The sequence below is a fragment of the Mustela erminea genome, chromosome 1 (genome assembly GCF_009829155.1).
Source record: "Mustela erminea isolate mMusErm1 chromosome 1, mMusErm1.Pri, whole genome shotgun sequence".
NCBI classification, from domain to species: Eukaryota; Metazoa; Chordata; class Mammalia; order Carnivora; family Mustelidae; genus Mustela; species Mustela erminea.
The window spans coordinates 8935594-9041427 of NC_045614.1; the positions used below are offsets into that span (position 1 = coordinate 8935594).

Consider the following 105834-nt stretch of genomic DNA (forward strand, 5'->3'; position numbering starts at 1 on the left):
AAGTCTGTCCTGGTAGCTCCTTGTAAAACCCGGTTTTAGCAAGAACACTGCTAAATCAGTTGATCCAGAATCATCCCCATACCCTCCATATCTTATCACCCTTGATATGTGACCAAGTTCCTCCCCCGACTTGCTGTGTGTGTTGGGGCAGGGAGGAGGCATAAGTCTTAACACCCAAACCGCATATCAGTTGGTGACTATTAATTCTCGTCTGTGAACAGCATGTCCAGACGAAGCCACCACCCATGGGTCTGTCTTCTTTTACTCTGACCTGCTCCCCTGCTCTGCCTGATGGTGGCGTGCACTGTGGGCTTCCCAGTCCCCGGGAGCTCATGTTGTGTGCTGTGCTGCCCTGTGCCAGTGACCCTACGAAGCCTAAGTTCTAGAATCAAACTGACCAGAGGTGGTAGCTCTAGGATTCTTAGGCCTTTCATAGCAGGAGTATGGGATTGGGGCCCTCCTTACAGTGGTCCTGGGTTGATACGTTTGCAGGGATTTATCTGTGTGTTAGAATGAAACTGCGATCAAGGCTGGGTTGGCCCTGAGATAGCCCAGGGGCGGGGCTGGGTGAGAGGACTATACAAGAGGAGAGTGTATCAAGGGGTCACCCCTGAAACAGCTGTCATTTAAAAAGAAGAAGGGAAGAGAGGGGAAAGGCAGATCATTAGAATGCAGGCGGAGTCCTGACCCCAAATACCAAAGGACTCATCAGGATCCTGAAATACTTCTGGGGCTGCTTCTCTGCCAGACTGTGGCAATGATTCTGACTCTCAGGGCCACAGAGGCCAACACACACAGCACAGCAAAGGTATTCGTTTAAGATGACTTAAGTCCGGGATCTTCAGGTCCTATAAAGCAGAACATTTGTCACAGGAAAGTCTCCTGTCCCTGATGGCACTGATTTGAGGCTCACTGAAGGAAAAATATATATATAAATACCTAGGTAGAGAGGACACTCCTTTCCCTGAAGTTGATCCAGTGACCAAAAACAAACCAAACAAAACAACTCAAAATAGAGAAGGACAGGAAGAAAAGAAGAAAAGAGAAAAACACTGAAAGAAAGGTCCACAATTTCACCCAGTTGGAAATCCAAAATACACTAAAGGAATCTACACAGCAAAAAAAGTTTAAACGGTTTAAACCCTTTAAAAAACAGTTTAAACTTTTTAAACCCTTTAAAAACCAGGGGCACCTGGGTGGCTCAGTCAGTTAAGTGTCTGCCTTTGGCTCAGGTCATGATCCCAGAGTCCTGGAATCTGGTTCCTTGCTCAGCAGGGAGCTTGCTTCTCCCCCTCCCTCTCCCTCTGCCTGCCACTCCTCCTGATCGTGCACCCTCTCTCCAACTTGAATGAATAAATAAAATCTTTAAAAGACAAAGGGTTGGGGGGCCTCTACAACAGAGATTCTGAATTAATTTTGCCATCTGCTTCAATGCACTAATTCGGAAACCTTCATGCAAATAAGACTAGGGTTCAAATTATAGTTATATTGGGATTCCAGAAAATTTCAGCAAGTTACCCCTGCTAATGTAGGGAGTTACTGAATATAAAATAGGGGACAAATAGGTATGTATGCCTCACCTTAATGCTCTTCACAGTTTCTTGCCGGGTACCATCGTTCTGAAAGAAGTGACTTTTCTGCATTCAGTATGATGTTATCATGCATTTGTCATTTATGGCTTTTATTGTATTGAGGTAAATTCTTTCTATACCTAATTTGTTTCTTTTCATCATTAAAGGATGTTGGGTTTTGTCAAATGCCTCTTCTGCACCTGTCAAAATGATCATATGACTTTTATCTTTCGTTTTGTTAATTTGGTGTAACCCATTTTTGGATTTGTGGAAATTGAACCATCCTTGCATCCCAGTGATAAAGCTAACTTGATCATGTTGTCTAAGCCTTGTAATGTGCTGTTGAATTTGATGTCCTAGTATTTCGTAGTAAAGTTTTGCATCTATGTTTCCCAGGGATATTGGCTTGTAATTTTCTTTTCTTGGAGTGTGCTTGTCTGACTGTGTTATCATCGTAATGCTGGTCTTGTAAAATGGTTTTGCAAGTGTTTCTTCCTCTCTGATTGTTGCAAGCATTTGAGAAGGATTGCTTTGAATTTTTTTTTTTTAAGTGTTTGGTAGAATTCACCAGTGAAGCCATCTGGTGCTGAGCTTTTCTTTGTTGGGAGTTTTTTTTATTGCTAATTCAATTTCCTTACTTATTACTGAGCTTTTGATTTCCTATTTCATGATTCATGCCTGGGTGGTGGCTCAGTGGGTTAAAGCCTCTGCCTTCGGCTCAGGTCATGATCCCAGAGTGCTGGGATCGAGCCCCGCCTCTGGCTCTCTGCTCAGCAGGGAGCCTGCTTCCTCCTCTCTCTGCCACTGAGCGGGGAGCTCTACAAGGGACTCTATCCCAGGATCTGAGCTGAAGGCAGACACTTACCAATTGAGGCACCGAGTGCTGCCGCCCCCTCTCACCCCGCTTAGCCTTTCTTTTTTTTTTTTTTTTTTTTTTAGATTTTATTTTTATTTATTTATTTGACAGAGAGAAATCACAAGTAGATGGAGAGAGGCAGGCAGAGAGAAAGAGAGGGAAGCAGGCTCCCCGCTGAGCAGAGAGCCCGATGCGGGACTCGATCCCAGGACCCTGAGATCATGACCTGAGCCGAAGGCAGCGGCTTAACCCACTGAGCCACCCAGGCGCCCGGCGCTTAGCCTTTCTTTTAAGGCAGATCTAGTGGTGATGAAATTCCCTCAGTTTTGTTTATCAGGGAGTCTTTCTCTTTCCTATCTTTCTCAAGGACAGCTTCGCCAAGTAAAGCATTCTTGGTTGGCAGTTTCTTTCAGCACCTGGCATAAATCATTTCATTGTCTCATGTCCTCAAGGTTTCTGTCAAGAAATTGGCTAATAGTCTAATTGGGATTTCCTTGTATGTGATGTTTTGCTTTCCTCTTACTACTTCCAAAATTCTCTTTGATTTTTGATAAACCGCTTTTAATGCATCTTTGTGAGGTCTTTAGGTTCAACCTATTTAGGGATCTTTGAGTTTCATGTACCTGGGTGTCCACATCTCTCCTAAGATTTGGGAAGTTTCTGGCCATTATTTGTTTGTTATTATTTTTAAATATTTTATTTATTTATTTATTTGTCAGAGAGTGAGAAAAAGAGCACAAGCAAGGAGAGGGGCAGGCAGAGGGAGAAGCAGGCTCCCCACTGAGCAAGGAGCCCAATGTGGGACTTGATCCCAGGACCCTGGGATCACAACCTGAGCAGAAAGCAGAAGCTTAACTGAGCCACCCAGGTGTTCCTGTTTATTATTTTTTTAAAAGATTTATTAACTTATTTTAGAGAGAGCACGAGTGGGAGGGGCAGAGGGAGAGGAAGAGAGTATCTCAAGCAGACTCCATGCTGAGCATGGAGCACCATGGGGGGCCTCAATCCCACAGCCCCAAGACCAGAGCCAAAACGAAGAGTCACATGCTTAACTGACTGTACCATTCAGGCACCCCTAACCATTATTTCTTTAAATAAGCTTAATACCTTTCTCTCTTCTTTTGGAATTTCTGTAATGTGCACATTATTTATTTTACTGGTGTCCTCTAATTCTCATAAGCTTTCTTCGTTCCTTTTTTTTTTTTTAAGATTTTATTTATTTATTTGACAGAGAGAGATACAAGCAGGCAGAGAGGCAGGTTGGGCTTGGGGGGGGGGGGCGGGAAGCAGGCTCCCCTTGAACAGAGAGCCCAATGTAGGACCCAGTGCCAGGACCCTGAGGTCATGGTCCAAGCCGAAGGCAGAGGCCCAACCCACTGAGCCATCTGGGCGCCCCTCTTCATTCCTTTTCATTCCTTTTTCTTTTTTCTTCCTTCCTCTGTATAATTTCATATGATTGGTCTTCAAGTTCACAGATTCTTTCATTGTGAAGAATTTCACAGTTCCTCCCTCCCTGTTCCTTGTGACATTGTGGTCATTCATTTTGTTTATCTATAAGCTATAATTACTGAAAACATTGCTATTATGACATTGAACAAAGTGTTGTCAGATTAAATAAAAATACCAAAACCAAATCATTGTATTTTACCTTTATTGTTTTGTTCTCTGACATTCTTCCTTTCTTGATTATTATCTTCCTCCTACTGAGTTTCTTTTAACATTTCTTGGGAAGCAGGTTTTACTGGTGACAAAATCCCTCAAATTTTGTCTCTAAAAGTCTTTTTTTCCTTGTACTTTTGAAGGATTATTTTGTCTGACACAAAACTGTAGTTGGAGTTTTTTCTTCCAACACTTTTACAATTTAACAAAACTCTCTTCCTGCTTGCATGTTTCTGAAAAGAAGCCTGAATTAATTCTTTTCTTTCTATGTAACTCTATTTTCTCCCCCTAGTTTCTTTCAAGATTTTCTCTTTGTCTTTTCCCCTCAACTTTGAATAAGATATTGCTAGGTGTGCATTTGTAGGCTTTTATCTTCTTTGGTGATCTCTGAGCTTCTTGGATCTGTAGTTTGGTGTCTAACATTAATTTGGAAGTATCTCAGTCATTGTTGTTTCACTTATATCTCCTGTTCCTTTCTGTTTTTATTTTCCTCCATGTAGTCCAATTATGTTATGTTACACTTTGTGTCACTGTCCCAAATTTCTTAGATTTGTTTGGCCTTTTTTGTTTTTCCTCTTTGCATCTCAGTTTTGGAAGTTGCTATTGACATTTCCTCAAGCTCACTAAATCTTTCATCACATATTTTCACTGTATTGATGAGTCCCCCAAAGGAATTCTTCATTTTTCTTCTACTGTTTTGTTTCTTCATTTCTTGCCTATTTCTTTTGGTTCTTTCTTAGTTTCCATCTCTGCGTAAATTACCTACCTGTTTTTGGACATTATCCACTATTTCCATTAAAATGCTTAGCATATTGATCATGGTTGCTTTACATCTCTTGTCTAATAATTGCAACATATCTGCCACGTCTGAATCAAGTGCTTTTACTTGTACTATTTCTTCAAACTGTGTATTTTAATATTTTTGTTGGTGGTGTTGAATACCAGTCATGATGTACTGTGAAAAAAGAACTGGGATAACTAGGTCCTTAGCTTGAGGGTTCATGTTTATATGATGAGGGTTTAGTCTGTGTTTACTCTCTGTAGCTTTCAAAGGCTAAAATACCCAAGGTGTCCTTGCTTTTGTCATTTTTGGGAGTACTGAAAAGACTTCTTACAATAAGTTCTGAAATGTATATTTCTTTCAGTTTATTCCACTGTTATTAAATGGGGGTCATCCTGATGTAATGGCATGTTGTGGATGGAGAGGAAGTGTTCAGTATTGGTCTCAGTATTTTAATGAGCATGTGTTTCTGGGCTGTGACCTTTGGTATAATAAGAAAAATGTCTGGGGTTTTTTGTCTGTTTGTTTTAATTTAAGCAGGCTCCACACCCAACATGGGCCTTGAACTCATGACCCTGAGATCAACAGTCACATGCTCCACTGACTGAGCCAGCCAAGGACTCCCCCTAAATTTCTGGGGTTTGTCCATAGTTCCTACTAAATACCATCAAAGCCCTTGGACTTTCTTGGTGAGAAAGGTGATAGGAGCATCTTATTTTCAAAGAGGCCACCATTTGTAAGCCTTCAAGCATTTGTAATGCTTCAGGATTGAGGTTGGTCATCAGGAAGACCAAGATCTGATTAGAGGCTTGATTTCTTTTTTTATTTTCAGCCCAGCCCCCAACCTCTGGGGAATGGGAAGGAGCTAGAGATTGAGTTATTCACCAACCACAAATGATGTCATCAGTCATACCTATCTATGCAAGGAAACTCCATCAAAACCCCTACACCTCAGGATTCAGAGAGATTCTACTTTAGTGAAGACATCAGTGTGGCAGGAGGGTATTGTATCTGGTGAAGACATGGAAGGTCCCTTCCTCCCCCACCTACTTTGTCTTGTACGCCCCTTCCATTTGGCTGTTTCTGACTTGTGCCCTTTAAAATAAATCAATAAATAAGAAATAAATTTTATTCTAATAGTGTTTCTACTGAATTAATAAACATGGGAGTATATCTAGGGACCCTCCAAGGGCTGGGCCTCCCACTTGAAGCTGGCTTCTAACATGGGGACCATTTTGTGGGAGTATATCCTTAAACTGTAGAGTCTGATGTTAACTCTGGTTAGTGTTAGAATTGAATTGAATTGTAGGCCACCCAGTTGAGAGTTGGAGAAATGGTTTTGGAGAAACATTTTGGTTTTTTGTTCCAATGCATTGGGAAACCCAACATATTGACTATGAGCAGTGAAAAATGACCTATGAATCCCACAAGGGTATCTAAGTTCCCCCACACCCTCAACTTAGGTCAGGCAAAAGGCCAGAGGGGAATCAAGTGGCTACATCCTTCCCTGACCCCATGGGATTCTTGAGAAACAATTTTTTTTTTTGAGAAACAATCTTTTGAGGACAGATCTTGCTAAGAAGAACAGAATATTGTAGGAATATTTCAAAATGGCAACTATTCTATGTCTCCATTTTTAGAGACAGCAGTTTGTACTGTGACTTCAATTCTTCTATAGGTCTAAGAAGAATCATTGATTTTACTTGGCTAGCTTTTTCTGGTAAGGATAGAAATGTCACCTTCTAAACTCCTTCCATGCCAGGGAAGAAACCGTAAGCCTCTGACTCCATTTTTAAATATTTGACAATTGATATGTTGAGAAAATCCAATATTATTCCTGAGTAGAGAGAACCCAGTTCTTTTCTCCCATGTATCTCCTTTGTATTCACCCAGAACACTTTCCTTCTGACATCTCTGGTCTCCAAATGTGTGAGGGTTTTTCCCCCACAGCTGTGATGTCAGCAGGGTGTCAATCCTAACACTATCTACCTGTAGATAGTGCAGATCCTACAGGTTAAGGGCTCATTTCCCACCAGACAGCCCCCCCCTTCAGATGCCAATCACTTGTAGTAGGTGCCAATAAAGTTACCCACAACTTCAGTCTGACTTGCTTCAAATCAGAGGTTCCCGCAATCCTTCCTTAGGTTCAATTAATTTGTTATGGCAGGTTCCAGAACTCAGGGAAACACTTACTTAATAGATTTTGTTTATTGAGGATAATATAAGGGATACAGACGAACAGCCAGATGAAAACATGTGTTGAGGGGAGCCTGGGTGACTCAGTGTGTTAAATCCTCTGCGTCTGGCTCAGGTCATGCTCCCAGGGTCCTGGGGTTGAGCTCCACATCGGGCTCTCTGCTCCATGGGGATCCTGCTTCCCCCTCTCTCTCTGCCTGCATTTCTTACTACTTGTAATCTTTGTCTGTCAAATAAATAAATAAAATCTTTAAAAAAATTAAAAAGAAAACATATGTTGAGAGAGTGCTTAGAGGGCCCCTATGGAATTGTAGTATGCTACCCTCCTAGTATGTGGATGTGTTCCCCAACCTGCAAAGTCTCCAAACCCCATACCATTGGGATTTTATGGAGGCTTACTAGATCAATTTCTTTTAAAGATTATTTATTTATTTGAGAGAGAGGGAGAGATCACAAGTAGGCAGGCAGGCAGGCAGAGAGAAAGGGGGAAGCAGGCTCCCTGCCGAGCAGAAAGCCCAATGCGGGCCTCTATTCCAGGACCTTGAGATCATGACCTGAGCTGAAGGCAGAGGCTTTAACCCACTGAGCCACCCAGGTGCCCCAATCAATTTTTTTAAAAGACTGAATTCTTTATTTTAGAAAGAGAGAAGTGGGGGAGGGGCAGAGGGAGAGAGAGAATCCTCAAAGACTCCCTGCTAAGCATGGAGCGCAATGGAGGGCTTGATCCCAGGACCCTGAAAGTATGACCTGAGCTGAAATCAAGACTCAGGTATTTGACCGGCTGAGCCACCCAGACATCCTTCCCTAAACATGATCAAATATTAACTCCATTTCTAGCTCCTCCCCCCTTTCTGGAGGATGAGTTGAGCTAAAAATTCAAAGCTTCTAAGCATGGCTTGGACTTTCTGATGACCATTCCCCACCCAAGAGCCCACCCAGTGTCACCTCATTAGAACAAAAGATGCTTCTAATGCTCTTATCACTTAGGACTTTATATGGTTTCAGGAGCCCTATGTCAGGGACAGAGTCAAAGACCAAATATTAGAACAAGCCTGGCTCCTAGTACTCTTATCTCTAGGAATTTACAAGCTCCAGGAATTTGGAACAGAAAGCAATATGTATATATTTTCTACTATCTGACAGCTGACTGCTTTAGAGTTTTACCTCTCCCTGGTCCCTCTGTGTTCCACATCTGTATGAGGTAATAAGAAAGCCTGGGCGCTTAGCTTTGGCCCTGGCAAGAGAGTCTGTCACAGTACTAAACTTTCACCTAGGCACCCTCCAATCACCCTCAGTAAAAACACATGCCTGTTGGGGCGCCTGGGTGGCTCAGTGGGTTTAAGCCTCTGCCTTCGGCTCGGGTTGTAATCCCAGGGTCCTGGGATAGAGCCCTGCATCGGGCTCTCTGCCTGGCGAGGAGACTGCTTCCCCCCGCCTCTCTGCCTGCCTCTCCGCCTCCTTGTGATCTCCGTCGGTCAAATAAATATATAAAATTTTTTTAAAAAATAAATAAAAGAGAAATTAAAAAAAAAAATACCTGCCTGTCTCCTTTCCTTGCTCTGTCAAGAAATTCCCACCTGCTTGAGAGGCCTGCCTTGTCCTCCCCAGAAACTTCCATTATGAAAGTAATAAACCCTTTCATGAATTCCTAGTAGGTGTGTTTTATTTTCTACTTTTCAACCAAACCTTGGGGGTTTCTGCTAAAGCTGGAAATGAAAGCTCACATTACCACATTACAGAAAAAAGAAAAAATACAAATTATGTTTTTTTCAATCTCAAATACTTCTTAAAATTGTTTATCATCACATATATTGAGGAAAGAATGTAGAAAATGTTTTGCGGTAGGATTTGCTAAGGATATAAACATCCCCGAAGTCATCATCAAGATTCCTAAGTGTGGGCAGTAGTGAGAGTCTCATGTTCCCCTCCGTGGCTCGCCTCTGTCCTGCCCCTTCGATGGCCGCTGTCCCCATGCTTTATCCTCGGTACCTTCACCGTCTCTTATTTGTCCCTAAGCGGTGTTCTTTCCGTTTTCCTCCTTTGACCTTTGAGCAGGTAAGTATCCACAGAATGACGCTGAAAGGCTTTCCAGTGGGTTTTTGTCTCAGTAGGTCTCTGACCTGCGAGCACCTGAGGCTTCGGGGCTGGTCTAGGACTGTGGGGTTCAAACCTCCCAGCACGCTAAGTGGCCCAGGGCTTCGAGATTCTTTCCATACAAACGAGTGCGGTTGGGGGGCGTGGTGGGCAGAAGACTCCCTGGTGGCAGACGGTCCAGGATCCAAATGGAACCAGACTCCGCACTATGTGAGGTCACTTGGGTCCGTGTTTGTGAGGAAGGGTCTCGGCTCCGTGAGTGGCCTGGCGGCCTCGCGGTTCAGAGCGACGTCCTCGCAGAGACCAGGTGGCAGCCCGCCGCCCGAGCAAGGTCGACTCAAAGACGTGACCTCCGGCCCGCTGTCACTCAGGCGGGCGGGGGCGGGGCCTCGCGAACGGCCCAATCAGGGGAGTCGCTGGAACGGTACGTGCGGGCGACGCGCTGTGGACGGTGGGGACTGGGTGCCGTCGCCGCTGTCCGGCTGAGGCTCGCATCACCTCGCGCTGTCCTGAAAGGCTTGGGGAGCTTCCGCCACATCCTCTGTGGCCGTGAGCTCCGCCGGCCGCGGCAATCGCATGGTGGTCGACCCGGTACCCCAGAAAGCGGGCAATGGTGAGTGTGCGGGGCCGGGAGTCGGGAGAGGGGGGCGGTGGGACCGGCTGGAACCGGCCGCGGCTGGACCTGGCTTCCCCGCGGTGAACTCCGGAGTCTGGGGACCCGAGGCCGCGGATGGCGCGGCACGCAGCGCGGGGCGCCCCGGCCGCAGGAACCCATGCCATCCTGTCCCGTCCCTGCGTGGCCGCGATCCCCTCAGATCGGGCGATGACCACAGGGAGGGTCATCAGGGGACGGTCATGCCTCGTTCTCCCAGGTTCGTGCGCGGGAGGTGCTGTGGTCTGTGGGGTCCCCTTCCCTCTCTCCCTGGGGGGACTCAGTGTCCCCGCACTTTTCCAGACATTTGGGGAGTAGGGTCTCAAAGTCACGACCCTGTGCCCCCAGCCTAGCTCTTCATGGGACTGGCAATAAATGCCTCAATTTCCAGATCTTTCCGTGTTTTCTGAAACGCCATCTTTCCTCTCCAGTTCAGAGCATCATTATTAACTATTTGTTCTCCGGGATGCATTTCATATTACGCAGTATTTTATCATTTACCCACAGAGCCATGGATGGCTCTTTTTAAAGATTTATCTTTTTGGCCCATGGATGTTTTACTTAAGAGGAGAGCCAAGACTAAACACCTGGAATACGTCGCATGAAATCCCTTTGCCTCTCCTCCCAGGGTCTTCCCTGGGCATCGACTTCCTATGGGAAATCCTTTGGTTGGCGGTTCCTCCTTGGAGACTTCCCTGAGTGTTGTCTCCTGTCAGTTTTGACCCTATGTGAGTTTGTGACTTTATTCAACTTTAAGCCTGCATGTTTCAGTTAAGTTAAAATGTTTTTAACCAGTAGATCTCCAAAGTATGAAATTTTACAAAGAGGCAAGAAAGGGGTGCATTTCAGGGGGAAAAAATTCCATTGTTACATTTATTACAAATTTTGTTTCCTTTTTTTTTCCTTCCCATGAGCGGGTGTGTTAAGGCCCAGAGATTTGTCCTTTTAGGTGATTTGAAATGCAGTATCAGGACTTAGACTTGCAGTACCTAGAAGTGTGTTCAATTATGATTGTTTCCAAACAGTTTTTTGCGATGGAAATTGTAATTAACATATTTTTATTTTCAAAAGAAGTAGATGTTGGTGTGTTCTCTTTGTTTTACTAGAAGAATCCTTACAGTTTTCTTTTCTCCCTTATTCATAAACACCAGGTTTGATTTTGTCCAGACGCTAGGCTTATCACATTTGAGGGATTAGTGGTGGTTCAGAGCAACTTGGTAGGAAGCAGAAGCCTGAGGTCAGTGTTTCTAAGGTAAGGACTCCCCCTTGAGCCTGAGAAGGGAGGTACTTGAAGGCCCAGCTGGTTCTTCCTGGAAGACACCACCGAAGGAACTGAGAGAAGCTGGAGAACCAAGGAAATGGTTCACAAAATGAACACAAGGGATGCCTGTGTACGTGGGGGATGGCATTACAGGACAGGGCAGTGCTGCTCTTCCTGAGGTGGAAATTGTGGTTTCCTTGTGCCTGTTTCTAGACATAAGCTTGAGCTTTGCGTGTGCAGTGTAAGTGCACTCAGAGTAATTTTGTACATTGAGAAAGTCTGAAGATCAGGAAGTAGGTCTTCTGGACCAAGTGTTTGTGAATTGGGGAGTTCTTTTGAGTTAGATCCTTACACCGAATCTGGCCAGTAGTTTCTTAACTTGTATGAATGGAACCCTGAGAGAGGAATGTTTCCATTATGCCCTAAGAGAGTTGTGTACATCGCTCCCAGGCTTCATTCCTGGGGCTCCAAGTGTTCCTCCCCAAACCTCCTCTCTGACTCTAGAGGTTGTATTCCAACAGGTGCCGTCTGGACCACAAGCTGGGAATATGAATTTTCCTTCTGAGCTGTGGAAGCAGGCTGCTTATCTCACCTGATTCAAATATTTGCGTTTCTTTCCTTGTATGTTTGTATATTGCATTTTGTAACCTTTAACTTTAGGTAGCTTCCCTCAGCCATGTGTGATACTGTTTGCTTTGTGAGAGCATGACATTTTTAGTTATTGGATTTTGAAAATACAGGTCGATTGAAAGATACAGTGGAAGTAATGGAAAGAATCCTGGAACCAAACAATGTTTGTTCCCTTTAGGCAAAAGGTTCTCAAGAGGCGAGATGGGGGTATTTGAGGTTCTCGGGTAGGTTTTACATTTGAGGTCAGGTTTTGTGTATATGTGTGTGTGTAGAGGGAGTTTTGGAAATTTGAACGCTGTAATACAGCTAAAGGTTAAGGCAAATTAATTCCTCTTTTAATTGATACAAGGAAAACTACTCAAAATGTGCATAAATCTTTGATAATTCCCATACATTTCATGTCTGAAGGCCAGATCTTTAGTGCATTATAATATGCTACTTAATCTTAACCCCCCAGTGAAAGTTGAAAGGAGAAACTATGGTGCCTTTTTTTCTTTTTCGTGTTTTTTTATTTAATTTAATTTTTTCAGTGTTCTAAGATTCATTGTTTATGCATCATACCCAGTGCTCCATGCAATGCATGCCCTCCTTAATACCCACCACCAGGCTTTCCCAGCCCCCTCCCCCGCCCCTCCAAAACCCTCAGTTTCCCAGAGTCCACAGTCTCTTATGGTTCGTCTCCCCCTCCGATTTCCCCCAGCTCCCTTCTCCTTTCCTCCCAGTTTCCTCTGTGTTATTCCTTATGCTCCACAAGTAAGTGAAACCATATGATAATTGACTCTCTCTGCTTGACTTATTTCACTCGGCATAATCTCCTCCAGTCCCGTCCATGTTGATACAAAAGTTGGGTATTCATCCTTTCTGATGGAGGCATAATACTCCATAGTGTATATGGACTGCATCTTCCTTATCCATTCGTCTGTTGAAGGTCATCTTGGCTCTTACCACAGTTTGGTGACTGTGGCCATTGCTGCAATGAACATTGGGTACAGATGGCCCTTCTTTTCACGACATCTGTATCTTTGGGGTAAATACCCAGTAGTGCAATTGCAGGGTCATAGGGAAGCTCTATTTTTCATTTCTTAAGGAATCTCCACACTGTTTTCCAAAGTGGCTTCACCAACTTGCATTCCCATCAACAGTGCAAGAGGGTTCCCCTTTCTCCACATCTTGTCCAACACTTGTTGTTTACTGGCTTGTTGATTTTGGCCATTCTAACTGGTGTGAGGTGGTATCTCATTGTGGTTTTGGTTTGAATGTCCCTGATGGCTAATAATGATGAACATTTTTCATGTGTCTATTAGCCATCTGTATGTCTTCATTGGAGAAGTGTCTGTTCATGTCTTCTGCCCGTTTTTCGACGTGATTATCTGTTTTTTGAGTGTTGAGTTTGAGGAGTTCTTTATATATTTTGGATATCAGCCCTTTGTTTGTAGTGTCATTTGCGAATATTTTCTCCCATTCCGTGGGTTGTCTCTCTTTTTTGTTGACCGTTTCCTTTGCTGTGCAGAAGCTTTTGATCTTTTTTTTTTTTTTTTTTTTTGTCAGAGACAGAGGGAGAGAGAGCAGTGAGCACAGGCAGGCAGAGAGGCAGGCAGAGGCAGAGGGAGAAGCAGGTTCCCCGCCAAGCAAGGAGCCCGATGCGGGACTCGATCCCAGGACCCCGGGATCATGACCTGAGCCGAAGGCAGCCGCCCAACCAGCTGAGCCACCCAGGCGTCCCAGAAGCTTTTGATTTTGATGAAGTCCCAAAAGTTAATTTTCGCTTTTGTTTCCTTTGCCTTTGGAGACATATCTTGAAAGAAGTTCCTGTGGCCGATATCAAAGAGGTTACTTCCTATGTTCTCCTCTAGGATTCTGATAGATTCCTGCCTCACGTTGAGGTCTTTTATCCATTTTGAGTTTATCATTGTGTATGGTATAAGAGAATGGTCAAGTTTCATTCTTCTATACAGAGCTATACAATTTTTCCACCAACTGTGGTGCCTTTTATTATGCAAAGAGATTTGAAATTCTTTTTGTTTCTCATGGCTTAAACTTTTATAAATACTGATTTTTTTTAAGATTTTATATATTTATTTGACAGAGAGAGAGGGAACACAAGCAGGGAGAGTGGGAGAAGGAGAAGTAGACTTCCAGCTGAGCAGGGAGCCTGATACGGGGTTCGATCCCAGAACCCTGGGATCATGACCTAAGCCGAAGGCAGACTCTCAACGACTGAGCGACCCTGGCATCCCTATGTTTATTTTTCTTAATATGTATTTATTTTAAAGCGGGAGAGCATGCGTGCACATAACCGGGGACTGGGGGGCCAGAGGGAGAGAGGGAGAGAGAGAAAAATCTCAAATAGACTCCCTGCTGAGCACAGTGCCCAACACAGGGCTCAGTCCCACAGCCTGGAAATCCCGACCTGAGCTGAAATCAAGAACCGGACACTCAGCTGATTGAGCCCCCCAGGCACCTCATAAGTGTTCATGTTTAAAGGATGAAATCTTAGAATGGTTTCCTATGTAGAAAAAACTTTTCATTAAATTTAAAAAAGCATAGGAAGGTTATTCAAAAGAAAGGGTATTAAAAAGAAAAACTATGGGGGCGCCTGGGTGCCTCAGTGGGTTAAAGCCTCTGCCTTCGGCTCAGGTCATGATCTCAGGGTCCTGGGATCGAGCCCCACATCGGGCTCTCTGCTCTGCGGGGAGCCTGCTTCCTCCTCTCTCTCTGCCTGCCTCTCTGCCTACTTGTGGTCTCTCTCTGTCAAATAAATAAATAAAATCTTAAAAAAAAAAAAAAAGAAAAAGAAAAACTATGGTTTATATATATTACTGTTTACCTTAAAAAATATATGCAAGGGTTAGCAAAAAATGTAAAATATAGTCTAAGGAGATCCAGTGCCAGAACACCCTGGTCTACTCCAGAGCTCTGGCTTCAGCCACCCCCAAAAATGAGTGTTGATCATTTCTTGAGCATCCTGTTAGTGTTTCTTTATATGTCTTTATATGACATATAATATACATATATAGTCTCTAGATATGTATTTAGATATATTTAAATTTAAATGTATATTATAAATATTATATAAATTATATATATTATATTTATAATATATTTATATTATTTAATATATTTAAATATTATATATTATATTTCTAATATGTTAATTTAAATATATAAATATAAAGACTATATATTCTATATATAATATATACACATATAATATATGTATATTATGTATATATATAATAATAATTTATATGTAAAGACAATATATATATATTGTCTTTACATGAAGACAAGCTCTTGCAAATGTGCATTTTTCCTAACCACAATTTTCTCCTTGTATGAGCAGTCAGCTTCCGTAATTTGGATGTTGACTCACAGTTTAAGTTTCCTCCCTCCCTCTTTGTCTTCTGCCTCCCACTGGATCAGGCTAATGAGAAAGTCTAAGTGGTGTCTCCTCTAGAGATGGCAAGAGATTCAGATCACACAGGCCCCTGCCCCAGGCAAGGATTCTTGCCCCGGCCCCAGCCCCCAGCCACAATGAACCCCAGACCAGGCTCTTTTCACTGCTTTCTGAAGCCCAATCAGAGCTGCTTGAAGGGCCAGCCCTCCCCTCCCCAGAGACCTTTATTATGTGATTTGTAAACCTTTTCCTGCCTTCTTGCTCTGTATCTGTGTGTCCCGGTGCCACACTGACCCCAGTCTCCACATGGGAACCACATCTCCGCAGGTGACCATAATCACTGGCACCACCAGCCACGTCCGGGCAGGACCGCTAGGCTGTGGGTCCGCTTCTCTTGCTCTGACCTCACCTGTGCTGATGCCTGATGGAGGCATGTTCTGGGGACGCTGGGGGCTAGGGAGCGCTTGCTGTGACCTGTGCTGCCTGGTGTCGCATGGCTGACCCTCCCACGCCTCAGTTCTGTGTTCAGCCTACCAGACTCGGCGGTTTACACAATCCCCAGGCCTGTGAGAGCAGGAGTGTAAGAGCGAGGCCCTCCTTAAAGTGGTCCAGGACGATGTGTTTGCTGATTTATGTCTGTGGTAGGGTGACACTGTGACAGAGCCTCGGTTGGCCCCACATACCTGAGGGTGGAGTGGCAGAGGGGACTCTATCCTGTGCAAGAGGAGGGCCCACGGGGAAGGGGGGGGTCACTCCAGAAATAGTGGTCACTGAGTTAGAGAAAGAGGAGAGGGCAGGGCAGCCAGAAGCCGGTGGACTGAGTCCACACCCCTAATCCCAGGGACCCTTCAGTCCCTCTGTGCCACCCCTGCCTCCTGCAGCAAAGATCTGGAGCCTCAAGTTTAAGGGACACACTCAGGGGCCCCTGTGGCACAGCAAAGGCATTAGTTCAAACTTGATCTGAGTCCAGGGTTCTCAAGCTCAATAAAACAACCAGCGGTCATGCAGGAGGCTCCAGGCCCTGCTGGCACTGCTCTGAGGCTCCCAGGAGGAAACAGTGTACAAAAACCCAGGTAGAGAGCACCCCGCTCCCTGAAGTATACCCAGTGATGGACGAAAACAAAACCAGAGAGGAAACCGAAGAAAAAAGTGTTGAAACTGATGCAGAGAAACTGGCTCTGAAGACCCAGAGGGGGTCCCACAGGACCAGCCAAGAGGGTCCTTGGTTATGCTTAGGATAGAAATCAAATGTAAGCCCGCAGCAAGTGAAAGCAGAGTTTATTGAAGATAGAGAGCGGGGCGGGCGCCTGGGTGACTCAGTGGGTTAAAGCCTCTGCCTTCCGCTCAGGTCATGATCTCAGGGTCCTGGGATCGAGCCCCACATTGGGCTCTCTGCTCAGCAGGGGGCCTGCTTCCTGCCGCCCCCCCACCCCTCTCTGCCTACCTGTAATCTCTCTCTCTGTGTCAAATAAATAAGTAAAATCTTTTTTTTTAATGTTCTATTTATTCAATGCAGGGCTTCATGCCAGGACCCTGGAATCATCACCTGAGCTGAAGGCAGACGCTTAACCAGCTGAGCCATCCAGGGACCCCTTAGGTCTGGGGTTCTTATTGGGAATGCTGGTTTGATGTAGGTGTCCTCTCAGGTGTCTGGGACCTGGCCCAGTGAGCACGAGTGCTCTGGTGTCCTCCATACCTCACGTGTGCCTTGGAGCCAGGTGTCTTGGCGGCCGGGTATCTGGAGTCAGTGGTCTTTGAAAAGGTGTACGATGACCCCTCCAGGCCATTCCTTGGATGTTATCTGTTGTACTGGAAAACACCAAAGAAATCATTAACTCCCTGGTCTTTACAAGGAGGACATACATTAAGGCATGTGTAAGGGGGTGCCTAGGGGGCTGAGTCTGTTAAGCCTCTGACTCTTGAAGTCATCTCAAATCTGGATCTCAGGGTCCTGAGTTCAGGCCCTGTATGGGAGGCTATTTAAAAAAAAAAAAAAAAAAGGCCTTCTGCCTTCGGCTCAGGTCATGATCTCAGGGCCCTGGGATCGAGCCCCGCGTTGGGCTTTCTGCTCCGCGGAGAGTCTGCTTCCTCCTCTCTCTCTGCCTGACTCTCTGGCTACTTGTGATCTCTATCTGTCAAATAAATAAATTAAAAAAAAAAAAGAGGCTTGGGGCACCTGGGTGGCTCAATGGGTTAAACCTCTGCCTTTAGCTCAGGTCATAATCTCAGGGTCCTGGGATCCAGTCCCGCATCAGGCTCTCTGCTCAGCGGAGAGCCTACTTCCCCCTCTCTCTCTGCCTGCTTCTCTTCCTGCTTGTGATTTCTCTCTCTCTCTGTCAAATAAATAAATAAAATCTTCTAAAAAAAAAAAAAGAGGCTTGTGTAAGGCAGGGGTACAGGTACTAGCAAGAATAGAAACAGGAAAAGTAGCAAAGGAAAAAAATGCTTTTTTTGTGAGGTCCCTTCAGTTTTCCTGTCTCTCGGGGCACCTGGGTGGCTCTGTGGGTTAAAGCCTCTGCCTTCGGCTAGGTCGTGATCCCAGGGTCCTGGGATCGAGCCCCGCATCGGGCTCCTTGCTCAGTAAAAAGCCTGCTTGGCCCTCTCCCACTCCCTTTGCCCCTCCCCTTGTGCTCTCTCAAAGAAATAAAATCTTTTTTTAAAAATCTTAAAAATTATTTGGTAATCTGGAGCCTGTTCCCTCCTTGTCACCCTCCTTGAAGTAACTGCTGTCCCTCTCCGCAGCCACCACACTGGCTAGATTCCTTTGGTGTTGTGGCCGCAGCATACTCTTTGCTTAAAATCCTACTTGAGCCCGTTGCTGCTCAAAACGGTCCACCCTGACTAGGAACCCCCATGACAACACGGAAGGCTCTGGGCCCTGGTCCGGTTGCCACACAGCAGGCACACCTGTGAGTGCCCCCAACACTGTTTCAGGACAGAGGCCTCGGTGACCACTCCTCAGGCCTCCTGGGATTGCCCGTGATGGCCTTACCTTGTCCATGGGCTTCTGAGGCAAGAAGTGGCCCCAGGCCCCAAACTGCCCGCCCTTCATCAGCCCATCACCTTAGCACTGACCAGCGCTGGCTTCAGCTACGTTTGTAGACTCTTGGGGGATTGTGAAGAGACGCTCCTTCGTGGTAAAAAGTCGGGGACTCTTTCCTTCTAGACGTCTCCAACATACAAACCAAGGTGATACCTGTCTCCACGTGCGCTGAGGTCCCAGTGTGAGTCCTTGCCTGGACACGCCTTACCCCAGCAGAGTTCTAGATGCTACTGAGAGCAACGAAGACATTCATGTCGCTTCTCCGAACACACCGTGGCTGGCTGTCCGGAAGGCGTTCAGTGGAAATTTCTGTTCTCCCAGGTCTCTGGGTTTAGGCCTCAGAGGGTGCCATGTAGGTCACTGATAAATTCAGATCAGTTGAATGAACGATGGCCTCTTTAGTCGTCAGTCATCAGGGGTGAGTATGAACGCCTCTGTCTTTTGTTTTTTTCCCCAGACGGACTTCCTCTACAGCAGTTTTAGTTTTACAGAAAACTTAATCAGAAGAGGGGGCGCCTGGGTGCCTCCATCGGTTACGCATCTGCCTTCGGCTCAGGTCATGGTCCCGGGGTCCCAGGATGGAGCCCTGCGTGGGACTCCCTGCTCGGTGGGGAGCCTGCTTCTCCCTCTCCCTCTGCCCCCTCCCCATTTGTGTGCTCGGGTACGCGCATGTTCTTTCTCTCTCTCAAATGAGTAAATAAAATCTTAAAAAAACAAAGGACAAAGAGTTCCCACATAACCCTCTTGCCTTCATATAGTTTGCCCTATTTTTTATATTTCGCATTGCTGTGGTATAGTTGTTACATTCTGTGAGCCGGTACTGATGCGGTAAAGTCCTTGGTCTACAGTAGCCAGTCTCTGTGTCACACAGTCTCTGGGCTTTGGCAGCATCAAATGATGTGTGTCTGTCATTTCTGGATCATGTATCTACTTTCCCTTCCCTAAGCACTCCCTGCCATCCATTTAGTCATTCCTCCTTCCCACCCCCCAGATCCCGGGCAACTGTAGCTAATTAACTGTCTCTGGTTTGGGGCTTTCCAGAACTATGCTTGAACCATACAGTGGGTAGCCTTGCCATAGTCTCTGCCTTCACCTCACAATATGATTTTGAGGTTATCCCACGTCTTTCTGGCTTGATACCTCCTTTCCTGTTACTACTAAATAATATTTCATTATATGGAGGTCCCAGTGATTACTTTTCCATTCACCTGTTGGAGGATACTTTAGTTACATGTAAGTCTTGGGAATCCCGAATAATGCCTTTATAAACACTCTAGTGCAGGTTTCTTTATGAAGTATTTTTATGAGTTTGCAACTCATTTGGAGTAATAGGAAGGATGGTGACTGCTGTATGGTTAAAAAAAATAGTTTGTTTTTTAAGTAGCTGCCCACCTTGGGTGCCTGGCTGGCTCAGTGGGTTAAGCCTCTGCCTTCAGCTCAGGTCATGATCTCAGGGTCCTGGGATCGAGCCCCACATCAGGCTCTCTGCTCAGCGGGGAGCCTGCTTCCCTCTCTCTCTCTGCCTGCCTCTCTGCCTACTTGTGATCTGTCTCTGTCAAATAAATAAATAAAATTAAAAAAAAAGAAACTGCCCACCTCCCAAAATAGACATGTATTTTCCATTCCCATCAGCCATGAATGAAGGCTCCTATTGCCCCACATCTTCACTATTATTTGTTGTTGGTTTTTCTTTTTTTTCAGTGTCTTGAATTTTTGCTGTTGTAATAAATGTCAGGCTATATATCATTCTCTCATTCACAATTCCTAATGACATGGTGTTGAGCATTGTTTTATATGCTTAATTACCATCTATATATCTTTGGTGAAGGGTGTGTTCACATCTTTCTCCCATTCTTTTTTAAGATTTTATTTATTTATTTATTTGGCAGAGAAAGATCACAAGTAGGCAGAGGCAGGTAGAGGGTGGGGGGAAGAAGAGAGCCCGATGCGGGGCTCGATCCCAGGACCCTGAGATCATGACCTGAGCTGAAGGCAGCGGCTTAACCCACTGAGCCACCCGGGTGCCCCATCTTTCTCTCATTTCTTTCTTTTTTTTTTTAAGATTTTATTTATTTATTTGACAGACAGAGATCACAAGTAGGCAGAGAGGCAGGCAGAGAGAGAGAGGAGGAAGCAGGCTCCCCGCTGCGCAGAGGGCCCGATGCGGGGCTCGATCCCAGGACCCTGGGACCATGACCTGAGCCGAAGGCAGAGGCTTTAACCCACTGAGCCACCCAGGTGCCCCTCTCCCATTTCTTAATTGTGTTGCTTGTCTTACTGTTCTTGTCTTAAGAATTCTTTGGACATTTTGGAGACTAGCCCTTTATCAGAGAAGTGTTTTGTGAAGGTTTTCTCCCAGTCTGTGGCTTCTGTTTTCCATCTCTTAATTTTCACAGATCGGGTTTTCATTTTAATGAAGCCAAACTCAACTATCATTTTTCCTTTCATGGATCTTGATTTTGGCGTTCTATCTGAGAAATTATTACCAAACCCCAGGTCGTCTAAATTTTCTCCTGTGTTATCTTACGGGAATTTTTTATATATCTCTGAGTCTGTTTTGAGTTAACTTTTACAGAAGCTGTAAGCTCTGTATCTATAGAATTTTTTTCATGTGGATTCTGCTTTTCCTGGCACTTTTTGTTGAAAAGACTGTCTTCTATATTGAATGGCCTTTGTCTTTTGTCATAGATCAGTTGACTCTATTTGTTTGGATCTATAGGATGGCACAATTTTTCCTTTACTAGATTAACCTTTTTTAAAATGTTTATTTATTTATTTGAGAGAGGGAGTGAGCGTGCGAGTGGAGAAGTCAGAGGGAGAGCAGACTCCCCGGGGAGCAGGGAGCCCGATGCAGGACTCAATCCTGGGACTCCAGGATCATGACCTGAGCTGAAGGCAGTCGCTTAACCACCTGAGCCACACAAGTGCCCCGCTCTATTAACCTTTTATCCCTTCAGCCTTACTCTACTTTCTTCTAGTTCAGAGGACTTTCCTTGTTGTGATGGATTGTTTGACATTTGCTCCTTAGATAGTCATTTTTATATGTGTCAAAGACAGTTTTTGTTTTTTACTTCCCATTCCTTTTTTTTTTTAAGATTTTCTTTATTTGACAGAGAGAGATCACAAGTAGGCAGAGAGGCAGGCAGAGCGAGGGGAGGAAGCAGGCTCCTCGTGGAGCAGAGAGCCCGATGCGGGGCTCGATCCCAGGACCCCGGGATCATGACCTGAGCCGAAGGCAGAGTCTTTAACCCACTGAGCCACCCAGGCACCCCTGTATGCCTTTTATTTCTTTTTCTTGTCTCCTTATATTAGCTTTGACTTCTAGAGATAGTGGCAGCTTCCAGAGGTTGAGGTTGAGGTCCGAGACCGCACACACACACCAGGCTGTTACCCATGCTCTGACCTACAGAGTAGAATTTCTGTCAACCCCCTTCAACTCAGGAGGGCGGCCACAAGTCCAGGTTGTGACCTATTCTAACTGGTGATAAATCAGAGCTTCCCACAACCTCCTCCTTGGCTCTGTTTTGATGAACACTAATTTGCTAGAGGGCTCACAGAACTCAGTGAAACATTGTACTTATTAGATTGCCACTTACTATAAAAAGTTACAACTAGGAAAAAAGAAAGTTACAACTAGGAAAGGCCAGATGGAGGGGGGTAAGGTGTGGTATAGGGAAAGGGCTCAGACCTTCCGTGTTGCCTGGGTGCACCACTGTCCCGTCACTTTCCGGTGCTCTCCAGCCCCATCCTGTTAGGTTTCTGTGGAGACTGCATTACATAGGCTTGACTGGTTAAATCACTGGCCCTTGGCCACTGATTCAGTTCCAGCCCCTGGGCCCCCTGGAGGTCGGGGGTTGGGGGGGACTGAAAGTTACAACTTTCCAATCAAATGGTCCGCCCCATTGGCAACCCAGCCCCTTCCTCAGGTGCTTTCCCAAAGTCCCTGCACTAACATAGCACCAGCCCCTTCATCACTTCAAGCCCTTAGCAAACTCCAAAGTTTGGGGTAGATTTTGAGGCCGGAACTGTGGAATAAGACCCAATATGTGTGCAAAAATATAGTTGGTCATTCAGATGACCAGATTGCACTTTTGGAGTCTTTGTGAATTTTCCATGTGAACTTGAGAAGAATATGTATTCTCTTTGATGACATATCCCACAGTTTTCAGCTAAATCCAGTGATGGCGCTGCCCAATTAAACTGCGACTTTCTCTGATACTCTTCCTGCTGATCTGATTACTAATAGAGGGTGTTGATGTATTCAGCTCTAATAGTGGATTCATCTGTTTCTCATTGCTGTTCTGTCCATGGGAAACTCATGTATGTTGCCACGTTATTATTCACATAAGCAGCATGGAATGCTGTGTCTCCTTGGAGACTTCTTTTTTTTTTTTAAGAGAGAGCCTGAGTTAGCAGAGGGAGTTGGGGGGATGGGCAGAGGGAGAGAGAGAGAGAATCCCAAGCAGGCCTTACGCCCAGCACGGAGTCCCATGCGGGGCTCAGTCTCACAACCCTGAGACCATGACCTGAGCTGAAATCAAAAGCTGGACGCTTAACCAGCTGAGCCACATGGGGTAAATACAAGGAAGACATTTGATCTTGAGCATGCTTCCTGGCAAAGATCCCTGAAGCCCTCAGAATCCCGAGCGGTAAGGGTGAGAGAGAGTGTTTTGTTCTAATGAGGCATTTCTTAGTGGACTCCTACATAGCTTCAGGATGGGGATTGGACACCAGAAACGCCAGGCCTTGATGGGAAGTTTAGAACTTTCAGCCCCAGTTCCCAGCCTCTGGAAAGGGAAGAGTGGTTAGAGATTGAGTTAATCACCAAAGGCCATGAGTTAATCACTCCTGCCTACATAATGAAACTTCTATCAAAACCCTTAAAGATGCAACTTCGAGGGGTGCCTGGGTGGCTCAGTTGGTTAAGCAACTGCCTTCGGCTCAGGTCATGATCCTGGAGTCCTGCGATCGAGTCCCGCATTAGACTCCTTGCTCAGCAGAGAATCTGCTTCACCCTCTGACTCTCCCCTTCTCATGCTCTCTCTCGCGCTCTCATTCTCTCTCTCTCAAATAAATAAATAAAATCTTAAAAAAAAAAAAAAAGATGGGACTTCGAGAACTTCCAGGTTGGTGAACCCATGAAGGTGCTGGAGGCATGGGGAGGTGGGGACAGCTTGTGGGGAGAGAACATAACATGGAAGCTCCAAATGATCCTGCCCCCCTCACCCCTGCTCTCATTCTTTCCCCTATGTATCTCTTCCATTGGGCTGTTCCTAAGTTGTTATCTCTTGTCATAAACCAGTAATTGTAAGTCAGGTGCTCTTTTTTTTTTTTTGAAGATTTTATTTATTTGACAGAGAGATCACAAGTAGGTAGGCAGAGAGGGGGGGAAGCAGACTCCCTGTGGAACAGAGAACCTGTTGTGGGGCTCAATCCCAGGACCCTGAGATCATGACCTGAGCTGAAAGCAGAGGCTTAACCAAGCCACCCAGGCACCCCAGTCAGTGCTTTCTTGAGTTCTCAGAATTGTTTTAACAAATTATCAAACCTCAGGGGTTTCAGAGGCATCTGTGGATTTGTAGTCAGCTGGCTGGAAATGTCAGTAGACGAGACACCCCATTTAGGCTGGCATCTGAAATGGGGCAGTTTTGTTGTAGTGAGTGCTTAATCTGTGAATCTGACGCTTAGTGTTAGTACTGAGTTGAACTAATGGCCACATACTAGGGGAATCAGAGTTGGAGCCGTGGTGTTAGAGGAACCGTCACATACTTCATGTCAGGAAGGAAGAATGTGTCACTATCACAAGTATTTCTCTGTCCTCCACTTCCTCAGGTCCACCAGGTGCCAAGAAAATCCCAGTCAGTCATGCTCTCATAAAATGGATTTTGAGGGGCGCCTGGGTGGCTCAGCCGTTAAGCGTCTGCCTTTGGCTCAGGTCATGGTCCGGGATCCTGGGATCGAGCCCCGCATCGGGCTCCCTGCTCAGTGGGAGGCCTGCTTCTCCCTCCCCCACTCCCCCTTCTTGTGTTCCCTCTCTTACTGTCTTTCTGTCAAATAAATAAATAAAATCTTTAAAAATAAATAGATTTTGAGAGGAAAGGCCTGGTAAAGAACAGAATATTTTGGACATATTTTTAATTGGCTACTTTTTGTCTCTCTGACTTTGGAAGCAGTGGTTTCCCTGTGACCTCAGTTCTCTGATGGATCTAAGAGAGTTGTTGATTTTAACATGTGTGGGTTTTTTTCCTATGAGGACAAGAATACCAGCGTCTGAACTCCTTACATGGCTGACCTAAAACCAGGCGTCTGACATTTTTTCACGTTCGTCCGCTGATAGCTTTCAACCTTCATCTCTCCTTTCCTCCATCTTCGTACAAGGGGGCAAGACAGCCTAACTATTCACTGCCTTGGTGCTGGCAAGATACTCGGTTCCCTGAAGGCCTTGTCCCTGTACCCGAAGTCCCACCCTAGCCCACTCCCAAACCTCCATAAAAAACCCAACCAGGTTCCTTTCCTTGCTTTCTCAAGGCACTTCTCCCCTAGTCGAGAGGCCTGCCCTGCCCTACCTCCGCTGGGCACTTGCATTATGGAAGAAATCTTTTCATGCCCTCTTGGCCTGTGTGTGCGGTCAGTCTGATCTGAGTCAGATCTTGGGTGGGCGTCTGCCTTCCTCTGCAGGTGACTATTAGAGCTACAGAAAAGGTAACCTGGTGTATATATTGCAATGCATTTTACTTACTTATTCTGTTGATAAATCTTTCACATCTTTCCATGCCAGTGTGTCTCACCCTTTGTTTTTAAGAGCTGTGTAACCAATTCTTTCAAAATAAACACTTGTTATCAGTTTTTTTGCTGCCCAAATCTGTGAACTAGGATTCAGATTTCTATATCACAGGGCCAAGAATAAAAAATTAGAACTTCATACTAATCCAAACTTAATTCTTTAAATTTTTATCATCAAATATATTCAGAAAATGATATGTATAATGCTCTATGGGAAGATTTCATAGTAATAACAATATAATAGTAATAATAACATCTTTGTGATCATCATCATTTATAAGTGGGCCTTGGACAGGTTTTGTCTGCTGAGGCTCCTGACCTGACTTCTTTCCATCCTGCACCATGAATGACCTCTGACTTGATGCTTTATTCTCCCTAACCTTTGCCATCTTTTTTTTCCCCACTAAATGGTATTCTTTTAGTTTTACCTTTAGATATATGAGTATAGGGGCGCCTGGGTGGCTCAGATGGTTGGGTGTCTCCTTTGGGCTGGGGTCATGGTCCCAGGGTCCTGCAGTCGAGCCCCACATCAGGCTTCCTGCTCGGCAGGGAGCCCGCTTCTCCCTCCCTCTACTCCCCCCCCCGCTTGTGCTCTCTCACTCTCTCTGTCAAATAAATAAAAATAATAGATAGATTATTAAATAAGTAAATAGATATTAATGAAATCACATTCAAAATGTGTTTTGGTTGGTTCTTTGCAATGGTATGTTTCGTAAATGCTTGTATCTTGAGGCTGCGAGCCATCCAACTTACCCGTTGCTTTGCTTTTGGTATTTGGACTTTTTCAAATTTCATTTTGACTCTCATTAAAAATACAACTCCTTTCTTTCTTGTGTCAGACTCCCAAGTGCAGATACACAATAAATTCTCTGGACATTGGAGGAATATTGTAGCTCGTGATCAAATTCAGATTTTGACAGGAAATTGCAATGGAGTATATCAGTTGATGGTTTCCTCCATTCGTGCATGATTTATGTATTTGTTGACTGGTCATCCACACCTGGCGTTATTAAATTAACTAATTTTTATCCTAATCAGTATGAAATGTAATGTGCTTGGCCTTTTTTTTTTCTCTTATTACTTAGCAGATAGACTTTTTTTTTAATATTTATTTGTTTAGAGAGAGGTGGCACAAGCAGCAGGGGCAGAGAGAGAGAAGGAGAGAGAATCCCAAGCAGACTCTGCACAGAACGTGGAGCCCTACGTGGGGCTTGATCCCACAACCCCAAGATCACGACCTGAGCCAAAACCAAGAGTCAGATGCTTAGCCAACTGCACTGTAGAGGCACCCCCAGATGGACTTTTTTTTTTCATATATGGTCTTTCATCTTCCTGTTTAAATACGTTTTGTTTATTTTCTAATTTTTAAACTGTTCAGTCTTAACTCTGCAAACTATTTTTTTAGTATAGTTTTTTAAGATTTTATTTATCCATTTGACAGAGAGAGCACGAGCAGGGGGGAGCAGCAGACAGAGGGAGAAGCAGGCTCCCCACTGAACAAGGAGCCTAATACAGGGCTTGATCCTAGGACCCTGGGATTGTGACCTGAGCTGAAAGCACACGCCCAGCCAACTGAGCCACCCAGGCGCCCCTAACTCTTTAGTATTGCGCGTTATTACGGATATTTGCTTCTACCTTGTTTTTTAATTTCCTTAGTTTGATTATGAATTGTTCAGTCTCTAGTTTGAGGTCTTACTCTTTCCCTCTTATGAGAAAATTCTCCCTATTTTTGGGTCAATGAAGCATTTATCTATGACTTCTACAAGTGCCCTAGTTTCATCTATAATACATTGGCTATTTTCCATGGAATAGAAGTGAATACAGGGAGACAAACCATAAGTGACTCTTAATCTCACAAAACAAACTGAGGGTTGCTGGGGGGAGGGGAGTTGGGAGAAGGGGGTCGGATTATGGACATTGGGGAGGGTGTGTGCTTTGGTGAGTGCTGTGAAGTGTGTAAACCTGGTGATTCACAGACCTGTACCCCTGGAGATAAAAATACATGTTTATAAAAAATTAGAAATTAAAAAAAAAAAAGTGAATACAATGCATTTTTCCAGGTAGATAATAGTTTGTCTTTCTGGGAGCACCTGGGTGGCTCAGTCAATTAAGCATTTGCCTTCCACTCAGATCATGATCCCAGGGTCCTGGGATCGAGCCCTGCATTGGGCTCCCTGCTCAGTGGAGAGTCTGCTTCTCCCTCTCCATCTGCTCCTCCCCCTGCCCATTCTCTCTCTCTCCTGCCCCCCCACTTTTCAAATAAATAAATAAAATTTTTTTAAAACATCAGAGGGGTTTCTGATGTCTGCCACTGTACAGATCACAATGTCTGATCTGCCCTTGACCAGCTTCCAGAATTTAATGCTGGCCCATGGAAGATGCTTTTCCTTTCTCTTGGTCTGTTTTTCTCTCTGCTAATACTGTGCTGTCTGGAATGCTATAGTTTAAGAAACTTTGATGTGTATTAGGCAAGCCACCCCTTTGTTCTTTGGAAGACCTTTTTTCCTCATACTAGGTTTGGAGGAATAGTTTTTGTTGACCCCTAAAAAGTCTGTTTTGAGGATTGATGGGATTTTATAGAAAAACATTTTGGGAGAGGAAACATCTTGGGAAATGGAGTTGTTTCTAAGAACATGTACCATATTTTCACTTTTTTCATTCTTTGTTGCTCAATAAAAATGTAAATCTTTTTGGGCACCTGGGTGGCTCAGTCGGTGAAGCCTCTGCCTTTGGCTCAGGTCATGGTCCCAGGGTCCTGGGATGGAGACTCACATCAGGCTCTCTGCTCATTGGGGAGCCGCCTTCTCCCCCTGCCTGTTCTCTCTTTTACCAAATAAAATCTTTTTAAAACTTTAAATCTTTTTCTATTAGGATCATTAACTATCATCCATTTTTTTTTGTTTAGTATTTAATTAAATCGGTTTGGCCGTGGGGGGGAAGTATATGACTGGCTCAATTGGAAGAGCATGTGCCTCTTGATCCTGGGTCATCAGTCTGAGCCCCACATTGGGTGTCGAGATTACTTAAAAATAAATAAACTTTAAAAATTATAATATAGGGGCGCCTGGGTGGCTCAGTGGGTTAAGCCGCTGCCTTCGGCTCAGGTCATGATCCCAGGGTTCTGGGATCGAGCCCCGCATCGGGCTCTCTGCTCAGCTGCGAGCCTGCTTCCTCCTCTCTCTCTGCCTGCTTGTGATCTCTCTCTCTGTCGAATAAATAAATAAAATCTTTAAAAAAAAATTATAATATAAGTAAATTTGTTCTGGAGGAAAACAGATGCAAGCTTCAAGGAGATGTTACCTCCTGTTTTACTCCATAGGAAGGGTTCAGTCCCCCAAGCGACATGTTGTGACAGCACATGGAAATGTTATCTTCCCAGGAAGCTTATTTAGAGACTCAGTGCCTGGGTCACACAGGCATCCCCTTCTGTGCATAATGAAAATTCAGACTCTCAGAGTGAAAACTAGAGTTTGGGATGTATCATATTCTTTGCATAAACTTTGGCTTAAGTTTATAAATTTATAAGCTTTTGGCACACTGAGTCACTCTCATCAGGTTGGTGGGCTCCCTCTTACATCTTGGCTCCTAGATACCAACCAAGGACAAATACCATGGGCAGGCGTTCATAAGGATCAGAAATCTCGTGCCTGCTAGTAGTGTCCACTCCCTTCTGCACACTGGGTCATAGGACGTTCTGTGAGCAAGTGCACGGGTCCATTATAGAAAGAGTCATTAGAGCCCACCCAGGGAGCTCATTTTACTTCGTGGATCTACCAAGAAGTGTGAGTTTCCCCTCTCTTTTCTTAACCAAATGGGTGAACTCTGCCATCCAAATTACTGTGTGGGAGCTGTTATCCCCGGCATATAGACCTCTGTGGGTTAATCATCTTTTTCAGAGGCCAGCATTTAGGGGAATGAATTAGCTGCGGGCTATGCAGGCCGGGAGGTGAGGCAGTCCTATCCTGTGCCGTACCTGAGGGGACAGAAGTGAGAGAAATGGAAGGTCGGCCTCCAGAGCAGCTGGTTGAAAATCACTGCCTCCGGAAATTGGAAAAGGAGGTCTTCTGTTCTCTTGGAGGAAAATGCCGCTGAGCCATGTGTGTGTTTTACAGCGGTGGGCACACTTGCCACCAAAGCATGTGGCTTTCAAACAACCTGCCTTGCAAATTGCAGCTTTTATCCCATTCCGCACGCTCAGCAGGGCCTGGTACACCATTAATGGTTCTGGAAAAGCTCTTCTAGCCTCTTAGCCATCCCAGTAGATGTGCGTATAAATCCTAAAAGTTGGTGAGCGGCAGCTCTGAGGCCCATGAATGTAGGGATTTTTGTAGAGTTCTAAGTTGTGATGCCTTCTTTTTGAGCTGTAGTTTCTGGGTAACTCCCTCGCCCCATGAAATGGGAAAAATAGAAAGGAGTAACTCGGTTTCTGACAAAAATTCTTATTGACAAGTTAAAATTAACACTCTCGGGCGCCTGGGTGGCTCAGTGGGTTAAGCCGCTGCCTTCGGCTCAGGTCATGATCTCAGGCTCCTGGGATCGAGTCCCGCATTGGGCTCTCTGCTCAGCAGGGAGCCCGCTTCCTCCTCTCTCTCTCTGCCTGCCTCTCTGCCTGCTTGTGATCCCTCTCTGTCAAATAAATAAATAAAATCTTTAAAAAAAAAATTAATACTCTCTGCTAGGTATGTTCATTCAGCCAGTGGCATCCGACTACTTCATAGAATTTTTTGAGATAGAATCATGTGAGCTTCTTACGAATTGACTGTAGATTCCTAGTGCTGTCTCATCCATCCTCCTCTGCACATATGTGGGATGTTTTAGGACCCAGTGGCCTTTGAGGATGTGGCTGTAAACTTTACCCTGGAGGAGTGGGCTCTGCTGGATCCTTCACAGAAGAAGCTCTACAGAGATGTGATGCGGGAAACCTTGAGGAACCTGGCCTCAATAGGTAAGGACGACACCTTACTTTGACCTTGTCCATTAGAGGACAAGTGTTTCTCGCCCATCAGCATTCTTTGAATTGGAATGGGAAAAGGAATACTCCGGTAACTCAGGCGTGGTCAGAACTCATCATGGACTTGTAATAATTCTTCTATAATGTATTGTTTTTTTCTGGGTTTTCATTGTAGGGAAAAAATGGAAAGACCATAACATTGAAGATGAGTACAAAAACCAGGGAAGAAAACTAAGGTGAGTAGCACTCATGGTGGAAAGCAGCATCCAAGGGAATCTTTGTATGTTACGAAAATGCAAAAGCAAACCTAGCTTCAGATGTATTTCCTTCTAGAAAATTTTCACCAAAAGTGTTTTCTTAAATGTGACACATCTTCAGTGTTTTCAAAAATAGTTCATTTGGAAATATTATCCAGAAACTCCATATGTGACTATCACTGTTTTCATAGAATAGTTAATGGTTGAGCCCTCTTGTAGAATACGCATTTTCAAACAATTCAGACAAGACAGAAAAACCTATCCTTTCCCCTACATGTAATTGATAACAATGTAATTCTGGTATTTACTAATAGATGGGAAATCACAATAATACACTTCTGGTGGTTTTTTGGTTTTTGTTTTACAGAAGTCATACGGTAGAGAGGTTCTGCCAAAGTAAAGAAGGTAATCAGTGTGGCGGAAACTTAAGTCCTATTCCAAATCTTAATCTGAACAAGAAAACTACTGAAGTAAAACCATGGGAATGCAGCGTGTGTGGAAAAGTCTTTATGCGCCATTCATCCCTTAATAGGCATAAGCGATCTCACACTTCACCTAAACCATACAAGTATCAGGAATATGGAAAAAAGCCTTATAAATGTAAAGAATGTGGAAAAGCTTTCAGTTATCTCCAGCCTTTTCAAAAACACGAAAGGAATCACAGCGTAGAGAAATCTTATAAATGTAAGGAGTGTGGGAAATCCTTTAGGTATCGCCAGTCTGTTCGAAAACACGAAAGGACTCACACTGGAGAGAAACCCTATCAGTGTAAACAATGTGGAAAAGCCTTCAGATATCATCAAACCTTTCAGACACATGAAAGGACTCACACTGGAGAGAAGCCCTATCAGTGTAAGCAGTGTGGGAAAGCCCTCAGTTGTCCCAGTTCCTTTCGAAGTCATGAAAGAACTCACACGGGGGAGAAGCCCTATGAATGTAAAAAGTGTGGTAAAGCCTTTAGTTGTCCCAGTTCCCTTCGAAAACATGAAAGAACTCACACTGGAGAGAAACCCTATGACTGTAAGGAATGTGGGAAAGCCTTCATTTCTCTTGGAAGCTTTCAAAGACACATGATAACACATACCGGAGTTGGACCGTACAAATGTAAGGAATGTGGGAAAGCCTTCAGCTGTCCCAGCTCATATCGAATACATGAACGATCTCACACTGGAGAAAAACCCTATGAATGTAAACAATGTGGCAGAGCCTTTAGTTGTTCTAGTTCCTTTCGAACACATGAAAGGACTCACACTGGAGAGAAACCCTATCAATGTAAAGAATGTGGAAAAGCCTTCCACTGGCTGACTACTTTCCAAGTGCATGTGAGAACTCACACTGGAGAAAAACCCTATATATGTAAGCAGTGTGGGAAAGCCCTCAGTTGTCCCACTTCCTTTCGAAGACATGAAAGGACTCACACTGCAGAGAAACCCTATGAATGTAAACAATGTGGGAAAACCTTCAGTTCTCCTCTAGGTTTGCAAATACATGGAAGAACTCACACTGGAGAGAAACCCTATAAATGTGAGGAATGTGGGAAAGCATTCGTTTCTCTCACAAGTTTTCGAAGACACATGATGACACACACTGGAGATGGACCTTATAAATGTAAGGAATGTGGGAAAGCCTTCAATTGTCCCAGTTCCTTTCGGATACACGAAAGGACTCACACAGGAGAGAAACCCTATGAATGTAAAATATGTGGCAAAGCCTTCAGTTGTTCAAGTTATGTTCAAGTACATGAAAGAACGCACACTGGAGAGAAGCCCTATGAATGTAAGGAATGTGGGAAAGCTTTTATTTATCGCACAACCTTTCGGGGACACATGAGAGTGCACACTGGCGAGAAACCCTATAAATGTAAAGAATGTGGGAAAGCCTTCAGTCGACCCAGCTCGTTTAGAAGCCATGAAAGAATTCACACTGGAGAGAAACTTCTGGAATGTAAACATTGTGGGAAAGCCTTCAATTGGCCCACATCCTTACATAAACATGTGATGAGAATGCACACTAGATAGGTACATTATAACTGAAAAATACAGGAGAGTTTTCAGTCTTAACAAATACAAGGTCATGTAAAAACACCACTGGAGAGAAATGCTGTAAGTGAAAGCAATAGGGGAAAGTCTGATATAAATTAATTCAAGTATAGTACTCTAGAGAATTCGCTACATGAAAGAAATGCTTCAAAATTAAAAATAATGAATTTCATTCTGAAACTCGGTCTCTGGACTGTGGCTTCCAGTTGTTGCTTCTCAGCTGGACACTGAGTCGAGACAATTCTGTAACCACTGTTTAAGCAATAGTACATACGTAAGCTTAGTAGGTAGCGTTTTTCCTTGATTCAAGTCATAAAATTTTTGTCTTTCCCTTTTGAAGTCTGTTGGATCAATGGATGAGTTAAAGTGTATTTCTAATATGTAAGGAGGGCTAATTTTTTTATATTTTTTTAATTGTTCAGTAAGTGAAGGGGCCAAGGAATAATGACATTTTGGTATTTGTTGACATTTTCCTATTGACCTCATGTCACAGGTACTGGATATTCCTTATCCATTATAAATAGTCCTCCTTTCATATGAGAAAAGATTTCCTTCTTTTTCTTTCATCAAAAGAGACTTATTTTCCTGGCTAATAAGTAGTTGGCGTACATTTGTAAGTATGCAGAGTTTATCATAGGGTATTATCTCATTAGAATCGCTGTTTACTTACTTTCCTTTTATTCTTTGTCATTTCTCCTGTGGGTTTGGATATTACACTTTAAGAGACCTGTGATCAAACAAACAAACAAACAAAAAACAATGTAGAATTGGAGATGGCTCTCCTGGAATATGCCAGGTCAACATGGGTAATGTTTTGACCTAATTTTCTAGAATCTGTTCTCTTTATAGTTTCCTATTAGAATTCACTAATAGCCTCACTTGCATGAGATTTGGAAGGCAGAAGGGAATAAGGCCTTCATTTTTGGAGTTACAGTACAGGTAGTGATAGAGACCAGCAGCGTTTTCCACACAACTTCCAGGCCATTCTTTGCCCTGCCAGTCAAGAGTATCTTCAGTACCACCACCAACTCCTTGACTTCCATTTTCTCAGAGCATAGGTTTCCACAGATGTGTCCACAAGTTCCACAGCAGAGATCGATGCCATTTGGATTTTCCTGCAAGCCATCCTGTGTCCACGAGGCAACACATGTAGACTATCATGGTTGAGAATGTCCTTTAAAGCGCTGACATCCTTCTTCTCTGGATTGTGTTTGTATAAGGTCTAATACATGTAGTGAGCATCTAGTCCTGGGTTCCTCATTCCACCAGCACAGCTACAGTGATGCAGTCAAAAGGAACCCTGTGGTAGTTTGTTTCTCTACTGCATTGTACAGTGACTTCTGTGACCCAGTCCTTTCTTGTGAGAATAAACACCTTCCTCTTACAGGCAAACTGTGGGTTTTCCTCATTACTCACAACTGAACCTAATTCTTCAGTACATTTTCAGTTATGTTTGTATGTGATTTACATTTCTTTTATCAAACCAACATTTCTGTACATGTTCCTTTAAAATCTTATTAACTGCTGTATACTAACAAATATTATTTTCTCCATTTCCTGATAGGATATATTAAAACATGCCATTGCAATTGTGGATTTTCAAATCAACTTGTAATTTTGTCATTCTGGGCCAGTATCATCATGTGCATACAAGTTAAAGTATTTTTTCCTCAATTTTTTTAATCTGTAGTTATAATTTTTGCAGTTAAACAAATTCGTCATCATCCTTAATTCCAAAAACTTACATCATGGTTTTGTCAGTGCCTTCTTGCCAGACACTACCAGAATGACATCTGTAGTCGAAAAGAGAGGGGGAATGAATTGTAGTTATTAAAGATGACCACAGACCATAAAGAACAATGGATATTGGGCACCTGGCTGGCTCAGTTCATGGACCGTGTGATTCTTTATCTCAGGGCTGTGAGCTTGAGCCCCCACATTGGGTTGTACAGACTACTTTTTTAAAAAAAAGTAAAATCGGGGCGCCTGGGTGGCTCACTGGGTTAAGCTGCTGCCTTCGGCTGGGGTCATGATCCCAGAGTCCTGGGATTGAGCCCCGCTTCGGGCTCTCTGCTCAGCAGGGAGCCTGCTTCTCCCTCTCTCTCTGCCTGCTTCTCTGCCTACTTGTGATCTCTGTCAAGTTAATGAATAAAATCTTTAAAAAAAAAAAAAGATAAGTAAAATCTTTCTGGGGGCACCTGGGTGGCTCAGTTGTTGAGCATCTGCCTTTGGCTCAGGTCATGATCCCAGGGTCCTGGGATCCAGTCCCGCATCGTGCTCCCTGCTCAGCGGGGAGCCTGCTTCTCCCTCTCCTACTCTCCCTGCTTGCATTTCCTCTCTCACTGTGTCTCTTTCTGTAAAATAAATAAAATCTTTAAAAATATAAGTAAAACTTTTTTTTAAAGATTTATTTTATTTTAGAGAGCATATGAGTGGGGGGACAGGATGGGCAGAGAGAAAGAATCTTCAAGCAGACTCCCAGCTGACCCAGGGTTCAAGCCCATGACCCATAAGATCATGACCTGAGCCAAAACCAAGTCAGTTAACCAGTGAAAACCAATACACTTAACCAACTGAGTCACCCAGGTGCCCCCAAAATAAGGAAAATTTTTTAAAAAAATGGATTGTATCAGTGTGAAGTTTCTCAAAAGGTCTAGGATTTGGACTTGTGAGACTCCTACAGAAATTAATACATTTAAAGGCAGACATATAAAAAAAATTTTAAGTAAAAAATAAAAGCAGACATACATATGGGGGAATTGGGGTGGAAATCACACCCACGGACTGAGGTAAGACCCATGCCCAGAAAAGGCCTGAGAATACCTTAAGTCTTCATGCTGTGCTGGCAGTGAAGGTCTTTCTGTTCATGGAGCCAGCCTGCAGGGTTCAGATGCCCAAGTCTCAACAGAAGAGCACAAGGCTCATGAAGATACTTGAAAACATAGCCCACTTGAACAAATTAAATCATAAATCTCCAGAAGCCAACCCTAATAATGAAACAGAGGCTTCAGAGTTAGGAGACAAAGAATTTAAAGTAATAACTCTGGGGCACCTGGGTGGCTCAGCTGCTTAAACGTCCAACTCTTGACTTGGGCTCAGGTCATGATCTCAGAGTTGTGAGATCAAGCCCCACATCCGTGCCCAGCATGGAGCCTGCTTAAGATTCTCTTCCTCTGTACCTCCCCCAACTTGAGTGTGTGCACACTACCTAAATAAATGTGTTACATATATTTGCATATTATATATTTATATATAAATACATATTTATTATATACGTATATAACTCTTAAAGGGCTTAAGAGAAAAAGTCATGAGAAGAATAGATGAAGAAATTGAGAACATCACAGAGAATTATTTTTAAACTGAATTGGAAAAAAGTCACTAAAGGAATCAAAAGCAGATTTGTACATGCAGAAGAAACAATCTGTGAACTCGAAAACTGGTCATTTGAAATGGTAAGTCTGAGGAGCAGAGAAAGTGTAAAGGAAAGTGGGCCAGGGAACATCTGGGATACCATTAAACTAACCAATATTCACATTATGGGAGTCCCAGAAGGAGCAAAGGGAGAGGAAGGGTCACGGAATTGATTCTTCTTGGTCTGATACTTCCATTATGCCTATGTTCTTGTACTTAGTATTCCATGTTTTCCAAGGACTCTTCATTTTTCTTCATTCTGACCTGTTCTTTAGATTGCATAATCTCTCTCCATCTGTAACTTCTCGTTGACAGTCTTTAATGTCACATCATCGTATCCTCTTTTACTTCTTTAACTGTGGTTTCCCTTAGGTCTTGGAGCAGATTGATAATGGCTGCCCTGAAGTCCTTGTTAAATCTGTCATCTAGACCATCTCGCAGGCAGTTGTCTGCCTTTTTTCTCTTTGTAAGTCAATCTTTTCCATTCAGTCGAAAATTTGACATTATAGATCCTGTATTTCCCAGGGCTGCTTGTTTTATTTTGCTTTGAGACTAGCTGGCTGACATTTTGGTGACATCTGTTTTTTCCACATGTGAGCATCTGATGTTGCTCCCCAGGGGACCCAGCCTCGGGCTTGCGCGCAGTTGCAGTGGGATGACCGGTTTTGACAGGGCGCTCCTTGCCTTTCCCTGATCACACTGTCGCGGCAGACTGCTTCATTGTTTTTAATGGTACCCTGGGATGCAGATTAGCCCAGAGCATGATCAGTTTCATTCCTGCCCCTTTGTGGAAGCAGTTTTTGAGGCCAGTGTTTGAGACTTGTTCTAATCCCAAGAAGGCTTTCCTTGTCTCTTTCCCTGGTTCTCCAGTAAACTAGCTGGCCTGTTTGTTTCATATATTGATCTCATGAAGCTACTAGCTGCCTCCTCTTGGCTTGCTGTCAGAACCTCCCTTGTCTTTAGGAGCACCCTTGGTCTTGAACTTCCACCATTTGTTTCAAATAAAGTTCACCCTTCTAGAGAGAGCTTCGGAGCTGTCTGCTCTTAGGAACTGCCTCTGCTTGTGAACAAAATCCTTGCACCACAGCTCTGGAATAATGGGTGGGGGTCATTTGCCTGCATTTCTCGGAATAACCCTCCATCCACTTCTTTGGAAAGATTTTAATAGAGCAGCGGGAGGGTCAGAAGGACAAGCAGACTCCACACTGAGTGCAAGAGCCCCACACAGGGCTCAATCATGACCTGAGCCAAAGTCAGACTGAGCCCCCGAATAACCCCCTTTTTAGGGGAAAGACGCTAGGTGTGGGTGGCAGCCTCTTCTTGACCTGCCTTTTGGCATAGGATTTCTGCCCTATAAACGAGCTAGGAAGAGGGCAGTTGGGCCTCCAATGTTCTTAACATGCCATATCTGAAGTGGGGTCTCCACGCCTATCAGGGGCGGCCAGATGGAAATGGCCCCCTGCAGTCTGTAGCTGGGAGGGAATGACAGAGGCTGGTGCCTGCCCCTCCCGGGAAGATAGATCCCTGGACTGAGAGCAGGGTTTGGGGAAGCCTTGTGTTCTTGGCTGCCCTTGCCTGGAGTGGGGTTTGCATCATTGACAAGAGAGGGGCAGAAAGCAAGGTGTGGTTTGAATGCCACAGACTCTCACTCCCCTTACTCTTACTTAGGTTTTACTGAATTCATGTTTATGTGTTATATCCCATTATGACACTTTCCAGAGGCTTGCAATAACTGGATTTTTTTAAAGATTTTATTTATTTATTTGACAGAGAGAAATCACAAGTAGACTGAGAGGCAAGCAGAGAGAGAGAGGGAAGCAGGCTCCCTGCTGAGCAGAGAGCCCGATGCGGGACTCAATCCCAGGACCCTGAGATCATGACCTGAGCCGAAGGCAGCAGCTTAACCCACTGAGCCACCCAGGTGCCCCATAATTGGATTTTTTTTTAAGATTTTATTTATTTGACAGAGATCACAAGTAGGCAGAGAGGCAGGGGATGGGAGAAGCAGGCTCCCTGATGAGCAAAGAGCCCGATGCGGGGCTCGATTCCAGGACCCTGAGATCATGACCCGAGCCAAAGGCAGAGGTTCAACCCACTGAATTACCCAGGTGCCCCAATAATTGCATTTTAAAAGTGAATCTTTATATTTGTTCACTGGGGAAGGGGTCCACAGAGTTGGCTCCTCATGCTGCCATTCCAGAATAGTGTCTTTGTCTTTGGTGCTATGGGGGATGGGATTTTCTTAATTTCAGTTTGGGATTTTTCATTACTAGTTTCGAGCAAAGTGCGTTCTTAGATCTTCGATCCCTTGACCTTGCTATTTTAAGTCTTTTCCCCTTAGAGTCAACAGTCACATTTACAAACAAGATTGTGTCATCTGCAAATAAGAGTTTTGCTTCTTTCTTTCTTATCTTTGTTCCTGTAAGTGTTCTTCCTTGCCTTGCATCACTTGGGGTTCCAGGACAGTTTTGAATGGAAGCTGTGGAAGAGGACACTTGTTTTGTCTCCGTTGTGAGGGGAAGTGCATTCAGCCCACACCTCTACACGGGTAGAGTGTTAGCTGTAGGCTTTTCATGTTTCATCTGATTGAAGTTTGCTTCTAAATAGCGTTTGACAACAATTAAGTCCACTCTTACCTTCTTGGACAAACTCCACTTCGTCATAGTATGTAAACCTTTATATGTCTTGCCATGTTTCATTTGCCAATATTTTGTTAAGAGGTTTTATGTTCGTGAAGGTCATTCATCTGATTGTTGGGGTTTTTTTCCCCTCTCCTTTTTTCAGTCGACCCAAACCCACTTCTGCTTCAGCATTCTTTCTTTCTCCTCCAGCTTCACTGAAGTATAAGAGCAAATATATATTTTTTTAAAGATCGGGGCGCCTGGGTGGCTCAGTGGGTTAAGCCGCTGCCTTCGGCTCAGGTCATGATCTCAGGGTCCTGGGATCGAGTCCCGCATCGGGCTCTCTGCTCAGCAGGGAGCCTGCTTCCCTCTCTCTCTCTCTGCCTGCCTCTCCGACTACTTGTGATTTCTCTCTGTCAAATAAATAAATAAAATCTTTAAAAAAAAAAAAAGATCAACCTAAGTATACCTTTTTAAAAAAAAAAGATTTTATTTATTTATTTGACAGAGATCACAAGTAGGCAGAGAGGCGGGCGGGGGGGTGGGGGAGCTGGCTCACCACTGAGCAGACAGCCCAATGCGGGGCTTGATCCCAGGACCCTGGGATCATGACCTGAGCCAAAGACAGAGGCTTTATATAACCCACTGAGCCACCCAGGGGCCCCTGACAAATAAATTTAAAATATACTTTAAAATATACATGAGAGGGCGCCTGGGTGGCTCAGTGGGTTGAGTCTCTGCCTTCGGCTCAGGTCATGATCTCGGGGTCCTGAGATCGAGGCTCACATCGGGCTTTCCACTCACCAGGGAGCCTGCTTCCCCCTCTCTCTGCCTGCCTCTCTGCATACTTGTGATCTCTGCCTGTCAAATAAATAAATAAATAAATAAAATATACATGAGAATGATTTGACACAAGTACACTGGGTGAAAGGGTCCCTGCCATTTTTTGTTCTTGTAATACCTTTGTCTGGATTTGATGAAATTATTTTCAGTGTAGTTGCTCCTCTTTTATTAGTGTGGTCCTGGTATTTCTTCATTAAAGTATGTTAGAATTCCAACAGTGAGGCTGTCTGGCCCATGGCTCTTCTTTGTGTGAAGATTTTTAACCAACTGATTCAACCTCTTAACTTGATAGAGACCTGTTCAGATTTTCTGTTTCTCTTTCTTCCTGAGTTTATTTAGTTGGTATGAATATGGCTAGGAATTATTCATTTCAAATAAATTATCTAATCTAGGGCACTTGGTGGCTCAGTTCACTGGGCGACTGCCTTCAGCTCAGGTCATGATCCCGGAGTCCTGGGATCGAGCCCCGCATCGGGCTCCCAGCTCCACGGGGAGTCTGCTTCTCCCTCTGACCTTCTCCCCTTTCATGCTCTCTCTCAATCTGTCTCTCAAAGCAATAAATAAGATCTTCATAAAAAGTAAATAATCTTTTGGCATAAAATAATTCATATGATTCCTTTATAGCTTTAAAAATCTCAGGTATGTTTGTAGGGCTTGTGGGTTTTGTGGGGTTTATTGGGAGGGGTTGGAGCAGGTATACTTGTTTCCTTGTTTTTCTATTTTTGTGATTCGTGTCTTTTTTAATTTATTTATTTATTTTTTGGTTGGTCCTGTTTTGATTTTATCAATTTTCTTTTTTTTTTTTAAGATTTATTTATTTGTCAGAGACAGAGAGAGAGAATGAGCAAGCGCACAGGCAGACAGAGTAGAAGAGGGAGAAGCAGGCTCCCTGCAGAGCAAGGAGCCCAATGTGGGACTCGATCCCAGGACGCTGGAATCATGACCTGAGCTGAAGGCAGCCGCTTAACCAACTGAGCCACCCAGGCGTCCCAATGATTTTATCAACTTTCTTGATCTTGTCAGAGAACCAATTTTTTGCTTTATTGATTTTTTTCCTATCGGTATTCTGGTGTTGTATTTCATTGATTTCTGCTTCTATTTTTTTCCTGCCTAATATTTCCTTTTTTAAATCTTACTCTTGGGACGCCTGGGTGGCTCAGTTGGTTAAGCAGCTGCCTTCGGCTCAGGTCATGATCCCAGCGTCCTCGGATCGAGTCCCACGTCGGGCTCCTTGCTCAGCAGGGAGCCTGCTTCTCCCTCTGCCTCTGCCTGCCACTCCGTCTGCCTGTGCTTACTCTCTCCCCACCTCTCTCTCTGATAAATAAATAAAATCTTAAAGAAAATAAAATAAAATAAAAAAATAAATCTTACTCTTGGTGTGCTTTTTTTAGTTTACTGAAGTTGAAACTTAGATTGTTGATTTTAGACCTTTCTTCCTTTCTAATGTATTTAAAACTATAATTTTGACCCTAAAATTTGTGTGTGTTCCATAAATTTTGATATTCTATTTTCATATTCATTTACTTCAAGGGTTTTTTTTTTCAATTTTTTTACTACTTGATTTTTAATTCCTTTCTTGTGGTCTGAATTGTTTGATTTCTTTGAGGATCCAAAGCAATTTTTAAGGTTAAATTCTTTTATTTCCATATACTTAACATCTTTTCCATGAAAATGACTTATTATTTTAGTAGAAACTTACATCTTGCTTTCATCAGTGCTGTGCAGCCAGAGATTACCAGGAACACAGTTACAGTAGAACACAGTTGAGTTATTGACCCATTGCAGTGGTGGAGACCATACGCCGTGAGGAACCGTGATGCATCTCAGTGGACGGCAATAGGAAGAGAGGACTTACTCTGTGATTTGGGCTTACACTGGTTGGTTGTCAGGGGGAGGGAGTTCAAGAAATTGGGACATTGATTAATGATATTAGGAAGTAAATGTAATTCTATGATCAGGTAATTTTTTTAAGATTTTGTTTATTTTATTTGACGGAAAGAGATACAGCGAGAAAAGGAACACAAGCAGGGGGAGTGGGGGAGGGAGAAGAAGGCTTCCCGCTGAGCTGGGAGCCCAATGCAGGGCTTGAACCCAGCATCCCGGGACCATGACCTGAGCCAAAGGCAGATCCTTCACTGCGCCACTCAGGCACCCCTATGATCAGGTAAACTTAATCATTAGATCTAGAAATGGGGCTAAAAGCAATGATAATTAATTGCCAATCATTTATGCCAGCACAGTGAGATATTTGGTAATTTCTGTGGCTTGGACAGTTTTGTTGTATAATCCAGTTACAGACAAGATAGTGGCCTCATGTGGGTCTTGTTTCATCAGTCAGAGAATGAACTTGTGGGATTTAGGTTGTCTGGAAGATAGTTCATGTTCAACATCAGAACAACACAGCCTTGTTACAACAGGCCAGCAACTAGCAACACCAACCCCTACCCAGCGCCATCTGTGCAGCTCCCGCCTGGCCCAGTGTGCTGGCAGACACCCTGTCCACCATCCCATGGAAATTGCTCAGTCCCCATAGGTTAATACAGTAAAACTTGAGCAAATTCTACAAAATAGCTCTATTTCCTCTTTTTAAAAAAAAAAAAAAAGATTTTATTTATTTGTTTGACAGGCAGAGAGGCAGGCAGAGAGAGAGGTGGAAGCAATCTCCCTGCCGAGCAGAGAGCCCGACGCAGGGCTCGATCCCAGGACCCTGGGATCACGACCTGAGCCAAAGTCAGAGGCTTTAACCCACTGAGCCACCCAGGCACCCCTCTATTTCCTCTTAAAAAAGCAAGTGATTGCAGTAAATTTTAGTCACAAAAGGTAGTAAATGATAAAAGATTGAATTCAAACCCACAGCGTTTGGCTCAGAGACTGTGCTCTAAATGCAGTTCTAACTTTGAAGCCTCTCCTCTGGGCCAGGGCTCCTCATTCAGAAGTAGATACACTTTCTGCAAAAGAGTCAGATACTAGGGCGCCTGGGTGGCTCAGTGGGTTAAGCCTCTGCCTTCGGCTCAGGTCATGATCTCAGGATCCTGGGATCGAGTCCCACGTCGGGCTCTCTGCTCAGCGGGAAGCCTGCTTCCTCCTCTCTCTCTGCCTGCCTCTCTGCCTACTTGTAATCTCTCTCTCAAATAAATAAATAAAATCTTAAAAAAAAAAAAAGAGCTACTAGATTTGCTCACCTGCGCAGTCTCTGTGAGCTCCAACACAACTACTCAATTCTGCTATTGTCCTCTCTGCAAATGGGACAGAGGACTAAGAGTTGCAAAATATTAGAGTGACATCAGCAGAATGGTGGCTGTGAAGCTCGAAGCCCTTGCCCACGCCCCGCCCCAACAGAAGCACTGGAGAATAGCTGACAGTCAGAGCTTTACAGCAAGCGATACCCGAGCAAGAAATAGCCATCTTCAAATGAGAGGAAAGTTTTTTTTTTTTTCTTTTTACTTAAAGCTGCCTAATCTTCACAGCATGTAAGTGGCCTTGATCTTGAAGCAATGACACCTTGGTTCCCAGTTCTTCCCTTGAACCCAAGGGAGCAGAGCAAATCTGATCTGCAGAATTATTGTGTGTGTCTGTCCTAACCTGTCTGGAGGAGCCTGAAGGAACATGTGGAAGCCACATGAGACCACAGCTCTGCCCAAAACATCTTCCCAGGCTTCCTCGGCCAGGCATGGCCCATGCCCAGGACACCAGCAAGATTCAGAAACATTTCCAGAAAGCCTATCAGTCCACAAGGCCTCGTGCAAGATAATGGCTGGGCCCAGTCAGCTTTCCCACGGTGTCCTTAGCATGTTCAAGCTGGAGACTTAGAAAATTTGGAACATACTCAAGTTGGCCTCACATGGGACCATGGCTGGTTGGGGTCCCCCTCCAAATCCTCCCCATCCAGCCCAAGCCAGTCCCGGCATCCAAAGAGGGACTAAGAAGACTTTTGGAAGGCACCCTCTGTGACCATGACCCATGGTGGACAGAGGCCTAGCCAGGGTGCCCTCTGCAAGCTGGCCAGGCTGTCCAGGAATTGGAAATGTCTTTGCGAGCTAACCTGGGCCTGGCATCGCAGGCCGATGCTTCCACTGGTGGTGAGTGAACACATTTCTAGAGATCTGCCTTCATGTCCAGGGTGCCCTCACAGGGCGTCCCTAATGGGCCCAAGACACTGTCTCCCCTCCAGGAAGGGGAATCAGAAGCTCCTTCAGGAAGTGCATGAGTCAGCAGTGACCTCTTGAATCCCTGTGGCCAGACCTGGATGCCTTCCCCAGCCACCACGGACTCTAGACAAGCTGATTCTCCTCCCTTGGTTTAGAAGGCCTCTCCTCTCCCCGGTGCAGGAGGGAGGACCCAAGCACCTTGAAAACACTTCTCCCAACCCCTGGGCCCCATCTGGGCTGTGGACTGGACCTGGGCACGCTCCCTCGGCCTCCCTGTCTGGCTGGCTTGTTAGCATGGAGAGAGACTTAGAAAAATTTTCGGGAGGTGCAGCCAATGAACCCCCACGGGAATGCTCTTCCCCTCGTGCAGGGAGTTGACTGGGGGCCTTCCTTTCCTTGGGAAACATTTTCAGAAGGGCTCGGTAGTGGCTGGAACCCCACTGAGGACAGCTGCCTGCCAGGCCTTCCTGCCCCCTCCTCAGAAGGGGAAATTTCAGGGCACGCATCCAGGGACCCGGCCCCACACAGGACTGCAGCCGGGTGAGGGGAACGCCCCCTGACCCAGGACTTCCTGGCCATGATCCCGACCTCAGGAGCGAGAATCTAGAAACCAGGCACCAGGTGGAAACACGACCAGGACACCACCTCATTACCTGCAACGTCTCAAAGGAATCCCTGGGAGCGGAGGGGACCGCCGGGCGCCGGCCAGCCCATCCGCGCAGTTCCTGGATGTCGCTCTCCTCTATATTGCAGTGCCGGTCTCAGGGGAGCCTGTCGCAGCCAGGGCGACACTGCCACCAGTGTCTGGGAACTCAGCCTTGCTTTTCAACAGTTGGATCCCATGCCACGCCCGCACAGCCGAGCTCGGGGGACGACATAAAAACAGCCACCAGGTGGCGCAGTTCAATCAGCGCGACCGGGATGAAACGACCCACCAGGACGCAGCTTGCGTGGGTAGGTCTCACCCAAATGATGTATCTCGACCCACAGCAGCCGAGAAGGAGCCTGATGGGCCCAGGGCACCATCCGCGGAACTCCCGGGAGCGCCCAGGCTGCTCTCAGCTTCCAGAGTACCATTGAGACGTTTTCAGGAGATGCTCCCAGTGACTAAACCCTCTCTGAAGCTGGCCCGCCACGCCTCCCTGGCCATGTCAGCTCGGTCTTCCCGCTCCCAAGAGGGCTTAAAAATATTTTTGAGAAGCATATGTAGCCACGCAGCCCAGCACAGGAAGGCTGCTGGGCCCAGAACACCCTCCCCGGTGGCCCATCGCCCAGTGGGCTGCTGCCTTCCTTTAGAGGAAGACTTGGAAGCAATGTCCTGTGGCATATGTGATGACTAGGGGACTACATGTCACCGTGGCTGGGCCTGGAACACGCTCCCTGGGCCTCCCTGGATGGCTAGGGCCGCTTGCCCCATTCAGAGGGGGAGGGGGAGTGCATTCACCCTCTGGGTGGTCCTGAGCTCCACAGAAGGACATAGAAACTTCTGGGGAGGCGCTCCCAATGACTGGGACCCAAGAGTGACAGCACCTGAGCCCACGGCATCCTTCATGGGTTTACTTGCCCAGCACAGACCATTCGGTGACTTCCTTTTGGATGGGGATGCGGCCGTGTTTTCAGGGGGCACCGCCAGGTGGGTCATATGAGGGCCTATGCAGAAGCTCAGCCTGGCCCTGGGCACCCTCCTCCCCACAAGTCTCTCTGGCTGGCCCGTCCTTGTCTCCATCACCAGATAGAGAGGTTTGCAGGGGCCAATCCAACAATCAGGCACCATGGGGACTACAAGGGGGCCCGGGGCAACCTCCGTGAGCCTCCTTGGCCAGCCAGGATGGTGCCCACCTTGGGAGGAGGGTTTGCACGTTTTCAGGAGATCACATGGACTACCAGGCGAAAGGTGTAAACCCTGGGGTGCGCTGCCTGGCCCGTGTCCTCCTCACCACCAGAGGATACTCACAAGCAAATTTGGTGGGCACATCCTAAGATGGGACCCTACAGAGGGGTCCAGACCACCCTGCCTGGCTTTGCTGCCTTTCCTTTCTGGAGGGAAACTTTAAAAAAAAAAGGGGGGGGGTATTTATTTGAGAGAGAACAAGAGCGAGCACAAGCGGGGGACAGGACAGAGGGAGAAGCAGACTCCCCACTGAGCAGGAAGCCTGACATAGCGCTCAATCCCAGGACGCTGGGATCATGACCTAAGCTAAAGGCAGACGCTTAACCTGAGCTACCCCGGCACCCCAGAGGGAAACTTTAGATGAAGTTTCTGAGAGGTGCATCCAGTGACTGGACCCCATGTAGAATGGCAGCTAGCCCGGGGCTCCCTCCCTGGGTCTCCCTGGTCCATCTCTTTAAGGGGAGACTTAGAGAAAATTTCAAGATGCACCTCCAGCACCCAGGCCCCATCTGGAACCTTACCTAGGCCTGTAGTGCCCTCCCCAGCGGTTCCTAGCTGCCCAGGTTCATCCTGCCACCCCAAGAGGGACTTACAGATTTTTTCTGGAGGGGCATCTGACCACCAGGGAAGCACGCATCCCAGGTCAGCCTGGCCTCCTCACACCTTCAAGGGACTTGCATAAGTCTGTCCTGACCAAGGGGGAAGTCACTCACTTTCGAGTCTAAATCACCAGTTTCATCTCAAAGTGTCCTTCCTCCATAACAGACCCCAGAGCACACCAGGGCATGCCAGACTCTCTACCTGTCTCCTGGGAGCCCAGCAGCTCTAGCCCACCTGTCCAAGGCCTCACTTTGGAACCTGACTCCTGTCCCCGCCCTTTACCAGGACCTCCTGGATTCCTTGTCCTCAGGGCCTGGACTCCCCAAGGCCAGGACTGGAAGACTCCGGGGTACATCTGCTTCTCAGATGTAGAGAATGTCTGCGTTCTCATGCAGAGTGTGAAACGTACTCATACCCTATGTACGTATGTATATATACATAGGGTTATGTATACGTATACTCAACGTATCCCATGCAGGCCCACCAGCTTCTAGAGACAGCTGTGCCGCAGCCTGAGTGGAGGAAGGAGTGGAGGAGGAGTCGAAGACATGGCAGATGAAGCGGGCGTGGATGGTGCAGTCTGGGGTGTCTCCCCTGCAAGGCCTCAGATCAAGAGTCAGAGAGCGCCTGCTGACCTTCCTAGGCCATCAGTGCATTCCCCCTCACCCCCCCCCCCCCCCCCCCCCCGCTCCAGAAACAAGCAAAACCCCACTCAGTCACACCCTGACCCAAGTCTTGGTAGTGGCATTTTAATGGCTTTTGTTAGTGGCGGCAGCAGCAGGAGGACGAGCGGGCGAGTTTGCCTGCCCCCAGCACGTCTAGCCGAGCTCTTTCCACTGCACCAAGGCCAGGAAGGTGCGGATCTCCATGGGCTGCAGCGTGATGGCAGCGGGGTCCAGCCGAGGGGGAGGGGGCTGGGGCGCGGGGCCTGGGGAGGTGCGAGAGAGAAGTGAGGGCTGCAGACCTCCTCTGCCTCACCCCTCCTCCTGCTCCTTCCCCGCGGCCTCCACAGAGCCATACACCCACAAATCTGCACCCAGGGCCTTAGTCCCAGACCCATTTTAAACTGTCTCCCAGGCCCTGAATGCCATCCCCAATGTCAGGCCATCTCCCTCCCACCCTCAAGCCCTACCTGAAGACCATCATGCCAGCCCCAGGGGTGAATGGGCATAGCCCTCACCCCAGAACTAGACACCCATGGAATCCCATCCAGACCCTCCAGAGCCACTGCTAGCAGGGACATTCCCACACCCACAACATTCCCACATCTCCCACACAGCCCCCAGCTCCCAGGGCAGGCCCCCACCTGTGGCTGGTGTCCACTTGAGCCTGGAAGCGCCAGCCCGGAGCTGGTTGGCCGCCAGCGTGGTCTCCTGTAGGTCCGTGATGGTGAAGGCGGAGAACAGGTCCTGTAGGCAGTGGATGGGCCCGGCTCAGTGGGGACAGAGCAGGGTTTCCCCTCTCCCTGCTCTCTCCGCCTCTGTCTTGTCTCCTTCCCACTTCTGCCTTACTCACCTTCAAATTCACGGTCACCGGGGAGCTCAAGTTGCCAGAGCCCTCCCCTACAGCGAACTGGTGTTCCAAGCGCAGCAGCAGCGATGTCCTGTCCCAGCGGGCCAGCGTGAGCAGATGTACGGAGGGAGGCAGCTCCCGGCGGAGCCCTGAGAACTGCACAAAGAGGGTGGGGCGGAGGCGCGGTTAGGAGGCGGGGCTCTGACTCAAGGGGCGTGATTTCGTGGGAGTTAAGCCAATGAGAGGATGGGACAGACCCAGGGAGGGGCGGTGCCAGGCTAGGGGTGGGCCGAGCCCGAAGGGGGCCGAAGGGATCTGGCCTGAGACCCCCTGAGATAGGGCGGGTATGAAGCTCAGGGGGTGGGGCAAGGCGGGATGGGGCGGGGATGCGGCGGGGCTGGGGGCGGGACCGTGCCTGAAGGAAAAGGCGGAGGGGGTGGGGCCCAGTGAGCCCGCGGGAGGGGAAAGAGCTTTGGCCGTGCCAAGACCCAGACGTGGTGCGATGGGATTCAGCAATCGGGGGGGCTGTAGGGCGACGGGGCTGAGGTAAGGGGGTGGGAGCAGTTTATGGCTTCCCAGAACGAGATAGGGGCGGGCGGAGTGGGTACCCTCTAAGGCCAGGTTCCTTGGGGTCCTATCTGGCAGCCCCACCCCCCTCACCTGCTTGAGTGGGGCGACTTCCGGGTGGTAAGGGGCGCCGCCACCGGGGGCCAGCACCACCTGCGGGGCCAGCAGCTCCTTCTCTGCCTGCAACCGGTGCCTGGTGGCAGCGGCCGACACCTTGTCGAGCAGCACGAGATGGCGCCCTCGCACCCACAGCCCCAGCCCGCCCTCCAGCAGCGGCTCCCCTACGCCACGTCCGTCGTCTTTCAGAAGCCTTCGGTGCACCTGCGGGGGGGTGGTCAGGAGAGGATGAGGAGTCCCTCTGGCCGATTTCTGGGCCAGAAATTTGGGTAAGGACTTATGGAAATTTCAAGAGAAACTTAAGAGTGAGAAGGATGGAGCGGAGAAAGGTCTAGTGGGGGCCACCGGCGCAAGTGGTGACCCAGCCTAGCGAGGGACTAGCACAGAGGGAGGTAAGGGTCTAACGGGATAGGGCAAGGGAGGGCCTGGAAGAGATGGGGAACTAGATGGGGACCGGACAAAAGCTTGGAGTGAACTTTTCACTTAGGAATGGAGGTGTCAGCTTAGTGGGGCGACACACGGAGGGGGGCACCTAGCAGAGAACAGAGAGAAACCAGCAACCAGCTTTCAAGGTGGGGGGCCAGGGTGGGAACTGGCTGGGACAGGGCTCTGGGACAGGGCTCACCATGAGCTCTACAGAGCCGTCCTTCAGGCTGCTGCCCCCCTGGGAGCGGTCAGTCAGCACGGTCAGCTGCGTCTTGCCATCCTGGCGGAAGGAGGGCCAGGGGAGAGTGAGGGGCCCACAGCCAGCCAGCCAGCCATGGCCCCCAGGCAGGCACCACAGGGGATGGTGGAGACCGCCAAGGACAGCTGAGAGATGCCAAGAATGAGAGTGACCCCCCCACTATGTGGAGGGGGGCTAAGACATGGGGAGCAGGATGGGGGGTTACCCTGATGTAAATGCGGCTGTTGACTGGATAGTAATTTCCTGCCACTGGCTCAGTCTGGTTCAGCTTCCAGGTGGGTCGATAATCCCGCCTGGGGAGGGGGAGGGTTTGGTCAAGGCTGGGGTCCAGCTCCCCTTCCCCGGTCTACCCATGCCTCACTCCCCCTTTATCCCCTCCTTCCCACATTCAGAGGATCAGAAGATGCCCCCACAAGCCTGGGCCCCCACACATCACAGACCACCCTGTTCCCCCCGTCACCCCACCTCCTCTCCAGGATCTCCCGGCCGTTGCTGTCTGTGTAGAAGAGTCCTTTCGTCTCCAGCACAGTGTCAAAGCGACTGATGACCTCCTTCCCCCAGCCGTCACTGGACCCGAGGGGGATGGCAAGACTGTGAGCTTCCCCTGTCCCACTCTGCCCTTGCCCGCACCCCCGAAGTCCCCGTGGGTGCCACTCACCCCACAGGTATTGGTCCCACTGTCCACTCCAGCTCCAGGTGCCGCTGGCCTGGGTACAGGCGAACCACCTGGGAACACCAGGCTGAGAAGTTCTGGTGCACCTCCTGCACCAAGGGTGTCTGCGGGCACGTGGGAGCAAGTCTGAGCCTGCACCCGCACACAGGCAAGCCGTGCAGATACCCACCCCGGCTCTCAACTCACAAGGGCTAACAGCCAGGTCAACCCCACTCATAAAATGGGAACCTGCCCCACCCCCTCGGTGCGATGCCCCCATTTCCTATGTCAGATGTTACCACCTAACTGTTGAGTGTGGCATGTACGTTCGCTGCCCACCGTTACCCCGTCTTCCCTCCTTAGAACAGGATTCTAGCTTGGCAAGTGGCTACCTGGAATAAAGACCGTATTTTCCAGTCTTCCCTGAGGCTAGCAATAGCTGGGTGACCACGGTTTGCTCAATGGAAAAGGACCAAAGAGGTGTGCGCCACGTCCCTTGCCTCTTTCCCTCTCCCACTGGCTCCAATGCCAATACGACAGCTGGACCTTGAGCAGCCATCTTGGGCCACGAGGTCGAAGCCGAATGTTGACGAGGGCAGACAATGAGACAGAAGAGGCCTGGATGACTCCGAAGTCACTCCCCCGGCCCTGGATGGCCCATCCAGACTTTCTGTTAGATGGAAAGAAACGTCTATCTTGTTTTAGGCACCACATTTTGGCAACTGTTACTGGAGGCAAAACTATACCCTAATGCAGCAACCCTCGTAGGCAGAAGTTCCCCTCAAGGGGAATCATGTCCAATGTGAATCCTGCCACCACCTGCCCCACCGCTACCCTAAGAGGAAACGTCAACGAGAAGCCCCGAGAAACCCAAGGGGGACCCCCATTCCCAGCCAGCTGCACCCTGAGATATCCATCCTAAGTGAGAATCGCCCAGCCCCTATCCAAGTGTGAATGCTCGCATAGCCCCCTCAAATATAATCCCTCCTACCACAGACCCTTGGTGAACCTTCAAGATGCTACACCTGCTTCTCCCCATTCCTGGACCCATGGAAACACCCCACTCCCAGTTTCAAAATCTAGTATAACCCTGACTCCCACAGGAGATGTGAAAGCCTTTGTACTTGCTCCCAAGGAATGACTGTTACTCAACCAGCCAAAAATACCAGCCCTGTGGGAAGATTCTCAATATTCCCCGCAGGTCCTAACCCTCTTATCTGATAGAGATACAAACCCACCCCGCCACCCCCACCCCCCACGACCACCCCCAGGCTCCACACCTCCCCCACACCCACTCGTCATTCAAGGCCCCAGACCTTCACCACGCGCGTTTGAGCCCAGTGGCTCACGATCAACGGTTTCTGGCGGTCGGGTCTGAAGATGTAGGCGCCTGAGGCCTGGCTGCTGAGGCTGTTGCCTACGCTGGCGTTGTACCTGGGGCCGGGGCAGAGGAGAGTCAGGTAAGTGACCCCAGCTCTACTCGCACACCCCTCCCTGGCCTGGTGGTCCCTCCCTCACCAGTAGAAGGCTTGGCGAACAGGCAGCAGGAGGTTCTGGTCCAGGTTCTCCAATTCCACCAAGAGTCCCGTGTCAGGGTCAAACCTAGCCCGGAGGTGCTGGATAGAAAAGGGACAGCCAGAGGTTAATAAGCATCTCAGCCAAGGGCAGCTTCTCCTTCCTGGGGCTCAGGAGGAAGCCCAGAAGCTCCCCGCCCCCTCCCCCCAGCCCTATTAACAAACCCTAACAGCTCTACCTTCCACCTCCTCCTCAATCTGACCACTTCTCACCATTTCCATGACCTTCTGGGACTAGTGCAGGGAACCCCTTCCAGGCTCCCCCCCCCAGTCAGTTCCCCCCACCACGGTCACCAGAGGGCGCAAGTGATACCCAAAATACCATCCCAGCCGGTCAGCTTGGGCCCCTGGGCTGACTCGGGGCTGACTGGGGCATCTGATTAAGGAATCATAGTGCCACCACCCAGCGGACTTTTAGGGGCCAACAGAAATATGTAAATTTTAATTTTTTTTTTAGAATCAGAATAAAATGTAAATGCAATAAGAATGAACATTTTATACTTGTCTTCTACAGCTGCCTGCTCATGAAATACAATTGTCACCTTTTTATTTTTTCTGACCAAAAAAGAGACCCAAAAAGGCAAAAAAAAAAAAATGCTAGGGCCCATTACAGTCTTAATGCAGCCCTGTTTCTGACGTGGCTCCTTCGAAGTAAAGCCCAAGTCTTGTCCCTCAAGTCCTGCAGAGTCTGACCTGTCACCCAATACCTGCCCCCTTTAGCCTCAGGGGGTTCCTGGGACACTCCCCACCCTCCTGCCTGAGGCCTCTTGCTTCTGCTGCTCCCTGTCCGCCTGGATCCTTCTCCCCGCCACATGGCCACATGGCTCCCTCCCTCGGGTCTCTGACCCATCTCATTTAATTCGCAAACCCCTACCACCGTCAGCCCTTACTTATCAGTCCAGTGTCATCTATAATTACACTAGGTCCTCACAGTCCCAGGAAAGGCCACTGAGGCTCAAAGGGAGGTGGTCAGTACCAGAGGACACGTAATGGGGCACTGGTGACTAGACCATGAACCCAAGACCCACTGATCCAGAGTCCACGACACCTCAAATTTGTCACGGGGGAAGGGAGGGGCATCTGAAGGGAGTCTCACCTCATTCTGGATGGCCAAGTCACGCGACCAGGACTTCTGGGATCTGGGGTGGCGGTTGTGGGCGTGGAGGCTTCGGCCAGGCACCTGGGTTACTGAATAGACGCTGAAGCCCAGGGCAGGCACTGAGGCCGAGAATAGCAGCTCCGAATTGTCTGAGCTAGGATTTATCACCACCTTGGGTAAGGGAGGAGGGAAACTGAGTCAAGAGGCTGTGAGTCCACATACTGAGCTTTACCTAAAGGGCCATGTCAAACTTCAGGAGGGGAATGAGCCCCAAATGGGGAGAAGAAATACAGGTGTTGGCCAGGGAGGACAGAGTGTCAAATTCTGAGTTCAAGATTGCAGAGAAGATTCATAAAGTGTGGGGGGAAAAACACTTTGGGGTGCAGAGACTGTGGGAGAAGGGAAAGTGAGGGAGGAAGTAGGGAAGGAAATCCTTGAAGCAGGGGAATGAGGGAAAGGCAGGTTCTAGGGGAGAAAGAGATTCATAGGTAGAGGCCTTCCAGGACAAGGGAAATAAGCTAAAAAATTTTTTAAAAAATTCGGGATGCCTGGCTGGATAAGTTGGTAGGGCAGGTCCCTCAGTCTCAGTGTTGTAAGCTGGAGCCCCACACTGGATGTGGAAATTAGTGAAAAAAATCTTAAAAAATTAAAAATTTTTTAAAGATTTTATTTATTTGACAGAAAGATCATAAGTAGGCACAGAGGCAAGCAGAGAGAGAGGGGGAAGCAGGTTCCCTGCTGAGCAGAGAGCCCGATGTGGGGCTCGATCCCAGGACCCTGATATCATGACCTGAGTGGAAGGCAGAGGCTTAACCCACTGAGCCACCTAGGCCCCCCCAAAATAAAATATTTTTTAAAAATTCATGAGGAGACATTAAAAAGGGAGAGATTGCCTGAGAGGCAGGGCAGGGGGGTGAGGAGAATGCGGGCAGCGGATGTTTCCAAGAGGCTATGATGTTAAGGGGCAGCAAAAGAAAGTACGAGGCACAAGCTATTGATGGAGGGGAAGATATTAAAAAGAGTTACCCGAGAGAGAGGGCTGTATCCATGGGAGGAGATACCCATGGAGGGATATGCTGCCATGGGATGGGGTAAGGCGGGAGGGTGAAATCCCCAGGAGGAGGTGTACAACGCAGGCGGTACTCATGGCGGGGTGGTACTCATAGGAGAAATACTTGTTGAAAGGACTTACGTCGCTGGGCACAACTGTGCCATTCGGGTCCCTCACGTCGAAAAAGTGTTCGCTGACTGGCAGCCGCACCATCCAATCCACTTTCCGCCCCAAGGGGTTATAAATGATCACTTGGAACTGATGCGGGAGGGCCAGATGGGGCCTGGGTCACAGCAGGCCTTCTTGAAACCCACCCACCACACGCGGCCATGTCCCTGGGTGCTCCAAGACCCCACGGGGTGCTTCCGTCTCTCCCACCCCAGCTACACTGCCCCCCCAGCAGGCCGATCCTCCCAATCAATTTCACAACCAGCAGGTACCTCAAGAGACCCTCAGTCCGAGCCCCCCCCCCCCGCCTCTGGGCCCCGCCCCCTCTTAGCCCCGCCCCCAATGTGCTCAGTTTCTAGTGCTGTCCCACCCACCTGCCTCCCTGCCCCGCCCCTCCAGCCTGAGCCCGGCTCACGCTCTTCGAAGTCTGGCTGAGCGGACAGACACTGATGTTGAGGTTGCGGCAGTAAGTGAAGTCCTCCTTGGAGCCGCTGAGCCGCGCCAGCGCATTGCTCAGGAGAACCTGTGGGAGGGAGCATAAGGGTCCATGGGTCAGCTCTGGACTCCCACCCAGGTCTTCCTTCTGCCCCCTTCGGGACCCCAGCCCTTGCCTGTCCCCGCCCATGAGTGCTTCTAGGCTCCACCCCATTTCTTGTCTCCGCCTCTCTCCTCCCAAGCCCCGCCCCATAATGCAGTTTGGACTCCACCCACTGTTTTGACCACGCCTCTTCCTATCTCTGCCCTTTCATGCTATACCAGCCTCTCCTGGGTCTCACTCCTTCCCCAACCCCACCCCACGCACCTCGCAGGGCCCCCAGCCTGCCGCAAGCTGGCGCGCATAGTCATTGGCCACGTGCTGCCGGGAGGTGCCGCTGACCGCGTCGTGATGCTGGAGCACCGCCATCGCCTCATCTGCAGGCAGACGGTAAACCGGATGGGGTCTCCACGGGACTTTCAGTCCAGACCCCAAGGAGAGGGGAAAGATTACGTGTGGGAGGGCGGGGTCGTGAGGAGCTTTATGAAAGGGCTCAATGGGGTTACCAAGGGTCTGTGCCCAGCTTTGGACACACCCCATCTCCTCATCGTCTCAACACCTACTGAGGGGTGCACTGTCTCCTGAGCCATAGGGTCCCACGTTGGCCGCTGGACCCGCCAGTGCCTCCAGCTGGTTGCACACCTGGGGACAGAGGGGCTGTATTAGGGCCCCGGCCCTGTTGGGACCCCCGGGCGCTCCTTGAGCCCAGGACCCACTCACCTGCAGAAAGTTGTAGCTGAGGCGCTCGTAGCGTTTGAGGGCCGGCCGGCTGGAAAAGTAGCCAGTCCAGAACTTGTAGGGGCCGTCGGCGTAGGGAAAGAAGTCATCCTGCTTTACAGACCTGCAGCGGCAGAGGCGTTGAGGGCAGGGTCACGCCCCAAAGAGCGGGCCAACCCCCCCAAGCTCCCATTTCCCCCAAATACCAGGTGAGGTTGGCCTTGTTCAGCTCCCAGAGGTAACAGGCGGGAGTGGAGTAGAGAACATTGACGCGGCTCCCGTTGGCCTGCTGCTGGGCGGAGGTGTCCGTGTGTGAGCCCTCGGGAGTCCGCACCTTCCCAGGGGGCCCACAGGTGTGCACACACATCCTCACACACATGTGCACACCTTCATCATGCAGTGGGTTCAGATTCTCTTAGTACACATTTTGAGTGCACACCAATGGCCCAGTGTGAGACTGGATTTGGGCAGCAGCTCAATATTACCACCATGGAAAGGATTTCACGGATGCAAGAATAAACCTGATTTTTTTTTTAAAGATTTTATTTATTTATCTGACAGAGAAAGAGAGAGGGCGTGAGAGAGGGAAGAAAAGCACGGGGAGTAGGAGAGGGAGAAGCAGGCTCCCCACGGAACAGGGAGCCCCACGCGGGGCCAATCCCAGGAGCCTGGGATCATGACCTGAGCCGAAGGCAGACCCTGAACGACCCAGGCGCCCCTAAACCTGAAATTTTTACTAAACCTTTTTATCATTCCAATTTTATTTTTAAAATATTTGGCGGGGGTACCTGGGTGGCTCAGTTGGTGAAGCGTGGGACTCCTGATTGGGGCTCAGGTCGTGATCTCAGGCTCATGAGATGGGCCCCGCCTAAGGCTCTGCAGTCAGCACAGAGTCTGCCTGAGATTCTCTCTCCTTCTCCCTCTGTCCCTCCCGTGCTCATCCCTCTCTCTAAATAAATAAATAAAGGGGCACCTGGGTGGCTCAGTGAGTTAAGCCTCTGCTTTCGACTCAGGTCATGATCTCAGGGTGCTGGGATGGAGCCCCGCGTTGGGCTCTCTGCTTGGCGGGGAGCCTGCTTCCCCCCCCCCCCCGCCTGCCTCTCTGCCTCTCTCTGCATCTCTCTCTCTGTCAAATGAATTTAAAAAAAAATCTTAAACAAATAAATAAAATATTTTTTAAAACATTTTTTGGTGGAGGGGCGCCTGGCTGGCTCAGTGGGTTAAGCCTCTGCCTTCGGCTCAGGTCATGATCTCAGGGTCCTGGGATCGAGCCCCTCATCGGACTCTCTGCTCAGGGAGGAGCCTGCTTCCTTCTCTCTCTCTCTCTCTCTCTCTCTCTCTCTGCCTGCCTCTCTGCCTACTTGTGATCTCTGTCTGTTGAATAAATAAAGAAAAATCTTTTTTAAAAATTAAAAAAAAATTTTTGGTGGAGGGGCGCCTGGCTGGCCCAGTGGGTTAAGCCTCTGCCTTCTGCTCAGGTCATGATCTCAGGGTCCTGGGATCAAGGCCCACATCAGGCTCTCTGCTCAGCGGGGAGCCTGCTTCCCCCTCTCTCTGCCTGCCTCTCTGCCTAATTGTGATCTGTCTGTCAAATAAATAAATAAAATCTTTTAAAAATTTTTTTTGATGGAAAAACTAATGACGTTATAGGGCTGCAGTCATCATTTCTCACGACTGTCACGTTATTGCTCAACGACACCATTGTTGGAATGAACAGAGTCCTTCAGCTGCGGGAGATGAAGGAACAAGAAGGTGAACTCCTCCCTGAAGAAAAAGATGTTTGTTCTGCTTGTGTCGTGAAGCCAGTGCCTGGTACACTGTAGGTGCTCACTAAACACTTGAGTGAAGGAAGGGAAGTGAATAGGACTACATGCCTTTATGTACAGCCACAGGTCTACCCCTGCACACACAAGTCACATACACAGTTACACACACACACACACACACACACACACACACACAGGAGTCGCTCTACAACCAACCACTTGCTTCTTCAATATGCTCACGATTTCAGGCACAATCTAGAAGCAGAGCCCAGCCCCACTCTCCTGGAATCCACAGCCAAGTGGAGGAGAGATACGGAATGGACAATTTGTTACTATCAGCCTGGATGTGACCTTGGAGGTTTCTGCGGGGACTGTGTGCACAGAGGAAAAGGCAAGAGCTCCACCTGCGTTTGGTGAAGACTTCCTGGAGGAGGAAACATTACAGCTTGCATGTTAAGCAGAGAAGCAGAAGGTGTTTGGCCCCAAATAACAGTCATAAGCAAACGCCGTAATACTGACTATTGATCTGGCCCTGTGCTACGGATCTGTGTAAACGAACTCATTAAACCCCAACAGCCTTATCGGGTGGGAGCCACCATTGTGCCCATTTTCTAGATTGGAAAATTAAGGCAGAGTGCTGAGGATTTCTCAGGGTCACAGAGCCACTAAGTGGCAAGCTGCGGACTTGACGTATGGGACTGTACTTCCACCAGAATGCAGTAGGCAAAGGTGCGGTCGGGGCAGGAGAAAACCTGTGGCAGCTCGGGACCATGGTATTCACAGAAGAAAGTGCTCAAGGTGTCCAGGGCTCCTCCGGGTCACGGGAAGGACTGGGAAATGTTTTGGGGAAGGCCTCGGTGATGTCCTTGAGGGTGTTTTGGGTGAAAGAGTGGTGCCGGGGTAAGTGGAGGGTGAGGACGTGGAGACCGCCAGCGGACAGCCCTAAGGATGGAACTGAAGGGAAGGACATTTCAGATTTGAGAGGCCCAAGGATGTCTGAGTCCTGGTGCCCAGAACCTGTAGGTTACAGAGCAAAGGGAAATTAAGGTTGCAAATGGAGTTCAGGTTCCTGACCAGCTGACCTTAAAACAGCTTATCCTGGATGATCTGCAGGGCCAATGTAATCACAAGTCTTTAAAAATGGGGATGCCTGGGTGGCTCAGTGGGTGAAAGCCTCTGCCTTCGGCTCGGGTCGTGGTCCCAGGGTCCTGGGATGGAGCCCCACATCGGGCTCTCTGCTCGGTGGGGAGCTTGCTTCCTCCTCTCTCTCTGCCTGCCTCTCTGCCTACTTGTGATCTCTCTGTCAAATAAATACATAAATTAAGTCTTTAAAAGTGGAAGAGAAGGTGTGCCTGGGTGGCTCAGTCAGTTAAGCGTCCAATCCTTGATTTCCGCTCAGGTCATGATCTCAGCAACTTGAGATGGAGCCCTGCATCTGGCTCATGCTTATTAGTGAGGAGTCTGCTTGAGATTCTCTCTCTCCCTCTGCCCCTCCTCGTGCTGGCCTGCACACTCTCTCTCTCTCTCCAAATAAATAAATAATTTTTTTTTTTTTTTAAGAAAAACAGAAGAGGAAAGAGGGAGTGAAAGAGATGTGATGATAGACTCAGGCGGAGAACTGCTGCATGGCTGGCCGGCAAGACAGGGACAGGGAGGCGTGAGTCAAGGAATGCAGAAGGCTTCTAGAAGTTGGACACGGCAAGGACATTTTCCCCAAGAACCTCAGGCAGGAACCCAGCCCTGCCGACATCCTGATTTATAACCCACTGAGAACTGTGTCCGACTTCCGGCCTATAAAACCATAAGATGATATATTTCTGTTGTTTCCAGCCACTACATTTGTTGGTCATTTGTTAGAGTAGTAAAAGGAAACTAAGAGAGCACGCCCTGGGATGCATGTGACCCAAAGGCCAAGGGTCCAAGCACACTCATTCCACGAGCTGGCACTCCTACCTGGGCGTTGACCAGCTGGATGAGCCGGTCAAGGTTCTTGAACCACATGTTGGCATTCTCATACTGGAAGTCTGAGCCCATGGTCATTATGGTGTGATTGGTGCGGTAGTACTGGCCCTGTAGGGGGGATAGAGAATTCCTCAGGCCGCGGTGTTCTGGACCACCCCTGTGACCACACCTTCGTGGTATAAATGCCCAAGCCTGTGGGTGTGCAGTGCTCAGCCAGTTGAGCATCTGACTCTTGGTTTTGGCTCAGGTCATGATCTCAGGGTCCTGGGATCAAGCCCCTCATTGGGGCTCCAGTGGGCTCCACACTCAGCTGGGAGTCGGCTTGAGGGTTCTCTCTCCCTCTCTCTCTCTCTCTCTCTGCCCCTCCCCCTGCACCGTCGAGCTCTCTCTCTAAGATAAATAAGTCTTGGGACGCCTGGGTGGCTCAGTCAGTTAGGTGTCTGCCTTCAGCTCAGGTCATGATCCCAGGGTCCTGGGATCGGGCCCTGCACTGGGTTCCCTGCTCAGCGGGGAATCTGCTTCTCCCTCTCCCTCTGCCCCTGCACCCCTGCTTGTGTGCACCCACGCTCTTGCTCTCTCTCTCTCCCAAATAAAATCTTTAACAAATAAGTAAATAAACTTTTAAAAAACAAGTGTGGGGGCACCTGGGTAGCTCAGTGGGTTAAGCCTCTGCCTTCAGCTCAGGTCATAGTCTCAGGGTTCTGGGACTGAGCTCCGTGTCAGGTGCTCTGCTCAGCCGGGAACCTGCTTCCCTCTCTTTCTGCCTGCCTCTCTGCCTACTTGTGATGTCTCCCTCTCTCTGTGTCAAATAAATAAAATCTTTTAAAAAACAAGACAAACAAACAGAAAAAACCAAGTGTGGTGTACACAGAGGAGTGGAGGGGGGAGGGGAATTGGGTCACGGGGGAGCACAGGGACACACGTGAAAATAGCCTCACGCTGTTGAGTACTCTTCTGGGGCCCAGATGAGGGCACTGAGTCACTGTGCCATGCTGTCTCACGAGCTTGGTGGGCATTTGGGGCAGCAAAGGGTGTCTGTAGTCTTCTAACCAGAAATGCACACAAATCTGGGAGGGGAGCCTGGCAACGGTAAATGGAATGATACCTTCCTCCAAGGGCGATGAGGAGGTGTCAGGGAATGCCTGTGCCGTGAAAGGGCCCAGTACATCATGAACACGAGTCTCACGGGCTCTGCACAGTAGGCTTACCTGGGCAGTGGCCAACTGTATGAAGTAATCGACCAACTCCTTGGCATTGTACTCGGGGCTGCGCGGGTCCTCCACAAAGGGCTTGTCAGCACACAGCGTGTCCCAGCACAGTTTGTCGGGTGGGTTGTACATATTGGGGAGCACACCTGCATACCACACCGGGCTCAGCACCCTGGATCTGCCATGGGCTCAAAGCCTGCCACGCCCCACCCAGGAGGGGCCTCAGAATTTGCAGGGCCCCCTGCAAAGTGCAAATGCTGGGTTCTTGTTCGTAAATTATTAAGAGTTTCAGGAAAAGGACAAGAGTATAAGAGCAAACCCAGGGCCCTCTGAGCATGCTCCCAGGTCCCATGCCCCTGGGGTCAGCCCTGCCCCCATGCCACCCCCTTACTGGTAAAGAGGTCAGCTGCTGGGGGCTTCAGGCTGGCGCTAGCCCGCCAAACCTGCTCCATCTCCTGCTTCTCCTTCCGCAGGCTCTTATCTTGATAATCCAGACGCCCGAAGAAGAAACCGTCAAAGCCCATCTGGAGGTGGGGAGGGATGAGGCCTGGGATCAGAGGGCAGGAGAAGTCCAGTCCTCTCCCCACCAACCACCAGTCCCCTCGCCATGGGAGGGGAGGGTCGGAGCACGGTTAGAGAAAGCAGGTCTGAAACCAGAAAGGGTTTCAGCTCATTTTGAAGCCGGGGAAGGGTCCGGTGACACTGAGGGAGGGTTGGGAGGGGTGGGTGCGACGCTAGAGCAAACCTCCACCTTCCCCAGCTCAGAAAGGGCCTGACCCAAGACTTACCCCCTTAAGCCACCTGAGAATGGAAGGGATCAGAGAATGGAAAGGGGACGCCATCATGGCGAAGACTATGGAGCTTGTTGAAGAGCAGGGCAGGCCTCCACCTCCCACCTGGCTCCGGAGAGGACTGGGGATCATAGCAAATGGGGTGGGGCCGGAGCTCCGATGAGAGGCAGGTGTGGGACCCGGGAAGAGCCAGCTGGAGTGGGGTCAGCCTGGGCAGAGGCAGAGCGGAAAGGGGCTACTAATGGGATTCACAGCTCACCCAAGGGGCAGGGCCTCAAGTGGCCAGAGGGCCAGGGGCCAGGGCCTGGTCCAAGTGAGCTTGCAGGGAAAGGCGGGGCTTGAGTGGCCAAGGGAGGAGCTAGGAGCGAAGCTGGGCAATCACCTGTGCAAACAGCGAGGCCTGCTCCCGAGAGTGACCGAAGGGGTCAATGTGCCAGGCCACACGGGGGCGCCCATCTTTGCCAAACGTGTTTTCCAGGAAGCGCAACCCAAGTGTCATCTGGTCTATGATGGCTCCGTAGTGGGTGGCTGCCTCATCGTTCATCACCCAGCCACCGTTGGCAAACTCCAGGCGTCCTGTGCCAGGAAGGGCAAAATCTGGGTGGACTGTCAGGGCCAGGACTGGGGCCAGGGGTGGCAATGCAGGAGAAATGAAGGCCCGCCTGCAAACCCAGGCCGGGAAAGAGAAGAGGGGTCACTCCCAGGCCAGTGTAGCCAGATATGGAACAGAGGGCCCCCTGCATGGCAGGCTTCCCTGAGGCTCCTCTGGAGGTGGGGCCCTGAGGGATGTATAGGAGTTCTACAGATAAAGGGACATTCCAGGCAGGCAGAGCCACATGCACATGCAGACTGCAGGGGATATGACAAAAGCTCAAAAGTTGGAGAGTCAGAAACAGAAGCGAGCTGGGGCTTCCTCTTTGCACTTCCTTCAGGCAGGCTCACCCTGGCGGACCAGCTCCCGCACAACTTCCTGTGTTGCATTTGTCTGCTGGTGCCACCAACGGGAGAAGAAGGCAATCTCCACATAGATGAATCGGCGGGTGGGCTCCACCAGCAGGGAAGAGATGACTGAGTCTAGAATGTACTGTACCCCCGCGTGCTGGACGTCGTTCTGGACTGTGGACACAGGGGTCAGGGACACATGAGCCAAGGGGGGACATTCTTAGACACAGGAGCCCAAGCTGGGCAACGTCCCCCCTCCCAATGTCCAGGACCCACAAAGGATCTGAAGGCTCAAAGGGACCATGGGGGACCATGGGACCATTGCCCCAAGGGGAAGTCCCCCTGCTCTACTCACTGCCATAAAAGTACTGGTCCACAGTCTTGAGCCAGCCCACATCGTCATGCGTGTGGGCCACCAGGTGCACGTTGAGCATGTCCGGATGCACCACGGGGCATGTCTGCACAGGGACCCCAAATAACACACATCCTATCAGTTACACCGGGGTTAAGAAGCAGGCTGGGGTCGGGGGTGGGGTGGAGGCACAACATAGGTCTTGATCTAGAGGCGAGTGACCCAGAGAAACCCCGCGCGGCCGTTCCAGGGAGGAAGCCGCAGAGTTGGGCAAACAGATACAACTCCCACTTGACACGACCCCTTACGGCAGCTCTCATTCACACCCTGGGTTAATCGTAACAGTAGTAGCAAACGTTTATTAGGTATTTGCAAGTGGCAAGCAGCTGGGGGTGGGGGCAGTATTATCTCATTTTCAGATGAGAGCACTGAGGATCAGAGTGGTTAAGGAACTTGCCCCAAGTCACGAGGCCAGGAAGTCAGGGAGCCTGACTGGAACTCCAGGCAGGCTGACTTCAGGGTCCCAGCTCTCAAGCCATCCCCCCGCCGCCACAAACACACATCTGCCCGATCACACAGTTAAGTGCATGCATGCAGACTCCCGGCAAGCCCACTCACAGAAGGAAGGAAGCAGGAACCGAGAGCCCTATTCTCAGACTCGCACAGCCAGACCTTTCAGTGACGCAAAGCATGCCTTCAGAGCACACTGTCATATTAACAACCATTCACTAGGCACCCACAGAACACACCCACCCACAGCCCCGGACCCTACTCGGGGGTCTTCGCTCCAGCTTGTGTACGCTTCCGCTCCCGGGCCGCTCTCACCTCGTATCCCGCGGCCCGAGCGCTGGGCGCCGCCACCAACAACAAAAAGAGGAAGGAGAGAGGCGGGAGCGGTGGCTGCAGCGCGCGGGAGCTCGTCTTGGGCCCTGCCGCGCCCCGGCCGCCACCGCCGGCGCGGACCCCCGAAGGCCGCGCGTCGGCGCCCATGGCTCCGCCGCCGCCGCCGCCGCCGCAGCCGCCACCTCCAGGGGCTTCCCGGGCCCTGCAAAGGCAGGGCAAACACCCCGCCCCCAGAACCCTACCTAGCCAATGGCTGCTGGCGGGGGCGGGGCCAGGGTGCCGCCTTGCGCGTCACGGAACTGAGCCCTCTACTCTGGCTAGCCCCTGGGGACACTAGGAGTGTGGGGAGGCGTTGGGCGTGTCCACCCTTGGTTGCTGGTTTAGCCAGGGGAGCCTTTAATATCTCACCGCCTTCGAGTAGCCCTTTGTCCCCGTGGACGAAAAGGCTTCAGATTTTTCTCCGGGTATAGTTTGCTTAGAAGGGGAGGATGTGTGCTTGGGATCCTACGATGTCCCGTCGGTCTTCAGGGCTAGGGTCTTGGAGGGACCTAGCTTGGCTAGGAGCAGGGGCTAATGGTGGTCCTGTTCTGTTCTATGAGGATTACGCATAGAGGAACTAACCCCCTGGGGTACTAAGGATGGGATACAGCCTCATTGGAAGAAATACCCATGGGACTCAGGTGAGGAGTGACAGGTGGGGGTGCTTTTGAGTAAGTGCTTTTCCCAATCCCTATTAGTCCATCCAGTTCACTGGTATTATCCGATTTGTCTGATAAGAAAATGAAAGCCCACATTCCTCAGGTCAGCAGAGCCCATCTGCTGAGTTGCCAGAGGACAGGGATCACTGCTCTGCCTCGGGCAGCTGACTGAAGTCACAAGGCTTGTGAAAGAAGCAAGTGAACCACCACAACCAGAAGGCTCAGGCTGGAGCCCCTCCCCGACCAGGAAAAGCACCCACAATCCACAGGAGAGGTTCCCAAAACACAGCCAGAATGCAAAACTTTATTATTAACTGGTTTCAACAAAAGAAACGAGTGGATACACGTAGAAACATGGACAGCATCTCCCCCAGCAGCAGGCAGGATGGGGAAGCAGGCAGGTGGGGGAGGCCTAGGAAATTCTCCTCTGCCCAGCAGAAGTGGAATCCCAGGGAAAGGGTCAGGTTCCCTCCATCCAGCTGTGAGCCCTGAGACTACCTCATTCAGGGAAGCCCAGGACAGCAGCTGAGGGCAGGGGCTGAATAACCAGGGGCCAGGCCTGGGGGAAGGTGTACAGAGTAGTCCTTGGCTGACATCACCAGGGGGGCGTCATGGGCTGAGGGTTCTGCAGATATGACATCACCACGGCAGAGATGGACAGCCTGAGAGGGGAGAGAGGTGTCAGTCCAGGAAGGGTAGGCTTGGGTCCCCCTCTCCCCACTTACTCAAAAGTCCTCCTTCTCTAAGCCTAGACTCACATGAAGCTACTCATCATCTGTTTAGTGTCCTCAGAGCTCCGGGAGTTGGCAAAGCTGATGAAGGAGCAGTAGACAGCGACCCAAGCGCACCACTTCAGCTGGGGAAAGGCAGGAGGATGGGGGTATTCGGTCAGTGACAGGCACATCAATGAGCCACCATAGGGGCATTTCCAGAAACGGATGCCAACGCACTGTTTCCACCCGATGCAACCTGGATCTTGTCCCCAAGAATCCCTCAGTCCCATTCCCCCTAGCCTACTCCAGGTACCCAGTTTCTTGTTCTACCCTCTTGGCCTGCGTTTCTTGACAGCACCACATGCCCTCAGGCCTAAGAAGAGTAGCCTTTGACATGCCTCGTGATGCTAAGAACCCCATCCTTTCTCCACGAGTCCCCTCCAAATTACTTTAAAATCAAGCCGACCTCCCCGGTCCCCACCCTGAACCCGGCTTCCCCTCCGGCTCTGGCTCTCTCCGCCCAGCAACACCGCAGCCCCGCCCCCGGCCAGGCCCAGGCCCCGCCCCCTCAGCGCCAGCCCGGCTTCATTCCGAATCCGCTCCCACCACGGGCTTCGTGGCCAGGCAGAGCTACGCCGAAGGAAACTCGGCGCCGCCCACCTTGAGCATAAGGCCGCACATGCTGAAGATCATGCCGAGCAGGTTCATGTAGTCCGGCGTCGGGTCGTCCAAGGCCGGGTTACACTCGCTCGGCGGGGGCTTGTACCTGCGGTAGGCTCAAGGGTCAGAGACACTCAGAGTCCCGCCCCCGAAGTGGACAAGCGCTTCCCTGGACCTCGCCCCACAACCCGAGCCCTGTTCCCGTGATGTTGGGGTCCTCACCTCAGCACTTTGTTCGGCCTTCGTGGGTCCGACATATTGTTAGTGGACATGGCGGGTCCGAGGTCGAGCCTCTTCCGCTGAGGGAGTCGCAGGTTCCGGTGCGGAAAAGCAGGGTGGCTTTTACAGTGACACCCACAGGCTGCGAGCTTCCGTTCCCAGGGGCGGGGCCAGGACTCCTTCCAGCCGGGGGATAGAGAATTGGAAAAGACCAGAAGTGTTTCTTGAAAACAAGAAGTGGAAAAGAAACCTAGAAGCTGGAATCAGGTTTCAGTATTCCAAACACTACCCCGAAAAAAGCCAAAATATTTGAACCGGAAGTGAGAAATAGGAAGTGGGCTACGGAGGACAATAAAGTTACACCCGAGCGTGGAGTCCCAGGATTCGGAGTCCTTGGTGCGGATCGATGTAAGGCGGCGAGGAAGGGAACCCGAAACAAATGGCTTTCCCTGAGCCGAAACCACGGGGCCCGGAGCTGCCGCAAAAACGGGTGAAGACGCTAGACTGCGGGCAGGGGGCAGTGCGAGCTGTACGATTTAACGGTGAGCTCCCTCTTCGTTCCGGGTCCTCCTGCCTTCTGAGGTCCTCAGCCCTATAATTCCCTCCTGGTGTTTCCCAGTGGATGGCAATTACTGTCTGACGTGCGGCAGCGACAAGACCCTGAAGCTGTGGAATCCGTTGAGGGGGACGCTGCTGCGAACGTACAGCGGCCACGGCTACGAGGTGCTGGATGCGGCCGGGTGAGCCGGGGGCCAGTCCGAGATACGGATGCTGAGACCGGGATCTGAGGTCAGCACTGATCTTCCCTCCTTTGCCCTCCAGCTCCTTTGACAACAGCAGTCTCTGCTCCGGCGGCGGGGACAAGGCGGTGGTGCTGTGGGATGTGGCATCGGGGCAGGTCGTGCGCAAATTCCGGGGCCACGCGGGGGTGAGTACAAACGAGAAGAGGCCTCATTAGAGCGTGGATGACGGAGAAAGCCCGCATTGACGTGTAGGTGGTGACAGGGAACCCTCCCACCCCCACCCCAGGGCCCAGCATGCAGTGTCCCCCAAAATCTTTCACCTCCCCTATCTCTAGCCTTTGCTTTCTTTTTATTTTTTTTTTTAAGATTTTATTGACTTATTAGAGGGACGCCTGAGTGGCTTAGCCGGTTAAGCGGCTGCCTTGGGCTCAGGTCATGATCCAAGGATCCTGGGATCAAGTCCTACCTCAGACTCCCACCTCAGTGGGGAGCCTGCCTCTCCCTCTGTCTGCTGCTCTCCCTGTTTGTGCTCACTCGCTTTCTCGCTCTGATAAATAAATAAAATCTTAAAGAAAAAAAAAGATTTTGTTTACTTATTAGAGAGAGCACAAGCAGTGGGGCGGATAAAGGGAGAAGAAGGTTCCCTTCTCAGTGGGGCCAGATTCCAGGACCCTGGGATCATGACCTGAGCCAAAGGCAGATGCCCCTCCTTTGCTCTTGCTTTAACCAGCACCCAGAACCCTGCCTTTATCCCAGTCCTCCAAAGTCCAGTCTCCTCTGAGTGACAATTCCCATCTCTCAGAAGGTGAACACGGTCCAGTTTAATGAAGAGGCCACAGTCATCTTGTCTGGTGAGTCTGGGGCCTAGGCAGGGTGCTAACCCCTGCAACCCAAAGCTGACCTCACCTTCATGCTGGCTCTCACAGGCTCTATTGATTCCAGCATACGGTGCTGGGACTGCCGGTCGCGGAGGCCTGAGCCGGTGCAGACGCTGGACGAAGCCAGGGATGGCATATCCAGTGTGAAGGTGTCAGACCATGAGGTCCTGGCAGGGTGAGTGGAGCCAGGACCTCACTCGTGCCCTGCTGGGGATCACCACTGCCTCGCTACTTAGATTAAAATCTGCTCTTCTCACCTCAGCTTACAAGGCCCTGCACAGTGCTCTCTGCTGAGCTTTTAGCTTTTATTCATTCCACGTCTCATTTCTCTTAATATGCCAAGCATGCTCTCACTTCCGGACCTTTGCAGTTGCTCTTTCTCAGCCGGACTCCCTTTCTCCTTACTCAGAGTGTTTTTGAGCCTCTCTTGCATACCACTTTTTTTGTTGGGAAACACACAGCAGTTATTGAAATCGGGGAAAATCTCGGCCCACATCAGGCTGATGTTCTAGTTGCAAGAGGCAAACAATGACAATTCCCAAGCAGGGCTCCCCAGACTGTTGGCTGGTCTGTTCCCACACATCATCTCCTGGGCCACACGTTTGTCTCTTTATCCTTCAAGTCCCAGTTGAGAGGTCATCTCCTCAGGGAGGCCTTCCTAGATTACTCTCAGTCAGTAAGGCTCTGGTGGCAGAACGTGCTCTGACTTTGTTGCAGCTGTGTCCCAAGGACTAGCCCAGAGAGGCAGCTCAGTGCATATCAGAAACTCATAGAGTAGGTCCTGATCGGCCCTGGGTGTCCGTCTCAAAGCCAGTGCCTGGGAATTCCACTTAAGAACTCAATTCAGTGTTTATTTCCCATGGCTAGCCTTGAGTGTGAGCATGACAGCGAAGGGTGCACAGGAAGGGCAAGCCCAGCCCCTCCACACACACACACACACCCTGCCCCGGGGTCCTGGCAGGGTCAGGGAGAGTCCAGGGACTGGAGCCATGGACCTCCTGGCCCCAGTTGATGCTTCAGCTGGATCCATCCTCTTGCAGCTCCGTGGATGGCCGGGTGAGGCGCTATGACCTGAGGTTGGGGCAGCTCTTCTCAGACTACGTGGGCAGTAAGTGTGGCGGGACTGTGGGGCAGGCAGGGCCGGTTCGGGGCAGCAAAGGGGCCCCAGCCTCACCCACCTGTGCCCCTCCCCACCCCCCAGGCCCCATCACCTGTACCTGCTTTAGCCGGGACGGGCAGTGCACCCTGGTCTCCAGCCTGGACTCCACGTTGCGGCTTCTAGACAAGGACACAGGGGAGCTGCTGGGCGAGTGAGTCCTCGGGGTGGTGGAACCCCCCCCCCCCCGCCGCCCCCAGCACCCTCTGCTAGGACCCAGGCCCTCCTGACCCCTCCCACCCCCAGGTACACCGGCCATAAGAACCAGGAGTACAAGCTGGACTGCTGCCTGAGTGAGCGTGACACACACGTGGTCAGCTGCTCCGAGGACGGGAAGGTGTACTTCTGGGACCTGGTGGAGGTGAGCGTCCTCACCCCAACTCCTTACCAGGCTGCCTGCTCTGTCTTTTCCTCCGTCACTCCCACACCCGCGAAGGGGAATGCTGTTAGAGCTGGGGGCTTGCAGGAGTGACTGAAAAGAGAAAGCAGCAAGGGCATTCCTGGCAAAGGGAACATGTGTGCTAAGGCTTGGAGGTGTGGCCCACTTGGGTCAGGAGACAAAGGTACTGTGGGATGGTGGCGGCAGCAGGGCTGGTGTAAGCAAGGCCACGCAAGCCCAGCTGACCTTGGAACTGGGGCCAGCAGCCGCACCAGACCCCCACTGAGATGGGGCTATAGTTCAGAAACCCTGAGCTACCTCTGAGCATCCCCATGGTTTCTAGTCCCAAACCCCGTGAACCTTGTCTTGATAGGTCTTGGCCTGGTGGGAAGGTCAGACTGGAAACAGGCTATTATTCTGACCTCATGGAGTCAGGGCTGGGGCTTGGCCAGGGCAAGTAATGCCCCTAAGAGGATGGAGGAAGCTGGGGGTGGGGGGCAGAGACTTGGGGGCCCAGCTCTCTCTGGCAACTGAGAACGCTCCAGTGTTCTGCTTACTTCTCGAGAGTCTACCAGACAAAGTCACCGTGAGCGGGGGAGCGCATGGAGGAACATTTTTGAAGTGGGAGGAGCAATTTGGAGCCTGCTTAAGGGACCAGATGCGTTGAGCGGGGACTTCAGGCTGATGAAGAAGTGAGCACAGACGCTGCCCCGTGGGCCCCTAGAGCCCAGATGGCAGCAAGGCAGAGAAGCCAGGACAGGACAGGGTCGGAGCAAGGCTGTGGCTGTGGATGTGGATCAAGACATGGTCTAAAGGCCGCGCCAGGAGCACTTGCTGATAAACGGGTGGGAAGCGTGAAAGAGCAAGACTCCCCGGATGTTTGGCCTGAGCCACACGTGCTCCAAAAGATAGAGCAACTCAGGCGTTCATTTTGGGGCAGCTGACGTTTGCAGTGCCTGGGAAGCCGTTGGCAGTGGGTGGCTGAAGGTCAAGGGAGAGGGACGCACTGATAACCGCTCCCCACCCCTTCCCTCCACAGGGTGCCCTGACGCTGGCCCTTCCTGTGGGTCCCGGCGTGGTGCAGTCGCTGGCCTTCCACCCCACGGAGCCCTGCCTGCTGACCGCCACGGGGGGCAGCATCCAGTGCTGGCGGGAGGAGGCTTATGAGGCTGATGGTGGCACTGGGTGAAGGTGGGGGACCCACCACCACCAAGGACACAGACACGGACTCAAAAGGATCATGGAGACCATTTATTTTAGACACACAGCTGACCAAGGAGGGAGGAAGGGACCGGGTTTGCAAGCTAATAAATATAGGAGAGGGGAGACCTCCCTGAGCCACAGCCATTCAGTCCTCATTCTTCTCGGGCATGAAGGCATCTCTCTTCTGGGCAAAGGTTTCAGCCACAAGCAGGGGGAAGACGAGGGAGGCGTCAGCGTAGACCTGCAGAGGGGACGTGAGTGAATCATAGGGCTTGCGGCCGCACTCCGGGAGACTGTGCGCCCCAGCCACGTGACCAGCCCTCACCTTGACAGGCTGTGCATCCACCCGGATCTTGCCCCAGGAGACCGCTTCGTCTGGCCTGGCACCAGAGTCCGAGCCATCAAACTCCTGGGCCGTGTTGATATAGACAGAGTAGTCAGCCCCGTTCCGCTGTGGGGAGAGCCAAGGGCAGGGGGAGCTGGTCAGCCAGTCACTGGACATGGCGGGGCGGAGGGGTGGGCACTAGCTAAGAGGCCAAGGGCTGTGTCCTATGTGCAGGAAGCCCAGAGCGGCCCCCCACTCCAAAGGAAGGGCCCCACATCCATGCATGAGCAGAGCACAAGGTTGGGGTTTGGTAGGGTTGATGGGTAGAGCTGCCACCAAACACCAAGATGACGCCCACTCTGATCAAGGCCCCATCAGTCTTCACCCGACCCCCCCCCATGTTACCCCATCCCCCACAAATGCCAGAGGGCGCCTGTGAGCTCCTAAGTGGCAGCCCTGGAGGCCTGGCTCCTGCTGCTGGTCACCTCTGCTCCCCTTCACCGGCCTGCTAACTGTACCTGGACTTAATTCAGGCACCCCAGAGCCTTTGCACTGGCCGTTTCCTGTGCTCACTGGCACAGAACGTCATTTCTCTTGCCATCTTGTCTTCCCTCATTTTTTCCCGCAGGAGCTAACTGCCATGTGACAACCATGTCACTTGTTCGCTGCCTGTCTCCCTGGCTAGAACATCAGTCCAGGAGGACAGGGATCCTGGCCTGTCTAGTCCACAGCTGTCTCCCCGGCACATGGCACAGGCATAGCTGCATGGCGAGCCCGCGTCCACCCACACTAGGGACCGGGTGCCCCGTCTCCACTCACCATGAGGTTGGCGTTGGCGATGTGGTGCTTGACCAAACCCCCGCCCAGGATGATCATCCCAGTGTGCTTGGCAAAGATGGCCTGCGTGTTGATGAGCCTCAGGTCTGGAGAAGAGCGCTGTGGTCAGGCTGTGGACCCAGCCAGCCCTCCTCCCCTGCTCCCATGTGGCCCCCCATGCCTCACCCTCGACGATGTCCAGGACCAAGCCTGGGTTCTTGTAGGAATGGAAGAAGATCATGTCACCCAGGGAGCCATCCGTGAGCGCTGGGCTCAACACGGGGATGTGGTTCTGGAGGAACAGCAAGACAAGAGAGACTGGAGCTCGGAGCCCAGTGGGAGCATGCTGGTCCCTATCCCAGTGGCATCCCCTCCTCTTTGCCTGATTCTGGGCAGAGTGCTTAAGTTCTCCGGGCCTCAGTCTCCTCAACTGTAAAATGGACACAACACCTCCCTCATGGACGAAGAAGCGTTAAGTGACGAAATCACAAAGCACGAAGGATGGTGTCTGACAAAGAACGGCGGCTCTCGCTACTCTGCCGGACCTCCGCCTTGGAGGAGCATGGGACCATACGCCCCACCCCATGACGGCTGCCCCAACTGATCCCAGGTCTAGGAAACAAGCCAGGATCCCAAGATCACACTCAGTGGCTATGCAGCCTCAGACAAACCACCTGAGCTCTGTGTCAGATTCCGCATCTCAGAGTGGAGATGAGGAATGGACTCTCCAGGGGTCTATGAAGGTGAAACAGGCGAATACACACCAAGGCCTGGTATCCGGGCCCCACCCAGCCGCTCACCTTCTGGGCCCAGTAATACACCGATTCTGGGTTGTTGATCTCCTTGCCCAGGCGGGCAATCATCTTGGAAGGTGTCCACTTCACACCCTAGGAGGAGACACTGACTTCAGCCTACAGTGCCTGCCCCGACTCCTACCACGCCAGCCCCTAGGTCGCTCCTGCCCCACCTCCGTGTTCTGCTCCAGCACCATCTGGTCCAGAATGGGCATCAACCAATCCTCAAACTTGCAGTAATTGTCGTTGGGCACCAGTAAGTTTCCAATCCTGTGAACATGAGGCATGTGGGCATCAGGCCCCAGCACCCCCAGCCCAGCTCCCTTGCTCAGCACCACCCAGGGCCCCCAACCTGTTGATCCCGTTCTCACGTAGCTCCTTCCCCCTGAGACTGAAATCGCCCAGGTACGTGGGTGCCAGGCACTTGATAAAATCTTCCTCCACGCCGCCAGCTGTGGTCACTAAGACGTCCACCTGCAGCCGTAAGTCAGGGAGATTGGCCCAGGAAGAGGGGCCCTGCCCTCACCCCAGGTAGAGCTCCCAATACTAACCCAGTGACCCTTGGGGAAAGCTCTACAGCAAAAGTAGATCGTGTCCCTCTGCTTAAAACTGACCCTATCTCCCTATGTCATTTAAATCACCAGTAATTTTATTGCCCTAAGACCTAGAAAGGCCAAGGCCACAACCCCACGAGGTCCCCACCATGTTGTGCTGCACGAGGTAACGGATGGTCTCACGGATGCCTGAACTGATGAGGTTTGATGTGTAGCCCAGAAAGATGGTGCAGCCAGTAAGTGGGCGCCGGCTCTGGGTCAGGTCTGCATGGTGGTCTTCATCCTGTGACAGTGGCTCCAGTTTCTTCTCTATCTAGATGTAAGGGCAGAGTCTAGTTACCCTCTGGCCCCAAACCCTAGCACCTACCACTTCTACCTGGAATACCTGTAGCCAGGGAACGAACGCCCTTTGTGCAGGCTCCGCCCCATTCACAGCCCAAATCTCAAGGCACAAGCTCAGGTTTTACCCCCTTTCAAGGAATCGGAGAGCACGACCTTTGCAGGCCCGGTGCCCTTCCCCGACGGAAAAAACAAATCCGAGCCTGACTTAGGCTCCTCAACCGTACAGTTCAGAACACATTCACTCGCCTCCTATCTAGAATCAGTCCCAACCTCATCCTAATTGTAGAACACTATGGGGATGGGGCTGGAGATGGGAAGACAACGTCCTCTTCCCAGCACAGAAACTGCCGCCCAGAATGGGTCCCGCCTCTCTCCAACTATTGGACCGCCCAACAAAGGACACGCCTCCTTCTCAAGGGATCCCCGCCCCCTCCGAGTACTGCATTGCCGCTACTTTAGGCCACACCCCCTCGATGCAGGAAGTTCCGCCCCAGGCTTCACCATGGCGTTGACTTGCTGTACGGCGCGCCCGAAGTTGGTGGCCTGAAAGCCAGTGGTGCCGAAGGCCTCCAGTAGCGCACGGTAGTCCACGCCGCGGTTGAAGTCGTAACCTCGGACTTGGGAGCTCTCGGAGGGTAGCGCCGAGCTGTGCTTCAGCACAGCGGCCAGCGCCGCCGCGGGTGCTTTCCCTTCCGGAGGACCCTCCATGTTCCTGAGGCCGCAGTCCCAGATCACAGCCGTCCCAGGCCAGGCCTCCAGCGGCCTCCAAACGCACTAAACCCCAGCACGCGCTCCGTACGACAGTACAGGAAGTAGGGCTCGGGAAAACCTGCAGAGGGGGCGGGAAGTAGTTTAGTCACGTGACCTTCTTTGAGTCCCATAATCCAGGGCGCGGCCATGTTTGCGCGTGCGTTCCGTAATACGGAAGCTGCGAGGAGCCGCTATTCCTTGTCTCGTGTCTTACCAAGCCTGAGATGAATAACGATTCCTACTTTCACTGCCGCCTGCTGGAGACTCACCGCGTTGCGCGGCGCTTTCCCATTCGTTTCTGTCCCTTCTGGAAGGAGGGTGGCTTCTTAGACGTCGCCTTTGGACAGCAGGATTCGAGTCATCAGGAAATGTCAAATAGTTTCTGCTCCTGAACGTCTCTCGTCGAATGGTTTAGTGATCGCTCTCAGGTCTCCAGAGCCTCCTCCACATGCTGCGTAACCCTGCGGGCCGTTGCAGCTGTCGTTTCTTCTGGGAAGCCTCCTCTGACCTTCCTCTGGGTAAGGGACCTCCTCTGGGATCCAAGGCTGACCTCTCTTTCCCTCCATCAAGACTGTGAGACCCTCAAAGGTGGGGTCTGTATCTCATGGATCCTCCTAGCGCTGCACAGGGTCTGGTCCAGGGGGACTCTTCTAAGCAGGCATTCTACAACTTATGGAGTCTATACTATACGTTGGGCTCTGTGTTTGGCATTTCAGACTTATCAGTGAACAAGATGCAGACCCTGCCCTCCTGGAGTCCACAGTTTGGGGAGCTAGAAAGCTAACAACAATAGTGGTAAGTGCTATTGAGGATGCCAAAATGATGATGTGTCTTTTAGGTAGGGGTGGATGGAGGTGGGGAGGTGGCCTTATTTGAAGCAACAGGTGATTGGGGAAGACGCCAAGGAGGTGACATTTGAGCCAAGGCCAGAAAAACCCATACGTGAAGATTTGGGGAGGCCTTTATCCACCATCCCCCACTGGGAAAGAGAACTGGCAGTGCAAAGGCCCTGAGGCCAGAGATTAGCCCACTTGATTGGAGAACGTCCTCCTTGACATCTTTGACAGTCCCCAGTTGGATCTCACTCCTCAGTTCCCACTCCTCCTAACCCGGATCTCCCTGCAGTCTTCCACAGCTCAACAAAGAGCCCTCAGCTCAGCGAATAAGCCCTCCGTGCACCTAGTAGGCTCAACCCTGGAGAATTGAGCTTAATGTCTTTCCTTCTCTCACACTCACACTCACACTCATCCCTCAGCACCTCCACCAAGTTCTACCCACAAAATGGGTCCCAGATCCAGGTGCCTTTTCTTATTGTTAGAATTTGACATTCGGTTAGTTTCAGCTGTACAACATTATGACTGGTGTTTGTATCCAGGTCCTTCTCTCCATTCTCAAAGCCTCAACACTGGGCTGCCTTCCCCCCAAACCATCTCCCTGCTGTGGTCAGAGAGCTCAATACACAGAAACCAGAAACATCGTTCCTTTTTAAAACTCTCTTATGCTGGCTTCTCCCTAGGAGTAAAATCCAGGGTCTTCACCGTGGCCTGTGAAGGGCCTGCTTACTTTCCTGCCCGCATCTCCCACCACTTGTCCTCAGTTCCTTCCTTTCTGGTTACATCGGCCTCCTCGCTGTCCAAGAACCCACCAAGCTTGCTTCCTGACCTTTGACGTACCCGCTGCTCCTTCTTCCTGGAATACCCTCTTTTCCAGCTCCTTCTCTGAATCTCTGTCTAAATATTACCTCGTCCAAGAGGCCTGCTCTGACCAACTGACTCCCCACTTACCTTGCTCATCATTCTCTTTCATTTTGTCTGCTGTTGTCCGTCCCTCCCTGATGACAGCGGCCGCTCCGTGCAGGCAGGATTGTCTGGGCTCGCCGCTGTTTCTCTTACTCTGTGCAGTGATCGCATACTGTGATCTCAGCAAATATGCTGAATGAATCAGTGAGCCCACACAGGGGCATCAGGGTGATCCGGGAATCCAGGAATGAAAGAAGGGAAGAGGTCAATAAATGAACTCAGGGACGCCTGCTGGCTCTGTCAGTGGAGCTTGTGAGTCCTGATCTCGAGGTTGTGAGTTTGAGCCCCACACTGGGTGTAGAGATTACTTAACGATAAAATCTGTAAAAGAAAAAAAAAGTAAATTCAGAACAGGTAGAAGGTGCCAGAGCAGACAGAGCCCTCTGGGCAGTAGTAAAGAAGATGGGTTTAAAAAGGCTGGGAAACGATTGGAGAGTTTTAAGATTTTTTTATGTATTTGTCAGAGAGACAGAGAGCACACAGGCAGGGGGAGCAGAAGGCAGAGGGAGAAGCAGGCTCCCCACTGAGCAAGGAGTCAGATGCCGGACTTGATCCCAGGCCCCTGGGATCATGACCTTAGCCAAAGGCAGATGCTTAACTGACCGAGCCACCCAGGCATCCCAACCATGAGAGAGTTTTTACTTCCCCCAACTTTATTTTTTTTTTTTTAAAGATTTTATTTATTTATTTGACAGAGAGACATCACAAGTAGGCAGAGAGGCAGGCAGAGAGAGAGAGAGGAGGAAGCAGGCTCCCTGCTGAGCAGAGAGCCCGATGCGGGACTCGATCCCAGGACCCTGAGATCATGACCTGAGCCGAAGGCAGCGGCTTAACCCACTGAGCCACCCAGGCGCCCTACTTCCCCCAACTTTAAAAAAAAACTTTAATTTTTGAGTAAGCTCCACACACAACATGGGGCTCAAAATCACAACCCTGAGATCAAGAGGCAGCCAAGCCCTCCACCAACTTTTTTTTTATTGTAGTGAAACATATAACATAAAATTTATTATCACATTTATTAATTTATTCAAGTATGCGGTTCTATGGCATTAAGCACATTTACACTGTTGTACAAACATGGCCACTGTCCATCTCTACAATGTTTTCATCATCCCAAACTGAAACTCTGTCCCCAGTAAACACTAACTCCCTGTCCCCCTCCCCCAGCCACCCACCATCTACTTCCTGTCTCTGGATTTGACATCCCTAGGGAGGTCATGTAACGGGCTCATACCTTATCAGTCATTTTCTGACTGGCTTATTTCACTTAACATATGCCTTCAAGGGTTTTCCATGTTGTAATGTGATTTGTTTTTCACCAGACCCCACTGGCTGCCTTGGGGAGCAAACGGGCAGGGGGGAAAGGCAGGGCAGGGGAGACGAGGCGGAGGTGCCTGTGCTGGTCCAGGCCAGCGGAGGTGGGAGCAGGACCTGGGACATGCCAGCAGACGTGGAGAAACATGACCAGATTGAGAAGCTAATTTGAAGTTGATCTGATGGCTCCTAAGAAAAGCTCGGACAGGGGCGCCTGGGTGGCTCAGTGGGTTAAGCCGCTGCCTTCGGCTCAGGTCATGATCTCAGGGTCCTGGGATCGAGTCCCGCATCGGGCTCTCTGCTCAGCAGGGAGCCTGCTTCCCTCTCTCTCTCTACCTGCCTCTCCATCTACTTGTGATCTCTGTCAAATAAATAAATAAAATCTTTAAAAGAAAAGAAAAGAAAAGCTCGGACATAGGGACACCAGAAAGAGAGGGTCAAAGGAGTTGAAGATGTGGGCCAGGGCATTTGAGCGGATGGTGGTGAACTGGGGGCAGAAGGTCTTGGGGGAAGACAATCCCGAGTCCAGCTTTGGCTGAGCTAGGCAAGAGACCCCTGAGAGCCCAGTGCGGCAGACGGAGGAGGCAGTAGGCTCTGCGGGTGGATATGAGATCAGGGAAAGCTCTGGGATGGGGACAGAAGGAGCCATCAGCATAAGCAAGTAGACAGAGTTCTCTGTGGATAAGATCCCGGCTGGTGAGTGTAGACGGGGGAGAGACAGGGCTTCACCTGAGCCAAGATACACTCTGTATGTGGTAGGGGGGTGGGGGCAGAGGCTGGCAAAGGAGGAGGGTTGGGGCCCATCGGCAGAGGATCAAGCAGTTCAGTGAGAAGCCAGGGCCTCCAAGCTCCCCCAGCGAAGGTGACACGTGACACCAGGGCAGCCACTGGGCCCCCCGGGGCAGGGACCCCCCTCAGCTGAGGCAGCTGCTGCCGCTGGTGACATTTCACTCCGTGAGTGTCCTGGCTTCAAAGTCTCTGCGGGGGGGGGGGGGGGGGGGGGCGGGGACGGGGATCGGAGGGGGCTGGAGAGGCCAGGCTGGCCAGGGAGGGAGCCAGAGCCGGGCTGCTGGAGGACCGAGCAGTCAGGAATCAGCTGCAGTCCTCAAGCTGAAGTATGTGGTCCTGACGGGTCGGGGACCCGCCACCCCCTTCCCACAGCCCCCAGGGGGACACCGGAGGCGGCGAGGGGACTCTCGGGTAGCCTTGTGGCTCAGAGTCTGGAATCGAGCCCACTGCCCGTGACCCCTCTCACTTTCCTGCAGATGTCCAGCAAGGTGGCCATTGGCAGTGACATCGGGCAGGCCCGCCGGGCCGTGGAGCAGCTGCGGATGGAGGCAGGCATCGAACGCGTGAAGGTGAGGGCCAGGGTGGTGGCACGGGCGTGTCTGGGCGAGGGGGCAGGTGGGCAGCCCCGGCCTGGCTGACCAGTCTGGACTGCAGGTGTCCAAGGCGGCCTCCGACCTGCTGCAGTTCTGCATGGAGCAGGCCAAGAGCGACCCCTTCCTCGTGGGCATCCCCGCTGCCACCAACCCCTTCAAGGAGAAGAAGCCCTGCACCATCCTGTGACCTCCACGGCCCCGACCACCCGGGAGGCCGCAATAAACATGAAGTGAGGGATCCCCAGGACGTGGCTTGGCCAGGCTTCGGTGGGGGCAGAGGGGGCCCGTGCTGGGAGCTGCGGGCGCATCTAGCGCAACCCCCACCCCCCACCGGCTCTAGGGTCCTGGCCCCAGCAGCACACATGTCCTGCACCCCCAGAAGGACGGCACACACCTCCCCACCCCTCTCTGCCCCCCCGCACCTGTGGGGTGGCCTCAGCAGATCCCCTTACCCACCGCACAAACGCGCCCAGGGTAAGAGTCCCAGGCTGGGTGCCAACACGCATCACACACACACACACACATGCCATTACACAAACATGTGTAAACCCTTGAGAGCCTCCCCTTCCTCACACACACCCACATCCACTGGCCCACAGACAAGCGTAGACAAGGTTATTGTTACAACACTCACAGCCAGACCTGCCTCCCCCGCGACATAGACTGTCTCCCAGACGGTCACACACCCGGCGGCGCCTCCCAGTCCCAAGCAAGCACAGGCAGGGCCCTCGAGGGACACCAGTACATCAGGTTTATTTCTCCTTCGCTCTGGAAGGAAAGCAGGTATCCAAATCCTAACAAAAACAGGGCCCCAGGGAGGGGTGCAGTCCCCTGGGTGGGCCTGAACACCAGGCTCACCTTCCCTGGCGTGGGCCATGGCCTGTGGGGCACAGCTCACCACGGCCCAGACTCCTTGTACCTCAGGGCTTCGGGACAGGGCAGGGGCAGCACCAGCACAGGGGGGATGGTCCCCCGAGAACAGAGGCCACGGCCCAGCCTGTGGGCCGGCAGATCCACGTCCGCATCCTCCTGTTCAGGCCTGCAGCCTCCAGACCTCCAGTGACAGGCCTCCAGAGGCAGCGACCACCAGGTTGCCCTCTGCGCAGATCTGGGGGTGCAGGGCAGAGGGAGTCAGGGGCGCTCTGGGCACCTGGACAAGGCGCACGGGGCAGGGCCTTACCCCATTCAGCACGTTGTTGTGGCTTCGGGTGCAGATGGTCCTCGGCGGGTCCGTAGGCACGTGCACCTGGGGGGCGGGGGGCAGTGGGCAAAGGTCTGGCCATGGGTTGCTGGCTGGTGGGGGCAGGGTAAGGGAGAGGTGCCTGTCTCGGGGGCTCACCCGGATGGTCTTGTCGGTGGATGTGGTGTACAAGGCCCCCAGTGAGTGTTTGATCCCTGTGATCTGAGACCTGTGGCCCACGTCAAAAGACTGTAGGAAGGAGGGACAGGGAACACTCAGGAAAGGCCTTGCCCAGGGTCAGCCCGCCAGCTGCCCAGGGGTTCAGGAGGTAGGGAGGAGGCCCAGGGACTGTTGGGCAGGGGCTAGCTCCCTGGCGGACCCGGACGAGCTGGAAGCGGCCGTTGTGGTTGGCGAAGACGTGCAGCAGGCCCTGGTTGTCACCAGCCCAGAGCTGGGGCTCCTGGTAGGACATGCAGAGCAGGTAGGAGTCCAGCTGCGGGAGGAATGCGGGACAGAGCAGCTCAGGCCGGGCCAAGCCACCACCCCATGCCCGGTCCCTGCGGGTCCCCCGGGGAGGGTCCACCTGCAGCCGCTGCAGGACGCTGTTGGCCCTGCGGTCGAACACCACGAGCGTGTGGTCCTCGCTGCCCGAGATGATGTGCCGGTCGTCAGCCAGCAGCGCCAGCACTGCACTGGAGTGCAGCCGTCGGCTCTTCAGCAGGGTCGGGCCGACTTCAGGAGTGATGCGGCAAGGAGGGAGACATCAGAGCCCCTGCCCCCCACCCCCCTGCCCGCCCCTATCCCGCTTGGCACAACCCTTGGTCTGCTCTGCCTGCCCCCATCCCGTCTCTCTCCTCTCTTGTCCCAGGAAGGACTGGGGCCATCCAGGGCCCCCGGATCTCAGCCCTCCCAGCCCCCGGGCCAATCCCATCTGCTCTCAGTACCTAGCCAACCTCAGTGAGTTCCCACATTAAATGCTTCCGCTCCCAGGCGGGTCTGAGCCAAGCCCCACTCCCATAACCAGGCCCCCGCCTCTGGCCCCTCCTGGGAAAAGACCCCTAGCCCTACAATTAAAATAAGAATGAATAAAGAAAGAAACAATAGAAAAGGCTTTGGTGCTGGGCAGTGTTTTCCTAGGCTTTTTATGTAAACCAGTATTTATTCCACCAATGTTCCTACTGTCCTCTCCTCCTATGAACCCCCTGGGGTTGGGTTACTATCCAGAACGTACAGACGGGGACACTGAGGTTCAAGCTTGACAGCGAGGACGGGGGCGGGGGTAGTCAGGGTTCTAGGGGGCTGCTCCACCTCCCACAGTATTGAGGCTCAGAGGATCTCCCGCCCTCCAGACCCCCAGGTGGAGGGGGGCTGCCTCTGCCCCCAACATCCATCCCCCGCCAGCTGCCTCTGCTGGCCCAGCAACAGCACGGGCCGCTCGGCGTGGTCAGCATCTGGTTGAGACTGTCATCCCAGCCAGGCTGTGAGGTCCAAGTGTCTCCTTCCCCAGCATGACCCTGGAGACCCCAAGCGGCCCTCCTCTCCCCACCCGGGTCCCTGGGCCCCCAACCCACCTCTGGGGTCGTAGACGGTCACCTTCTTGTCATAGGTGCCAGTCACCAGGATGTCAGGCCGGTAGGACAAGCACAGCACAGCCGCCTTGGCCCTGGGAACACACGGAGCCCGAGGCTCGGGCTGTGACTAGCTGGGACCCAGCCCGGCCCCGCCTCCCCGCCCAGGACCCCACACACTTGATCTCGCCGAACTGCTGCCCATCAGCTGCCATGTCCCAGAGTTTCACCGTGCTGTCCCAGGAACCAGAGCACACGCGGTGGTCCAGCGCCGCCAGCGACCACACCCAGCCCTGCAGACCAGACCCAGTGGTCACCCCCATTCCAAAGGTAACCAAACCAAGGGTCGGAGGAGGGAGACAGCTGACCCCAGAAGCCAGAGCAAGGCAGCTCCAAGTAGAGGTCAGGACTTAGGTCGGTGGGTCTGTCTGACTTTAGAGCCCGGGATGTGCACACCCACATGCAATGATACTCCTAAGTCCAGTCCCTGCCAGACTCAGCACCTGTGGTGGTTTGGGGCCACGTAACAAGTCGATTAAAAGTGGGGCTTCCACTCCATGACTGGAGCAAATGACGTGCTCTCCCTCAGTTTCTTCACCGGGAAAATGTGCACCAAAAAACAGCGCCTGCCTTGGGAGCTAACAGGCACAAATCACTGGCTGGTGGCTAACCCATTCCTCACCAAACTCCCTGAGCAGAGTGCTATAACCGGGTCGCATGCTACAAACGAGGACACTGGAGCACAGAGAGGTTGTGTCTCTTGCCCAAGGTCACACAGCCAGGAAGGAGCAGAATAGGGGTTTGAACCCAGTGGCCTAGCTCCGGCACCAAGCTCTTGGCCACCTGCCTACACCACCTCGGTGACTGGTGGCAGTGGTTTTCTTCCACAGCCGCTTCTCATGAGATGACCGCCATGCTCAGAGCTTTGTGAGCCTCACAGGCAGCCTCGAAACTGCCCTGCCCTATGCCTCTCAAGGTGTACCTGATGTCCCCCCGAGTGCCTGTTGTGTATCCCAGCCCACGTGAAGCTCTACGGCATAGCCATCTCATTCATGCTCATCTTAAACAAGCCCTAGACACAGGCAGAAATGGAGGCCGAGAGAAGTCCCGCATCTCACCCAATGTCACACTAGTCATGGCAGAGCAAGATTTAAATCCACAACGTCTGGTGCCAAAACGAAACTCCTGCCCTTAACCATGGCACCCTACTCAGGCCCCACCCCTCCATCCCCTGTCTGGCCTCCTAACCCCTCACCTTGTGGGTGCTGTTCTTCTCGGTGCCCAAGGCCTTGACTAGAACCTGGCTGGGTTCCACCCCCAGCTGCCGCAGGTCCCACAGATTGACATTGCGATCTCGGGAGCCCGACAGACAGAATGCACCGCCCTGAGAAGAGAACAAGGTGGTGGCCTCAAAATCACCCTGGCCCAGCCCTGCCTGCCCCCCACCGAGCCCCACCTCACCTGGAGCAGCAGCACCGAGTCAATGGAAGCAAAGTGCCCATCAGCCAAACAGAAGTACTCAGCCCAGCGCCCATCCTCCGCCCAGCGTGACAGGTGCTGCTCCAGCTCGATGCAGGCTGTCGGCCAGTCGAAGTCCTCCTCTGTGGGGCATCGTGAGCAGGGTCCCCAGTGGGCAGGAATCCTGACATCCACAGCAGCTGTCCAAGCCCATCCCTGGCTTCCAGGAAGCCCAACCTTCACCAGACTTGGAGAGAACCCCACCTGGATCCCTGACCCCACCCAAGAAGGCCTAGAATCTAGCTTTGGGACCACCAACCACCCTCCTTCCAAGCAGACTTAGGACTACTCACCCCAGTTTCCAAAAATAGAGTAACTAGAGCCTCCGGACCATCTTTGCAGGTCTCAAACCCCAACCCAAGTGTGGAGGACAGTAGCCTCAGGATGTTAAGGTCTTGCCTCAACCCTCAGGCAAAGCATCAGAACTAGGACATTTTGCCTCCACAATCTCAACCAAACTCAGGGAAGTGTTTTCAGATTAGTTTCTGTAAACGTGGGAACCTTGTCAAGTGACTCAAGGGCTAGATGCAGAGATTCAGTGGTATAATGGGGCACGACCAACTGTGTTTATCAGGCTGTTCAGGAAAGCCCCACCAGTTGAAGCTGACCAAGCTGTCTTATCCCCCAGCTATCAGTGACCTCAGGGACAGGAGGAATTACCACCACCCCCCAGCCTAGGTTAGACCCTGGGCTTGAGGATTTATCTGTGATTGCTAGTAGCAGGGATCCTAACCTCTTAAGATGTGGCTTGATTTAAAGGTTGCAGGCTCGGGGCCTTTAGTCCCTGCCCCATGCCTACCTAGATCAAGACTGTAAGGGTGGGGAGCTTTGACATCATCAATTGCTAGCTCAGCATCTATACCCAGAGGATTCTTGGCCTTACCCTGAACCCCAAGAGATTCCAATTGCTAAGACTTCAAGTCCCTGTGTCAACCTCCAGCCAAAGGTCAGGTCTGTGGTACCACCAGACCCGTAGCCTAAGGCTCATTGGATCCTGAGTTCAGCGACCCCAGCCCCCCAAGGTAGATTTCCACAGCCCCAGGAGCCCCAGCGCCTAGCTCATGGTGCACCAAGAGGTCAAGGGCTTTGGCAGCATCAATAACTACCTCAGCCTCCACCCAAGCCAGGCCAACCAGGAAGCGTGCTTCAGGGCGGTGCTCACAGCATCCCAGCCTAACCTGGGCAGCTGACCCCGGCCCCCAGGCGCGCGCACCTTCTACCACTGGGTAGGGCGCGCGCACGCGGCGCTGCGCGCGTAGTCTCCAGGTGACCCGGTCACGCACGAGGTCGCGCAGCGTGTGGCACACGCGTGGCAGGACGTGGAGCACCAGGCGGGCGTCTAGGTAGGCGCAGATCTCGAGCAGCAGCTCCGGAGGAAGGCTCAGCAGTCCCGGGACCCCCACGGGCGCACCCTTGGACGCCGCCCGCGGCTCCAGGGCGCCAGGGAATGCGACGGGCGCGGACAGCAAAGGGGCGCGTGGGGGCCCCTCCCCGACTTTCGGCGGACTGAGCACGCGGGCCACGTAAGCCTCGGCCTGCGCGTCGGGGTCGGGCTCCGACTCCGGGTCCGAGTCATCTTCCCAGGCGCGGGGATCGTCTCGCGGCCCTGGGGGCAGCTCCATGGCGACCGGGGTGGGCGCGGCCAGCCGGGCCCTGTCAGGCGAGGGCCCGCGTCCCGTCTCCTAGGCAGCGCAAAGGCACTTCCGGCGCCGCTTGATGACGTGTAGGCGCCGCGCCGACCGGAAGGGAGTAACACGTGCGGGAACAGGTCGGGTGTTAGAATCACGCTGTTCTGAGGGCTCCGGTGGTGCAGCTGCGGCAGCCTTGGCTAGAAAATGCCTATTCCTGTTTCTAGCGTTTGTTAAACAGGCATCTGTGGCGGTGCTGATGCGGACGGGCGGCTGAGCATGGTTCGACGCGGTTCTGTCAAAAGCACCTCTCACAGGTGGCACTGAGCTTAGAAATGCAGCCCCTGAGTTGAGGCTAAACCGCAGCGGGATTCCAATTCCTTCCGGAAACAGAAACGTGCAGCTCTACCGCAGGGGCTTCAAGTTCTCTGAATTATCTACCACCGCCCTCTTATTTATCGAAAGCGTCTCTTGAGCCAGGCAGTATTAACCGATCCATGTAAATGTCTCAGAGCATTGCTGTTCAGCCTCTTTGGATATCCACGTGGCTCTGCTCAGCTATCACCTTCGCAGTGAGGCCTTCTCAGAGTATCCTACTGTAAAGCTGACCATCTTACCAACGTCCTCTCTCTCCTCCGAACTTTTTCTCTGTGGGACATACCACTGTTCCGCAGTTTACCTCCTATTCGCTCACCAGAATGTACAACACGTTTGTTGAATGAATGCTGGGTATATGTCAATGTCAAACAAACAATGTATTTGTTTCTTTTCCCAAGTCAATGCAGGTGACCTTTGGCCAGGTTGAAGTAGCAGCAAGATTTTATTGAGGCTGTGTGTCCCAAGAACTTAGCAATTCTCATTTGCCTCTGTAATGCTGCTCACACCTACCAGACCTCCCACAGGCCAAGTGCCAAGCTTAGCTTCCTACAAAACTGTCCAACCTGCCCAGTGACCCAGAGTTGTGAGGCTAACCAAAGATGAGGGTGCCACAAAACTGCCCCTTAATTTAGTGTAAGGCGATGGGATCTTGAACTTGGGCTGTGACACTAATGGCTCCCTTTTAAACTGAGCTCAAGACATTCAGTGAGCTGTAATTCCGTTCCAGGGGCCACCACACATGTGTGTGTTACCACATCTAATCTTTTTCCTTCACATTCACCTTCCATTTTACCGGGAAGGAAAGTGAGAGGCTTGGGGTCCCAAGAAATGTGCCTGGGTAACACTTACTTATTTCCCTCCTCCCGAATTATTTCCTGAGTCCTGTGCATCCCCATTTCTAAGACATTCCAAGCCCCCCTCCACATCTTTTCTCTACTGCCAAAGCCAAGCATACAGGAGGCCAGATCGAGACCAAGGGTTTCACAAGAAACTGATCTTTACTCAACAAAGTTCTACACAAGTGGAATCTCACGCCACCTCGGCGCCAATCCCCAGCACAGCACAGTAACAAATGGACAGACCCTGGAGCCCGTAGGAGGAAGAGGGTGAGGGGGAAGGAGGGATGTGGGACAAAGAGGGACTGCAGATCGAGGCCAGTCAGGGTCCGCAGCCCTGGGCAGGGGAGAGGGTTGAGAAGCTGAAACTTCGTTGTGCAAAAATCAACCAAAAATAAATTAAAAAATTAAATAGTTTTCTTAAAAAAAAAAAAAAGAAGAAGAAGAAGAAGAAAAAGAAGAGGAAGAAGAAAAGAAAGAGAACTAGAACCAGGCTCCCCTTCCCTGAAGGTGGCTGGAGCCCCCCATCCTGGGTGGAGAAGGGGTCACCAATCCCATCAGACACCCAGTCCGTCCACACACCCCAAGACCCAGCAGAGGATGCTCCAAAGAACTGGATTACCAGAAAATTAAATGGTACCTAATTTTTTTTTTCTTTTTTTAAACAAATGGCTTCCAGAGACCTGCTGGAGTTTCACAGGGTAGGGAAGCCAGCGGAGTTAATGGAATGTGCACCAAGTGCCCCTCGGAATAGAGGCAGGGCCCAACCTTGTCTGGGAAAGACAAAGGGCTATGATGGGTCTGGGTCCAGGGCCCTGTAGGGATGAACAGAACAAGCCCCGGGATGTAGGAATCCAGTCAAAGCCCCACATAACCCCCCAAAGGCCCCCCAGAAAAGTAAAAGTAGGGGAGGAGAAAAAGGAAAACCGTAAGGGGGCTGCAGGGCCCGGTTCAGTTTTGAGGCCAACTGGGAAGTAACCATGGCCCCTCTCTGGGGTGCCTCCCACACGGTGACTGCATCCCCAGCCCATCCCAGAATTTCCTCTAGAATCACTGTCCATGGGGTCTTCTAGCCCACAGGGAGCTGTTGATGAACAGGAAGCCCCAGGGACAGAGAGTGGGATCAAGAGGTGGACCACATTCTCCTCCTCCAAAGGGCTCGATTTCCTTCTTGCTAGAACATAAGCTTTCATCCCTGATCCCATGGATTAAATGGCCCAGCCCCAGCCCTCAAGTTAAAACTCAGGCTGGAACCTGAGAGGAGGGCTCTCAAAAGCACAGAGAAACGGGCTGCCCTTGAAACAGACTTGCTTATGGAGAGATGCAGGGGTAGGGATCAGCAGCTCTGGCTGCCCCCAGCTCTCTTCAGGAAAAAGACCCTGGCCCAGTGTCTTCAAAAGTCACTGGGGCACAGTGGTGGTGGTGGTGGTGGTGGTGGGTTGGGGTGGGGGTGGCGGGGAGAAAGGGCAGCCTCTGGCCAGACCCAGCCCCTCTGGCAGTCCCCCGCTCTTCTGGCTGGGACAGAGCAAGGATGGGGGACACACAGGCTGCGGCTGCCACAGAGCTGGCAGAAAGTGTGCGGAGCAGGTCCCAAGCGTGCGCGTGCTGACTTGGGCGGCCCAGAGATGGCCGTCCTTGTCCCCCGCCCCAAGGTCCCAGCGGAGGCCCCCAACCCACCCAGCCCTCCCCAATCACCAATTCCGGCAAAACAGCAGAAGCTTCTTAAACTCTAGATGCAGGTTACACGGAAGGCCTTACGGGTTAACTCAGGGGTTCACTAATTCTACTGTCTCCATGCAGTCGGGGAAATGGTGGGGCGGCTGGCCCAGCCCGGCTGGCTGTGGCGCCGCACATGCGTGTGTCCACGTGTGCACATGTGAGTGGACGTGTCTCTACAAGGACCCCCCTCCCCGCCTGCTTTCCCCTCGCCTCATCCTAAGCCGGATTTGGTCGGCCGTGTTGAATCTTCCCTCCCGCGAGGCTGGCCCACGTGGGCTGCCTGAGGTGACCCCGATGGAGAGCAAAGGGCCCTTGCTGCCAAGAAGTCCCCCCCCCTCCCATTTGTAGGATGAGTGTGGAGACCCCACCCACCTGCCCGCTGGCCGGCAGGCCACACACACACCCATGGCAGGTAGGTGGACGGGGAAGGCGTCTGGATTTGGGTCCCGCTCACTCCTCCCTAACCCCCCTCGACCAGGGCACGGCGACTTCTGGACGCAGCGCGCTCCCCAGCAACCCCTCCAACGACGCAGACAGAAACCTGTGGGGAGAGGCGGGGGTCAGGGCCTGTGCTCTGCACCCCCCTACCCAACACCAACGGCCCCCCGGCATGCGGCCTCCTCACCTGGCGGTCGTGATGCTCGTCTAGACCCCATAGAAGGCAGCCAGCCTCTCCTTGAGCAGAGGCGGGAACTGCTCTGAGAACTGCTGCCAGTTCTCCTCCCCAACTTGGTCTTTGAAGCCGTGGAGAATCTGCGGGGAAGCAGGAGGTGAGGCGCGCCCCGCAGCAGAGCCCTCTGAATGCAGCCTCTCCCCAGAGAGGCTCCCCCTCCCTGCCCCCACCCCACTGCCCGCTGCCTCCCAGGACATCATCAAGGCCAAGCAGGAGCTCACCTTATAAAACATGTCCCGAAGGTCGTCCTTCGGGCTCACCCAGGAGGCTACAGCGTCGCAGAAGAAAATAAAGTCCTGAAACGTGACAGGTCCTGTGTGAGGGGCCGCCCGAGCCCAGCCCCAGCGCCTTCCCTCTGAGCCCGGCGGCCCCGACCTGCACGACGCCCCCGGGGTTGACGCCTATCATCATGCAGATGCCTCGGAAGGCTGAGTCCTTCTCCTCGTTGTCCCTGATATTCCTGAGGGACGTGCACCTGTGGGGGAGGTGAGCGGCAGGCAGTCAGCTGGCGGGGCGGGGCAGGATGGGCATCTGTGGGGGGCAGTGGGGTCGGGGAGGGGGTGTTGGTGGGTGGAGCAGGGGTTCGGCAGGCGATGGGCTGGGACGGGCGTCTGGGGGCGGACACAGGCCTGGGAACAGGTCAGGCCCGCCCCACCCGCCCTGCTGCCCAACCCGCCCGACACAGGCCCCACTCGGGCTGGGGGAGGGGACACGGGGGGGATGGGGTGTCACACACCAGGGCCGGATGAACTGCTGCAGCATGGGGGCCACCTCCTGTGGGCACACGTAGCCCAGGCGGCCGATGGTGATGGCTGGAATGGCAGAGGGACTCGTCAGGCGACCTGCAACCCCGAGCGGCCCCGGGACGGTACGTGGCGGGGCCTCTGGCACGAGGCACCAGCCCCGCCCCGTGGGCCCCAAGGGAATAGACCCCACCAGGGTCTCCCCCTGAGCCCAGCATCTTCCCTGGGGCTCTTCCAGAACTCCCTCTCGGGTCTTCCCAGACACCATCCCTGGTTCTTTCCCAAAGTCTCTTCACTGGTACCCTCCCGGCCAGGCAGCCCGAGTCCAGGTAAGGGAACAGCAACTGCTCAGGCCTGGTGCCCACCTGTGTTTTCTAGCAGTGTCTTGGGCGTGTTGGGCCGGTTGATGATCTCCACCAGGTTGTTGAGGACCATCTGCACGTAGGGCTGCATCTCCGCCCCTGGGGGACCCGTCAGTCAGAGCCCCGCGGAGCCCACAGCACCCCTGCTTATCCCCAGCTGCACCCAGACATTGGCCAACTGCAACCAGTGAGGGGACAAAGAACATTCTCCAGCTGGTGCCCCGCTCAGGACCCATGACCATCCAGGGACAGACCCACACCTTCCAAACACCAGAAGCTTCCTTGGAGTCACTGTTCAACACCAGGGTTAGGCCACCATTACCCACAGATTCCCTGTGGGGGGAGGGAGAGGGAAGACACGGCCACAATCTCCCCAGCAATCACATTGGACCTTTCAGCCAACTGCACAGGGCCGGAGGTCACAAACAGTCCAAACAAAACCCACTGCCCGTTCAGCCTCTTTGGAAAAACCAACCATGGGTGCGCAGGATCCCGGAGGAAATGGACTCAGAGAAGTCTCCTTGCGTGCCCCACCACAGAGGCCCTCAAGAAGCCCCAGGGCTCTCTTATGTGGACCTGTCAGGCTGAGGCCGGGTCCAGCGCCCCACGGGCAACGGGCCATCGAGGAGTGAGGGGCGGGGACTGCCAGGGACTCACCCATCTGCATGCAGATCTCGCCGATGGCCCAGGTGGCATTGTTGCAGACAGAGATGAACTCAGGGTTCAGGTTGGTGCCCAGGATGGGCATGAACTCGGCTGGTGGGGAGGAGGAGGGGTGCTGAGCAGGAGGGCCAGCCAGGGCGAGCTCCTGGACCCGGCCCGGCTGACCCCATCAGACAGTACGAATACGACCCAGTTTGGTCACTGCCCTCCCAAAGTCATTTCTTCATCACTTGAGGCCCGAGTTGGGGTCATGGGGTCATGAAAAGAGTGGCGTCCTACCGATACAGGGCTTGACGTGGATGAAGCAGGCTTTGGTGAGATCTCCCAGGAGGGCGAAGGAGCTCTGCCGGACCTCAGGCATGGAGTCCTGGGTGGGGGGGGTGGTGGTCAGAGAAGGGTCAGGGTGGCAAGGCTCCATGCCCTGCAACCAGCTGGGGTCCTGACTAGTCCCTCAGGGTAGGGCAGCTGGGGGAGCAGTCCCTGGGGCACAGCCTGACCCTGTCACTCCCCATCACGGGCCCCATTTGTAAAGCTGGGACTCGGGGCACACTGAACCACTGTATACCCCTGCCTCGCTTGGGGTACCACTAGGCAGGGAGCAGTCCTAGCCGCTGCCCACCCTGACACACCGGGCGTGCGTGTGTACAGAGCTAGGGGGAGCTTCTGCTTTTGTATTTCTTCCACTTTTTTTTTTAACGTCATGTCCTTGCCCAGTGTGGGGCTAGAACTCACAACCCTGACTGAGATCAAGAGTCACGTGCTCTACCAACTGAGCCGGCCAGGCACCTCTCGTTTTTCTTTTTCTTAAAGATTTTATTTATTTATTTGAGAGAGAGACAGTGAGAGAGAGCATGAGCGAGGAGAAGGTCAGAGGGAGAAGCAGACTCCCCATGGAGCTGGGAGCCCGATGCGGGACTCGATCCCGGGACTCCGGGATCATGACCTGAGCCGAAGGCAGTCGTCCAACCAACGGAGCCACCCAAGCGTCCCTCGTTTTTCTTTTTAATTTTCTCTGTCGTTAGCTTATTCAATGAGATTTGAGTCATGTCTTATTTGAATCACGTTTTAAAATAAAGACAAGCATGTTTCTCCCCTGTGGGTCCCCTCCTCCAGATGTCCACTCGGCTCCCCAGGGCCTTGCGTCACCACAGGAGGCCTGCCCCGCCACCAGCGGGCTCACAGGGTGGGGGTGGGGGGCCACCCACCTGCATACACTGGAACAGCAGCGTCATGATGTTGCTGCGGGCCACCAGCTGTTCCACGTGGCCGCCCAGGCCCTCCGCCAGGCCGCTGAGCAGGTCCAGCGCCACAATCATGAAGTCCTTGTCGGGGGCCTCATACTGCTCAGGGTGCTGGGTGTACATCTGGGCAAAGACAGGGCGGCCAGGCAGGTAAGGGGAGCAGGCCGGAGACAGGGTAGCCACAGAGGAGCGCAGGGGCCGGTGGGAGGCTCACCATAGCCTGGGCCAGAGTCTTCTGCACCAGGGTGACGCAGCGCTGGTAGACGGGCTCGCAGTAGGGCAGGAAGCCGCTCTGCAGGGCAGTGGCCACCGACGACAGGCACTGGTTGGGAGGAGGGCAGGAGAAGTGAATTCGGGAAGGATGGGGCGGGGCATTTGGGAGCCGGCCAGGAGCCCACCCACCTCCAACAGAGGGAAGAGGTCCTTGTCTTCATCCTTGAGCTCATTCCACTTCTGGATCAGCGGAGGCATCAGCTTCTGGATGTATTCCTGGAGAGGGAGCATGAAGTTGGGGCTTCCTGGGTGGGGGGGGGGGCAGCCTGGCACCAGCAGGGCTCCCTCTGACTCAGAGGCACCTACTGCCTGAGCGATGAGATCTGAGCTCCTTGTTGTGGCTCAGGGGGCCCTATGAGGCCCTGCCATCCAGCCAGACCTCCAGGCCCGGCTCAGTGGCTCCCTTCTCACTGTCCCTGCCCCACCCGCCCCACTCTGCCCCCTCGGAGCCAGGGTCAGCTCCTCCTGGTTCCCGCAGGCCCCTGAGCTTCCCCAGCACAGCACTTACCACGCTGTCTCATAACTGTCTGTCTCCCCCACTAGACTGAGAGCAGGGCGAGGGCGGGGGCCAGGTCTGTCTGCCTGTTGAGGTCACGGCCATGTCCCTGGCGTGCGACACAGGGTCGCCGCCAGGTCACTGGCAGCAGAGGAGCACAGGGCTCGAGAGGGAGATGCTGTGGGGTCTCACCGGCTGGTTGAGGTGGTGGCCCACGGAGTCAGCCAGGGTGCCGATAGCATCGTAGAGGATGAGCAGGTTTTTGTGCTGGTACTTGCCGAAGGCGAAGACAAGGGTGTCCAGGATATAGCTGAGGTAGGGCACCAGCTCCGTGCAGGCCTCCTCCTCCAGGGTGGCAAAGGCACTGGAGTGGGGAAGGGGTTTAGTGAGCGGCCACAGGTGGGGCTGGGCCTGTGGGGGACGGGAGGGGAAAGGGATGCCCTTGGGATCAGACAGTACGAATACGTGAGAAATCAGCACGATGTCAAGATCACGAACGTCATCACTTCCCAGAAGGCAGCTGGTGGGGCAGGGGTGGGGGCCGCGGGGGGCCGGGGGTAGAGGGTCACCTGCAGGCCGCCTCCTGCACCCTCTTGTTGCCATCCAGGATACGCTTGAGCAGCTCCGTCATCAGGGGCTTGAGGTGCATGTCGGGGGGCTGGCTGACCACCCAGTGGGCGTAGCGGCTCAGCGTCCAGCAGGCAATGGAGCGGACCAGGGCCTTCTTGTCCGACAGGCACTGGATGAGGTGCGGGATCAGCTCAGGCAGGTAGGGCACCATGCCCTGCATGCAGCCTGCAGGGACGGGCAAGGGGGCAAGCCTGAGCCCCACCGGAGCCAGCCACAGCCACCCTCCTGGGCAGAGCTCAGCAGCACCTAACGCGGGGGACGCCGAGGCTGGGAAAGCCAGGCTGGAGGCGGCATCCGAATCTGCCTTTCCCCTCCGTCGGCGCCACCCTGGCACAGTCACTCACGGATTCACAGATGGTCGGGCAGCACAGTGACCAACATGGATAGAATGTACTTTTCTTCCAATTTTTAAAATTTTATTTATTTTGGGGGGCACCTAGGTGGCTCAGTCATTAAGCGTCTGCCTTCAGCTCAGGTCATGATCCCAGGGATCTGGGATCAAGCCCTTCATCGGGCTCCCTGCTTGGCAGGAAGCCTGCTTCTCCCTCTCCCACTCCCCCCTGCTTGTGTTCCCTCTCTCCTGGTGTCTCTCTCTGTCAAACAAATAAATAGAAATCTTAAAGAAAATTATTTTTTATTTTTTTAAGTAGGCTGCATGCCCTGCTTGGAGCCTAGTGCAGGGCTTGAACTCATAGCCCTGAGAATTAAAGCCTGAGCTGAGATCAAGAGTCAGATGCTTGATCAACTAAGCCATGCAGGCGCCTCTTTATTTTTTTTTTTAAACTTAAGCAATACAGGGGCGCCTGGGTGGCACAGTGAGCTAAGGCCTCTGCCTTTGGCTCAGGTCATGATCTCAGGGTCTTGGGATTAAGCCCGGCATGGGGCTCTCTGCTCAGCAGGGAGCCTGCTTCCCTCTCTCTCTCTCTGCCTGCCTCTCTGCCTACTTGTGATCTCTGTCAAATAAATAAATAATATCTTTAAAAAAACAATAATAAAAAAATAAATTTTTAAAATTTTATTTATTTTGGAGGGCGCCTGGGTGGTTCAGTGGGTTAAAGCCTCTGCCTTCAGCCCAGGTCATGATCCTGGGGTCCTGGGATCGAGCCCCACAAAGGGCTCCCTGCTCAGCAGAGCCTGCTTCCCACCCCTCCTCTGCCTGCCTCTCTGCCTACTTGTGAGCTCTGTCAAATAAATAAAATCTTTAAAATAAGTAAATAAATTAAAATTTAAAAAATAATAATAAAGTAAATAAATAAATACTTAGGCTCTACACCCAATGTAGGGTCGAACTCTCGACCCTAAGACAAAGAGTCGCATGCTCCACTGACAGCCAGGCACCCAAGTACTTTTCTTCTGAAACATTTCTTAGATGTTTATGAGTTTTCTAGTTTTCATCTTTTGGAAAACAAAACAAAACAAAACACATAAACAGGGACGCCTGGGTGGCTCAATCGACTGAGTATCTGCCTTCAGCTCGGGTCGTGGTCTCAGGGTCCTGGGATCGAGTCCCACATCAGACGGTCTGCTTCTCCCTCTCCCACTTCCTCTCCATGATCTCTTGATCTCGCTCTCCCTCAAGTTATTAAAACAAAAAAAACAAAAAACTGTGAACGTAGCTCCTGTTCGGAGAACACAGATAACAGCACACCACCTGATAATCCGAGACCCAAGGGTCAATTCCTCTAAAATTTTCTCCCATTAAAATCTTTTCGCAGGGGCGCCTGGGTGGCTCAGTGGGTTAAGCCTCTGCCTTTGGTTCGGGTCATGATCCCAGGGTCCTGGGATCGAGCCCCGCATCAGGCTCTCTGCTCGGCAGGGAGCCTGCTTCTCCCTCTCTCTCTGCCTGCCTCTCTGCCTACTTGTGTTCTCTGTCTGTCAAATAAATAAATAAAATCTTTAAAAAAAAAAAAAAATCTTTCCGCAGAACCTTCAGGAAGCCCGTGAACATACGCACGCACACGTGACGTTACCGTAACATGCGCTGTGCTTATCATACAAGGAAACCTTTCCTTAACTAAATTTCAAAAGCTCACCAGGGTGAAGGCTGCTGCTGCTGCTGGGCCTGAACCTCGCACGACAGGCCTGGATGCTGCGGCGCCTGCTCCCGAGTGACGCGGGTAACACGCCCGTGGGCGGCCCGGGGAAGCGGTGTGATGGTGTCAACCTCCCGCCCCCGCCGCCCCGTTTCCCCATCTGTGCACCCCCACCTCTTCAGGAGGGCTGCCTGTTGTTACTGTTGTAGCCCTAACTGTGCCGAACTCCTCACAGAACTGCTGTCGGCAAGAATTAGAGGGAGGGCTTGCGTCGTGGCGCCCAGGGGTTCCGTTCAGGCCCATAGGCAGAGGGGAAGATTCCTGTCCCAGAGCTGTTTGGTGGGGACCAAGCAGGCCTCTGAGAGAGAGAAAGAACCTGCGGCTGGGCTCAGCCAGGCTCAGCCGGGCCCCACGGCTACGCAGCACAGCCCGGCCCGGGCCAGCTCTGGAGTGCCGCACCAGCACAGGGCTCGAGGTCAGGCCCTCCCACGCCAGCCAGCGGGGCACTCACCCTCAGCGATGGCGCCCAGCACCAGGATGCCTGACTCTTTGACCACCCACTCAGGGTGGAAGAGGAGTCCCTTGAGCAGGGGGAGTAGGTGGGGCAGCAGCTCCTCCCGGAAGACATTGGCCAGGACGTCCAGCGCGGCTGCCGAGCACTTCCCTGGGACAGGAGGGGAGATGAGGCGGCAGGTTCAGGGAAGCCCTTTTGGACGGGCTGCCAGCCTCCTAGACTTGAGCCCCAGGATCAGAGATCATGTGGGCACCTTCACCATCTGCTCTGAGTAGGCCTCTCATCGCCTCCCGAGAGAGGCAGCCCCTGGGCTTGCTGCCCTCCCCCACCCAGCCAGCCCCCACAGGCCAGGCCACGCACTCAGATTCCAGTCAGACAAAGCATCGTCATCATCATCGTCCTCTGCGTCCTCCGAGCCATCGGGCCGCTCAGCCTCATGGGGCAGTGTCACTGTGCGGGACTTATGGAAACGTGGCTTGATGTCCTGCTCGCTGTCAGGGACTGCCTCGTCCTCCTCCACGTCCCCCTGTGGGGCCGGGCAGACCACTAAGCACCAGCGGGGCCCCCAGCCTCAATGCCCCGGCCCTCACCTGCCCATTCATGCCCGACAGTGGGCCCTGACTGACCTTGAGCAGAATGATGTCGATTTCTGAGTATTTCATCCCATTCACCAGGATGGGGATCAACCTGTTGGGAGAGACGCTGCTCATCGAGGGGGAAGCGTCGAGCCAGAAGCAATGTATGGAACTTAGGGGTATTATCCTGATCTAGTTCTAGCCGCTGGGACTAAGACAAAGTGGACACCACTCCTAGCTCCACAAGAGGGTTCCTGACCCAGACCTGGCCACTCAGGGAATTCTAGACCTCTGAATACACCGAAAAGCTTAGGACAGTGGCTGCTCCCTAGCATACTGTAAGGCAAGGAGGACTTAGGGTTCTTCCCCGGGATGGGCCAGGTCAAACAAGCCAGTAGGCAGGGCAGCTGGTCTCCCCAGCTGGACTCCATGCACCTGGGGACTAGAAACTTTGATTCATGACTTGGCGGCAGGCAAGTGATCCAAGTTAGTCAAGGAGGGTCAGCCCTAGGACTTGTGCTACAGATACTAGCTGAGACAGAATTTATTTCCTCTGAGGTCCCTTAGCTTGAAGGTAGCAGAAAGCCACAGCACTACAAAGGAGGAAGGTCAGCTGATGACAAAGACAATACAGAGTGTGTAGATCTAAGACCATACTGACGTCTTTTACATCCTTTGAGCACCTAGATCCAGCTACACCTGAAGCCTCTGTCAACTTTTCATTTTTTTCACCTATAACTTACCTAATTTCTAAGTCATTAAAGACTACCATACTTGCTAAATAAACATACGCGGGGATAGAAAATAAAGGGAGATAGAGGATACAGACTGAGGGTAACACAGGGGATAACCAGAGGGAAGGCAGAGCACAGCAAGGGACAGAGGCTGAGGCGGGGCAGAGGGCAGGAGTGGCACTCACTGGACCAGGTGGGAGGCCAGGACCTCCTTGCAGATGGGCTGCTCGGCCAGCGTCAGCCAGAACTCACAGGCCTCCAGGGCCACGTTCTCATCATGGTCCTGGGTCCTCTGCAGCATGTACTAGGGCAGAGTGGGAGAAAGGCTAAGGCCCGGTCCAGCCAGGGGTGCCTCCCCCAACCCGCCGCCTGACCCCCAGCACGCGTGCGCCTGCCTGGCAAGGCTCACCTGGATGATGCTGTGCATGTGGGGGATGAGCCTGTCAATCCGCACTTCCAGCAGCATCACCAGGGCACGGCACACGTTCTTCCGCACCTCAGGGTCATCGTCCACGGCCAGGGCGAACAGGTGCTGCAGGGAAGGTGGGATCAGCGGCAGCATGGCCCTCGGCCCTTGCCCTGCTCACTCCCAGCCCGGCAGCCCACCTCGATGAACGTGTCGATGTTGTCCATCAGCGCCTGGGCCCGGTCCATGATGAACTGGTTCACACAGGCGATGGCATGGGACCTGAAAGCGAGCGGGCACCTGGGTCAACCCTGACCCCGCCCCCTCCAGCCCTCTTCCCCGCCAGGAGTCACACTCACCGGATCTTTGGGCTGCAGTGCTTGAAGAACTGTAAGAACTTGGGGATCATGATGTTGAGCGGCCTATTGAGGGCATCACTGTCCAGGAGCTCAGATGAGTCTTCGCAGATCTTCTGCAGGGCTCCAAAGGCTCCCTGAGTGGAGAGGAGTAGGCAGACAACTGTGAACCCCGGCCCCGTCCCAGCTCCCACCCAGGTGGGCCACAGCTGGTCACCTACCTCACAGGTGTTATAATCCTCCGAGTTGAGGAGGTTGCACAGCTGGGGCAGCAGCTCGGGCCACATCTGCAGCTCGCCCTTGGAAGCGATGGTGGTGATGAGAATGCCTGGGGCAGCCGGGAGAGGGCGCTGCCTCAGGCTGGGGGCTGGGAGCGGGCCCGCCGCACTCGCTCCGCGGGCTCACAGGCTGGCTGTGTGCAGTCCCCCAGAAGCCCTACCCTTTCGAGTTTCCTTTCAAGTTCCTCTGAGCCTTACTGTAAGCCAGCTCCGCTGCAGGCTCTGGGATGCAGCACAGAACTAAACGCAAAATCCCTGCTATGGGAGCTATCTAGTGAGAGAGGTTTCAAGGTAAAAATAAGTCAGCAAGGGGCACCTGGGTGGCTCAGTCATTAAGTGTCTGCCTTCGGCTCAGGTCACGATCCCAGTGTGCTGGGATCGAGCCCCGCATCGGCTCCCTGCTCGGCAGGAAGCCTGCTTCTCCCTCTCCCACACCCCCTGCTTCTGTTCCCTCTTGCTGTTGTCTCTGTCAAAAAAATAAATAAAATCTCGGGGCGCCTGGGTGGCTCAGTGGGTTAAAGCCTCTGCCTTTGGTTCAGGTCATGATCCCAGGGTCCTGGGATGGAGCCCCACATGGGGCTCTCTGCCCGCTTCTCTACCTACTTGTGATCTCCGTCTGTCAAATAAATAAATAAAATCTTTTAAACATATACATATGTATGTGTATATACATATATATTTTTTTCTTTTTTTAAAGTTAACAAATATATAAATGAACCAGCAAAAGACCTGGGAGGCTAGGTGCCGAAAGCTAAGGGGGGGTAGTAAAGCAGAGAAGACGGCAGGCAACGGCTGAGGTTGAGGGCAGCAATTTTTTTTTTTTTTTAAGTTAATTTGTGTATTTATTTTTTCAGTAATCTCTACACCCAGCGTGGGGCTTGGACTTATGATCCCGAGCTCGAGAGTCTCAGGCTCCTCTGACCAAATCAGCCAGTTGCCCCATTTTAAAAATGGGTGGCTAGAGGCACCTGGGTGGCTCTGTGGGTTAAAGCCTCTGCTTTTAGCTCAGGTCATGATCCCAGGGTCCTGGGATCGAGCCCCGCATCGGGCTCTCTGCTCAGCGGGGAGCCTGCTTCCACTCTCTCTCTATCTGTCTGCCTCTCTGCCTACTTGTGATCTCTGTCGGTCAAATAAATAAATAAAATCTTTAAAAAAAAAATAGGTGGCTAGAACAGGCCTCACCCAAGGTAATACCTTGCCATCTGCGCAAAGACCTGAAAGAGATGAGGAAGGAGCTGTCCAATTCCCCAGGGCAAGAGCGTCCTGCTGCCCAGGCAGAGGGAAAGGCAGGCGCGCAAAAGGCCTGGGGCAAGGGCAGGCCAGGTGTGCTCCAAGATGGGTGAGGAGTCAGAGGGCGGAGGTGGGGGCAGGCAGAGGGAGGTGGTGACGGCTGAGAGGTGACAGGTGCAGGTTGTGGCAGCCGGTAAAGCCCTGGGGAGACTTTGAAGCCCACGGGCAGCCTGCAATAGGCATGCGCGGCGCGAGGGCCAAGAGGCAGCCGAGCTGAAGTAGGGCGAGAGCAGTGCAGAGAGGGTACTGGAAGCCAGGAGGTGGCAGTGTTTTCCCAGCAGGGATAACTCTGCCCGGCCATCCCTCCAGATGACCCTGCCTCCTGCTTCTGCTAGGGAAGATGTTACCTGCGCAAGGGAGACTGTGAGGACTTGGGAGTGCGGTCCCAGTCCCAGTCCCATCCCTGCTGTGCAACCTTGGCCACATGGCCCAACCTCTCTGTGGCTCACTGGCGGATAAAAGCACCTGCTCCTAGGGCTACCAGAAGTTTCAATACCTTAATTCAAACACTCAGAGCAGAACCTAGCTACGCAGTGAACTTGTAAGTCCAGATCCTTCTGCTGGCCTCACAGGGGGTGTCATCAGGCCTATGGGTAGCAGGCCCCAAGATCAGGACTTCTAGAAAGACAGTATCTGGCTCACATTTAATACTATTTTTCTGTCTTTACTGCACATTTTTAACATTGTATTCCCTTTACTGCAAGCAAATGTTTTTTCTTTTAAAAGTCATATAGAACTTTCTTCTAAAGACAACTTTTAAAAGTTGTCATTAATCTAAACAATAAAAACAGAAGTCGGCTGTATGTCAACTACACCTCAGTAAAGGTGGAAAAAGAAGCAAGTCAGTAACAAAGAGCTGGGCTGGTGTTTCTCAGTAGCAAAGTGGCGGGAGGTAAAATTGATGGAGAATTCTCAGTTGTCCTTTTTTTTTTTTTTTTAAAGATTTTATTTATTTATTTGACAGAGTGAGAGATCACAGTAGGCAAGCAGAGAGAGAAGAAGCAGGCTCTCCACTTAGCAGAGAACCTGATGTGGGGCTCGATCCCAAGAGCCTGAGATCATGAACTGAGTGGAAGGCAGAGGCTTAACCCACTGAGCCACCCAGTCGCCCCCTCAGTTGTCCTGTTATCTTGCTCAGGCAGCCCTCCTGGGGGTCAGGAAGGTCCAAACACAAACCAAACTTCCATTTCACCCCATCATTACTGGTGAGAACTAGCTAAAAACACGAACTCCACAGGAGGGGGTGGGGGGCATGCACTTGTCTTCCAAGTGTGCTACACCCTCAGAATCTAAACAGAATCCTGGATATTGAGTGACCGCCTCCAGAGTGGGAATGGCTGTCTTGGGAGGGAGTGGTTCAGAGCACAGACCAGTGCTGGTTGCTTCTGAACTCTGCTACTCACCAAATAAGGCCCTTAACACCTCTGTGCCTCAGTGTCCTCCTCTGAAAAATGGCAACACCAACAGTAGTACTACCACCCACCGTACTGGAGCAGCCAGTGAATCGATGCCCTTAACACGCTGAAAAGCTCCTTCGCTGGGAGTAAGAACTCGGGGTGCCGCCCGCTCTCACCTATGGTAGCTCGGATGAGCGAGGAGGCATCGCCGATGTTGTTCAGGCACTCCTGCTTGATGAAGTCGGCCACGGGGGGCGGAAAGCTCTGGTAATGTGCCTTCACGTTGTTCTTAAGGATGAGACCGCTGAGGGAACGAGTTGGCTCATCTGAGGCAGGAAGGCAGAGGGTCAGGGGAGCACGGGGGAGAAAGAGGGGTCCCGCTGGAGTCCGGGGGGAGGGCACTGAGAGCATACCTTCCGACTTGAGTCTGGTCAGAACAAAGATCAGGTAGTTGTTGAAGTCGGGAAACTGGTTCAGTTGTTTGAGTTTCTGCCAGGCTGTTAAGGGACTTGGGAGACAAGGGCCTTCCCCAGGTGAGTTCCCTTACTGTCGTGTAGCCAAAAGTCCTTCTGACCATTGGGACCAGGCAGACAGCTCCTGAGACCCCACCTGTCAAGCCCCGGGCCAGAAAAGCACAGTGCTACAGGCACACCAGTATCACCAGGCGGGTGGGAGTCAGCAGGCCAGTGGGAAAGCACGCCTCAGCTTCCCATCCACTCTCTCAGACCTGGCTAGAGCAGGAGAGGGTTGCCAGAGCCACTCTGTCCAACCGAGGCAACGGCTACTCAGTCCTGCTCATAAACAGTCCCATGTTGTCTGCTTTTTTAAAAAAGAAGGGAATCTATGTTTTCAAGTAAAAGTTGCTGATAGTTTAAATACCTTAAACTTTAACTTATTAAGTTTAACTAAGCATCGCCTGGGAAAAAGAAATGGTAACCACAAACCTAAGCAAAAACTAAGTGCCAGCCCCCTCCCCCACAGGGCCACATTACCTCTAGAAATGGGACCCAAAAATTCTAACCCTAAATTCTCTGCCAAAGCTAGCTCCTTCCCTAAGAGAGTCTGTGAACTTGGGATTTAGGGAGTCAAGCCCTTTCCCCTGGCCTTCAGGGTCTACCCTGTTCCCCCTAGACCCGGAAGGAAGGAAGGATACGTCCTGGACGATGCGCTGTGTGGCTGTGTTGGGTGACTGCGAGTCCTTGAGCAGCTGCAGGACCTGCTGCAGACCCTGCTCATCTGGCTGCCAGTCCATGGCGCAAGGTGAGCTGCGGGGGTAGGGGCCGGGGGTCAGCACTGGGTCCCAGGGGCCCCGTGTGAGACCCGGGCTGAGCCCCCGGCAGCGCGATGGGAGCGCCCTCCGCAGACAGGCGGAGGCTGCCGATCCACACCAGCCCAAGTGCGGGGTCCCCGCCAGATGCGCCATCCACGACCGCGCGGTCTTGGGCTCGAGAGCGCAGGTGAGGGAAACTGGAAGCGGGCCGAGGGAGGCGGTGGCGGGGGCCGGCGGGGCCTCATCCGGCCCAGCACGGAGCCTTCGTCCCAGGGCGGCCCATGCCGCCTCCCCCGGCTGCGGGCGTTACGGCTTCCGCCAGCCTCACGGCCGCCAGGCAAGGCCCCAGCCACCTCTCCATCCAGGGCCCTGCTCCAGACCGCGATAGCGCCCCTGTCCCCGCGATCTCCCTGGTCCAGACACGGTCCCCAAAGAGCCCTCTTCTTCCGAAATCCAGACCTCAAGCTCCGACAGAACCCAGGCGCCTCCTCCGCCTCGGTCTGGCCCCTGAGCCTCCCAGATGCACGGTCCCAAGGTACTCCAGTCGTCCCGATTTCTGCCACCTCCCCTAATCCGTTCCTCCAAACGGAGCCGGTTGCCAGACGCTCCTCTTTTTGGCCTAGCCAGACTCCATCCAGAGATTCCCCTTAATCGAGTCCGAAGCAATCCCCGGACAGGTCCTACTTGCCTCTCGGAATGAGAGCCTGCCAAGTCGGCCACCCTGTGAAAGATGACCCCTGGACAGGTCCCTGTCGCTTTCCCCAATCAGGTCTGGCCAAGTCTCCCCGCCACCACCACCTCCTGCCCTAGTCAGCATTAACTCCTGCTGGCAGATCTCTGTTGTTTCCCCCAATCAAGTCTGGACAAGGCCCCCAACACCTCGAAGTGGAAACCCACTTCTTCCGATTTCTGCAGCTTCCCTAGTTAGGCCCGGTCGAACACCTCCCAGAGCACTCCCCTCAACGGATCCTAGCGACGCCTCGAAGTGAGACCTAGCAAAGCCCTCTGGAACGAAGTCCGACGACCCTCCTTCTCAGGGTCCAAGAAGACCCCCAACTTTTCAATGAGACCTCGCCCAACCAGATCCAACCAAAGCCCTGTCTAAGTACCCCCCCACACACACACCCGATCCTCGCGACGTTCCCCAATCAGGCCCTAAGCAGTCCCCAGGCGCTTCCCCCAGATCCCTTCCAGCCCGACCCCAGCCGCCCCACTGGCCCGATTCTCGAAGCACCGGGGTCTCGTCCGGCTCCGAGGCCCCGCCCCCTAGCCCCGGCTCGGTTTCCCCCTCCCCCGCCTCAGCCCGTTCTCACTGCCTCGCGAATGGGGCCCAAACCAGGTTCTCGGCCTTTCCCGGTCAGGCGCGGCTCCGACGGCCGGGCCGCGCGCAACGCAGATCCAGAGCCCCGGGAGGGTCAACGCAAGCCCGGGCTCAGCCGGTCGGACTTCGGGTAAGGCCCACTTACCCGGCCCCGGGTGGCAGCAGCGGCGCCGTGCGCTGCGGCTTCTCCTGAGACTCCCGCGGAAGGAGGGAGCCAAAGAGAGGGAATGAAAAAAAAAAACGCGGCCGTGGATGAACCACGGCGGCTTCCGTACGCCGTTCAAATTGACCCAGCCGAGCCAATCGAAAGGCACAGCAGTAACACGTGGCCCGGCACGGGGGAGACCCAGGCCCCGCTGAGGCCGGGTCACGTGACCGAAGTATTGGCGGCTCGCCTGGCCTCTCTGGCCGTTTGGTCTTCCCAGCGTCTCGTTTTCTCAGCGTCTCTCACGCCTGCCAGACAGCTGCTTCCTTATAGGAGCTGAGTTTGGTGGCGCATGGGACTTTCGGTATTTGGTGGGCCCGTGAACCTCTGGGCCACAGCCAGTTGTGCCTTTCACCCCCTTCTCTACGAATTCGTAGAGGGCCTTTCCCCGCGCATCCAGAAGGTTCCTGAGAAGAGCACAGTAGGTGTTTTCAAGGAAAGATCGGAGGGAATTCCTCAGCCTAGCGTGAATATTAGACCCCAGACACAAAGGAAGGACTAAGCCACATAAAGGGAGTGCCTAAGATAGGCTGCGTTCCTGCAGAAGCCTCAGGCACATTTTGTGTATTTATTTTCCAGTACTGTTTGATACTTTTTACAAGGATATGAGAAAAACCCACAAGGATATAAAATTCTAAACGAAATGAATCAACGCTGAGGTGAAAGGGCTAACCGCTTTCCCTACCTGAAGCTGAATGAGCTGAAACAGACCAGGAAATTTAGGCAAGGGCAGGGTCATGATGAAAGACATCTTCGTAATCCTTGCGCCATCTAAGAACAAAGTAGGGCACCTCTTTTAAGAGTGGAGCAGCAGACGAGGGAGAAGCTAGAGACTCTGGGCCCTCTGTTTCCCCATGTCCTGGCCAGGCTGATACACAGATAGGCACCCCCCCCAAAAAAAAAAAAAAAGAAGAGGCAACCTAGGGCCACTCAGGAGTCTTAGTTTCCCAGCTAGTCAAATGGGCTTAAGACTAGTTTGCTGGGTTAGAGATCACCAAGTTAAGCATTACCAGGCCCGCTGCCAACTGTTCTTTGAAAACTTGGCTTTTACCCTGAGAGTCTCAAGGCCATCCTTTCATGGCCTTTCATTGTATTCAGCCACGCCCTAAGCCAATATTTACTGATTTTAATCAACTAGCCCTTTAATCTCCAAGGACAACCCAGCCCTGCCTTGAGGAACTTTTTGGCTCCATGAGTGGCAGGTCAGTTTTTGGTCCAGCCTGAAGGAAGGGGACTGGTTTCTCAACCAACTTCCCCTTAGCCAAAGTCAGTGCCCCTCTGTTCATTTATGGAAAAAAGGTACCTAAGTCCTCTCCTTCCAGTCAGTACTGCGCCTTCCACACTTGGGAAGGGTCGGCTGGCGTCTAACGCCAGTCAGAGACTTACTAAAGGAGTAATCGGGTTTTACTTATTAAAACCGAAACCCGGTGGAGAGACACGTGCAGAAAGCGGCCGCTCACGCATGCGCAATGGCCTTCCCGCGCACACCCTGAGGAGCTGGAACTACAAATCCCGTCGCACCGTGCGCCCGCGTCACCGTGCCTGCGGATTCTGGCTGTGGCTCAAAATCTTGCGGTTCGGAGAAACCCACCCCCCCACACCCACCCCCCCGCTGAAGGTGGGCGTTGAGCTGAAGGAAGAGTGATATTGAGGGACTGGGACTGGAAGTTTCGGGAGGGGGTGCTAATGGAGTTTTCTGCTCAGGGTTGGGAGTTGCCCCAGATAAGGGTCAGATGGGAAGAGGGCTGGAGATGCGCGAGAGAATTTCATGCTCACCCTCTCCTGTTTATGTGTCAAGTTTCCAGTGGTCCTGCGCAAGCCTCGGGAGCGAAGAGAGTCAGGCAGAATAAAGTGACCCCTGCTGTCTTTGTGGTCCACGATACTAGCCCTCGTATAATCACACAAGTCTTTCTTCCTACTCCCAGCTAATGGATTTAAGTTCCGAATCCAGGCTTTTTCCCCATTTCTTTTACTTTACTTTTGTTTTTAAGTAGGTTCCATGCGCAGTGTGAGGCTTGAACTCATGGCCCCAAGATCAAGAGTTACATGCTCTACCGACTGAGACAGTCAGGCACTTCATATCCCTATTTCTTAAGCACCTACTTTACTGTCTATCATAAGAGCCCTGTACACAGCAAACTTACTCCAAACTAGAAGCGCTCAGTACAAAAAGAAAATCAAGGAGCCGGTGCCCAACCGTGAATCTCAGATGGGAGACAAAGTCCTCTCCGTTTACAACAGCCTCCCTGTCCGAGCATCTCTTCACACAGCAGCCACGTTTAAAGGTCACCATTTCTCAAACAGGTCCCCCAACCCAAGCCAATTGCTTCATTTGGAGAAACAATAACAGCTGTTTTAAATAATGTCAGGGTTAATGTTGACTTCAATACTGCCGTTATTTTAGAACTTGACTGTAGAGATGCTTCCCTATTCTACCCCTATTATTTATTTATTTAAGAAGGTGAGAGAGAGAGAGAGCACACAAAGGGAGAGGGAGAAGCAGACTCCCTGCTGAGCACGGAGCCCAATATGGGGCTCTATCCCAGGACCCTGGGATCGTGACCTGAGCTGAAGACAGACACTTAACCGAAGGAGCCGCCAACGCACCCTTACCCGTTTCAGACATGAAGAACTTAAAACACAGAAAGGCTGTTACTTACCCAAGATCACGCAACTAACAGGCACCAGAATAGTTTGAAGCCGCAGCTGTGCGACTCACCAAACCCTGAATTCGATTGTCCTCCCCTTCAGAGTTTCCCCGGGTCAGGACGGGTGAATGTAGTGAAAGGGGATGCTGGGACTCCATCAGCGCCTCCTGCCTCCTGACACTCCAGAAAAGAGGCTGAGCTGCTGCAGGGGCGACCTACTTCTCCCACTTGTGTTTCTTTTTAAAGATCCAGCGGCTGCTGGTGCCTTTGAGGAAGGAGGTAAGGGTGGCACATTGGCTGCCTATGTCCCCTCCCCCAACACTACATCCCCAAGGCTAAAGTTACACCTGGGCCAGCTCACCATCCCCAAAGCAGGAGGGAGAGAACTTTGAGCCAATGTGGAAAATATTAAATCAGACAAGCCTAAGTGTATTAGCTAGAAATAAGAGGGGCGGGTCTCCTGTTCCAAAACCTGCTTGTGCTTTTCTCTTTAACAAGCCAGGCCATCTTTCAGCTCAGGGTCTTTGTATCTGTTCCTTTGCCCTTGCATACCTCCAAGGATCATCTTTAATGCTTTCAGAACTTAGGAGAAGTGTTACCTTCTTAAGGAGGCCATCCCTGACCAACTTAAAATTGCCATCTCTCCCATTGATCTTAGTTCCCCTTTCATACCTCTCCCCGCCCCCCCATAGAATGTATAACCATTTGATGTGTTCCGTGTTCTATTTTGTTTCCTCAACTAGAATGTTAGTCCCACTGGAACAAGGTGTTTCACCTGTTTTGGTGCTTAGCATTTGGAATGCCCCACCCAATTTCCCATAGGCCAGAGCTGGCAGTCTGAGGCCGGGTGGGTACCATACTACCTCATCTGTCCTCCCTCTGCCTACATGGGTCTCAGGTACCTGGTGGCCACCATGATCCTCCTGATGGACGGGGATGGGAGCCTGAATCTGGGATGGGCAGGGGTGGCAAGCTGCTCGGCATTCCTGCATGGGAAGGTCTGGGAGCTGGGCCCATGGCTGGAGGGGACCCACATGTGGTCTAGAAGGTTTGAGAAGGGAGGTTTGGGAGGCAAGGACCTCTTAAAACATTTGTGGGCTCAGTGGGGGAACAGGCAGCTAGGCAGTTTCCAGGAAGGCCCAGAAGTATAAGGAGCACTAAAGGGGCACTAGAGAAGTCAGTTTTCCCTTAGGACACCCCATCCCCTGACATGTGAATAATCATGTTCTGCAAGGTGGTGTTTGTGCTCCTTCTGATCATATATACACAAGGGTGGGGTCAATCGAGCCTCACTGGAGAGGCTGCAAGAGCAACCCCACCAAATCCAGATCCCAGCCCTCCTCACCTCAACTGCCAACACTCCACCACCTCCCCTCCCCAAATCATGGCCCAGTCTCATCTCCAAGCTCTGCCCCAGCAGCCAGAGGGGGCCTGTTAAGACAGATAACACATAACCTATTGCTCCTTAGCTCATACCGCCCCCGCAACAACGAAGACTTCCTCTTACCAAGAATGAAGTCCCACATCCTGACCCAACATACAAGGCTGTGTATATAATCCACACCTCATCCTCATTCTTTAGGTCCAGTTATGTGGGCCACAGTGAAGCTCCCCACAAAGGCCACCTGTTCTCCCACCTGTTTTTACACTGTTCCCTCCACCTGCTTCCTCACCTAAGGACTCAGATCAGATGTCAAGGGAAATAGACAACTTTCCCCTAGCCTCTACCCTGTATTTTTTCCCAGTCACCTCCCCAAATGACTTCCCCTTTTTGTTCATTTCCTTCTAGAAGGGCAGGGAGTGTACATGGTCTGTTCTTTTCACTCTTATGACCCCAAGGTCCAGAACAGCAGAGGCACACAGTAGGCATTCGTGTCAGCTGAATGAAGAAACTGACAGTTCTGGCCTGGCCAAATGGGACTGTGATGGGGCACTGAGCATGAGCA

At 51.8% G+C, this 105834-nt stretch overlaps 8 protein-coding genes and 1 non-coding gene across 21 annotated transcripts; 3 read left to right on the forward strand and 6 right to left on the reverse strand.

Moving 5' to 3' along the window:
• Positions 1 to 9584: 9584 nt before the first annotated feature.
• Positions 9585 to 32140, forward strand: LOC116572770 (zinc finger protein 709-like). Its single transcript, XM_032312058.1, is given in 5 exon segments — positions 9585 to 9770; positions 29742 to 29868; positions 30050 to 30110; positions 30499 to 31993; positions 31996 to 32140. Coding segments are annotated over 5 exon segments (1725 nt in total). The 5' UTR covers positions 9585 to 9767; the 3' UTR covers positions 32035 to 32140.
• Positions 32141 to 46420: 14280 nt separating this feature from the next.
• Positions 46421 to 62451, reverse strand: MAN2B1 (mannosidase alpha class 2B member 1). The gene is made up of 24 exons (XM_032312072.1): positions 62211 to 62451; positions 61389 to 61491; positions 61034 to 61207; positions 60474 to 60667; positions 59692 to 59824; positions 59301 to 59446; positions 58084 to 58200; positions 54571 to 54653; positions 54368 to 54488; positions 54211 to 54289; positions 53915 to 54024; positions 53528 to 53635; positions 53086 to 53202; positions 51891 to 52064; positions 50739 to 50836; positions 50537 to 50654; positions 49227 to 49345; positions 49034 to 49135; positions 48774 to 48861; positions 48509 to 48589; positions 47860 to 48087; positions 47203 to 47355; positions 46994 to 47096; positions 46421 to 46615 (listed from the first exon to the last, which is right to left on the reverse strand). The coding sequence occupies exons 1-24, from the start codon at positions 62373 to 62375 to the stop codon at positions 46506 to 46508; spliced, it is 3024 nt and encodes a 1007-aa protein (XP_032167963.1). The 5' UTR covers positions 62376 to 62451; the 3' UTR covers positions 46421 to 46505.
• A 750-nt stretch (positions 62452 to 63201) lies between these two features.
• WDR83OS (WD repeat domain 83 opposite strand) lies at positions 63202 to 64632 on the reverse strand. The gene is made up of 4 exons (XM_032312250.1): positions 64522 to 64632; positions 64300 to 64405; positions 63685 to 63782; positions 63202 to 63588 (listed from the first exon to the last, which is right to left on the reverse strand). The coding sequence occupies exons 1-4, from the start codon at positions 64569 to 64571 to the stop codon at positions 63522 to 63524; spliced, it is 321 nt and encodes a 106-aa protein (XP_032168141.1). The 5' UTR covers positions 64572 to 64632; the 3' UTR covers positions 63202 to 63521.
• A 79-nt stretch (positions 64633 to 64711) lies between these two features.
• On the forward strand, positions 64712 to 69018 carry WDR83 (WD repeat domain 83). The gene is made up of 9 exons (XM_032312214.1): positions 64712 to 65060; positions 65138 to 65258; positions 65341 to 65446; positions 66064 to 66112; positions 66188 to 66314; positions 67180 to 67247; positions 67341 to 67449; positions 67542 to 67656; positions 68714 to 69018. The coding sequence occupies exons 1-9, from the start codon at positions 64958 to 64960 to the stop codon at positions 68861 to 68863; spliced, it is 948 nt and encodes a 315-aa protein (XP_032168105.1). The 5' UTR covers positions 64712 to 64957; the 3' UTR covers positions 68864 to 69018.
• DHPS (deoxyhypusine synthase) lies at positions 68913 to 74266 on the reverse strand. 3 transcript variants are annotated; one of them, XM_032312194.1, is made up of 10 exons: positions 74243 to 74266; positions 72210 to 72537; positions 71515 to 71675; positions 71165 to 71286; positions 70986 to 71082; positions 70819 to 70905; positions 70205 to 70310; positions 70022 to 70125; positions 69203 to 69328; positions 68913 to 69118 (listed from the first exon to the last, which is right to left on the reverse strand). In XM_032312194.1, the coding sequence occupies exons 1-10, from the start codon at positions 74252 to 74254 to the stop codon at positions 69023 to 69025; spliced, it is 1239 nt and encodes a 412-aa protein (XP_032168085.1). In that variant the 5' UTR covers positions 74255 to 74266; the 3' UTR covers positions 68913 to 69022. The 3 variants fall into 3 exon arrangements, with proteins under 3 accessions (XP_032168085.1, XP_032168088.1, XP_032168093.1); XM_032312197.1 differs by lacking the exon at positions 74243 to 74266 and having other exon boundaries at positions 71515 to 71679; positions 72210 to 72441; XM_032312202.1 differs by lacking the exons at positions 72210 to 72537; positions 74243 to 74266 and adding an exon at positions 71979 to 72105 and having other exon boundaries at positions 71515 to 71679.
• On the forward strand, positions 72893 to 77197 carry GNG14 (G protein subunit gamma 14). Its single transcript, XM_032312263.1, is given in 4 exon segments — positions 72893 to 72976; positions 76837 to 76936; positions 76939 to 77022; positions 77025 to 77197. Coding segments are annotated over 3 exon segments (300 nt in total). The 5' UTR covers positions 72893 to 72976; the 3' UTR covers positions 77141 to 77197.
• Positions 77198 to 77686: 489 nt separating this feature from the next.
• On the reverse strand, positions 77687 to 84108 carry FBXW9 (F-box and WD repeat domain containing 9). Of its 6 annotated transcripts, XM_032312187.1 has the most exons (10): positions 82433 to 84108; positions 81163 to 81302; positions 80957 to 81085; positions 79882 to 79994; positions 79705 to 79796; positions 78717 to 78865; positions 78513 to 78626; positions 78293 to 78382; positions 78134 to 78199; positions 77687 to 78061 (listed from the first exon to the last, which is right to left on the reverse strand). In XM_032312187.1, the coding sequence occupies exons 1-10, from the start codon at positions 82839 to 82841 to the stop codon at positions 77987 to 77989; spliced, it is 1377 nt and encodes a 458-aa protein (XP_032168078.1). In that variant the 5' UTR covers positions 82842 to 84108; the 3' UTR covers positions 77687 to 77986. The 6 variants fall into 6 exon arrangements, with proteins under 6 accessions (XP_032168078.1, XP_032168068.1, XP_032168050.1 ...); XM_032312177.1 differs by having other exon boundaries at positions 78513 to 78865; XM_032312159.1 differs by having other exon boundaries at positions 77687 to 78382.
• Positions 84109 to 84204: 96 nt separating this feature from the next.
• Positions 84205 to 101313, reverse strand: TNPO2 (transportin 2). 6 transcript variants are annotated; one of them, XM_032312128.1, is made up of 25 exons: positions 101181 to 101313; positions 99598 to 99709; positions 98858 to 98933; positions 98621 to 98770; positions 95701 to 95807; positions 95483 to 95616; positions 95324 to 95405; positions 95127 to 95249; positions 94903 to 95021; positions 94035 to 94095; positions 93769 to 93934; positions 93406 to 93558; positions 90801 to 91026; positions 90424 to 90595; positions 89865 to 89951; positions 89677 to 89784; positions 89427 to 89585; positions 88501 to 88588; positions 88216 to 88314; positions 87562 to 87657; positions 87190 to 87265; positions 86829 to 86928; positions 86675 to 86749; positions 86432 to 86533; positions 84205 to 86321 (listed from the first exon to the last, which is right to left on the reverse strand). In XM_032312128.1, the coding sequence occupies exons 2-25, from the start codon at positions 99694 to 99696 to the stop codon at positions 86241 to 86243; spliced, it is 2739 nt and encodes a 912-aa protein (XP_032168019.1). In that variant the 5' UTR covers positions 99697 to 99709; positions 101181 to 101313; the 3' UTR covers positions 84205 to 86240. The 6 variants fall into 6 exon arrangements, with proteins under 6 accessions (XP_032168019.1, XP_032167986.1, XP_032167992.1 ...); XM_032312095.1 differs by having other exon boundaries at positions 86406 to 86533; positions 87190 to 87295; XM_032312101.1 differs by lacking the exon at positions 101181 to 101313 and adding an exon at positions 100840 to 100970 and having other exon boundaries at positions 86406 to 86533; positions 87190 to 87295.
• Positions 90675 to 90743, reverse strand: LOC116581840. The gene has a single exon (XR_004282256.1). It is a non-coding gene; the product is annotated as a small nucleolar RNA SNORD41 (small nucleolar RNA).
• Positions 101314 to 105834: the final 4521 nt, after the last annotated feature.

Bases quoted from the DNA above. Each gene is read 5' to 3' on its own strand.
- TNPO2 (XM_032312128.1), bottom strand. From the start codon at position 99,696: ATGGACTGGCAGCCAGATGAGCAGGGTCTGCAGCAGGTCCTGCAGCTG. The intron at 89,586-89,676 runs GTGAGCCTCCCA...GTCTTTGCCCAG, and splicing joins AGACTCTGGCCCAGGCTATG to ATGTACACCCAGCACCCTGA. The intron at 88,315-88,500 runs GTAGGACGCCAC...CCTCCCCACCAG, and splicing joins CCACGTCAAGCCCTGTATCG to CCGAGTTCATGCCCATCCTG.
- MAN2B1 (XM_032312072.1), bottom strand. From the start codon at position 62,375: ATGGGCGCCGACGCGCGGCCTTCGGGGGTCCGCGCCGGCGGTGGCGGC. The intron at 59,825-60,473 runs GTGATTGCCCAG...CCCCACCTCCAG, and splicing joins AGGCCTCGCTGTTTGCACAG to ATGGGCTTTGACGGTTTCTT. The intron at 47,356-47,859 runs GTGAGGGGGGTG...CTCTTTGTGCAG, and splicing joins AAGTCGCCCCACTCAAGCAG to TTCTCAGGGCTCCGCCGGGA.
- WDR83 (XM_032312214.1), top strand. From the start codon at position 64,958: ATGGCTTTCCCTGAGCCGAAACCACGGGGCCCGGAGCTGCCGCAAAAA. The intron at 65,447-66,063 runs GTGAGTACAAAC...CCCATCTCTCAG, and splicing joins AATTCCGGGGCCACGCGGGG to AAGGTGAACACGGTCCAGTT. The intron at 67,657-68,713 runs GTGAGCGTCCTC...TTCCCTCCACAG, and splicing joins ACTTCTGGGACCTGGTGGAG to GGTGCCCTGACGCTGGCCCT.
- WDR83OS (XM_032312250.1), bottom strand. From the start codon at position 64,571: ATGTCCACTAACAATATGTCGGACCCACGAAGGCCGAACAAAGTGCTG. The intron at 64,406-64,521 runs GTGAGGACCCCA...AGCCTACCGCAG, and splicing joins AGGCCGAACAAAGTGCTGAG to GTACAAGCCCCCGCCGAGCG. The intron at 63,589-63,684 runs GTGAGTCTAGGC...CTCCCCTCTCAG, and splicing joins CAGATGATGAGTAGCTTCAT to GCTGTCCATCTCTGCCGTGG.
- FBXW9 (XM_032312143.1), bottom strand. From the start codon at position 82,841: ATGGAGCTGCCCCCAGGGCCGCGAGACGATCCCCGCGCCTGGGAAGAT. The intron at 79,995-80,956 runs GTGAGGGGTTAG...TCTGGTCTGCAG, and splicing joins AGAAGAACAGCACCCACAAG to GGCTGGGTGTGGTCGCTGGC. The intron at 79,797-79,881 runs GTGTGTGGGGTC...GTGTGTTCCCAG, and splicing joins CAGCAGTTCGGCGAGATCAA to GGCCAAGGCGGCTGTGCTGT.
- DHPS (XM_032312194.1), bottom strand. The intron at 71,287-71,514 runs GTGGGGACCTCG...TTACGGCTGCAG, and splicing joins ACCTCGTGCAGCACAACATG to GTGGACGTCTTAGTGACCAC. The intron at 69,119-69,202 runs GTGAGGGCTGGT...TCCCCTCTGCAG, and splicing joins TGGATGCACAGCCTGTCAAG to GTCTACGCTGACGCCTCCCT.